This window comes from Phaseolus vulgaris, chromosome 1 (genome assembly GCF_051622355.1).
Source record: "Phaseolus vulgaris cultivar YP4 chromosome 1, ASM5162235v1, whole genome shotgun sequence".
Taxonomy (NCBI): domain Eukaryota; kingdom Viridiplantae; phylum Streptophyta; class Magnoliopsida; order Fabales; family Fabaceae; genus Phaseolus; species Phaseolus vulgaris.
The window spans coordinates 54087024-54207389 of record NC_143498.1 but is presented as its reverse complement, the minus strand read 5'-3'; the positions used below and the strand labels follow the sequence as shown (position 1 = coordinate 54207389).

The 120366-nt window shown below is 30.4% G+C and overlaps 12 protein-coding genes and 2 non-coding genes across 33 annotated transcripts; 11 read left to right on the top strand and 3 right to left on the bottom strand.

The window, feature by feature from the left end:
• Positions 1-22655: 22655 nt before the first annotated feature.
• LOC137816121 (uncharacterized) lies at positions 22656-23650 on the bottom strand. The gene has a single exon (XM_068619211.2). It carries the CDS (start codon positions 23257-23259, stop codon positions 22822-22824), a length of 438 nt encoding a protein of 145 aa, XP_068475312.2. The 5' UTR covers positions 23260-23650; the 3' UTR covers positions 22656-22821.
• A 4165-nt stretch (positions 23651-27815) lies between these two features.
• Positions 27816-29507, top strand: LOC137815181 (histone H3.3). Its single transcript, XM_068618255.2, has 5 exons — positions 27816-28052; positions 28540-28611; positions 28691-28767; positions 28852-28942; positions 29043-29507. Exons 2-5 carry the CDS (start codon positions 28540-28542, stop codon positions 29211-29213), a joined length of 411 nt encoding a protein of 136 aa, XP_068474356.1. The 5' UTR covers positions 27816-28052; the 3' UTR covers positions 29214-29507.
• Positions 29508-30378: 871 nt separating this feature from the next.
• On the top strand, positions 30379-31929 carry LOC137815182 (histone H3.3). Its single transcript, XM_068618256.2, has 5 exons — positions 30379-30439; positions 30703-30774; positions 30873-30949; positions 31048-31138; positions 31453-31929. Exons 2-5 carry the CDS (start codon positions 30703-30705, stop codon positions 31621-31623), a joined length of 411 nt encoding a protein of 136 aa, XP_068474357.1. The 5' UTR covers positions 30379-30439; the 3' UTR covers positions 31624-31929.
• Positions 31930-34504: 2575 nt separating this feature from the next.
• On the top strand, positions 34505-36987 carry LOC137815180 (Myosin heavy chain-related protein). The gene is made up of 2 exons (XM_090294824.1): positions 34505-35146; positions 35557-36987. The coding sequence occupies exons 1-2, from the start codon at positions 34611-34613 to the stop codon at positions 36881-36883; spliced, it is 1863 nt and encodes a 620-aa protein (XP_090150950.1). The 5' UTR covers positions 34505-34610; the 3' UTR covers positions 36884-36987.
• Positions 36988-39457: 2470 nt separating this feature from the next.
• On the top strand, positions 39458-44442 carry GCL1 (GCR2-like 1). Its single transcript, XM_068618247.2, is given in 6 exon segments — positions 39458-39755; positions 39846-40024; positions 41248-41359; positions 42349-42819; positions 43918-44170; positions 44173-44442. Coding segments are annotated over 6 exon segments (1227 nt in total). The 5' UTR covers positions 39458-39608; the 3' UTR covers positions 44238-44442.
• A 1559-nt stretch (positions 44443-46001) lies between these two features.
• Positions 46002-52922, top strand: LOC137815172 (uncharacterized). 9 transcript variants are annotated; one of them, XR_016515356.1, is made up of 17 exons: positions 46022-46243; positions 46338-46426; positions 46677-46743; positions 46848-46963; positions 47253-47319; positions 47477-47525; positions 47651-47736; positions 47859-48106; positions 48192-48247; positions 48692-48777; positions 49233-49325; positions 49830-50160; positions 50344-50858; positions 51513-51747; positions 51819-52081; positions 52588-52674; positions 52812-52922. XR_016515356.1 is itself a non-coding variant. In XM_068618241.2 (17 exons), the coding sequence occupies exons 1-15, from the start codon at positions 46082-46084 to the stop codon at positions 52073-52075; spliced, it is 2457 nt and encodes an 818-aa protein (XP_068474342.2). In that variant the 5' UTR covers positions 46022-46081; the 3' UTR covers positions 52076-52081; positions 52650-52674; positions 52812-52922. The 9 variants fall into 9 exon arrangements, 8 of the variants coding, with proteins under 8 accessions (XP_090150910.1, XP_068474342.2, XP_090150919.1 ...); XM_068618241.2 differs by having other exon boundaries at positions 52650-52674; XM_090294793.1 differs by having other exon boundaries at positions 46025-46243; positions 48200-48247; positions 52650-52674.
• Positions 52923-53642: 720 nt separating this feature from the next.
• Positions 53643-57480, bottom strand: LOC137815174 (ras-related protein Rab11A). The gene is made up of 2 exons (XM_068618246.2): positions 56992-57480; positions 53643-54226 (listed from the first exon to the last, which is right to left on the bottom strand). Exons 1-2 carry the CDS (start codon positions 57222-57224, stop codon positions 53788-53790), a joined length of 672 nt encoding a protein of 223 aa, XP_068474347.2. The 5' UTR covers positions 57225-57480; the 3' UTR covers positions 53643-53787.
• Positions 57481-61689: 4209 nt separating this feature from the next.
• LOC137815173 (ATP synthase subunit B) lies at positions 61690-71103 on the top strand. 5 transcript variants are annotated; one of them, XM_068618244.2, is made up of 14 exons: positions 61690-62173; positions 62250-62319; positions 62849-62991; positions 63285-63386; positions 64333-64404; positions 64491-64582; positions 64677-64758; positions 64873-64965; positions 65174-65238; positions 65762-65774; positions 65859-65939; positions 66797-66905; positions 67002-67128; positions 70965-71103. In XM_068618244.2, exons 1-13 carry the CDS (start codon positions 61988-61990, stop codon positions 67100-67102), a joined length of 1209 nt encoding a protein of 402 aa, XP_068474345.2. In that variant the 5' UTR covers positions 61690-61987; the 3' UTR covers positions 67103-67128; positions 70965-71103. The 5 variants fall into 5 exon arrangements, with proteins under 5 accessions (XP_068474345.2, XP_090150891.1, XP_090150897.1 ...); XM_090294765.1 differs by having other exon boundaries at positions 61887-62173; positions 63290-63386; XM_090294771.1 differs by lacking the exons at positions 61690-62173; positions 62250-62319; positions 62849-62991 and adding an exon at positions 63456-63571 and having other exon boundaries at positions 63290-63386.
• Positions 68132-71474, top strand: LOC150029705 (EPIDERMAL PATTERNING FACTOR-like protein 1). The gene is made up of 2 exons (XM_090294781.1): positions 68132-70885; positions 70965-71474. Exons 1-2 carry the CDS (start codon positions 70745-70747, stop codon positions 71208-71210), a joined length of 387 nt encoding a protein of 128 aa, XP_090150907.1. The 5' UTR covers positions 68132-70744; the 3' UTR covers positions 71211-71474.
• Positions 71475-74474: 3000 nt separating this feature from the next.
• On the top strand, positions 74475-93669 carry LOC137815170 (ARM repeat superfamily protein). The gene is made up of 31 exons (XM_068618238.2): positions 74475-74630; positions 74860-74982; positions 75257-75414; positions 76365-76409; positions 76555-76633; positions 76745-76818; positions 77806-77912; positions 78059-78241; positions 78515-78718; positions 79406-79634; positions 79722-79793; positions 79883-80232; positions 80382-80574; positions 80990-81236; positions 81315-81654; positions 82077-82257; positions 82379-82519; positions 82646-82907; positions 83033-83488; positions 84101-84564; positions 85687-85823; positions 85927-86108; positions 86214-86594; positions 86964-87089; positions 87972-88037; positions 88114-89897; positions 89996-90275; positions 91207-91440; positions 91971-92495; positions 92578-92710; positions 93079-93669. The coding sequence occupies exons 1-31, from the start codon at positions 74562-74564 to the stop codon at positions 93333-93335; spliced, it is 8082 nt and encodes a 2693-aa protein (XP_068474339.2). The 5' UTR covers positions 74475-74561; the 3' UTR covers positions 93336-93669.
• A 634-nt stretch (positions 93670-94303) lies between these two features.
• Positions 94304-94388, top strand: TRNAM-CAU (transfer RNA methionine (anticodon CAU)). Its single transcript is given in 2 exon segments — positions 94304-94341; positions 94353-94388. It is a non-coding gene; the product is annotated as a tRNA-Met (tRNA).
• Positions 94389-95066: 678 nt separating this feature from the next.
• On the bottom strand, positions 95067-100221 carry LOC137815171 (chaperone protein dnaJ A6, chloroplastic). 2 transcript variants are annotated; one of them, XM_068618239.2, is made up of 8 exons: positions 99998-100221; positions 99466-99596; positions 99178-99319; positions 98967-99024; positions 96920-96962; positions 96528-96576; positions 96363-96443; positions 95067-96278 (listed from the first exon to the last, which is right to left on the bottom strand). In XM_068618239.2, the coding sequence occupies exons 2-8, from the start codon at positions 99570-99572 to the stop codon at positions 95433-95435; spliced, it is 1326 nt and encodes a 441-aa protein (XP_068474340.1). In that variant the 5' UTR covers positions 99573-99596; positions 99998-100221; the 3' UTR covers positions 95067-95432. The 2 variants fall into 2 exon arrangements, with proteins under 2 accessions (XP_068474340.1, XP_068474341.1); XM_068618240.2 differs by having other exon boundaries at positions 100012-100190.
• Positions 100222-101928: 1707 nt separating this feature from the next.
• On the top strand, positions 101929-102020 carry TRNAY-GUA (transfer RNA tyrosine (anticodon GUA)). The gene is given in 2 exon segments: positions 101929-101965; positions 101985-102020. It is a non-coding gene; the product is annotated as a tRNA-Tyr (tRNA).
• Positions 102021-103695: 1675 nt separating this feature from the next.
• On the top strand, positions 103696-111127 carry LOC137815169 (putative LRR receptor-like serine/threonine-protein kinase At5g10290). Of its 7 annotated transcripts, none has more exons than XM_068618233.2 (12): positions 103696-104120; positions 104260-104409; positions 104988-105120; positions 105476-105547; positions 105933-106076; positions 106149-106220; positions 106319-106384; positions 107274-107344; positions 107449-107580; positions 108733-109074; positions 109794-110188; positions 110655-111127. In XM_068618233.2, exons 2-12 carry the CDS (start codon positions 104337-104339, stop codon positions 110967-110969), a joined length of 1815 nt encoding a protein of 604 aa, XP_068474334.1. In that variant the 5' UTR covers positions 103696-104120; positions 104260-104336; the 3' UTR covers positions 110970-111127. The 7 variants fall into 7 exon arrangements, with proteins under 7 accessions (XP_068474334.1, XP_090150868.1, XP_068474333.1 ...); XM_090294742.1 differs by having other exon boundaries at positions 103759-103779; XM_068618236.2 differs by adding an exon at positions 105309-105351 and having other exon boundaries at positions 103856-104409.
• The last annotated feature ends 9239 nt before the right edge of the window (positions 111128-120366 follow it).

The following is a 120366-nucleotide window of genomic DNA, read 5'->3' as shown; positions in this document are numbered from 1 at the left end:
GTCCCACAAGATTGATAATAAATTTTTTATTCGTTACTGTCAGGGTTGTGTTACTGTCAGGGTTGTGTGAAACTGTTTGATTTTTTTCGTGGGTGAATACTCATCTGTTTGACCTAAAATTTGTTGCGTTTTGTTTCAAATTCAGTGGAGACTATTGGGTGGAATTTCAGGAAAAAACAATTCTGGGAGAATTTTTCAGAAATTTTATGCAAACCAAACAATTTCATTATGGGTCCGTATTGCGCTTAAAAAAATTCACAGAAGCATTTTTGTATTTTTACTTTGTTTTCGTGAATTCCAAATTCATATCAGGGTTATTGCAAACCAAACAAATTTTTTATTCGTTACTGTCAGGGTTGTGTGAAACTGTTTGATTTTTTTCGTGGGTGAATACTCATCTGTTTGACCTAAAATTTGTTGCGTTTTGTTTCAAATTCAGTGGAGACTATTGGGTGGAATTTCAGGAAAAAACAATTCTGGGAGAATTTTTCATAAATTTTATGCAAACCAAACAATTTCATTATGGGTCCGTATTGCGCTTAAAAAAATTCACAGAAGCATTTTTGTGTTTTTACTTTGTTTTCGTGAATTCCAAATTCATATCTGTAAAATGGACTTCGACGCTCAAATAAGATTTAAATATCCAACATTCGATATATTTAATATTTACTTATTGTGTCTATTTATATGATTGTTATGAGTCATTTATTATTAAATTAGATAAACATTTGATATATTTAATATTTGTTTATTGTGTCTATTTACATTCGATATATTTAGTATTTGTTTATTGTGTCTATTTATATGATTGTTATGATTCATTTATTATTAGATTAGATTAAAAATGTATTAGTTAGTATTTCACATTGATTAGTCTTAGTAATCTATTTTGGGTTTTGGGTGTGATGGTGTTGGTGGGTGGTTCGGATCCTATTGATAAAAGAACAAATAAAAAAAAATTAAAGTTTTACTTTTATTGTTTATATAATAGTGCTTAGACTACAATCAGCTCTATCTCGTATTTTCTTTTAACAATAAAGAAGTGAGTTTATAAGATAGATTAATAAATATATTTTGGTTTTTGAAAATAGATTAAAAATACTTAATAAGAACATTGAATATAAAGATCCTATAATGTGGAAAGGATGTGTGGCTTGGGGCAATTCTCATTATTATGCCTGAATAGGATAAAACTTGTGTGAAAGACATGGCTTTGGTAGGTTTAGTATCAAATGCTAATTTTGATTTTTGACTTTATTCTTACATAATTCTCTGTTTTTTCCTCTCCTTAACTTTTTGTCTTCTCCTTTTCCATTAAACACGTAATTAATTTGTTTGTTTGAAAAAGAAAGGGTATTTATTTGTTTGAGAAGTGTTATTATTATTGTTGGGCTTGAAGTACTGAGTAAACTGTGTCTTTATCTGTACGAGGAGGAAGTATATTTGGTCCGTGACTCACCTGAACCTATTAACATAGCACCAACTCAAATGTGTCTGCTCTTTGTTACAACAACAACTGCATTTCCACCCATTTTTTGTCTGCTTTACCCACTTTGGTACACAGAAGTCAGGTGGGGACACAGAGGTAATTCATTTTAATGGTAAAAAAAAATATTCTTCAATTTACTTTTCTATTAAATATTTATTCTTAACGATTTGAAATTATATATTAGTTCAATAATAACTCCAACGAGGATTAAGGAAAAGAGTTTATGATTTTCACAAATTGGATTAGTGTTCTTACATCAAGTGTGAGGTTGGTGTTCCATCGCGATTCTGTCCTTAAAAGACATATCGGTAGATTAAGAAAGAAATCGGTACATTAAGAAAGAAATGTGTATTTAAATTATCATTAACCTCAACTCCCCAATAATTTAAAACTATATAATTAGCTTAGAAATTTTTTTATTTATTTTTACTCTATCAATCAAATAAACATTTATTTCATTTCCTTATTTATTTTCTTAACCTTTTTCTCTGTTTATTTTCTTTAAATCAAACATTAGCAAGAATAAAAAATAAAAGGAGGAAAGTTGATAAGGGGAAAAACGGACAACTAAAATAAATTGACGTGTTCGACTGAAAGGAAATAAAACAAAAAATATAGTGAAAAAAAAAATTATAATAAATTATTTCTATACGTTGTAATTTTGTGCAATTAGATAATCAATTATCAGTATAGTTTTACTATGACTTGCTTTGCTACTATGCTGCGCTCCATAATGGTTAATTATCTTTCTTCGTTGTTTATTCATTTGGTTTAATTTAGTTATTTTATGTTAACTTTCCAACTTTAAAAATGCAATTATCTATCAATTTATCAGCTAATTAACACCATTAGTTTTTATAAATTATATTATTATACCTAAATTAAAATAGTTAATAGTTTTCAACGATTTTATTATTATTTAGATGAAAAATGATTATAAATACGAATATTTATACATGCTTCTCTTTTGTTGGTTTCCTTGGAATTTTATAAAGAAATACACATGTGTGGTGATTTTCATCTTTTATTTTTCACTCTTCCCAAAATCATCTCATTTTGTGGCTCACCCATTCACTTCTACGTGCTTTTGTTTCATGTGAAAGAGAAATGTCATGAAGTGTAGAGAGAGAGAGAGAGAAAAAATAAAAATAAAGGTAGAGAGTGCTTGAGTGGAGTGTAAAATATCACTATTTTATATTTCTTCACGTACATGTCATAATATAGTAATAGATTATGTTGTGTTTTTGGTAACTATTTTAATCTTTAAAACCTCTCATAATTAATTAAGAGATGGGATTTTTTTTTTTATGAAAGAGTAAAAAAATTGGTTAAAAATGAGAATGAAAATGAAAAACATTCCCTGATTCGTTCACGTACATCGATTATGAGATCTTTCACCAAATCCAATGGTAAAACGAAAAAGACAAAAGATGATTAAAGAGAAGGTGCCTTAAAAGAAGTGGCAGATGATTGGATCCGAATAATCGTGTCTCACGGGAGCCGCAACTTTCTAGTGTCTCGTAACCTACATGTTACATAACTCACTTTTTCAACTTAACAACAATTTTTTCTTTTATTTAAGGGTTTTATTATAAAAATTATAGAAAATTATTTTTTCAGTTTATTTTTTATGGAGATTATTTTTTTTTTCAATGTTTAGATCTGTACAGGGTCGGAAGACTTACAAACACCAACATTTGACTATATTCGACCAACACGATAAAAATAATTAAGTCTAATCAAAGATTAATAGAGGAGCAGTGAAAGTGATTAAGTACTCTGATAATATATTATTAATTAGGTTCAATAACAAAAATTTCATAATAATTATATAAATAATTACAAATTTTAATAATAAGGTACGTTATTATTGGTCATTATTTTGCATTAATTACATCGAGTACCGAAATCTTACTTAAGCGTCATAATGTTTTTTACAGGTGTCATCCTAATTTGATGTTTAGGAAGACGAGAAAAAGAAGCACGAAGGAAGAGTTGTAAAACTATTTCAAAAAGAAAGGAAGCAAATGTAGACCGATCAAGAAAAAAAACAATCATTCACAAAAGTTATAAATGTTAAATAATATAAAAATTAAAAATATAAAATAATAGAATAAGTATTTATAAATCTTTAGGTTATCCTTCATTGTTTTTTAAATAACTGTTAATTAATAAAAATTCATTAAATAAATAATTTAATTCATAATTATCATCGATGATAATTAAGATTCAGTTAAAAAATTCGACATTTCAATACTTATAACGAGTAGGTACATAAAATATCTTATTTAAAGTATAATAAAATTAACAATATGGTTGTAAAAAAATAATTTAAGGTGCAGAATATTTAAAAATTTGGAGAATGGGAGATATAGTATATGTCATATAAGCTTTTTCCGCCGTATAAACACACAACGTCCTTGGCTGTCATAATTGAAAAAGTAAATAAAGTTTGGTAATTAAGGAACTAAGAATCTCTATCCGTGATTTTGCTAATTTAGTCTTTACTCCTCTATTTGGAATAATGGTGATTTTTCCTAAATCGTTTTTTCTTTTAAATTCAGTGTCAGATCCAAAACCGATTTGAGCAGGCATATCAACCAGGACAAAACTCATTCAGCATACACACGAGGTGTTTTTTGAACTGTCTTAATACTTCTCCTGATAACGACTCTTCAAAAATCAAAATCAATACCAGTTGAACTGGAATAGCACTCTTATACCAAAAAACTGAACCCGGATAGCCGATTAACCATACCGTCTAACGATCTTTCGATAAAACCAATAGGTTTAACAATCTCTCGATAAAAATCAACATTCACCTCATATTATAAGTTAAAAAAGATAATTTTAATTAAAGATTATAAAATAGGATTAACATTTATTATGTTAGATTTAATCATTATAATACAATAAGATCTCCTAAAATAATATAAATAAGAAAGGTTCTCGGAGTGAAAAATAATATTATTTTAAATTCTAAATTTGACCACCTATATTAACTTCATCTAACTTGAACCTTAAAATACCTTTATATGTACTATATTATTTTAAAAATAAAAAAAAATAGTTGAAATTAAAAAGAAAATAGGAATAGTTCGATAGACTCAAATATTCTATAAGACATGAGCATAGACTCTTATTTGTAATTATTTTTAAATTATTTATCGTATTAAGATAAATTTTATTGACAAATATGTAAATATGAGTGTGGGTGATATTTGTATTTCATTTTATGAATTTTTAAAATCCTTTTAATTTATTCGGTATTTTACTTTAAATTTTATGAATTATAACTTTTTTATTGTTATTTTAATTTTGACAAAAATATCACAATTATCGAAAATATCACGTGTAGTGGTGCATTCCACCTCAACTTTACCTGCAAACCAACAAAAACCACATTTTCCAAAAAAAAACTAGCAAAATGTAATAGTGCAACATAAATAAAAGAAATTAGGAGAAAAATATGAAAAAAATAATATAATTTTTTCGTTAGAATAATATGTGAAAGGAAGTATTCGGTATTGTGTCACGTATTCGTTAAGGAATGAGATACCTAAACTTACTAGTAAGCTAAAACATGTAGATGAAAAGATCAAAAGGTGAAAAATCTATTGAAGTTTTGAATGTCATTTTTTTAAAATTGAACACAACAAAGAATTATCCTAATTTGATGTGGGTTGAGATAGAATAAAAGTTTTGATTTTGATGCTCATATATACATTAATCATACAATGTGATGTGATTCAATAATGATGTTTATTTAGGTAATAAATATTTTTATATGATTATTTTTTTATATGAATAAAATAATATTTTTGTAACACGCTATATTATTTTTTATAAAAATATAAATTATTATATGAAATATTTTTATCATCTAATATATTTGTATATACTTATATGTATGATTAAAAAATTGTTAAAAAAGTTCAGGCAAACACATTTGAAGTAAAAAAAAGTGAATATTACTAATGATCTGCTTTGTGAAAAGCATTTGATCTTGCTTTTGTTGTTTGATCTTGTTTATTTGAAAAGGGGAAGTAGAAAAAACAAAGAAAAGATTTTATTGAGTTGAGTAGGAAAGCCCGCTAGCTTTCCTCTGAAATCCGTCGCAGAAATGCACATGCCACTTTGGTGATCCAGCGTAGGATAAGCCAAGTACATTCCCACTCATCATACACGTGTAGGGTGATGGGACCACTTCACAAGCTCCAAATATTCAAACGTGGTCCCTCCCACTCACCCCATCACAACCTCACTGACAAGCACCACGTACAATTTTTACAAAATAATAAAAAAAATAGACTCTTAATTTAACAATAAATTATAAATCAGTATTTTTTAGTGTATAATTCTCCTAATAACATTTTTATGCAAACCCATATGTTTGAAAGTATACTGGTATGCCGGTAGAGGTGATCTATTGATCGAGCTGGTTGACACTTTTATGGACGATTTGATCGATCAACATATTTAATCATTAACGTTTAAATTAAGGTTACTGAAACTAATTTATCATTAAAAATCAATGCAACTATAAGTGTGATTCATTTCACTAATCGGATCCAATAAGGTAAGTTCATTTAAATAATATAAATAGCGCATATTACAAGAAGAAAGATATATCATTATTACTATACACACCCGAATGTCGAATACCCTCTTTACTGACTTGAGCGTCGAACTGTCTTCTACAGGTACCTCCCTCATTTGGCATTCATCCGAGACTGAGAGTTAAAGGAGTAACGCAAAATCAGAAGAATCACAATAAAACCTTAACAAATTGATTTTTTTAGAAATACGAAGTTTTTAATAGTTTTCTAAGTCTTATCTCCATGCCAAAAACAGAAATTAAAATTTTTAAGAAAATAATTATAATTTTTAGGATGGTGGTCCCACAATACGTGTGTGTGGGTCCTTTGTTGGATGGCGTATTGGTAGAGGCATGTGATATGGATCCCATCCCATCATCATCCCTTCTCTTGATGTGATATTGAAAGGGGTCAGCGTCACGTAGAAATTGGGACAAAACCCCACCACTCTGTTTGGACGCACGCACCACTTCTATGTGCCCACATACAAATATCTCCTCCTCAAGTACCAAATTTTCTGCATTCTCACACTGCAATTGCAAACTAAACCATTCATTTTTTCTAACTGCCTTCTGTCACTGCAAATTCTACAATCTTTCTTCTTCCTTCCTTCTAATTTCTTACCTACTCACAACCATCAACAACGACAAATCAAATTACTACCTAACTAACCACACGAACTAAAGAACACACAATATGCATAATTCTTTCCCCTTTTCCTCTTTTCAGGTGCTTCACGTTCTTTCCTTCAGATTAATAATATATAGACAACTTAGTATTTTTGTCATTTCATAAAAAAGTTGAAATTTTATGTAAAAAAAAGAGTTGTATACTGAAATAAGGTTGTTATTATATTATTTTCCATTTTTAAATGCCCAACTGGGGGATCTTTTCTTTAATCCCACTTCTGCAAACCCTCTCCATTAACAATAATTAATTATCACCACTGCTTCTTCTGTCACTTTTCCTCTTCATTTTGGGCTTGGGGGCAGGTTACGCCTAAGGTAGCATGCTTCACTTTCTTATTGCATTTAGTTGGTTCATGACACTATATATTATATATAGTTGAACATCTGAATGACTTGTTAAATGTAATAAAAATTTGTTAAAATAAATTATAAATAATTTCGATTTTGATATATTTAATATAGTTTCAGAGACGAGATTAAAGATAATTTATATATTTTATTTTTTTCAATTTATTTCTTGAATTACTTTTTAAAAATAAAATCAATTTTCAAAACAAATAATATCTCAAATATAATGATTAATCTTAACGACACTATTTTTCGAATTTGAGGTTAAAATACTAACGCTCACTTAATATCAACCTTATTCTGTTACGCTTAATATAGTTATAGTGATGTTATTTTGTGAAATTGAAGTGAGACAACTCCAGTATCATATTAAAAACTACATTCAATTATTCATTTAAACACTTTCCTTTACTTACTTATAAAATATGGTTTAGAACACTAATAGTCGGGTCCATCTCACGCTCATCTCCAATTTTTTTAACTTCTTTTAATTTCATACTTTTAAAATATTTTTTAGCCTCTATAAAAGAATATCATTGTAGTCCCCTGCAAAACTCTGCTAATAGTTATATTGTAATTGATATGATTTAAAATGGGCAATTTAAAATAATATGTAAGACTTTAGTGAGGAGAAATGATTGAAGATGTATGTGGATGCATGTGGGGGGTAGGGGTTGAGAATATTATAAGTTGGTTTTGATTAATTTATTGTATACACTTTGTGAGTAGCAGGATTGGTGAAGTATGAGAGACGATAAATGGATTATATACAATTGATGAAGGTACTATTGAAATAGGTAATGATGAGGAACTAGGTCGTAGGGGTTTCAGGCTAAGAAATAAGAAAATGATTGTCAAAACTTTTTTTTTTTCATTCCACCATATCCCTCTTTTTTATACATTTCCAGAGTTGATGCTCAATCATGAACAAGATCATGAGCGACCAAGAGAGGAGTGCGTGTGCACTTTGATTGTGCCATCTTAGGTCATGGCAAGGTTAATCATTTATGTTCAATTTTCGACTTATTGTTCGTGATTCGTATCGATTAGAAATTAGAGTCTTTTATTGTATATAAGTGGGTGCAAACTTTAACTTTATAAGCCGGTTTTATGAGATTGAGTTAGGCTTAAAGTCTACTTTATAATACTCAGGTATATAATGAAGAAGTATAAGTTAAGAGATTTTAATTAATTAATTTTAATCAATCATGGTTAAAGGTGAGGAGGTTATAATTCAATTTATATATATATATATATATATCTGATTATGTTCTACAAAAATATCACATTATCTAATATCATATAATCTAATCTAATAAATAACACGTGAAGTATTCATTATATTTTATGTTTATACTGATTTGAGCGTTCAGAGTGTCATCGTAAGAGAAGTCTCTCGTTCCCAAAAGGTTGAATCACTAGAACTTAAAAAAAATCACTAAAAACTCATCCAGACACCGACTGACCTCAAGTTGACTAAAACACTAATAATTCTCAAATTCTAATGAGTCCTGAATAATTTCTTTTCTTTTAAATGTAAACTAAAATGTTAAAATAGATCCATTATAATGTAAACATTTTAATATAATTCATACCAAAAATTTGTTTACTGTGTAAAAAAAACATTCATAATAATTCATTCTAATAAATTTCTTATACAAATATTAAAAAAAAACTCTAAAGGTAAAATTAAAAATAAAAATCAATTTTAGTATTATAATATTGTAACGGAAACATATTTAATATTTGATTATTGGTTGATAGTGAGTGAGAGAAAAAAATAGACATGGGTATATAAGTTGCTAAATGTTGTTTTTAGGTGATATGACTAAAGCTTGAATATAAAATATGAATTTCTTGGTGGGCCCTGGAGTGGTTGTGATGTTCACTTTAATGCTCATTATGTGAGTTGCTTCTAGATTAAATGCTGACATGCACTACTCATGCATAATCTTCCTACTGCACCCGTATATAAAATGACAACATTGTCAATTTATTATAAGCTATGCAAAATTACCAAACTAACATATCAACACGCACCAATCTTGTCAACAAACTTATTTAGGAATCTCAAAATATTACTTCATAAAGAGGAAAAAAACATTGCACATAATCACCAATTTTAGACACCAACTTCATTTTGGTCTCGTGCCGACATTGGATAATCTTGTCCGTGTTTAACAACTTGATCAAGTTTTAAGACATTTTTTTAACACGTTTCCGTTTTCGAAAGTACAAATCAATTTTTTTTTTCACTATAACTATTTTTCTTTGCAAACATTTTTATTTGAAACGCGATTGGGTATAAATATGTGAACACCTTTTACAGTAAAAATGTAAAGTTTAGTCGATTATTAGTTCATTTTATATGCATGATAATTCTTTAAAGAAAATACGTTTTTATATAAAACTTATTGGAACTTTTGTTTTTAAACGAAATTTAAAAGTAACAATATATATATTATTATTTTTTTCTTTTTTGAAAAAAAAAAAAATTTTACATAAGAAGAAATGTGTTTGATATTTCTTATTTTATTAAGACACATAATTTGTTTCTCTCGATATTTTATAGTATCGGTGAGGAAAATTAGTTTTTAATATTATTTTCTTTTTTTTTAAATGTTATTGTTTTGTTCTTACACTTAGATAAGGGTATTGTAATTTTTTTTAGTAAAATTACATTATTATCTATTATTTAGTGTGTTCATTGCTCCGTCTTCTATTTTATTTCTGATTTTATTTTGTTATTTTGTAATCCAACACATGGAAGAATTTTTTTTTCTTTGGTGTGTTGTTAATTTTTTATAAGTTTCACATAACATAATAACTAACAAAAGTGCTATGTAATTTGGTATACTTACTTTTTCTTGTTATTAAAGAAAGATGTTGTGTTTTTCTAGGAAGACACATTACTAAAATTATTTCTTTTTTTTATTTAGTAAAGTACTTTAGAGAAAAATTATGAAAAATAAAACACTTTATCCTTTTAAGATTCTCCTACCTTTAAGAAAGAGTGTTATTTTTTTATTTTTTTTGAGTTATATAAGGTTGTTGTATTCTAGTTTATATAATATCTTCAACCCACAACTCAAATCAAAACATTAACATCTAATATGTAGAACTAATTTTACTAAAATAACCTTTTATATCATATTAGAAAATAAATTTAATACTAACCCATCTTCACTAAACCGTTTTATACTATAGTTTTACTTTATTTCTAGTTAGAGTATGATCTCCTAATACTTATGTGGACATAAAAGAGTGGATATTTTTTTTATAAACGGTGTAATTGAGATTAGAAGTTATCATTGTGGATAAGTGAGTGAACAAACACTACAAGAAAATCATCAAATAGAAATCAATTTTCAGAAACAAAAATAATTAGTTGCAATTGGTTTCTAAATTAGTTTCTATTATTTTTAAATAGTTTCTAAATTGGTATCTAATTAGCAACCAATGTTTTATCTACCAATTATTTAGTTTCTAAATTTAGTCTCTAAAACCTTAGTTGCTAATTAGAAACCAATTTAGAAACTATTTAACAATAATAGAAAATAATATAAACTAATTTAAAAACCAATTTTTGTTTTAGTTTCAAAAATGGTCTCTAATTTAGTTACTATTACAACTAATTATTTTAGTATCTAAAAATTGGTTTCTATTTTATCATTTTCTTACAGTGAAATCCCTACTACAAAGTGAGAATAATTAGAAATGTGGTGGCATATCCCTCACTTTGATTTGTGTTTCTTGAGATTTGAGTTTGGTGTTGGGAGGAAAAATAGAAAAGAAAGAGAAAAGAAGAAGATGTGGTGAAGCATGCAAGTGGGTCGGAGAGAGTCACAACGTGTGACAACGATAGTACGAAAGACGGAAGCAAGCAGACGCCAGTGTTGATTATGAATGATGAAAGTGACCAACACACACACATTCATTCATTCATTCATTCATACTTGACCACCGTCACTGTTCTATTCTTCACTCTTTATTACCTTTCCATCTTCCTCACTGGTCATGGTCATGGTCATGGTGCCACATTATTTGGACCACTTCAACTCTTCTTTTCCTGCCTCATAAGTCATGCGCCATCTCAAAGGCAACAATAAGGTTCCCTCTCATTTAGTGCCTTCCTGCTAAACTCAGAACACTGGGTTGGGATATGCTTCATGGTTTATCCCACAACTTTCCTCCATGCATAATCTTCTTTTGCTCCCTTTTTTACCACTACTTCTCAAATATCAACACTTTCACTATTGTTCTCTTAATTAGATGCTTTGGTGATGGAATATCCGTGAAGTCTCAAATAAAAATTGACAAGTCAAATATATTTGTGTGGTCTGGGCATATCTGGTGAAAGGTTTGTTGATTGGAAAGCTTTTTAAGTGACATTGACTTATGTTTGAGATTGAGGGTCTCTGAGATCATAGGTTGATCCCTTTAAAATAGTGAAATGTTTTTATTTTGCAGTTAATGAAAAAGATCTCATTTATTTCTCATAAAGAGAAGAAGGACGTTAATTATGTAGATTGAATGTATTTGCGGTGTTGTAATTAATTTGGGAATATAACTCAAAACACGACTAAATATAAGGAGAAGAGGGGAGAACATTTATTCTATGTAAGGGAAAGAATATGACTTGATAAAGGGACGGATAAGGGAAACAATTCTAACACAGGGAGTACTTTCAACCCATATTTTACACGATACTCATTATATTTTATACTCTTACTGACTTGAGTGTCCGATTATCTTCTTCAGGTCTCATTTCTTTGGAACTCATGAAACTTGCAGGTAACCATTTCAAAGTTTAACCAACTTCAACTACATGTTCTAGTTAAGAGACATCTCTCTTAATTAAAACAATATTCAATGGAAAAAAAGCCTTAAAATTTTGAATTCCTTACTATTTTTTATTTATGATTCACTCACAAAGATATAACTCTTGTTTTCTTCTTTCGGATTCATATCATTTGGTCCACTATATATCAAAGAATATAGATAATGATCATCTACACAATTATTCTCTAATATTATTTTTAAAGTGTAATTATTTCTTTCTTGATCATATTTAATTCCACTGCCTTTAATCTATATTCAATGAAGTTATATTGATTAACTTTTTAGAACCTACAAAACTGTGGGTAAATTTGTATTAAAAAACAAACAAAAAAAGAAGTAGTAATCCACAACTTAACAAGTTGGCACGATTAAAAAGAGATTTGTAAAAAACATGTATATTATATTACTTTAAATCAAAATTTTAACCATATGCATAATTTATTTTGAACTTAAATTAGCTCAAAATAACAATTGTTTTTGAATAAAATAATCTATTCTCCAATCTTCTTTATATTGAGAATGATTTTTTAAAAAGTGCTCATTCAAAATCTGTTTAAGAGTTAAAAGATGTACTTCGTTTGTTATATTATAAATGACCAAATTAATAGTACTTACCACGTAAATGTAATAAGTTTATTTGTTTTATCTTTATTGTGGTTATAATTTAGTAGAACACATACAAATACTCTCTCTGAATATACATGTCTTTCGAAAATAAAATTAAGTATTTATGATATTCCTATTAACTAAGGAATGTGATTAAATGATTGAGAAACATACATTTGATTCTAATAAATTGACACGAGAATATATGCATGAAATATGAATAAATTATGAAAAATATATCTATATAATTTTGATATATGCATGTAAGATTTTAAAACACTAATCTACTTATGGTTTGTGTTATGATTTAACTTTAATGTTTGTGTTCTTACAGTATAGCACATGTGATAATAATGTAGTGTAAGAGTATAATATTTTATATTGTATATTTTTTTATTAAAATTTTATGGGATATGTAAATCTTTACGAAAAGGCACTCTTAAAATTGTTTAGAATATAAATATGTGTTTGATTTCATTATATTTTTGGTTAACAAAATTATATATAATTTTAATTATATGCATATATCATTTTACCAAATAGTTAATTTTTTATTTCTATGTTAAAGCATAAAATACATTTAAAATAGTTTATTTATTATTGAAATTCAATGGAAGTATATGAAAACAATTAAAAAATGATGTGTACTTTTGTATAGTATACTGTTTTTTTATTATTTTATTGTATTATTAATATAAAAATATTTTAGTATATTATTTTTTTATACACCTCATCTCAAATATATCACAAATCCAAGTGCAGACAATATGAAGTATATTGGTCAGAGAATTCAAAGACACTTAAACCCTAAACATTTAACTAAACTTCAGTTTAGTTGTGACATTTCTGAGTTTTTTTTTTCTTATTGACAAAATTTTTAATTATAATTTAAGTTCTTTTTAGATAATATTAGTTAAGATATATATCTCCTTACTAGAACATACAATGGTAGATATTTCCTTACTATAACATACAATTAAGTCATAAACACTCAGAAACACTGGTTTCTAGTTTTAGAGTGTTGTTTTTGTTAGGTCTCATCATCTTTTTTCTTTTATATAGGATAGTGTTCTCTTTTCCCTTTTTTTCTTTATCTGATCTTGTTTTAAGTTATATTTCTATATTACAATCTCATATACAGTTAATTTCCATAATTAACACACTCTTCTTTTTGTGATAAATAAATAAATTTTTTTTCATTAATTTCATTAATCGACATTAAAATTATTTCACCACATAATTAAACTCCACCATGACCTCACAACTACTAATATCTTTTGATACTTAATTTAACCCTTCACCTTTCCTAGTTTTTTTTCTCCTTATTGAATATTCAATATATTGTTTGGGCTTGACCCAACTAAAACTTATCTAATGAAAGGTACCACATAAACTTTAAATTTGGAACAATGTATATTAAATTTGGAGGTTTGATTCAAAAGTAGACTACACAAAACAAACTTTCATTTTCTTTAAACATTTAGAAACCAAGACTTTCATCAATTCAAACTTTCATCTACTCAACTAAGGATTTTCGATTTAGGAATTTTACATTGCCCACACAAGTCAAAAATAAATTTTTAAGGTAAACAAATATCATTACAAGTTAAAAAAACTAAAAACTAAATTTATTTTGTAGAAATTAAAAAAAAAAACTAACACTATTAAAAAATAGACTCTAAACCTAATGACCTGATAATAGTTGGTTTAATAAGCTTAAGAAACTCTCGTGATGATAGACTCGAAATGACTCTGATATCATATTAAGAAATGAACTTTAAACTTAACTCAACCTTATAAAACCGACTTATGAGATAAGGTTTGCACCATTTAAATACTATGAAATGTTTTAATTTCTAGTCGACATAAAATCTCTAACAAAAGTAAATATTTTAAATGTGATTTGAAAAAAACTTTGATATGAATATTGTTGGGGTCTTTCTTGATCTTTCCCATTTTAATATTCCTTCTTAAAGTTTTGTTTTTTTGTTTTTGGTTAGATTGGAACCTAAAAATGAAAAGATGAGGGGGACGCCCATTTGGCGATTTTTATATATTAAAATATGGGGTTTGGTATGTGTCGTATATCGAGAGTGGGGACATGACGTTGAAAAGCAAAACCTTATTTTAATTTGCATAATAATCATGCCCTATTTTTAATTAATTATTTAATTAAACAATTTTAAAATGTTAGTCACGTCCACATCTGAAGACCCTGGCACTGCTGCATGCACTCAAACCTCATGTGAGCCGTTTATCCCAACTCACTCGGCTAAGCCCACCTTCACTCTCACACCAAATATATTTTTATATATTTTTAACTTAAATATGTTTTCCTTATCTTCTTTAGTATAAAATTGTTTTTTATTTTAAATTTTATAAATTTTTAAATTTGTAATAAAAAATATTGAAATAAATCATTATTGTTCCACCAGTGATCAATAATTCATATGACCTATCGATAAAAGATATGATTCACGTTAAATCACATGTTAAGAATACTAATCTTAGTTAAATGTTACAAAGTATAACTAAATGGTCATTGGATCTACACTAACTTTTCTGACAGAATAATATCCAATAGAAAAGTATAAATAAAAGGTGTCCCTCAGAGTGAAAGGTAATGTTTTTTTAATTCTAAACTAAACCAATTGAACCTATCTCATCTGACTTAAACGTCAGAGTATCATTGCAGATATTCCACCCTCTCGAACCTCGAAGAAAGACAACTGGACCTAAAAAAAAGACAAATAACTCAATATGAGATATTCGATTTCAAATAAGTTGTAAGAACAATTATAATTTTTTTAAAATAACAAACGAACCTTTAGGATATTAAAATATTTCAGATGAGTAAATATTATAATACTAACATTAAAAATTTATTTATTAAGTAAAAAAATACCATTAATTTTAATTATTTTCTTACTACAAATTCAAAAAATTTAAAATTTATACCAAAATCCACACACATATATTTAATTATAAATTTTATCATTTTTTACCAACATCCTTTTAAAACACTTATTTGTTGTCTTAATTAGTTCCTGTCAAGATCTTTAACTAATTTGATTTATTCAACATGCAAATTACATTGAAAGTTTATATTTTTTATGAGATTTTATTAATGTACCTATATAAATATAGTCATAATAAACTTCTGTAATCAAATGTTTTCAAGTAATTTATGTCTTTTAACATAGAATTCGTACATAAAAATTACACATGAATAATATGAAAATTCTTGTTTATATCACCCAAATTTTAACTTGGATTTGAAAAAACACTTTTCAATTATCATTTGAGTTTTGACGTGTCCAACAAAAATTATATTGGACAAAATTATTTACCCGTCAGATAAGTTCGAGTTTATACATAAAAGATTGCAAACAACCTGAAAAAAAAAACAGTTTTAAAGAACTAAACTGAGTTGAAAAAGCAAATTAAATAAATCGATCTGAAATATTTTTAAATTTTATTAACTTTATTTGAATTATTTAAATTTAATTAAAAAAATTATTAATTATCATGTAGATCAGGTGAGTAAAATTATAATCCAATCATAACATTGAACTATTATACTCTTAAATAAAAAATATTATACTTTAATTATCAACTTTTTGGTTGTTTAATTATGAACCCGCCTTTTTTCTCTCTCTATAAATTGAAGTATATTTAAAATATTATATTTTTTTATTTTTAAATTTCATATTAGTTGGATTAAATTATGCCTAAACTAATCCATTATACCTAATAACATATTTTGGATAAAGTACATATAATATTTCAAAGATATTAATTTTTTACTACTAAATCCAAATTCTGCAGAAAAGAAAATTCAAATCTAACTTTTTCCCCCTAAAATGCTTGTGTGTATAATAACATATTTAAACATGAATTAATATTTATTTAAGATAATTTTTCACGAAGTTGAAGTACATTTTTATATAGTCAATGACTTCAACTTTTTTAAATAAGAAAATTATTTATCTTATTTCATATTTTGATGTTATTTATCTTATTTGATTTTTTTAATATTGTAAAACTAAGCACAATGAAACATTTTTCAATTTTTGAATTGTAATAAAATAATAACTACTGTGTAACTGTCAATTTAACAATAACTTGCCATATATGTTAGAGAATCATTTTCTATAACAAAAATATCATGTTTTTCAAAATAAATAAATAATTTAAATATGAAAAATATGGATAAGTATTTAGGGAGTCAAGCATATCCTCTTTAAATCGAAAAATATATTTATTTATTTATTTATTTTCATGTCTCTATTTAAAAATTTAATATTTAATAACGAGGACTTGACTCTTTACAGCCACAAGCTCAAAAGTATTTGTTTGAAACCCATATTTTGAGAAAAACGGCAAGGATGATATTTTTCAAGGACATAAAGTTATATAATATTGATAAAAAACAAAACGATAGATTACACTAATTTATTTAATTTTTTTAAAAAAAAATATGCTTTAACCCGTCTCGAAAAATCTTTTACCTAAACCCACCAAAATATTTTTTTTTTTAAATTGAATCATTCATGCAGACTTTTTTCGATATTATAAATATAGTTTTACACGGTTTAGAAGTCGAGGTCAATAACAATTTATATATTCTTTCTTACTCAGTCCATCAAAATATTTTTTAAAAATAAAATCGTAACGAAACAATAACTTCCAAAGCAAATTGATTTATCCTAAGAATAAAATCGTAACGAAACAATAACCTTCAAAGCAGATAATATCTTGATAATAAAATCGTAACGAAACAATAACCTTCAAAACAGATAATATCTTTATAATAAAATCGTAACGAAACAATAACCTTCAAAGCAGATAATATCTTGAATAATCATAACTATACTATTTCTCGGTCGAAAGAAAATAAAGTATAGTTTGAGGTGTTGTAAATTACAGACACTTCTTATTTTTTATTATTAAAAAGTATTATACCAAAACTATTTTTTACGTTACACTAATTCACTTAAACTTTAAAGAAAAACATTATAGTGTGTACTCTCATTGTCAGTATAAGTTTATCTTAATCTGATCCAAACAAAACTAAATGTTATTCAATCTTTGGATGAAATGACATTTGGATCTAAGAAATTACAAGTGCTCACTTATGAAATGGAATAAAAAGAAAAAATACCCGTTATGTGGAGCCCACAAAAAATAAGCACTCCGTAGTAGGGCCTGGAAGTGGGCCAGAAGGTGGGCCTAACGGTTCGTAACGTGGGTTTAAAAAGGGCCGTGCAAACAGTGAGACGCCATTAACTTGCCAAATTTGTCCATAAAAGTGAGAAATGACGTAAAAAAAAAAACAGTAATAATGACTTCAAACGTGTCTCTATTTTAATTTAAAAGAGTTTCAAGACTGGTTTAAATAATACCTAATTGTAACTTTTTTCTCTTGATTTATAAAATTAAGTAAATGGTAGTTTTTTTTATTATTTGTCCTTGATCATTGTTGACACAATCATAAGATTTTGTTTTATACTAATCTCACTCGACTTCTCAGAAGATAAGTAAATGGATATTAAAATCGCATTCAAATAGACAAAGAAAATAGTGTTGATAAACTTTTCTATAAGTATTTCTAAAAAATAAAACAAAATTTATATAAACTAAATTAATTTATATGTAAATTATGCATTATTATTTTAAAAAACTAAAATAATATAATTGATGTGAAATTTTTTTATATAAAATAATTTAAACTTATAAAAAATACAATTTGATATATATTATTTTTATCATAACCCATGTTATTAATTCTTTTACGCAAAAAAAAAAACATAGAGCTTCGGATGATTTTCAATTCGTTCTAATAATTGATAATTAAAATAAACTAAACTAATAAATTTATTTCACTTAGTCCATTGGACACACTTTTATGAGAGGATTTGTGTTGATTATTTTGACACAATAAAATCTCTCACACACATTTTGTGTTTTTCATATGTGGGATGGCATTTAGACACAAAACAAATACACAATTGAAATTGAAAATGTTGTTATGAGTAAAACTATAAATGAATTATTATGGCTCATAATGATAATGGGAGAGTTGAAAGGATAGAACCAAGCATTGAAGGTCTCAATATATCATAATCTCTTTAATATAATTATAAATCTTCTCCTTAATAACAAATTTTTTTTCGTCCACACAATTAAATATTAAGTCTATGATGAACTTTATGTAGGACACTTTTAATAATATATTTTTTAATTAATATAATAATTTATTTATATAATCTCAAAAAAATAAATCTTTAAAAAATATTTTTTTTATCTGGTGCATATATTGTAGATCATTTGAAAATAATTATAAGCTTTATCATTTCTCATGATTTTTCTAACTAGCATTTCAATTAAAAGAAGTTATATATAAAAAAGTTATGATATTTATTAAAAAAAGTTACGATGTAATTTGCATACTTAATTATAATAAAGAGTTTAAGTTTTAAGAAGTATAAGAGGAGCAAATGAGGAATGACCGACAACGAGAAAACGAATACGAGAATAACAAAAAATGAGTGACTGAGACAACATCAATAACAATTGTTCGAATTTCAGATACCCTACACCCTAAACCCTAGACCCTAAACCTAGATCACTTTAATTTATAAAAGTACATAAAATAATATTATATTTTGTATAATTAACAAGGTTTAAGTTGGAAGTTGGGGAGTTAATGGAGTTAATAGAGATGGAGATTCTTGATGGAGATGGTTGGTGAGAAGTAGACTCATCACATAAAAGAGTGTTGCAGGAACCTCATGTCCACAAATTACACCAGACACACCTGAAAACGAAATGCATCAAAATAAAATAAAAACAAAATACCTATTCAAATTTTAACCAATTCATGCTTTTACATAAACCCCTAAATCGCTTTTCAACTGAAAAAAAAACACCACATATATAATTCAAATTTACCTCACATAATTATTTAGTAATTATTATATATAACAATTTATGAATTCTCACAGGATTAATAAATTTTATTTTTCTATATTCTTTCAGTTTCTTTTGTTTTTCTGGATGAAAGAGCATGTCCTTTTTCTTAAACTTAAACTTATCCTCCACGTACTCAAAAGATTCTCATTTTGTCCTTTGCCCTTTGTCCACTCCATGAATCCCTATCCACCAACATACACATCCTGAAATCAACACAAATATTTATCTAATAACGTATTTATATATTTATCAATTTTAACTATTTTTTCAGACATGTGTCAAGGTAATAAAGCTGCATAAAAATTATATTTTAAAAAAATCTACAAATTGACTTATACATAGGATAAAATTTCAATCTATGAAGAAATATTTATGTAGAAACTCATTAAAATATATCCATAATAATTATCAAAATATGGCACATATAATAAAATATTTGTATAGTAAATAATATTTATAAAAAAACTTACAGTCATGAAATTACAAAGCAACACATATGGTATGCTTGTTAAATTTTAAAATGATTATTTTAAAATACATATCAATAAGGTTTTGCACTAAGTTGAAAATGCAGCGCTAAAAATGTAAAGGAAATGGTTTTACGTTATATTTGCAAGTGAAAAAAAACGAGATTGATTTTTAGAGGAAAAATAAAGACTTACAAATATATGAAAATAAAGTGCATCTTATTACTTAATCTGTCCCTTAACACACAAAAATAAAATAAAATGAATACATATTTATTAATAAGATAGATAATTTTTTTATAAATATTACATTTTTTTACCCTTTTAATACTTAAAAGATATCTTTAAATAATTAATTTGTGAATAGAGGTAAAGAAATTTTAATTTTTTTAAAAACTAAACTCTTTTATTTATTTTTCACTATTCACAAGAGAGAGAAAATAGATAATTCACGGTATTTATTATTTGTGGTCTAAAGTAATTAAATTTATTTTGATAAAAATAATTAGAAATATTTTTTTATAAAAAAATTAAAACAATATCTTATATGTAGAGACTGAAGAGTAGAGTATAAGGAATTCTGTATTCTATTGTTCACTCCATATGTCTCTGCAAGCCTTTCTGGGTCCAATTTTTGTAGTGATTTAAAATGGCTTTTTTTTTCATAATGGGCTCCAAAATCAACTTCAGTTGGTTGAAGTTGTAACCTCATTGGGCCTGAGTTGGACCAAAATTTCTAATTACACGTCGATTCACCTTGCAATAACAGAAGTGCGGTTAACAATAGAATTCAATTCATACCAAATATTACAAGAAGATTATTAAATAAAAACTATTTTTGTAGATAAAAAAATAATTAATTTTTATATTGATTAAAATAGATACTATTTTAAAGATTAAAAAATTATTGATTTCTAAATTAGTTTCTATTATGATAAATAGTTTTTAAATTGATATATAATTAGTTATAAGATTTTTTGCTATCAAATTATAATTTAAATAATTATTAGTTAAAACCAATTATTATTTTTTAAATGTGTGTAAATTTTATTTGAATAGTAAATAAATTTTATTTTTAAACTTTAGAATGAATTAAAAAAAATATATTTTGAGTAGGGAAAGAAATTTAATAGTTTTTAATTTTTTTAACATAATTATAATGTTTCATTCGAAAATATGTATAAGTATATTGACTTATATATTTATATTTTAAAATATATTATTAAGCATGAATGAAATTTTTTGTATAATTAATTTAAAAAAAATATTGACGATTATTCATAATATTTGAAAAGTTTATTTTTAGATAAATAAACTAATTTATTGGATATCATGCTCACAAATTTAACACATTTCCCATGTCAACTGTTCTATTAAACAAAAGCATGGATGAACTATTATTTTAAATCAAAACGATGGATATACATAAACAAAAGCATGGATAAACTATTATTTTAAATCAAAACTATGGATAATTTATTATACATATGAGAGCATAGTCAATTATGTCTCTCCTTGTATAATCAATTATATCTTAGTATATTTTTAATTATATCTCCATAAGGGTTCAACACATTATTCTTATTATTATATGGCTGCCGCAGTGGTTGTGGACTAACCATGGATGCATGTTAGTTTGGAAAATCAAAAAGAAAAGATATACATTAATTTGACACACACCCACAGCTATATATACAATATTTTATGTGATAGTTTTAATAAAAAAGAATAAATTTCTAATTAAATAATATAAAATTTATTAAAATAATACTATTGTTTGTTGTGAATAGATGATTTTTTTTTTGTGAAACTATTAAAATACAAACCAAAACTGGTTTATTGCTTGGTGATTACATAAGAAGATTCCGAACTTGTTTTTGCGTAGCAACAATTTCGTAAGACACGGTGTAAAAGCATGAGATGAAATGTAAAACCAGTTTAGTCTCGATTAATAAGATTTTGACATGGAGCTTCATATGCAAATACAAATGTTTGGGTTTCTATATGGATAACGGTCATTGTGAAAACATAGAAATCAAAACATCTTTAAAATTGGGAGGATAAATCACATAGTAATTTTTACAATAATATAACTAATTTTATTTATTTATTTTGATTGATGTCTTAAACCCTGATTTTCATGAAATTATAAAGTAATAGGTTGATTAGGTTAGAATTCACTACTTATTCTAATTAGAATCTATGTTTTATTTAAAGACATAAAAATTTGTGATCTGTATTTTTCACAACGGTATAGTTAAAAATATAGTCTTGAATTTATTCAAAAGTTCGTTTAACTAGTTTTTCTTATTCTGCTTAGTATTTTAAACTGTAGGTTTATATGAAATCTAAAAAAAAAACTATTAGGTAGGTTGTGTTAGAATTTGCTTATTCTTATTCGAATTTGTTTAGTTAGTTTTTTTATTTTAATTGGTGTTTTTGAAACGTTGGCTGGTATGAAATTTATAAAATCTATTAAAAAAAATTAGGTACGTTGTGTTATAATTTGTTAGTTATTTTGATTAAAATATCTGTTTTATGTGATTTTGTGATTCAAGTTTTAGGTTACAGTGATGGTATAAAGATTGAGATATTCATCAAATATATTTATTTGTTTCTTGATCATAAAAAATCATCCATGTACAACGAAATCATCCCTTCCATCCAATAAATTATTAGACACTGGAACAATTTTTACACGACATATACTCAAACTTTTAAATTTACAAAAAATAATCAATAACATTCAACCATATATCGTGTAAAAACTTAGCAAGAACCACCACCACGATCCCTTTTCTTCCTCTTCAGGTCTTGGAAGTGGCCATGGAGTCTCTGGTGTCCCTTCTCTTCAGTTTCAGCACCTTTGACCAAAACCCATCTTTCTTCCTTCCACTCACATCCCTCTCTCTCCCTCTACTCTTCGAACCAAACGCCAAGGACTTGCTCTTCTTCAAGTTCAACCCCTGCGCCGCGCACGAACCGGATTCCGCCGCCACCAACGAAGCGTTTCGCCGGAACCGCGGTCTCCGGTGGCCACCGCGACTCGAAGAAAAAGACTGATGAGGAGAAGCCGGCGAAGCAGGAGAAAAACAAAGAGGATCAATAACAGGGTTGGTGCTGTATAGCTGCGAGAGTTTTTCCCTCAAACAAGACGAACAAACACCAGGTGATTGCTTGTCGTGTGGGTGCTCCCTGCACCCTCCTCTTTTTGCCGTTTCAAACACCATTTCGCAAGGCTTCATCGTTTTCCTCTTCGCAAGTTGAGGAACCCTACGTTGCCTGGTTCTGCGTGGCGTTATTTATTAGGAAAATTCAGTGGTGAGAGATGCAATGGTAATTGCATACCTAATACACAGCACGTGCAGGGATTTGTAGTCGTGTACGTTGAAAGTTCCTGGTTTCTCACGTTGCTTTTCTTAAATATTAATGTTAGCAAGAAAAATATGATAACAGTTTTTTTTAAGGTCAAACGAAAATTATTGTTGTCGGTATTAAAAAAATGAATGGTGTTGGGATGATGAAGTATTGTGTATGCGAGAACGAGATTGGTGTGTTTGACTGTGTTCAATGCAACCCATCTTCTCGACGTGTCTACTCTGACCTAATAATATATTGGTCCAATGGGTTATTGAAAACGACGTGCAAACAGACCAAAACGGTTTAATATTTTTTACACATGATTAATTTTAAATTATATGAGTTATGTATGAGAAAGAGAGACCTAGATAAATTTGAAATTCCTTCTATAATTATTGGTATATCGATAACATCTTACTACTTCCTTTAAGTCTAGTCCCTTCCATTCTCATTTATTCAAATTTTTTTCCTTTCCTTACCGGTGTTGGATCAAAGTGATGTTAGAAAAAGTATCTCGCATTTAAAATAACTTCTTTGTATAAAAAATTTATATTGTAAAATTGTAAAATTGTAAAATTAATAAGAGCGTACCTAAGGATCGATAGATCAAATCAATAAATATCAGTTACTAATTCATTTATAACATGATTTCTAATTTATAGAAAGGAATATTGAAATATTGATATATTAGTGTCACTTGGATTTTGTATATAATCACTACAAAAAAAAATCAGTATAATTTACGGATTTTTATCCACGGATCTGAGTCCATAGGTAAATTAAGCATTACCTACGGATATTACCTACGAACAACATTACCTACGGACATTACCTACAGATTTTGAATCCGTAGGTAAATTCAGCATTACCTACCAACTATTACCTACGGATCTTATTACCTACCAATTTTTACCTACGGATCTCTATTACCTACCAACTATTATACATATTATTAATATTAATATAATAATTTAAATAATATAAATAGTATTATATTAATAATAATATTAATGATATTAGTAATATAATAAAATTAATAATATCAGAAATAATAACATTAATAATATAAATAGTGTTAATAAAAATATATATAAAATTAACATTATTTATAATATTAATAATATTAACATTATTTATAATATTAATAATATTAACATTATTAATAATATTAATAATATTAACATTATTAATAATATTTAATATTATTAAAAATATTAACATTATTAACATTATTAACATTATTAATAATATTAACATTATTAACATTATTAATAATATTAACATTATTAACATTATTAATAATATTAACATTATTAACATTATTAACATTATTAACATTATTAATAATATTAACATTATTAACAATATTAACATTATTAACAATATTAACATTATTAACAATATTAACATTATTAACAATATTAACATTATTAATAATATTTAATAATATTAAACAATATTAATAATAATGATGATATTAAATATATGAAGAATGTTATTAATTTTTATTTTATTAATTATATTAATATTGATAATCATACTTACAAATATAATAATAATCATAACATGACAATAAAACTTGACTGGTGTAATGGTTAAAGTTTCTATAGACATATCTCAAGGGACTTGAAAAAATGTCCATTTATTAAGTGTTTTAATATGTATTGAGACAAACTGAGAGACTTATCCAATACTCACCGTTTTTAATTTACGATGTTAAGATATTCAATTCATCACTTGATCTTATAATATTAGGTTAAAGATAAACACAATTTCGTGATAAAAAAATATATTTAACTCAAATTACTTTTAAAAATGAATAATAATAAAATATATCAAATCTGAATTTGGTTGGAGTGAAAAATGGACGATAGTATATAACAGTTGAATAACCAAAATACTAAAATCAATAAAACATGTAATTATATTAATATAAGTTAATCATCATTACCTCATTTTTTTGTTAGCAAGCTCACCAATAATTTTTCTCTGAGTTATAAAAATTCATTTGTTAGAGTATTTTGAGAATTTTCGAATCTGACTTGAGGTTTGAAATAAAGATTAGAAAAAAAATAACTCTAAAATTTAAATGATTATTATGTAAAATTTCTTACTTTCTTTTTAAAATAATAACCTCTTCAAATAGACGATTGCAAAACACCTAGTACAATCCATGGCCCTTTTTAATACCAACTTTATCTAATCAATACAAACAACTACAGTAATATAATCACCTAAATAATTTAATAATTGATCAACCTAATTTTTTTTGAAATAATTATTAGTACGAAAAATTAAGTTTTCAACTTTGTAAGTTGAATGATAACAACACTGATTAATAATCTCGAACATAAATAAATATATCATCAGCATAAAAATCTAATAATGTACATTTTAATTTTTGTCCATTATTTTCAATTGAATCACATTACACTTTGTTGACTTTATTGATTTTTTTTACTATAGTCTTTAATAAGTAAACTACACCGATTAATTCAAAGCTGAAGCTGTTATAACTAATCGCTTCAAGAAATTGACCAAATTATGCATTACAAAATAGAGAGAAGATTTTTTCTTTTTTTTGACAAAGTCGTTATTCAAACTTCATGCAATGTGGCATATCACATCACATACTTACCACGCCCACTTAATCACTTCTTAATTAAAACGGTTTACAATTTAGTTGGTAAATCGAACGTGCGCAAATGATTGCACAGACAAATATTTTTTTAAAATCATCACGAAGTCACCTCCTTCCATGCAATTACATGCTTATAATGAATTGGTGATAATACCATGCATTAAAAAAACATATTAAAAACTAAAATAATTTATTACTATTGATTAATTTAAATATCATTTTATAAATTAAAAAATTATTTATATTTAAAATATATTTTATTATTAATAAAAGTTTATAAAATATTTTTTAAATTAATATTTAACTATTAATTACTTATTACTTTGTATTATAAATTAGTCTATGTTAGTTTTTTATAATCTAAAATATTAGTAGTTAAAATCTTGTTAACTAATTTAGATATCAATTTAAAAAATTATTTTACAATTATTTATTTTTTTTAGTGATGTATTAACCGGAGAATAATAAAAAAAAATCAAACGGTTTTTAATAACTTATATTATTTAACAAAGTTCATTTTTAAATTAAATTTCAATTGTTGTTAAAGACTAGTACTGTGCAAAGTTGTTGTATTGTATTAAAGTTTAATTTTTTATTTATAGATTGTTCTCAAAGTCAATAATCCAATGTGATATTTTATGTGAGAGTGTGCAAGTGGATATATTATTTTCTTCACTAACTTTCCTAAATCATCTATTTCAAAGGGATTTGCGATTAAAGTTTTTGATTTTGATGTTTTCATATCCAGGAAGATTAATTCAAGAAATAGAACTGTTTTTAGGAGTCTGCGAGAGCTTTATCATTGATGGTTTTAGTCTTGTTAGATTAAGATATCTTGGGGAGAGAGCTTTATCATGGGTGGTTTTAGTCTTGTTAGATTAAGATATCTTGGGGAGAGGTTTGTTTTGTTATCTTGTGATGATGATGGTACTATTTTGAAGCTTATTGATGATAACAATGAATGTTTCGATGGTTTATTTACGTCGACCCTTCCTTGGGACGAATCTTTTGCGGTTAAAGAAATGTTTGCTTGAGTTCGTTGTAGAGGCATTCCTCTACAATTTTGGAACGGTAAGTGGAGTGGTGCTTGCACAAAGCTTGATACATAAGCTCGTTCAGAAGATGGTGGTGGTGGAGGGATTCTTCTTGACTTTGTGGGTTACGATTTTGGCAAAAGGGATGGAGTAGGAGTTACATATTATAGATTACATAATCCATAAACTACTCTCATGTCTAAAATACACTAATCCTGAAGATAATCACACATTTAAAAAAAACTTATGAATTTTTCAGATTGTGTAATCTGGAAGCTAATAACATATCTGATTGTTTTTTCAAATTACATAATCTGGAAGCTAGTCACATATATGGAGAAGATTTTAAGATTACGTAATCCAAGAAGCTGATCACAAAAGACTTCCATATTACATAATCCGAAATCTAATTACGAATCTAGAAAAAAGACTTATGAATTATGTAATCTTAAATATTTAAGAAGGATATTTTTGGAATATAAAAATTATGGAGGTGGGGGTAAGAACGTAAGTAGGTTTTGAAAGAAAAAGTCATTGTAATTGTGTTGAAATCCGAAAGCTACAAAAAAGGTACAAAGAGTAAATTTGTGTTCCAGAATCGTATCGAAAACGCAAAAACATTTTATGGGCCGAGACCCAAAGAGAATGCAGAAAAAATGACCGGTTGTTCCGTTATCCATATGCTAATGCATTAAACGTGGCTACAACTAGTCAGTGGAGGCAACCAATAGAAAGCCAGCAATTAGACTTCACGATCCGTGTCTTCATTCCCAAATGGCATCGCATCTGCTAATTCAAATTAAGAAAACACAGTTCCAACCATCACCAGCCGTCAGATCCGTAACGGCCATAAACACACGGGACGGTCATTTATACCCGTCCGATCATTTTCCAACTTCTCCATCTTCACGCTATATATAGCCCTTTCATTCCAAACGTGTAGAACCTTTGCATTCTTCTCTTCAAGTTTCGGCTTTGGATCAGGAAACCGAAGTTCTAAGAGGTTAGTTTGTTTTTCGCGTTCGTGTAAATTAAATTTAACTTATTTTTGGTTTTGGAGTTTGGTTAGGGTTTTCTTTTTCTCGTCCTTCGAACTTGAATCGGGTTTATTGTATTAAATTGATTCAGAGCTTGAGTCTCTAGGGTTTGTAAAATGATTGTATTATCTAATCATCCACCCCATCTCCTTTCATCGTCTGTTTAGCTATTCAATAGGTTAATGGTCCATGATTCAAACTTTTCAGTCCTAGCTTCAATTGTTTACATTCAAATTAGGGTCTATGATGTTCCAGTTCTCTGATTCGTCCACATATTCTGTTAATTGTATACACGGTGCTTTTACAACAGCTAACGGAAACCCTAAAAAATCTCTGATAACTCGTTTTATTGAGTATTCTAACTCATAGAAAGATCTTCGATTTTCCGACATCGCATTCATTTTTTTCTATATGTTTACCTGTTTTCTAATGTCATTGTTGGCTTTGGAACAGATGGCCCGTACAAAACAAACTGCTCGTAAATCAACTGGTGGAAAAGCTCCCAGGAAGCAGCTTGCTACCAAGGTATTTTTTATGAATCGTTTTGCTTAAGTAATAAAAAGTTGATTGAATAGAGGTTTGATGCTATCGCCGTTTGTTGTAGGCTGCACGCAAGTCTGCGCCAACCACTGGTGGTGTGAAGAAGCCACATCGTTATCGTCCCGGTACTGTTGCTCTTCGGTGAGTGTTTAGGGTTTTATTTGATTTTTTTCATTGTCATCTTCGTCGTTGGCCATTTTTAATAAAAATTTCCTCTCGAAACAGTGAGATTAGGAAATACCAGAAGAGTACCGAGCTCCTGATCAGGAAACTCCCCTTCCAGAGGCTGGTTCGTGAAATTGCTCAGGATTTCAAGGTATTGATGTGCTGTAATTATTCTTACAATCACTGTTTGATTAATTATTTTTTGCGTGTAAGATAACAATGTCTAATTTATGATGTTGGTATGTTTTCAGACCGATCTTCGTTTCCAGAGCCATGCTGTTCTAGCTTTGCAAGAGGCTGCGGAGGCATATCTTGTTGGGCTGTTTGAAGACACTAATTTGTGTGCCATTCATGCTAAGCGTGTGACTATCATGCCCAAGGATATCCAGCTGGCAAGAAGGATTCGTGGTGAACGTGCTTGAGGTCGTATGTTTGGTGAAATGGATGATGGATCTGTAGCTGCAGATGATGTTGTTACTCAGATTGATTGAAACCTATAGTTGCTAGGGAAAATAGCTTTTTTTCTGGGTTATTGTATTAATTGCGATAGGCAAAATTATATGGATGGTCTGTGAAATGCTAATTGTTAGAAATTGGGCATGTAATTGATTTTTCTTTCTCTCGTTATTTCTTTTTTACCGTATGTTTCATCCACACTTTGGAATTGTACTGGACAACATTCTGTTGCTATCTAATGTAGGTCTAAATCTGGTTCATGGTGTTTGTTTTGTCGGATTTATTTTTATTTGTTCATCCCCACCTATTAAATAATTGTGTAATTTTTCTTCGAACGGTCGATCTAATTAATCTGATTAGTAATGTAAACGTTGTTGTAGGTTTTTTCTTTTGATTATATTTTTATGTTTACAGGAAAACAAACTGATAATGGCAGTTTGTAATGTTTTAAACCTTCTATTATTCTGGTATTTCCCTTAAATTGCAAGGATTCTCAAGTATTTAAGGATATTAAGTGGCACATGATATTTTGTAAATAATTAAAGTTCAAATTTGATAGTGTTTTTTTTATGTAATCGTTATACTTTATGACCGTTAACTACTGTAAAGATTTCACTTTGTACTTATATTTAATAAATCTGACTGAATTTAGTTTTAAACTATCGTCAGAATATTTTTAACCAGATGAATTTTGACGACAAAAGGGGTAATTTGGTTTATGAAGATTTCAAAATGGTAATTGTAATATTGAAAGAAGTAACACTAAATATAAACAATGAGGTGTTTTTCTCGTCATGAGGTGGGCGTGAGGTGGAAGTTAGTAGTTCTACTACGCAAAAAATGCGTAATATCTCACATAAAGGAATTTTTATTCTAAAGCAGGAAGAAACAGAAAAGGCAAAAGCAGAGTAACCAATGGGAATTGGAGAATTAGACTTGGCGATCCGTATTTGTTGTTTGAAATGGCATCGCAGCCGTTTATTTAGTTTGAGAAAACACAGTTTGACACTTGATAAACCGTACGATTAGAAACGAAAAAAACACACGGATAATAAATCGTATCCGTTCGATCACTGACAAACTCCTTCAGTAGTATGCTATATATAGGCTTCCACCTCCGTCACGGAGATTGTTTTAGATTCTTTTCCCCTTCATTCAGCCGCTCTTTTGGAGAAGAACAGAGTCCTCTGAGGTTAGTTCTCTTCTTCAATTTGGCGCTTTGTTTATTCAATTTTTTTTTCCTTTTTAACCTCTTTAATTTGAACCCTCCCACTTGCTTTCAAAATCGCGTGTGTTCGTGGAGACAATTTTGTTTTTCTCTTCTTTCATTCTTTTCTAGGGTTTCGTAATTAAACTCAGAGAGAGTTTTGAAGGTTATCTCACCCCTTAGCAAGGGGCAAGAAAGGTCCAATTGTTTTATTTTTTCTGAAATTTTGTTTGGGTTTGCATACACAGATGGCCCGTACGAAGCAAACTGCTCGTAAGTCAACGGGAGGAAAGGCTCCTCGGAAGCAGCTTGCAACTAAGGTTCGTTGAAAAATCTCAATTACTGTTCTTCTTGATTTGATCTTGGGGTTTAAAATTTATCTGATAGCATTAGTGATTGGTTCCCGTTTTACGTGTAGGCTGCACGTAAGTCTGCACCAACCACCGGTGGAGTGAAGAAACCACATCGTTATCGTCCTGGTACTGTTGCTCTTCGGTGGGTGTTTTTTTTTTTTTTTTTTTTAAATTCTTTTTTTGTCTTGTCGTTTCTTTTTGTCTGACTATGGTCTCTAATAAAATTTCTTCTCGAAACAGTGAGATTAGGAAATACCAGAAGAGTACGGAGCTTCTGATCAGGAAACTCCCCTTCCAGAGGTTGGTTCGTGAAATTGCTCAGGACTTCAAGGTATTGATTTGTTGTAATTCTTGTTTATGTTCTTCTGTCTAGATAAACTTTTCTGTGAGTACCTTCGTTAGAAGAAAGTGAGCAACATTGAAAAGAAGATTCTTCTTGATCAATTACATTATTTACATTATTCGTAAATTTATTTGTAGTAGCTTGCTTAAATGGATAAGTATTTTTTTTCCCATCTCTGTTTTTAAAGTGTTTCTCTAGTACTATCTTACATGTGTGTTTTTTAATACTTCTTATCATCTGTATTTGCCCTTAATCTGAGTTTAAATGCTATCTTTTAACAAAGAATTGTGCTGTGGTTGCAGACGGATCTGCGTTTCCAGAGCCATGCGGTGCTTGCATTGCAGGAAGCGGCTGAGGCATACCTTGTTGGACTGTTTGAGGATACCAATCTATGTGCCATTCATGCTAAGCGTGTAACTATTATGCCCAAAGACATTCAGCTGGCTCGAAGGATTCGTGGTGAGCGTGCCTGAGGTGGTGGTAGGTTAGTAGTTGTGAAAACGAGTGGCTGCGGATGGTGTTTTGTTATTCAAATTTCGTTTTCTTCCGAGGGTAGGTTGTTAGGGAGTAGGTGTTTACTCGTAGTGGCATTAATTGTGAAATAGGCAAATACTTCTAAAGGTTGCGACTGTCTTTATGGAATTGGCTTGTAATTGATTTTTGGACATATGGGTCTGTCAATGTTTTGTTTTCACGGGATTGTGCAGCCATGTGGGAATTGTATTGGACAACCTTCAGTTGCCTTCTAATCTGGTTTAAAATTAAGTTTTCTGTGCTCATGGGATTCTGTTTGGGATTTTGATCCAACTCTTCTGCCTGTTATCATTGTTGACCTTTCTCCCTTCTCGACTGTTTTTTTTTTTTTCGCAACTTGCATATATGGAATAACTGCAAAACAAGTGTGTGTTGGATTTCGATTCACTGAATTTGAGGTATGGTGTTGATGGAAGTTTTCAGATTTAAAAGCTATGATTCCTAGGATGAATGATCATAAGGTCAATCCTGGGTGGCTTGTGATCTTTACTTTAAGAAATAAATTATTAGACCGTACTGAACAATGAACGCCCTGATGGATCTGTCTGGTTTGTTTTTGACACTGATTTCACTCTAAAATCCTTGCGTTGGTGTTTTAGGTAAACGTACCTTGTCATCGATAGGCTTTAAAGTCGCTACGATCACTTTCATTGCATCACGGTTTGTCTGTTTTGTATATTGACGGTATTGTTCTTTTTATTAGGGTATTCATTATCGAGATTTAATGGAAAAATTGATGTTTCTTTGAAATTATGTTTAATCTGACTTACTGATGTGTAATTTTAAAGTATTTAATTATTTAAATATAAAGTAATATAGTATTTTTCCAGAAAGTATTATTTAAAAAAAATTAAATACTATGTTAAAACTACGAGTTTTATAGGAGTTTTTCAAAACTAGTAATTTAATTTGATTAAAGATGGGTGAAGGTAGGTTGAGAATAATAAAAACACACATAAATCATAACCAATTTAATATATCGTTTAAATTTGATTTAACTCGACTCGGGTACATATAAAGGAGAGGGAGATTCTCCTAAGAGGGTTTAGCTCTCAAAAAGTTTTCAACCAAAAAGGCCATATACTATTATTTGTCAACTTTTGTGGTCGATAGCAAAATCATATTTTGGTTAATTCTCCCTCCACCGATCTGCTCCTAGAAATAGTTTATGAATGAAAAATCCAGTTTTAATGCATCTTAATTAAAAACACAATGTATATAATAATAAATAATAATAAATAATAATAAATTTAATGTTTAGTATTATTTATTATCATCAAACTCTATTAAAGGCTCTTTAATACTTTTAGACTCTTTGAAAACAAAGTATCTGGATTTTAATAATAATCTAGCTAAAATATATCTAAAAATAAAGAGACATTGGTCACTTGTCTTTAACCACGAGGCAAACAATTTTTTTCCACTACCACTTTAATAGACTACTCTAATTCATAAAATACATTCATGAAAATGAAAAACAACAGTTATTAAAAATTATAATTCTCGATAAGTTAGTCTATAATGAAGAAATCAACTTTATGTAAGAAAAGAAAAACTGTTAATAATGTTTACTGAAAGAAACTATTGAAATTGGTTTTGTTAATATTGGTTGGGATTATAAACCCATGATAATCTTTATTTATACAATAATTTCTTTCATAGGGATAATATGACTTCATTCAAACTTCATAATGTTGTGGCAGAATTGCTGATTTTTTGAATTAGCTTTTAGATAATTTTTTAAATCTATATGTACTTTAATAGAAAACTATCATTAACCATTTATACTACTAGCATTACTTATAGATAGATCTTACTTCAACTTAACCACACATTTCAAATTCACTATATCATGTGATTTTTTTCCATGCATTTAACTACAGAGTTTGACAAGAGTCCAAATTGTTTAAGTTAATTGTCCACATCATAGTGTTATCTATTTATTGCAAAATGATAAAATTACAATTTTGTTATTAAATTTTTTAATAGATATACCTCTCTTTCTATTTTTAACTAACAAAATATTCCTAAACTCTTATATCAAACCATGTAATGAAGGAGCATCTCATTCAAATATTAGGGACAAACATCTATAAAGAAAATGTCACTAAAGCACCACATGTACATATTCTTTTTTTAATACAAGATACTAGTTATATCAATTTTTTTTCTTATTTAATTTATCATTCAACTTAATATATATGCAACCACCTTTTTTTTTAAGTTCTTATAACAAGTTTAATACTATATAATAATTCTCTCAATAGGGTGTTAAAGTTTTTTTTTTTTTAAATTATGTGAAAGAAAATTATGAAGTTAATTTAGTTTTGATTTCTTATGATTCTTAAGCATGAAGACATTGATTGGTTAAACGAAAATCACGTTTTATCCAATTCTAATGCTCCTTATCATCTTCATTCACCATAAACAACAAACACATTATCTTTTATGAATTATAAGGTTCATGGTAAACCCGTCAACCTCGGATATTTATAACTAAACCCTCTTTTAGTTCTTATGATTTTTCGGTGTTATTTTTTTCACTATCTAATAATAGAACCCTCCTTAATGTACAATTATCTACAATCAAACATTCACTTGAGATATCCTACATGTGCTATTTACATGCACCATTTTCCTTGACTTGTTAAATTATATTTTTCAAGGCTCTCAAACTTTGTTTCATGCACTAAAATTCATTTTGGAATGGGGAACAACATCATTTTGAAGTCCTTCAAATTGTAATCACCATTGTAATTACTTGCACCTATTACTTTACTCTTGTTTGTTATTTTATTCAAGTTGATGGTCGTTGAAATAATTGCTTTCTTTCACTATACTTTGCAATGCATACGTTTTTATCTGTTCTAAGTATGTAAGTTGTTTTGAAAAGGATAGTTGGTGATCAACAAATTGACAAGGGAAGATGCAAAAACAATATTACATGAAGCAATATGATAAGAAAATGAAGCAAACGGGGGAGCAAATGAGAAAAGTTGAGCAAGAGAGAGATCAAGCCTTCGATGAGCTAAGACATATGAAAAGGATTGCTCAAGAGACTAATGTGATGATCGATGAAACATTGGCCAACAAGAGATCAAATTCGGAGTCACTTTTGTTAGAAAACCAAAAAAGTGTTCAAGAATCACCAAACAACAAATTATCAGAGAAAGATGTCTTGTTGGACAACATGAGGAATGAGATGAATAATCTTAGATCATCCGAGGATAATGCAATGACCTTGTTGTCTGGTTATAAAAGAAGAATTCAAGAGTTGGAGATTGAACTTAACAAGACAAAGGAATCAGAAGCAAATTTGTTTGACACATTGGTAATGCAAACAAAACAACTGGAGCAGAACAAGATTCTCCTTGAAGAGTCAAAGCTTGAGATAACTTCTCTTGAAGAAAAACTAATGACAGAACAATTAAGTGCCTGCCAAACCTTTCAAATTCCTGGTAATTATTTATAAGAAACTTTTAAAAGACATTTTTAATGTGATTCTTGAATAAAATAGTTCTATGCATTTGTTCACGATTAATATAGTCACACATCGCTTAGGAGTCGAGCAGAGACCAATTCCAGTTTAAATACATCTTATTCCCTTAACCCAAATCGTCTTTTAAGAATAAAATCGTGATGGAACATTGATTTTCGAAACAAACAATACCTTGAACGTAGTGATTGACTCTAGTGATGTTATCTCCCACTCTTGAGATCGGAAAAATGTTCAATATAAATTATAAGATAAAATTTAAATTTGATTAAGACTATTTTCAGAAAATATTTAAGAAACTTCATCTGTTCTTTTAATAACTCTTTTATGACTATCCAACTTTTTATCATTGATTATTGTTATGGAGTCTTTGGTTTTCTTTTGTAGAGATACAAAATAACTTTCCATCAATGCAAACTGGAGATAAAATGAAAGTTGAAGCAGAGCTAGAAAAGGAGATGTTCAACAGTGAGGAACTTTCAGAGAAGGTGAAAATCATGCTTGAAGAACTAGTCACACTTAAATCTGAACTGAAGTTAGCAACTGAAGCAGAAGAGAACAGTAAGAAGGCCATGGATGATTTGGCATTCGCATTGAAAGAAGTGGCAACAGAAGCGAACCAGGTGAAGGCAAAACTAACCTTAAGCCAAGTAGAACTGGAGCACACAAAAGAAGATGCAGAACGGTGGAGAATAATGTTAGGAACCACAGAAGAAAGGTACAAGGATATTCTTGAACTAACGAGGAAAGAATCCGACAAGAACAAGAACACTGTTGAAAGGTTGAGGTCGGAAGCTGAAGAGTCCCTTTTGGCATGGAACGTGAAAGAAATTGAGCTTGTGAATTGCATCAAAAGAGCTGAAGAGGAAAGGCTACATGCAAAACATGAATCCACAGAGGCACTTGAGGCTCTAAAAGAGGTAGAAAATAAGGTGAAAGTTTCAAAGGAAGAAAATCAAAAGTTGCGCGATATTCTTAAACAAGCATTGAATGAAGCTAATGTTGCAAAAGAAGGTGCAGAGATTGCAAAGGCTGAAAATGCTAGATTACAAGATAGTATTAACTTACTTGTTCATGAGAACGAGATGCTGAAAATCCATGAAGTTGCATCGTTTGAGAATATCAAAGAGTTGAAACGCATGCTCTCTGAATCATCAATAAAGGATTTGAAAAATGAGGATATTGATAAACTTTCTGGTAAGGAAAGTGGAAAAGAGGATAATAATAATAGTAATTTTAGGGAAACAGGAAGAAGAGCAAGAACACATAGCAATTTCTCAATGGATCATAGGGAGCATAAAGAATCTAAGAGCTTGAACAAAACTTTTAGTCTTAATTTGAAGGAGATGATAACACCACACAGCCATAAGCAACAACACAACAAAATAACAAATGAAGAACTCAATAAGGACACTAATAAGGATTCTAAAGACACTAAAGACACAGGCGATGATACCTTAAGGGGTTCGATATTTGATGAAATCGATTCGTCAGATTCTGAATCTCGTCAAGATATGGATATTCCTGATGATTTTGATCATCTTGACGAATCTCATTTTGATGATCCTGAAGGTGATAGGAATTCAAGGAAACGAAGAGCTTTGCTAAGAAGATTTGGCAACCTTATACGAAGGAGAGGTTACCATAATCATAATCATAATCATCGGAAAGAACCATCCAACGAGGAACATTTACAAACGTAACATTATGTAAGAACTACTTGATATGTTAATTAGACTACAATGTTGATAATGATTTGATTTTCAAGGTTTTTTTTAGATAATTTCCAAGGTTTTAGATATTTTTAGATCGAATTTTTGTTTGGTCTTTTGTAAAGAATGTATTTTTATTTTTTTTCTTGTATGTAAAGAATGTACTTGATTTTTATTTTTTTTATGTAAAGAATTATTGCATGTGAAATGTTACATATAATTTAAAAATTAATATTGTTGGAGATCACACGTCGACTAGATATTAGAGCATCTCATAGTATATAAAGTTGGTGCAAACTTCGTCTTATAAGTGAGTTTTATGATATTAAATTAGACTTAAAGTTCACATTTTATAATATGATACCAGAGCTATTTTGTGTCTATCCTAGCGAAAGTTTGTTGGACTTATAGACCACCTGCTATCAGACTATTATCGGACTATCCATATGTTGTCCCATGCACTAGCAGTTAAGATTACATCATAATGTTTAAATTCCCAAATACAAAGGCCAGTGCGAAGATTTATGTTTCATGTTCTAGTTCTAGCTTGATGCAACAACAATTTGAAGAAATTAAGTGTGGTTTTAAACACTAAATGGTAGGAATTTATTACTTTTGCAAATAGTTTAGAAAACATAAAGATTCTTATAATAGTTTAAAGTTATTTAAATACTCTAAAAAAACCATTAAAAATAATAATAAATTTCAGTATATTATGTATTTTATAAATCCTGTAAAAAATATTCAAGATAAATGCTTTTGAAGATATAATTTTTAATTAAATCAAAATGTTAGCTAGAATATAGAAACGAACTATGATAAGTTCACATCCACTCAAATTACAATCCTTTTCTTTACCATTGATTTTGCTAATTTATGTATCTAGCACGAAAAAGTTCTGAATTATTAAGATAAATTTTGCAAACTACCAAAACCAATCATAAATTATTGTGAATATAATAAATAATGATGATATATATCTTATAAAAATATAACACTTGAAAAGATATAAGAATGTTATTACTGCATAAACATCAGAGAAAAACTCATAGTAAAAATAGATTACATGAATATACTTGATTATTCTCATATATTTTCGTCACCATATATAAGACTCGTTTCAAATAAATATAATGTGAAATTAAAAAAGTACAGTTTTCTTATATTTGATTCGGCTGTAATAAGGATTAGGGTAGGAAAATTGTTTCGAGAGAATATTATTATTGTAATAAAATTAAACGGTTGGAATATTTTAATTAAAATATTTTTGAAACACGGTATAATATATTCGTCAGGTTTTAATCATGTCTAATTCTTTATATTACTATCTTCAAACTTGTGATGCTTTACACAATTAAACTGGTATTAATCACGTTGAGACTATCATAGTCCACCACGTTTATAAAAGGACATAGAATATAATATATTGTATAACAAGGAAAAAACGGACCAAATCCGCGTTAATCATCATTTGATTTTCTTAACAATCAATGTTTATTTATTTAGTTATGACGTTAAAAACTACCACACTCTTTAGGAATCAAGATCATACCTACTTTAAATATTTTTTTTTCTTAGTTTATGAAAATATTATAGTCAAGAAAAATGTCTCCTTACTGGTACATGCAATTAAGTCAAAGAGTGGTTTCTAGTCTTAAAAGAATATTGTTTTTATGGTCAATCTTCAATGTTTTTTTATCTTGGTCTCCCTTCTTTTGTTTTCTAGTCATTTAATCGTCATAATCCTGATCTTCTGTATTTGTCAAATTTCATTATCTTCGCCCCATCTTTCTTATCTGGGAGTAAATATGAGATCTCATAAATGTCATAATTGGGAATGATTTGCTCAAAGTATTACTGGGCTCGGCTCATGATCACACACAGACCCTCAACCTCTGACGTAAGTCAATGAGACTTAAAACCTCCTTAAGACTCAACAATCTTTTATCTTATACGGGTAAGTCCAAAACTACATAGTAACGAAGTTTTGAACTCTAAGATGGTCTATCCCATTGATCTGCACCTTGGTACCTTCATCTAAAGTTTATATATATATTTTTTTTTAAATTCCAACAATACATCTTTAAATATGGTGAAGAGTATATTTTCTATGTTTTTATTTGTTTTTTTTAAGTTATAAAATCTATTTTTTTTAGCAAAATGAAAAATAGAGTATAAAATTATAAAAAGTAATTTCTTCAAAGAAAGTACAATACAACTAATCACTTTATCAACATTTTCAATTTAAATGAGAAATTACTCTCTCATTACTCTCATTATTGAGATTAAGATTAAGTTTCATTTAAAGATATTTAAAAATTTGAAAAGATTAAAAATGATATTTTACTAATAAAGTTAGATCAGAGGGTAGGGTAGGTAAATGGAAGTGAATTTAAGCAAAATATATGAATGGACACGGACACGGTTTCTGAACATTTTGCGGCCCACACCGATACTTTGGAGGAAAAATATCTTATCCAGAACAGCATGTGATTCGCATGTTCTTTACAGTTTCTAGCTAAAACCATAACGACAAAAGTTGCAAACGTGGCCAGCGGGTGTACCGTGTCTCCATACACCGCCACTGCACTGAAGTTCCTGGTGGACACGTTTGCACCTTCCTTAAGCTGAGGAATGTGTCTGCACAGTAGCAACAATCCATAATAAATAGGATCGTGTTGTTACTGGCCACCACTTCAAATCACTTTTCAGAACAATGACGTCCTCAGTAGTCGAAGGTGGAAGCGAAAAGCCCAAACGCCAACCCTCTGATTTCATTGCCGAAACCATGAATCTGACGGCTGAAAACCTTTCACTCACCACTGAAACATTCTTCAGAGCAGCAAGTTCCCTCAAGGACAAGGTTCTTTCTTCTTCTTCATTTTTTTTCTGTTCGTGTTTCTGTAGAAGGATCTAGAAGTTGTCAAAGAAGTGAAAATATGGGTGCGAACAGGTTGTGGAGGAAACTTGGAACCGGAGAGACCAGGTGGTTGATCCGACGGTGTATTCGGGACTGTTGGGCACTGCCTTCACTTGTTTGCGGGCGTACCAGGTTACCGGTTGCCGGAACGACTTGCTGTTATGCAGAGATATCGTTGACACGTGTGTCACCGCTGCACGTGCCTCCCTCAGGTAACTTCAATACATTGTACGAATGATGTAGATGTTTATGTATGCTAGTATTCTTTTTTAAATATATATATATATATATATATAATTTTCCTTAATTTTTCAATATATATTTTTATTAAAAAGTATTTTAAAATGGGTCTTTTTAATGACACTAATTATCCTTCATTGAAAAAACTGATTCATGACTGACTAATTGTAACTCCACTATTTTTAATACTAAATTAATTACAATTTATTGAAAATTTTCCAGTACTTTTTTCTTTTTTTATAAATTGGAGGCACTAAAATTGATAATATGCATAAACTAATTAGTAAAAAGTGCATTAGCATATCCCCTAATCATTTTTAAGACATTTTCTACAAATTAAGCAACTTTTGGGAAATAATAGTTCGGGCATGTAATTTTGCATAGTCATTAATCCAAGCTTAGAAACAACAATTTTGAAGAAGAATTAGATAAACCCTTGCTAAAGACATATACTTGTTAAGCATGCGAGCATATATTGAAAAGATTAAACCATTTGAAAATCAATGTCAATGTGCTTTTTTCTTTTATGAAAAGTAAGATTGTAGGATTGTGAGCTGTGGCGAACTTATGGTTCTTACAATAAGTTATTGAATCTCACTGTCAAAAACAAAGAAAAGACACGATTTAATGTATGTAAGAACATGATGTGCAACTTGACCATGATAAATGGTTGGATTCTGAACTGACTAAGAAGATGAATTTCAAAACTTATATACATATATATGATCGAGTCTTGGTAAGATATAAGAATCTACTAACAAGTCTTTTATAAGATTCAACATCTTATCCCAAAGAAGAGGATAAGTAGTAATTACTTAAAACTTGTAAAACTAGAAAGTGTCGTAAAACAAAACGAATGTGATTTTTTTTTTTTAATTTTCAATAGTTTTTTCCTTCAAAAAGGAGTGCTACTAGTATTTCTTGTATCTTATTTGATGAGTCTCCTATAATATTTACTTAGTGATATAAATTTACTCATGAACTTTCTATTGAAAAAAATTAGGAGAATAAAACATATAAACTATTGTTGGAACTCGAGCTGTAGTTTCATAATTCTTTATTGTTAGCATTCCTTTGTTCGAATCAGTCATAAAAAAAAAATTCTTAATGAAAAGAATAACTAACTTTAAGGTACATGATCGTTGACATTTTTGGTATAATCTTCTAACGTAAGACAACTACTTATTTGTTACAGACACGTGACTTTTTTATGCGGTAGTGGAGGCGTTTATTCGCTTGGTGCCGTCGTTGCCAATTACATGGGGGACCTTAGAAAGCGTGACTTGTTTTTGGCTCTGTTCATTGAGGTAAACTCATGAAAATGAAACTGCACCAAATTCATTTATGTCTACACTATTTTCTCTCTGTTTTTCAAGGACCACGTTGCCATGTATATCACTTTTTGACGAATTTGTTTGGTTCATGTTGTTCACTTATAAAAGCTACAATCTAAAAGAAGCGCTTTCATATCTGTTGGAATCTTTGTTTCAGACAAATATATGTTGAAGAAAGATCTGCACTAGGATTTTTTTTCAAACCTGGTTTTCATCCACCCAACTTTTTCAAACTTAGATTTCATCATCACTTCATATCGAAATGAAGAAAACTATCTCCAAAATAACTACAGTTTTTAATGATGTTTTCACTTTTTATTGAAGCATTAATTTTTATTCTTCATAATTCATCTTTAAATTAATTACTACATCTTAATGAAATGGTTCATTTATTGAAAGAGTAAAAAAGAGATGTATTTATGGTTCTTGTGTAAGAAAATCACATTTAAATGCGGATATAAAATATATTTACAGTTAGGTTCTTTTTAAAAAATTATTTCAAAAATTTATATACATATTTTTCCCTTAATCACGCGTATTTTAAAGACAAATAACAATATTTTGAATACAATAATTGACTCATATCTCAATAAATTTGAAGTTAAAACAGTTATTCTTAAAATGTGTGGGACTCTTGAGGTCAAAATCAGTTATTCTTAAAATGTGTGAAAGAGAGGTATTGCCAATTCAATAAAGGTGTTTTTCTGTCAAATCTCTTTGCATTAAACATTTATTCTCGAATAACAATGGCTATTATTTTAGTAATATCGTTTTAAAAAAAACAGATTAGTTGATTGTGGTAAACGGAGAAGATAATGACTTAATTTTTGTGGAGTATGAATAAAATATCCTTGACTATTTTCTTAGGATTAAAAAAAATATTTATTGCAGTTTTTAATCTTGTTAGTCATAAGAAAATTGGGTGCATTTTTTATTTCTATTATGATGGGATTAATGCATAGGTGGCAAAAGAGAAAGCCCTACCAGTAGGACCAGAGGAAGGTGGTTTTGGAATGTCATATGATCTTCTGTATGGACGTGCTGGATTCTTATGGGGTGCATTATTCCTAAACAAGCACTTAGGAGAAGAATCAGTGCCAAAGGACATTCTTATACCTATTATTGATGCAGTGTTGGCTGGTGGTAGAGCAGGAGCATCTGATATTAAAGACTGTCCATTGATGTATAGATGGCATGGAACCAGGTACCTTGGTGCAGCAAATGGCCTTGCTGGTATCCTTCATGTGCTGCTTCATTTTCCACTTCCAAATGAGGATGCTGAGGATGTCAAGGGAACTTTGAGGTACCTCATGAGTAAGCGTTTTCCTCACAGTGGCAACTACCCCTCCAGTGAAGGGAATCCAAGGGATAAGTTAGTGCAATGGGGTCATGGTGCAACTGGCATGGCCATCACTTTGTCCAAAGCAGCACAAGTAAGACACAAACCATTCTCATATTCTTCATCATATTACATGTGTCTTAAAAGTGTTTTTTGAAGACAACTTGCTCATTACTTCTGTGTTTGTGCTGGTTTTTAATTAACATTAAAGTTTGGAAAATACTACCTAGTGCCCTTAAAGAATTAAATGAGGAAGGAAAGTGTAGCAATTACACAAATTTCCCTAGATTAGTGTCAGCAAGACCTTTACTTTATTACTTAGTAGTTGATGGACCACCTATGCAAAGTTTTAGCTGGATAACTGTTGCTTAATGGTGATTTATGTTGCCCCCAAGTTACCTAAGTGAAATCATAAATTATTGTACCAGTTTTTTCCTGTAACTTGTAAGAAACGACAATGTCATTAGAGACAAAAAAAACAACTTTGATATGGTTCTAGCAGTCCCTTTGGAGCTGTTTTCTAATAAAAATTAGTGTTTCATCTTTAAAGAGATGTATTATAAAAGTTTACATTTGTTGAAGGTCTACTGCTCTTGCTCTTGTTATGGGTTGATGTTTTCTGCTCTGGATCTCTGTTCTCGGTTAGATTGTTGTAGGACACTTGGTTCTCTGACAATCAAGTTACTTTTTCGGTCTTGGATAGTTGATTTTAATAAATGTGTGTCTGTACGTGATCTTGAACCTATTTATAAGAACCTATTTATAAGGATAAAAATGAGTTTGACCCTTATGCTTTATGCGCCTCCATTAACACGGTTTTCGCAGTTAACATTCTGAAATCATGTATGATTTTGCTTCTAATAAGCTTTTTAATCTTACTATTAATCTTACTATTATGATTATGATGTTAGAGTGAGGTTTAGTCAATGTAGTTATTCATTCGTAGCCGAGAGATCTCAGGTGTGGCATAACATTAAAGATTCAGATAGATTAAGAGAAAGAAAATTAGTAAAAATACTTGAGAAACTATATGCATATCTTTTATCAGAAAGAAAGAAAGAAAATGCTACTGAGGCAACTTCTTTCCTTTTCAAATTTCATTAGACAGGCACATTGCAGAACTGGTTCTTCAAGTATCAATGTAAACGGTTGATAGATGACACCAATTTGGTTGTGTGTATTTGCATTGCAGGTGTTTCCTAATGACAGAGAACTTCGAGATGCTGCAATAGAAGCAGGGGAAGTTGTGTGGAAAAGTGGATTGGTGAAGAAGGTGGGTCTTGCAGATGGGGTATCTGGAAATGCCTATGCCTTCCTTTCCCTATACCAACTCACTAAAGAGAGCATTTACTTAGAGAGAGCAAAATCATTCGCTTCCTTCTTGTATGACAATGCAAAATCTCTGGCTCCTTCCAATGGCTACTCACTCTTCCAAGGTCTTGCTGGAACGCATGCCTCTGGTTTGATCTGCATGCACCCCAAAACTCTAGGTTCCCAGGTTATGAACTATAGATTGCTCCTGTGGATGAAAAAAGTTTGAAGGATCTAAGAATATGAGTAATATGATGTGATGGTAGCAGAGGAAATTAACATAATAGGTGTTGGTTGACTCAGAAATATATCACATAACTAATCAATAAAGATAGTTTAACCCTCTGTCTTTATCTTGTGTTGTATTCCATGTATTACAGTGAATAACATGATGCCAAAACCCAAACCAGATTGGTCTGAAAAAAATTACACAACTAGAAAAACAGAAAAACAGAAAATCATTAATAGTAACCAAATCTTAGAAGAAAAAAGGTATTAATTTTTATAATAATTAAATTATATACTATTTTAAAGAGTAAAAAAATCATTAGTATTTCAATTAGTTTATTAAACTAATTAAAAATATAGTAAAAAAATATAATTTATCTAATATAGTTTATCTAATTAGTAAAATTAATTTTTTTAAAAAACTTGTTATCTAATTAAATATCAGTTTAAAAATTATTTATCAATAATAAAAATTAATCTATATATCAATAGTTTTTTTAATAATATATAATTTTATCAATATATTAATTAATTATTTTGATTTTTAAAATTAATTTTTATTATTGAATGATTTTTTTATAATATTAAATGATTTTCTTAGTGTTATGACTTCACACTTTTGTTCATGTATGAAATTTATGTGACACTCTGTATATAATGTCCACTAAATTTTCAATTGATTTTTATTGAGAAGTTTCTAATCAATGTCTACTAAGTAATCTTTTATTACGATTGTTTTTAAGTTTTAGTTTTAATATTTTTACTATAAATATCATTATTTCTTACTACTAGTCTCAATAATCTCCACTAAATTTTCAAATTTTATTAAGTAGTTTCAATATCTACTTCTAATTAATTTTCATTAGGATTGTTTCTAATTTTTACTCTAGTGGTTTTCAGTTTTAATAAATTTTACTACAAATACCATTATTGCTTGTTATTCGCCCAAGATAATATTTACTAAATTTTTAATAAAAAAAAAATTAAAAAAAAAGAGAAAAGATTATAGATGATTTGATTTATGTAATATAATAAATATTTTTATATTAATATATTTGAAGAGTAATTTGTAAAATATTATTTTAAAAATTTAAGGAAAAATTAATTCTAAAATATAAATTAAAGTTAAAATAAATCAGTACTATTTTATATTGTCGTGTACTCTTTTTATTTCGAGTTTTATATTAATAAAGCATAAAATGTTTTAAAAATTAACCATTGAAGCAATTATCTGAAACTAAGAAGTGGAAGTGGGAGTAACATAGTCGCAAATTCTTCGTACTTCGAAAAATAATAAATTTTTGCTTCTTAATTTTTCAGAAAATTTGTTCTTTTTACTTGTATAATTTAAAAGATAAACTTTTATTATATATTATACTATTTAAAATACAATTTTTACATTTTAAATTGTAGAATCAAAAATTTATATTTTGGAATTACACAATGTTCAATACAAATTTTATAATTTACATTTCGAACTACGTACAAATTTTACATTTTACAATATAAAATTTGCATTTATAACAATCCTGAATTTATAAAATCACAAATATTAATTTTTTATATTATGATTTTGAAGTTTCCTGATTCCGAAATCTTAAAAAAATATCAATAAAATCGAGGGTAATTTTGGTATTTTTGGAAGTATGGAGGTGAAGGAGGAAAACATGGAGTTGCAGATTGAATTTGCCCACTAGTGTTTGAAGGAGAAAGGCCCAAGCCCATTGCGTTTAACCGCTTATTGACCCGGGATGAATTATGGACTACCAGTGCCTTGTGCTCTCTGAAACTGAAACTGAAAGTGCAAGTGCAACGGCATGGGAAGAGGAAAAGGAGGGAAGAGTCGCACTCAAAGAAAGCATTTCCAAGAGAGCAGAGAGAATGTGTGGAACTCGAAACGTGCTCGATCAGATTCAGATCCTATTCCTTTCTCCAACCCCTTCGCTACTCAGAACCTCGCTTTCGATCACTATTACAAGGTAAACCAACCTAACCAATGCTTCGCTAAGTAACACAGCGTAACTCTTTCTCTCTCATTCTCTCATTTCTTTGATTTTCTTCTTTCTTTTTCAGGAACAGCGAATCGTGTCATCGCAAGAATGGGATGCATTCGAGCAACTTCTCAGAACTCCTTTGCCCGCAGCATTCAGGATCAATTCCACGTATTCATTCATTTATTTCTATTTAAACTTCTTTTGTTTTTTCAACTGATCAATTCCATTGACTAAATTTTCAACGGATTTTGAAAACAACTATCTATCTGTAACAGAATTTCAAAGAACAGAATAATTGCACGCGCGTAGTAACGATATTCAAATCCATTTAAGTTTGAATCTAGACTCGTTCGTTTCAGTTCCGAGTTACATTGATGCTTGCTTAAGTTTATTATGTCTTTTTATTCGGTGATTCCAGTAGCCTGTTTTGTGCGGATATTCGGTCTCAACTAGAGAATGATTTTGCGCACTCACTTCAGGCTGAGGTAAGTCATCGGCAGCAATTTTGTTTAACTGTTCTGCTACTGTCGATTTTTCATGTTTAAATTCTTTGGCTCTTTTTCGTATGGTCATGAGTTGTTATATATAGGTTGTGGAAGGGGATGATACAGCGGCTATTTTACCTTTGCCATGGTATCCTGAGAATTTTGCATGGCATTCGAATTTTTCGCGTAAGCAGCTCAGGAAGAATCAAACACTTCGGAGGTTAGTACATGAGTGGTGTGAATTGAACCAATGTTAGTTTGGAATAGATATGTAGTTCTAATTATCAGCGCAACAGCCAAAGGTCATATTGATATATTATGATTATGACTTGATGGTTAATTAATTACCTAACTATGATGAGCACACTTATTCATGACTTGGTTGCATTTAGTTATGATTTTTGCCTTACATCCGAATGTTATTTTTAGTTAATTCAAATAAATTATGCATAAGTTAGTACTTATAACTAATGTGTCAATTCCTGCTTCCTATTATGCGAATCTCTCAGGTTTCATGAATTCTTAAAGGTAGAAAATGAAATTGGAAATATTACAAGACAGGAAGCTGTCAGCATGGTGGGTCTGTTTACATTTTGTCTATCATTATTCATGATCGTAAAAAAGGACTAGCTCTTGTTCTAGATAGCTGAATGGCTTAGTGCATGTATTTTACTTTATGAGCTTACCTTTCAAGAATTTAACTTGTGGACACAAACGTTTGTTTGCTACACAGGTACCTCCCTTGTTTTTGGATGTACATTCAAATCATTTTGTACTTGATAGTAAGTAACTTGTGCTGTACCGAAGTGGATTTTGTCACTTTTACCAATTTTTGTGCTATTTTGTTTGTTTGCAATGCATATTTTAGTGCTTCTAACTATTTCTCTATTCCATTGCTTTTATTCAGTGTGTGCAGCGCCTGGTTCAAAAACATTTCAATTGCTTGAGATTTTACACCATTCAACTAAAGTAGGATCTCTGCCCGATGGAATGGTTTGTGTCTATACATGATGTTAATTTATTTGTTTTCTAGGAAAAATAGTCTTGTAAATATGGTCTGTCCTTATCAGGCTTCATGTGAAAACTTTATTAATTAGTCTATGCTTAATAATTAGGTTATAGCAAATGATCTAGATATCCAAAGATGTAATCTTCTCATTCACCAAACAAAACGGATGTGCACAGCCAACCTAATTGTCACCAATCATGAAGCTCAACACTTCCCAGGATGTCTCTTGAAAAAACATTATGATAAAATGGAGCTAGATCAACCAGCCCAGTTATTATTTGATCGTGTTCTGTGCGATGTCCCATGCAGCGGAGATGGCACCCTTCGTAAGGCCCCTGATCTTTGGAGGAAATGGTATTTTTCATTCCTTTCTTGGATGCATTCTTCCCCCTTATTTTTCTTGGCTTAAGAAGTTAAGACTGATTTTTCTTGTATAAAGGAACACAGGGACTGGAAATGGCCTTCATAACCTACAAGTTCTAATTGCAATGCGAGGTACATTTTTTATTATTTCTACCTTTATTAGGGTCTGGCTTCTTTAGCCTCATTTTGATGTTTCCTGTAATAAGGTGGGTAAATCATAATCATGGTTTAGTTTATTCGGTTGGGAGCTTGTATTATTCCAGATAATATTGCTAAAATAAAAATAGATTTGCTTTTCTCTATAGTTAAATTGAAGATACATTCAAGTAGAGAAGTTCTATTGACTATTGAAGATGACAAGCATTCTCTTTCTTTACACAAACAATCTTTTGTACTTTTTTAGTTTTAGTTTAAACTGACGGTCTCTTGTTCCTCTGGTTCAATTTTTTTTTCCGTATGGTACTAGGATCAATCTACTGCTACTATTATTATAGATGAGTATACATGAACTAGGGTGAATAATATTTCTCTACCGAGACGATTTTCGCAAACTCAGTCACTCTATAATGTTATTAGGTGTATCTTTACTTAAAGTTGGTGGAAGAATGATTTATTCAACCTGCTCAATGAATCCTATTGAGAATGAAGCGGTTGTTGCAGAGGTAATCAGCCCCGAAATCTCTGAATTTATATTTGGTGCCAGCTGTGTTATCTAGCTTATCCAGTTATGGGCTTTTCAATTGAAGTATTCTATTTTCATACCATCAAGTAAATAGTTCACGCTTTTATATGTATGATTTGTTTCTTCACTGATGCGGCTCTCGCCCCTCTATCAGGGATCAATTGGTTGCTTTCTTACATATTCAATGGTTTTCTTTTAATAATATTTTTTTTTTTGTCTGTAACATAATAATTTACTTTTTGTTTATTCAACATTAATAGTTTTTCTTTTTATTTGAAAAAAATATTTGGGGGTTTTCCTTATTAAAAAAATTATATTCAATGCGTTGGTCTTGGCATCTCTAGAATACATTAACATTGCTTGTAGCACTTATAGTATTTTTTATACTTTGTGAGCGGATGGGCTTAACCTATTCTCCCTACCTACCAATTGCAGGTTTTGCGAAGGTGTGGAGGGTCCATTGAACTTGTAGATGTCTCTAGTCAATGTCCCCAACTCACTCGTCGACCAGGTCTTAAGAGATGGAGGGTTTGTTTTTCTGTGACTATATATTGCCTTGTGTTTTAGAGTTTGAAGATAAAACATGTAATGTCTACAAAATTTACAAATAGACGTATTGATTGGCTTTATACATGGCAAAATCGAGCATGACTCATCTTTCTGGAGCTTCGGAGGAGAAAATGCCTTCATTACTTATGATTATGAATTAAACTATTTCAATGTTGTTGTGTCATGGGCTGTTATTGTTCTGGTTAACTTATTTTTTAATTGTGTTTTGGTTGTTAATTATCTGTAATTGATTACTGGGATGTATGAACTTGTACCCATGTTCACATTCCTGGTAAAATATTAAATTTCAAACTTTCTGAATAGAACATCATTATGTTTTCCCAAATGAAACTTGCATTTCTAGCAGAAGATTTTTTATTATTGTGTATTTAATTCAAATGCAGTAGTCTAGAATAGAAGGATTTAAGGTTGTTATGCAGTTGTATGCATTGAAATGCTTCTGAAGATAGTTTGGATGTGCAGGTATGCGACAAGGGCAAGTGGTTTATCTCTAGCAAAGATGTTCCCAAGTCTCATAGAAATGTTGTTCTTCCCAGCATGTTTCCAAATGGCGGAAGCTATCAGGATGTTGGTGATAGTAATTGTAATATCATCATTGAAGGTGATATTAATACTGATGATGTTAAGGGACATACTGAAGAAGATGTTCAAGCAGTGGAGAATCCTGTGATGCTCGAATTTACTGAGGAAGATTCTGATTTCCCACTAGAGCGGTGCATGAGGTTTGTGCCTCATGATCAGAATACTGGAGCCTTCTTTATTGCTGTTCTGCAGAAAGTTTCTGATCTTCCTGGTAATTTCTTTTATGATTTCAGTTGTTTTTCTCTCTCAAATATTGGCAAAGAGAGTCAAGGAATTCTAGTGGATATTGGGAATAACTCCTCCTTCAAACAGTCAGTTTTAATTACTAACATATTTTACGTGTCCATGCCTTTTCTTGCCATAATAGGTTTGTGATTGTTGTCCCTTTTTGCAGCAATCCAGGTAAAACCTAGAAAAGAAGTTGAGAAACAAGTTGACGCAGCAAACCAGGGCAATGAGGATGCACAAGAACTGCATGTTAATCCATTGGAAAGTATACCTGAAGGAATTTCAGAGGCTAATATAAATGAAAGTGAACCAAATAAAATAGATTTGAAAGTTAATTCTGTTACATGTGAAGAAGAGGATTTCAAGGAAGTTCAAGATCCCTGCGGTGTAGAAATCATAACAAAGAATACTCCAGGCAAAAGGAAACTGCAGTTTCAAGGCAAATGGAGAGGCATTGACCCTGTTGTCTTCTTCAAAGACGAAGGAGTTATTAACAGCATAAAGGAATTTTATGGTATTGATGATCAATTTCCATTTAATGGTCACCTTGTAACAAGAAACAGTGATACAAGTCATGTGAAAAGAATTTACTATATATCCAAGTCAGTCAAAGATGTTCTGGAGTTGAACTTCTCAGCGGGGCAGCAACTTAAAATAACTTCTGTTGGCCTGAAGGTTTTTGTAAGTATATTATCTTCTCAATTATAAAGTGTTTTTGTTATTGTAATTTTAATAGTTGATTTATTTATAACATATACTCCTTATTTTCAATAAATTTCACTCAAAGTGAGAACATGTATAAAGTGGGAAAGTAGTAATTTATTTGCCATTGCTATAAAGTGTAGATAATTTAGTTCAAATAAAAAATGGATAAACCTTTACTTTCTCTTTTCAGAGAAGCAAAATCCTTTTAAGTAATTCCTATGCAGTAGTGAAAACAGTGACATTTGAGGACACGGATCAGGTTGGGACTTGTGTGGGTAAAGGTTACCATCTATTCATTTAAATAAATTTAGTCAAACTGACTTATATTGACAAAATTATAGTGTATAAAAACACATTGATATTGGTAGTGGTATGACTTGTTAGTGTTAACGGTTCCTATTACTGTTTTTCTTGACTCAGTTTAGAATATTTTGTGGGATACGAATCATTGTAAACTACTGGGGTGTGATATTTCATTTTGTCGTGATAATTGATATGGGATTATTGTAATAATATAAAGCCTTGATGGTTTGTTTAAATTTTTATAAAAACCTAATTACTTAAACAAATGAGTTCTTTGATTAGCTCTTGCTCTTGTGAATAAGCAAACGTGCTGCCATCATCATACAGGAAAGACAAACTTCATGTGAAGGAAGATCTGCACAATGTTCTTTCCGGATCACTTCTGAAGGATTGCCCCTTATTCTCCCTCACATTTCCAAACAGATTCTACGTGCATCTGCCATAGATTTCAAGCATCTTCTGCAGTACAGAGCTGTAAAATTTGCAGATTTTGTCGATGCCAAGTTCGGAGAAAGTGCTGCAAACCTAATGCCCGGCTGTTGCGTGATAGTTCTGGGTGAAGGTATGCACCCGCATGAGCAGAGTAAATGCCAATTAGCCTGACTCTTATTTGACCTTCTCCTTTCTCTGCAGGGAGCAGAGCTGCTACAGGGACCCTCCAAGTGGACGAGTCAACTGTAGCCATTGGGTGCTGGAAGGGTAGAGCAAGTTTGACTGTGATGGTTGGTGCATTGGAATGCCAAGAACTGCTTCAAAGGCTTTTAATGCGTCTAGATACACTAACACAAAAGGACTCCTCCATGCATGAGGACCAACCGTCTGATACCAATGGAGATGAAGCACAAGTGGCAAACGGTAAAAACGAAGATGTGGAAGTTACTGGGTGTTAGAAAAAGGTGAATTATTACGGGTATTTAATATTTTTCAGTGATTACTTGGAGTAGTCAATATAGGTTTTTACTATTTTCACTAAAAAAAATTATTAAATGAAATTTAACTTTAAAAATCAAAATAATTAATTACTATTTAACTAATATTTAACTAAAACAGAGATATTTTATAAACTAAAAAAATTATTGATATCTAAAGTAATTTTTATTATTAATAAAATTTTACAAAATAATTTATAAATTAGTATTTAATTATTAATTATCAATGTTTTAGTTACTTAATATTTCATATTTTAAATTAGTTTCCTATTAGTTTTTTATAGACTAATTTAAAAATTAAAATATTAGTAGTTAAAATTTTGATAGTTAATTTAGATACTAATTTGTAAATTATTTTATAAATTTTTATTAGTAATAGAAATCTTAAATACCAATTATTTTAATTAAATATTATTTTTAATTTCTAAATTTAGTTGTTATTTATTGAATTTTTTTTTTAAATGTTTATTCAGCTATCCTTTTAGTCATGGCTCCCACCTAACTCTCATCCTTCTTATAAAAAAAACATTTGCAGAAATTAAGGCTGCCGGTCCACTCATGTAAGTTATGAATTTATTTTCTATCTTTTTTTTCTCGTCGTGTTATTTATAACCAAGTTAGCACAGACTTTGCTCAAATTTGTATCAATATTTCACTGCTTTTAGTGAGTTTACCAGAATTGCTTAAATTTTGACAGATGGGTCTCATTTTACTGAATCCAGCACGACATTTTATGAGTATTGGAAAGTTGTTATCCGTAATATTCACGGGCCGAATGTTAGGGGTGTCAACCAATGTCTGTTACAAATTTGAGTATTTTACAGTTAAATTTTCATTTTTCTCGTTAAAATAATTTATTTAAAATCTTACAATTTTTACCATCATTACAAATACATAATTGGCTGTCAATTTAAATGAGAAGCTATTTTTATTTAAAATTATAATATTAATACCTTTTTAAGTTTAAATTATATCATATCTATTATTACGCTCGTTTTATTTTAAAGTTTAACAAATTCTACTGTCTTTAAAATATTATAATTATATTATTATGTTGCAGTATTAAAACGGTAATTTTATTTGTAAATGCCACAAGATTCATTATTCCAGATTTATTCGTACAACAAGCTTCACAATAATAAGAATTATGGCATCGAGCTATATTAGGCTATGGGCATGACATCTTATAATCAACTCTATTTCTAGTCTAAAAAAGTCATCTATCAACGGATAAGCCTAAATCAGTATCACAAGTATTTTGTTTTATTTTCTGATTAAAATAGTTTTATTCTAAAATCCAACGCAACAACGGTCAGTATTGATTAATGATATGAAACTTTTATTTAATTGAAAAATAACATCAAACATATCTAAAACAGAGCAATTAAAGTCAAGGAAGTCTAGGTCAGTCAGGATGACGAGTGTCTGCAAATCCTACATGTATTCTATTCCAACTAACAGATAAAAACAGTGCACTTAAGTTTTGTCAATTATGTTCTACCACGAAAATTTTAATCACTTCCCTCTCTTGGTCTTAAGAGCAACTCATGCAAAATAAATTTTAAATAATGTAAAAATATACAAAAGGAAATGCACCAAACTAATAAAAATTGGTGATAGGAACACAATCATGAAATCTAGAAAATTTAAAGAAATTATAAATAAAGTGAGGATTACTGACAACACATGTTCCCCTTAGGGATTTCTTGAGCAGGACCGGGAACAATAATCTTCTTGCCAGACAGAGATGCTGAGTTGCCATTTCCCTGACTATCACCAGCCGCTAGGTTCTTCTTGTTAACAATGTTGAATATTTCTGTCAAAACCGTCATGAAGGCTGTTTCAACGTTAGTCGCTTCCATTGCTGAAGTCTCCAAGAAAAATAAACCTTCTTTCTCGGCAAATTCTTTTGCATCCTCTGTGGGTACCTGACGCTGGTTCTCCAGATCACTTTTGTTTCCTATAAGAATAATGACTATATTCTTATCAGCATGGTTACGCAGTTCTTCTAACCAGCGAGGTATGTGATTGAAGCTTTGACGTTTTGTGATGTCATAAACCAACATTGCCCCGACAGCACCCCTGTAGTATGCACTTGTGACTGCTCTATATCTGTAGAATAAAAATCATTTATATGTCAGGTCAAACTGCAATCATCATTCGGAGTAATGATCAGAGATAAACTTGACAATAATGTGAATATTGAAAAATCCCAGTCAACCTAAAAGCAGATTAAATAACTAGGGTGAAAATTATACATACTGCTTTAACTTTAAACCTGACAATATAACAATGAATTCCAATGATTATCCCTACAGAAACATACTCAACCATAATTGCCAAATATTTTATTCACAACCTTTCTCTAAAGAGTTAAATAAACTACTTCAGTGATAAGCTGCCAGGTGTGCGGTATAGTAAAAAGAACAAGTAGAGTACCCTACAAAGGGTCTATTTAGATAACAAAAATTATAAGAATTTCTCGGAGAGACAATATGAAGAAAAAACACATTAAGTTTTCCTGCGTAAGTTAGAAAGTCGTAGAAGTTTTTTATATAACTTCTCTAAATTTTTATTTTAACTTGTACACAAAAATACTTTTAACTTATGGAATAGTTCTTGTTTTTTCTTCTTATTCCTCTCTTCTAAAAGTAACGAGTCACAGTTTGAATCCTTTGGAAATGACACCACACATTAGCATGCCAGCATGCTTCTAGTAAGATTGTCTACTACCGAGGATATTGTATAGTAGGCAAAGTAAGAAAATGACAATTTTTTATTTTAAATTTGTGGGTTAAACTTTTAGCAACAAACACAAGCCCCTTCAAGTGCAAACATTTTGCATATATTCATAATCTATACATACTACTTCCATGAATGGTATGTTCAGTCACAGATACTTCTGTTTGTGTTGAAATCTCAATGTTCACCCACGATTCTGTTATATTACAAAGCTGAGAAAATTAATTATTTTAAAATAACAATCCCAAGGAAATTGGGCAATGATGATATCTAATTATAAACGTAGAAAAAAATTCAATGTACTCCCAATTACTCTCTTGTAAATAAACTTATACTACTAAACAAATAAGCACATGAAATTTTGCATCTATAGCTACTAACAACAATTATTTCACAAAAATGCCAAATATTAAAAAAACGGTTTTTAGAGTAGTACAAAATATAATCACAGGCCTACGTACTGACAGCGTGTTTGGTTCCACTTCGTGTACAACCAGAATCCCGTCAAAAGGCAGGTTTAACACAAAAGTTTGCATAGGTAACTCTTGACCTTCAGGTCCATACACAAGTATTCTCATTTCAAATACACAACCACACGCATTAACAGTGCAACACAGATTCAAACACGGAACAGAAATTTGTAGGAATCATTTCTAAGAATTTTATTATGTTATTTAGACAATTCAATCTGATTACTATAGTATCGAAGTTCTAATAGCACACTATATAACTATATATGAACTATGAATATTCTAACAGATATATTACTTCCAAGTGAAGTTATGTCCCATGGAAGGGTGTGTAACTATGAGAGGGCAGTCGGGTAGCATATACATTTTTACTTGTGAATATTATTCTATAGAATTTACTTCATTCTCAGGTAAATTTCATAACTCTGCTAAGGTAGATTGATATGTAGTTACCATCTCTTATTCCTTTTTCATGGTTAGCTCTGTGTTCATCAAAGTGCACATCAATACTCAAATTGTCTCAAAGAAAACCTTCACAAAATCCAACACAACTTGAGAAAAAAGATGTTGTTCTGACCCCGGTCCAAACAAAATTAGCAGGTGATCTTAGACAATCCTGATCACTATTAATCTTTATATATGAGACACAGTTAAGCATTATCACTTCCTTTTTGTAACTATAAAATTTGAATGTATTGCATAAACATTGACAGGAACCAAAGACACACGGTGATGTAAATAGTTCGAGTCCTAATAACTTCTTCCTAATCCCGGTTCCAAATGGTCCAATTAGGTCATCCCTCTCACCACACATCTCCAATCGATATCAACAGATAATTCTCTTACATGTAAGGATGGATAATCAATAGATAATCTTCTAGTCCTTTTAAGATAAGATAGAGATAATTCACTTATCACTAAGAATAAGTTCAAACAGACTAATACCTCGTCAACTCACATGGGATAGGCTATCTATTTGTCCCTCAACTCCGGACTCAAACATCCACCGACGAGAATCTTAGAGTTCTTGCCACATCCAACAAGACCTCGAGGCACACGATCCCTACCCTTGAGTTTGTCCGGAACGAATACAAAAAACGTCGGTGACAAGATGAAATTAAGTCTTGACTTCTGACCTCTGTAGTTGCCATTCGTCAAACTATTTCAAGGATGCGTCAACATGCAATCAATGCCAGCACAAAAAATTAAACTCCAAAGTTCAAGATCCTTCCGCCGCACGCAAAACATTAGTCAAACTCGGTTTGACTCACTTCTACAAACTAAATTGGCGGAAAACACGAAGCTGACTGAATCACTATAAAAACTTAACCGAGGATCAATTCTTCCGCCGGCCACGATCAGACGAGCAGATCAACTCAGGAAACAAATCTAACATCAAGAATCTAACTCAGAGTTAAACTGCGTAACAATTCGACGCGATCAGAGCATACAGATACGCACTAATCAGTAACTATTACTTCAGAGGCATATCAAGCGACAGATACAAAAACCTAACAATACAAAAAAGATCTACAAAATCATCCACTAAAATCCTCTAGGTTTTATTTCGAACAAAACCGCGAAACGAAACTAGCAGAAAATAACAGAGTATAGCGTGTGTATATATATAGTTGAAGAGAGGTAGAAGACGAAGAGATAGAGAACCGTTCTTGTCCAGCAGTGTCCCAGATCTGAGCCTTGACGCTCTTGTGCTGAATCACCAAAGTGCGCGTTTGGAACTCGACGCCGATTGTGGCCTTCGAATCCAAGCTGAACTCGTTTCTGGCGAATCGCGCAAGTATCTGCGACTTCCCCACCGCGGAATCGCCTATAAGCACCACCTTGAACACGTAATCTACCTTCTGGTTCGCGTCTCCGTAGCCTCCTGCACTGGCCATTGTTCTGCTGCAATGCACTTTCTCCTTCTTTCTCACTCCCAAATTTGTGGCTCTTTCTATTTCAAATTGACGATTAATTAAGCAACTGTTTAGTGTGCAGATTTCATTTGGAGGATTGTTAAGTGTGTGGGAGCAGTAGCTCAGTGCGGTTCGCGTGACACGTGGCAATATGGTATTGGACGCTGCTCCCTATACGTTTGATTGATACGGTTGAGAATGAAATAAAATTGTGTAGTGAAAAGGAGAGAAGATGGTTGAAAACAGCTTTATTACAGTGATTACAGTTGTCATAAAGTGCGCCAGCGAATGTCTTTGCATTGGGTGGAGTTCTCTCATTGGATCGTTTTGACGGCAATTCTTTCTTTTTTTTTTTCCAACTATGTACACATGGGGATGTGGAATTCTCTAATCCTATTTAAAATTCAATTAGAATAATTATTATTATTAAAATATGTATTTTGTTATTACATATTATCAAAGACAACGGTAATAAAATATTTGTAAGTGTTTTCTTAATTAATATTATCTTGTTAGTTATAAAAAATTGGGTATGATTATGTTACGGGCAAATATAAATTATGAATAACATAACCTCACTTTAATACATCTTGCAAGATATTCCCAACTCGACCTAGAGTATCATGAGTCCTTAACTAGAAGGTAGTACTGGAGTTTTGTCACTTTTTGAGAGGCTCCATTTCGTGCAATTTCTTATTTGAAAGTGTTGGGACATGTCTAAATAATCTTCCATTGTTTAGGAATTAAATTAAGAAAATGTTTGAAAAATGGATTGAAACTGAGAAAATTATTACTATTTTTTTGTCGATTCATCACCTTTTTTTTTTTTCATAACCTCTTTTTCTCCTACAAACCTTTTTTTTTTTAAAAAAATTCTAATCCGAATGATATTTATAAAAAGGTATTCCAACGTTTAAGTAAGATTTCGATATTTAATGTTTAATACAATTAATACATAATGATGACATGCATTCTTATCTAAATTTGTGACTATTTATATAATTGTTATGAATTTGTTGTTGTTAAGCCGGATTAGTGTTTGGATCATGATTAAAAACACGTTGTCTAATATTTAACAATTGTTTTAAACTTACTAATCCCATGTTGAGCTTAACGAATTTGATCATGTCAATCGATATTGTCCGAATGCTGAGATTTCTACCCCTTATTCACCCTTTATTCAGTACGAATCGGTAAATAAATCAAATTAAGATAATAATTTTTTTTTAACTTCTCAAAACACTTTTTAAAAATAATAACATGACAAAAATTTGAGTTTCAAAATAAATAATAACTAAATACCATGATTAATTCCAAAAAAGTATGTTGTATACTCTTATTATTGTTTTGACATATATTATTTATAGAGAAGGAGTAATTACATTACGTCTCAATTTTAAGGTAATGTTTTCAGGAAGCTATTTTGAACAATTTTTATATATTTAAACTACATTTGAAAAACTTTGGAGTTGGTTAGGTTAATTGGCATCCGTAAAGTGTTGGAGGGTGAAAGTAAACATAATTAGTGGAACCAAAGGATGTTCTCATCATGTTAGTAGTGGTGACAATTTTAGAAAGTGTTAGAAAATATATTGATGGTTTTCGTGTCTATGTAGACATTAGAAATTCTTTACATGGGGAAATTATGGTTGTAGAAATTATGATTATTAAAACTCATGATTTTAAAATTATTAACTAAATATTAACTTTTGATATCAAAATAATTAATTATTATTTAATTAGATTAAAGATTATTTTATAAATTAAAAAAATTATCCGTATCTAAAATAATTTTTTTAAGAAAATTTTATAAAATATTTTTGAAATTTATATCTAACCATTACTTAGCAAGGTTTTAGTCATTTATTAATGAAGAGAATGTGTGCACTGACAAGTTGACTAATTTAATATTTATTCATAGAGAATTCTTTCATTGATATAATAGGCTTTCATCTCGTCTGTTCTTAGACTTCTTTGTTAATATGTACAGTCTACCTATGTATCGTTATTTTTAACATATGAGTTTTGGTATAGTCCCCCCATATTTTTATTTATTTCTTTATTTTTAATAATATTTTTTTTTCATATGATGATAAATGATTGTTGTTGTTATTTGAGGTGTCACCCTAACTAACTGATATGTAAGTAGCATAGTGATGCCTAACATAAAAAGTTTGTTATAAAGAAAAATAGTCTTTATTAGTTTAATGGAGATAACTTTAAAATTTAAAATATTAGTAGTTAAAATCTTTATAACTAATTTAGATACTAATTTATAATGTTTATTAATAATATATACTATTTTAATTTTTAAAATAAAATATAATTTAGTTAATATAATGATTAATGATTTTTAGTTTGTAAATTTGGTTATTATTTAATTATTATTTTTATAATGTGAGGAGAGTATAGGTTGAACATGTATCATACTATGCAATTGGTTGTGCAGATAGTTTTACAAACAAAATGATTGATAATAAGCATGATTTTGTTTTGTTTGATCTTTTGCATCCTATTCTTGTTATAAATTTTCTTGATAACAGATACAATCTCTCACGACTTTAGGTTTGGATAATTTTATTCTCTTTAGAGTTTTTTTATTTTTCCATTAATATTATGTGGTTTTCCACATATTTTCTACCATTTTTCTCTCTTTCGTTATGTTATGATATTTCTATGTAACGACGTGTAATTGTTAAATTTTCCAGTGATAGCATTTTCAGAATATTAAAATCTCACAGTGATAACGATGTTCAATATGTGAGTTTTTGTTTAAAAAAATCACAATACATGGTTTTTTTTTAAAAAAAGACGTTTATTACTATTTAAGTTTTAAATTTTTTATTATAATTTTAGTTTCTTAAAATATGTTAAATTATTATTTAAGTCATAAAAACAAAATTTAAATCAAGATAAACGAGAAATTACACTTTTTGAAAAACTTTTACATTGTAAAGGAGTTAGGCAACAAGTGTCTAATAAGTAAATGACATAATCTCCAATATTGACTACAAAATTCTAAATTACAACATCCAAAAATATTATTAGTAATATTAGTAAAAAGTTGTAGTTGACACTGATCGAAAAATAATCATGTCAAAGAGAGTTGAGAAGAGCATAAAATCAATACAAATTTGTAATATTTTTAATAATTAATTAGTTATATTTTTATTTTATATTTTCAACAGTTATCTATTTTAATATTTTCTCATTCATGATTGAGTTTTCAGTTTAAAGTTATCATCTTTGTTATAAGATTTCTTTCACTAATTTAATTGGAAATTTATGGAAACGATTTTGTTTACAAAGAATTTTATCATTACATATGAATGATGTTGATATTTTTTTCAATAAGAAGATAAATATTATATTTGTGTGATGAGAGAAATAAAAGTTCAATAACTAACAAGCGAAAAAAAAAGGTTTAGAATTTAAGTAAAATCGTTTTGATATACATTTTATTAAAAAGTCACATGCACTTTTTACATAAATGATATATCTAAACTTATATGCTTTCGAATACTAACATTTTTTTTTAAATTATTTGAATACCATCAAATTTCAGTTTTTTATTTTAATTTAATTTGACATGACATTTTTGTACCATTTAAAATATTTTATTGAATATCATAAAATTTTACATATTTTTAAAAGATACTAATTTAATACATCCTACAACTCTAAGAAGAATTTTTAAATAAAACCCTACATTTTTAAAATTTGTAATTAGATCTCTAAACTTTTAATAATTTTTAATTAGATTTCTATACACATTTTCGGTAAGATTTCAATACCTCAATTAAAAAAACTAAATAATTTAAAAATTAAGTCGATAGTTTAATTATTCAATAAATTTCCATATTATTTATAGGGAACCTTGTTTGATTGTATTTTTATTTTAAATTTTTTTTCTGTGAAATAATTTTCAGTAACTAATATTTAGAGCCACGGAGCAGGAAAAGAGACTGAGGCAATGCAAATAAATAATATGAATATTTCACAGAAAAAATAATAATCGAGAGTTTAAATAACTTATAAATGTTATAATTTTTATTTCTTAAAATTATTTTTTACTAAAAATATCCTTATCAAATAATATGTTTGTTAAAAACATATAATAGTTTTTTTTTTAATTTTAATTTCACCTTAATCAACTTAACAAAAATGTCCCTTAAAAAAACTATAAAAAAATGTAGTTACAGACCAACTTAAAAACATCTATAAGAATAGGAAAGTTATATGGCAAATTCTTCCACCATCCAACTTTTTGAACCTCTACACATCTTTAAATTTCCAAATATTATTTTTTATTTTGGAAATAAAAATTTAGAATTAGAAAAAAAAATGTTATAGAAAGCAAATGTAGAAAAAACAGTTTCGAAATTAAATATATATATATATATATATATATATTGAAAAAAAATTAAAAATATATTTCAAACGAGAATGTGTTTTTATTTGTATTTTTTTATTTAAAAACATTTTTGTTATTTCACGTAAAAAATAAGATGGAGGTTGAAATTGATAAGTTGCAGGTAATAATTTCCAAGTTATAAAATAGAAGATCTTTTATTTCTGTAGAAAAATTAAAATCTCAAGCAAAATAGGTATATGATTTATTTTTTTTTCAAAAATGTCTGAGAATGAAAAGATTAATTTTACCTAAATTTCTCATTCACAAAGGATCTTGGTGAGAGAATTTTCTGTGTGAAAACTTGAACACTGTTGTTCTGGTGCGAGGGGACATGGAAGAGTTACGGAATCTAGAGAAAGTGCAGAGGATGCTGGAATTCATGGATTCACGAGGCGTTTCAAACTCCAATCACCACTCTAACCGCTTCCTCGCTAATTTCATCATCTTTATGATCCAACCCTGCGAAGGCCTTGATATCAACGACAAATGCTGCGTGCTTTCCTATTTCATTCCCACAGTAAGTTCCGCTTCTTCTTTTCATTTGCTTTTGCATTTGAAGTGAAATTTGAAACTGCTTCATTTCGCTCTTGCAGCTGTCATCTTCATTCCTCGAGGACGCGTATCAACACCACCATTTCACCACCAGCAGCGAACAGAATTCTGGTTCTGCACTGCTATGCCTATTTTATCATGTTCATGTGTGTTTTTTTATTAGGTTTACTTTTTTTGTATCGGATCGAATGTTCTGTCTCAGAATCGCTCTTTATCTGGCTCCTGTTAGAAACTTAGAAAAATAGATGTAACTATTAGTGGCATTATGATTTATCCGGGTTTGTGTTGCTTAGAGATATTAGTAGCACTATTTTTCTATCTCGTTTCTTGATTTCTCTGAAATGGAAAGGACACTAGCTGAAATTGGTTTTGTAATACAAATTTTGTAACTAACTATGAAGCACGCTAGTCTTTCATTTGCTTCACACACATATACATAAATATCCTACACGTCTGTGATACTCATACTCTCTTAGATAACCATATGAACTATCAATGATTGGGGGGTGCATTAAATGCCTTCCACTGCTGCCTTACCATAACGTTGCTGATACTCATACAATACTTTTCAAACTTTTTGTTCATATTTTTGTTTCGTGTTTTAATTCTATTTTTATGATATTTTTTAATTTTATGTTAGGTTTTCAACAAAGTCCTGTAGGAGATGCTTTGGTTAGTTGCAATCAGACGAAAGAATACAGTTTATTGCAAAGTAGTAATGAAAACATGGCCGTGGTTGGGCTGGACTCCATGCAAATGGCAAATTCTACCCTTGAGGATTTTGTAAGTCTATATTAAAAAATAACATTTTGCTGTGATCTTGATATTTTGTTATTAATGCTTGATTAGGTTAGAAAATGTGAGTATTTGTAACAGATAAACTTTATTGGTATCCCTATAATATCATGTTTATTTTATGCCATCAATTACCACATTTTTTGTTAGATGAATAAAGTGGCATATATCGGGTCTGCAAGAGTAATTTCGTGGAAGGCTTGATTCGATTTAATTAACACTCCATGCTTTTAAAACTTGCTTTGTGATCCTGATGTTAATTTGAACCCTTTTTTTTTCAGTGCAGATCTTATTTTATGTTTCATGGATTGGATGTCAGCAAGCCACAATCAATCTTCAAATACTTACCTATTCTTTCATTCACAGAGAGCTATATTTATCAGGTATATGCTAGTTTGATGTTATTAAATTTGGCCACTCATTTATTATCCAAGTCAATTATTGTTTTGAAGGTGTACGGTTCATAAATGTGGTTCCACTGCGTCTGTGGAGCTAATCAATGAGCCCAAAAGTTCATGCAGATAGAGGGGAAAATAGATAGACCTCCTGAAGCCAGATGAAAGGAAAGGCAGGTGGCTATGAACTGATTGACCTTCTTAAGAGCCATTCCACATGACATCTATTCAGGATCAATGTCATTTTGCAATGACAGATATTTAGTGCTACTATGGAGTGACTGGTCAAGGCATATCTCTTGAGTGTGAAATAACGATGGTGATAACAGACATATTGACCTGTATGACTCTGTCGTTTTGGGCTTGGCCTATATAAGGACCATCATTTCAACTGTCAAAATGATATCAGTTATCTTCCAATAACAGTCCTAACGCACACATGATACTTCCCATTTCGGACAGGTGCTCAATGGGGTTTGATGTTTACCCTAGGTGGCACAAAAGCTCTTATCCGCACGTTATTTTTTTCAAGTGTCTCATCTCAGCAAAGTCAAAGGTCAAGTAATGCACTGTAACACATGAAATACTATTATTAAGGAAATATGCACTCCTCAAATTTCACTACACTATGCAGTCTTGCACAATGGGCGTTTCTTGCGTTAAGATGCTCAAATATCTATTCTCATACCTCAGTGTCTCAGTGGATTACTTGGCCTTTGAGTTTGTGAAGGTGGATTTTTTATGCAATATTGCATTCAACTAATGCATGAGGGTGAAGTGGACTATTTTTCCCTACTAGGAAGCATATGATTTGACAAAAAAAAATCATATTTGTTAGTGTTACTTTGAGACTTAGTGATATATTCCAATAGTAAGTATAAAATCTGCAAAAGCTATTATTTTTTTCTGAGAACCTGTTTCCGTTATGATGCAGCTTGATAAAATGAATGAGAAAATGTTACAAACACCCAACAATGAAAAGTGTGTATATGGAGAAAAAGATAAGGTGATTGATTTATTCAGTGGCAATTTGAATGTTGATGATTAGGTATTAACTTTCAATTTTCTGATATAATTTAATTTTAAATGTAGAGAGAAATCGATTTATTTGTTTCTTGCTTCTCAAACGACCCAGTTAGACCACTTGTGACGGTTCTTGAACACAAAGGCCTTTTGACAGAAAGGTCTATATTCTGCACTCTATACCTTACATTTCCAGGGGAAGAGTTATGGTTTAGCTTAATTTGGTTCATTGTTCTTTTTCCTTGATGAGATAAGGATAAGAGAAGAACTTAGACAGGGAGAAGAGTACTGGGCTCTGGAAAGAAAACTTTGTTCTGCACTAATAAACAAGGAGGAGGTAAACATAATCTATATGCATTTTTAATTTTCTTCAGAGTGTATATATGTTGATTCAAATCTTTTTGAAGTTTCTTGTTTGTAATATAATTAATTATTAATTATTTCTACTCAGATTCTTGTTGAGGATGTGATGAAGGCTGTTCATTTAAAGTCTTTTGATTATCGAGTTCTAAATCTTCTTCTCTATGAACTGCAAGGGACCAAGGTACAACTGATTTGCAAAAAAAATATTTTGTGGATATTGATTTATTCATCTCCTTCTTGACATGTTCACACACACAGTTTGTGAGTTAGGCATTGGTTTTCTTCTAAAATATTGTGAGCAACATAAATTTATGCACAAAATAACATAAATATTTTTAGCTAAATGTATGAATTGAGGATAATTGTGTTCTTCTGAATCTTTTCGGAAGGTGGAGGAATTGCACATGGAGTTTCTCTCACTTTCGGAGTTCCTAGTGGAAGTTTCTGACGATCTGTAAGTACTATCTTTTGTTTCAGTTGGTTCTACATATCATAATATTCCATACTTGAGCAGAATTTTGTTGTTATTATTTATATTATTTTAAACAGCTTATAGGTGTTGAGTAAATTCATCAGCAATAACTTGTTGATCCCTTTTTTTTTGTTGTCACAGCACACACTACAATTTTTTGTTGTGTATTCTCTGTATATTTATATATGAAGAATGCATTTAGTTACAAATAAATAGCTGCATTAATTTTGGCAAAAGAAGATGATGGCATTATACTAATTGATTTTGTATTTCATTCTGTTCACTCCAAAGGTATCCTTTCTACAATAGAAGTAGTAAAATTCTTTACCCAAGAAAGATAGCCTAAGACAAAAACTTACCTTGATTTTTCTTTTTGCTTTTTTGCTGTTGTTCAAGTTTCACTTATTTCTGTAATTACATATGCATATATAGATTTCAGCCTTATTCTAGTTATTTTTCAATTTATAATTTTATTGAACATAACTTTTCTGTCATGATGTTGCAGGTATGATTATGAGGTATGTTTTCAATTATCCAAATCTTTTAACTACCATCTGTTGTAATGTTTTCTGAATCTTAATTTCATTGAAACCCTCGTTCAGGATGATGTTTTAGAGAACAACTTCAATATTTTGCGCATGTTTATCCGAATATATGGACCTTCAGCTGCTCCTGCTATGCTGGTGAGAATGTCAAACTGTTTACAAATGGTACTGCAAATTTATATACTTGCTAATAGAAATCAATATGTTCTGTTGAAGTTTATTGCTTAGCTGATAACTTTTTGGTAAGAATTTCAAAACTTTTTAATTGAACCACTTTCATGCTGTATGCAGCGGGAGATTAATATCCACCTATTATTAAAATCATAAATACTTCAGTAAAACACTGACATTTTTAAACACACTATTACTAGGTGAAAGCCCATCTAGTCCTACTAAGAGAGAACAGGCCCTTATTATTTAGCAGGACCAGCCTGAGACCTTTGTTGGAAATAGAGTGTCATTTAATGTTCTAACATTTCTCTTAAAATTTGCTAATGTAAAGTCAAATAGATAAAGCGTGGTCCAGCATTTCACATTCTTATTTTTCATTTTCTTTCAGGATTGTTGAACTAAGTACCTAAACTAATGTGACTTTTACTTCATAGTGTCATGCGTAACCTAATTGTCAGACATGGAATCAGGGAGTAACTAATTTATGATCACTCTACCGCCCACTTTTACAGGGAGAGGAGGTGCAATTAGAGTTTGGACTCAAACTTCGTCGAGAATGCATGCGCAGATTGTATAGTGAAATAATATAATATTCTTGTTAGAGCCTTAGAGATCATTGTCATTTCTCACCTATCTTGAGAGAAGAAAAGTTCTATCAATCTAATTTTGATAATGCCATGTTGTCATCTATCTACATACACAATCTATATTGTTTTTTTGCTTGTATGGATGAGTTTTTTTTTATTCCTGCCTGTTAATTACAATTGGTATAGTCATAGTAGCTACTTGTTTAATGGATATAATGTTCAAATTCTGAATTCCAGGCAAAATACATTAGTGAGGCTGAAGAAAAGTATGAATGTTTATTGAAATTACTTGATCCACATCTCTCTCTGAACTACCAGAAAAGATGTGTAGAAGCCACTAAAGAAGGTAATTTGCTGGAGTCAGTCTAGCCATTCTAGAAGTATAATTATACGATAACATAACCATGTCCTTCCATTGTTTCTTGGCGATTGAATTTTTTAGGTGGAAAGGTATCAGAGCACCCTCTTGGCACTTGGACTATTCCAACTGTGATTCAGGATGAGGAATTATATAGATTACAGTTGAAGTCAGATAGTTCGTGAATATGAACTTGAACTGTGTCTACAAGGTAAGCCTTCCAATTCTAATGTTTTCACCAAGTGTCTTTGTCCTCCCAATGAAAAGATGATCTCGCACACGTGATGAGTCCAAGTTGACATGTTGAAAGTAAAAGGAAAAACAGACACACATTATAGGACTTGCAAAAAGATAAACTTAAAAAAGTTATGTTAGTGATTAGCTGTTTATTTTTCAAAAAACTGATTTTGCTTTAGCTCCAACTATGATTGATAGTGGTATAACTATGAGACACGTCAGGAAAGTAAATATATGTTTTTTTTTTCCTGTTGGTTTTTGAGATAGATGTTTTTATCTAAACTATTACGGGAAAGGGATAAAGAGTAATCTTATTAACCATTAATACTTTTATCGGAAGAATTAGTTCAACAACATTGAACTAACATTACTCTGCATTTAATATCAAGTTTGACCTAAAATATTCTTTCAAGATAACATGTATTTTGAAAAAAAAAATGTAATTTTGGCACAGTCAGTCCACTCAAATTGTATATTTTTTTCAATAAAGAAGGATAGGAAAAAAAAAATAATGTTACATGATAGATTGTATGAAGATATATTCTATGTTTGATATAGTTAAATAGGAAATTTGTCTCAATTTGGAAAAATTAGCTTTAAAAAAAGAATGAACTATGTTTCAAAGTTCAAAAGAACTTCTTATCATTTTCTGGTCTTGCAATCATGGGATGTTACTTGTTACCTTGAAATAGTTATTAATGTAAGATAACAACATAACTAAATGCAGGTCACACCTTACTAATGGTGACTAGAGGGATTGTTTAAAAATATTTAATATGTATGATTGTAGATGATTTATGAAATAATTTTTACACTTAGTACATGATATTAAATAAAACTGATTCTATTAATTTGACTGTAAAATTGATTTTGAAGTAACATAATTTTTTAAAATAATCTTAATTTATAAAAGTTAATACTAAAATTATGACAAACTTTCTAAAGTTATTTAAGTCAAAATTAATTCAGACTCATGATTGATTTTCTCAATCTAAAATCATATATATAAATATTTATATCAAATTAGGTTGATATTTTAACTTAAACCAAACATGTATGAAGTTAAGCTTTAAAAATTGAATGTGAGGAACTGAAGAAATAAAAAACTCAGTACAGAAAAGGTTTAGCTAGTTACAAGTCAAGATAAAAATCCTTTGCACGACAGCTTTTTCTATGTCTCTATCTGCATTACCTGACAAAAAATATGCATGCCCTGTAGCAAACAAATTGATACCAGATTCAATTTTAAATTTTTGAAACCAAATTTAATGTGCAACCTTATTGTAAATTAAGTAAAAAAATTATTATCTAGACTATGATGCAATTAACCAATTGCTTTATAATCACCACTGAATTTGGGTAAGTACACAAATTCTTATGAAAACAAATGTGATAACACATTTATGTCAACGATTTTTTGTTAATATATTTTAATTAAATAATTATAATCATTTTTACTTTATTTTATTTTTATCTGATTTTGGATTTATTATCTCCTACAAGCATAATAAGTTTTATCCTATAAAATATAAAACTAACACACCTATTAAAGAGACAATATCCTGTCTTTGTCTTTTATTCCACATTTTTGTATGTCAATTACAATTAATTGAATTCCAAATTGGAAGTCTCAGAAAAATTCTAGAAAACAATAAAATATATTATTGTAATTTCTCTGTAATGACAGTGTGAACAAAGAAGAAATACCATATTCTGAAAAAAAAAAAGCAGAAATAGTTTACTGTTTTTTAACGAATTTTTTTTAATCTTTTCACTGTCGTATTCCCTATCTGTTTCTCAGTGCCATGTCAATCATCCCATGACAGCTTTGGGTAATTGCAAGCTGTGTAATCACAGCAAGAATCTCCAAACCTGAACAATAAAATAGTCATATGTACCCTTAATTTTATTTTTGTTTTATTTGTTACAATATTAACTGTTTATCTATTCTTTTATATTTGAGTAAATTCTAAACATTGTCAGATTATAAGCATTAATCACTTTAGTTTTTTATTTTAAAAAAATGTTAGAATAAAATACTTTTTAAAGGTCTTAACTATAAATGTCATAAATTTTATTTAAAATAATTAATACTTATTATCTTAAAGTGTAAAATTAAGGGTTAATGTAATCAATTTGATTTTATATTTTTTTAAAAATAGACAATCTAAATATTAGTTTCTTTTAGTATATTTACCTTATTATTTGATACATGTCTCTTAAAGTTGTTATCAACAAGTAATTTAAGGGTGTTGTTGATTAAACAATATTTTATAAAGGTTATCAGATTTTTTTTTTACTTATTGTTTTCATTAAATATATAATTTACTTTATTTAATCAAGATGTGCAGTGTGTAAGGACACGTGAGATTAAAAGTTCTAAAAATAAATAAAAACAAAAAGTGGATATTTTTTTTTCTTTTTTCTTTTGTACACTAGAGGCACCGTGAGACTCGTGAAGTATATTACTGCACAAATTTGAATAAATAAATAATTTTACTTATAACTACTCAGTTAATTCTTGAGAATCGGAATTGGTCCCTAATCACTAAATAGAAAAAAGAAGTGATGTTAGAAAAATTTAAATCCACACTGATAAATTATATAGAAATTCATACCAACTTTTCTATTTATTGTATTAACTTTGCACCCTTTGCTGCATTCTTGGATTATAGAGAACTTCAATTTGATTATTCTTTATTATGATCCAAAATTTCATGAAGTCTCACCATTATCTACCCTTCATAAAATATTAAACATGGTACATGAAACTTCAATATGTACTTGTCCTATTTATGATGGCAAACCACTAAATCATTGTAACTTCTTAATTAGACATTATTAATTTCTTCTTTCTCACGACTTTGTTCAAGTACAGAGTTGAGTTCTTTTTGTCTTTTAGGTTTCATTTTCTAGTCCATGTTAATGATACTTTCTTGTTTTCCTATCATAGAGCACCCCTTTGCTTGCATGAGTAACCATAATGGGATTGAAAAAACTTCTAATTGTGAAATGTTAATTAAGTCAAAGGTACTCAATGCTCAGTACCATGACACTCCAAGAACTGTGACAAAAATTAGATAGCCTAATAAATGCAAATTTTAACTACCACCTGCCATTGTGTGTTTTTAAATTTTACCCACTCATACACACAAAAAAATTTCTCTTTCCACCCTGCTACTTATAATCAGTCACAACTACTATTAGATCACTGGCCAAGGTGTCCTTGATACTGATGTGGATTCTCCCATTTTGTTTACCTCTATTGAACTGTTCCTTTCACTTTTTCTGTCACAGTCTGTGCCCTCTCTTGCTGTCCATTGTCTACTGTCCCTCTCTCTCTCTACACTGCCAACACAACGCGCACCCTCTGATCGATGCACATCCTCTCCCTTCTCTCTATAGGCCACAAGCATAAAAAGTATTCAACACTCACAAAGCTAAAAATAAGTTCCCAAAGCCATTTTTTTTCATCTCCAACTTGTAGTGTTATCAGTATCTCACAACACAACTCGGTTAACCTTTAAATTTAGTATAAGTGTTTGGGTATAGATTGGGAATGACATCAAGAAATGACATGATAGGCATTCATGATCATGTCTTCACTCAATCTAATTCAGAACTCCACCACCACCATCTTGCTTATTACAATTATCATTACATTTCTACTACACCATCTGCTATGTCCAGTTTCTTGTTTCATACCACCACAGCATGCAATTCCTCCACGGGTAGGCTTTAATGGAAGTCATAGTTTTGCTGTTGTTTCTGTTAAAAAATGATTCAGTTAGGTTTTTTTGTTGTATGCAGGACCCTTCATATGAGGAGAAAAACAGATTAGGATCAATGCCTCCTACTTGCCACAACAAGTGCAACCAGTGTCATCCATGCATGGCAGTGCAAGTTCCATCCTTGTCTAGGAATAACCGAGTCCACCCAGTATCTATCTCACCGAGTGCTGCAATGCAAAGTTTCTTTCTCCAGGGTAACAGGTACTCCAATTACAAGCCACTGAGTTGGAAATGTCATTGTGGTGACCAATTTTTCAACCCTTAGAAATTGTATTATGTACTCATGGAGGTAGATTCTTCTCACATCTGTAGGATGAAAATTGTTTCTCTTATTTTTCTTTTGATAAATCACCCTCAAAATTGTTGTAAACTTTTCCAGCGGTTTATGTTGTTCTTTCTGAATTAGAAGTAGAGATTCACCTCATAACCAGGTGAAATTATTTATAATAAACAAGTGTATGGAATATCAATGTGAAAGTCCAATTTTACTTCTAAAATAATGCAAATCACTTAAAAAATTGTACCTTGAGTGTTTTTCTTAAATTACTTATGATATTTTTGTTGAAGGGTCAGTGAGATTACTTAGATTTGCATAAGGGGTCATTTACGGCATCATTTATTGTGTGTATTGGAATTTGAAATTGGACAGAATTTGTTACAACCTGCAATCCGACTTTAAGATGGTGTCTTAAATCCAAATTTTGTGAAAGTTTACACACTACTTACTAATTTTTGTGTCTATAATAATAACAATTTCGAGTTTTTGGCTAAATATTTAAATAGATAGTGGAACCCAAATGCATTATTGATTTGGGACTGAAAATTCTTTGTATTTGTGAGAGGCCAAAGTAGTTGTATCCCCTGTTTTCAATGAACTTGGAATTGTAACAAGAATGCATTGCAGTTTTAATTCCATGTAAAGCATATGAACCCTGCCACCTTTGTTTGTAAAATGGAATATTGGTTGATCCATACCAGAAATTATTTTTCCAAAGGTTTATATATCCCAAAAATAGTTTCTGAAAAAGGATAATTTTGTAAGAAAAAAAAAAGTGTATATTGTAAAAGTTGAAAATGTAGTATCAATGTTCTAACTTTTGTCAACAATCAATCCAATTAAGGATACTCTGTTCTGTTTTATAGGTCAATATCTCGGCATGATCTTCCTTTACCAATTAAGGATGTAGACTTGGAAGAAAAATAAATTTAGGCTTTTACTTCATGAATCTTCAATATTACTAACTGCACCCCTTATTAAAAGAAAAAAAAATAATCACCCCATCATTGTTGTCACTGCTGCACCACCAATTTTTTACTACAGGAAGAAGAAGAAAAATAGAATAAGAGATAATTCATTTGGAAGCTTTTTTAAGTTCTGTAAAATTTGTTTTAAAATTTTGATCTAAAATGCATTTTATGTATTTCCAAAAAAACATTCCAAAAAGTTTGTTCATAATTACTTTTCAGAAAAGTTTTACAAAAATGTTATTTCAAAACTAATTATTAAATAAATGCATGACAATATTATGAGAACACTTACTAATGTTAGACCCATACCATACTTGTAGAAAACACTAATTTCATTAGATACTATTGATTTTCAAGGGTGCAAATTTTATGCCAAAGGTGAAGTTATTAAAAGCTCCAAACATGCTTTTATTGTGATAAAAGGTACATTAAGCAATGATTTTTGTTTGCTACAAGGCAATATAGTTGTTGATGTTGCAATTGTATCATCTTACTATGATTCAAATTCAAATACTACTTGTACGTGACTGTTTCTTCCTCCACCTCCATACCTTCTTCTCTCACCTCCATAAGTTTTCAAATTTTAAAAAATGCCCCTTATAATATTCCAGATTACATAATTCATAAGTCATTTTTCAAATTTGTAATTAGCTACCGGATTACATAATCTGGAAACCATTTTTCAGATACATGATTATTATCCGGATTACATAATCCAGAAGTCTTATTTAACTTCCGGATTATGTAATCCAGAAGTATTTTTTCAAATGAGTTTCTGAATTACATAATCCAGAAACTACTTTGTGGGAGTGACACAAAAAGGGTAAAAATGTATTTTTATGTTGTATATAGAGATGGCAGAAGAAGATATGGAAGTACAGGAAAAAACAGTTGTCGTACGTGACATATGCGTATTCGCATATGCTTTGAAGACATTAAAAATAAAAAAGCAGAAAAAATATAAATATATAAAATATCAGAAGATAAAATAACATATGACAAATCAAATTAAGAAGATAAATATACAATATATAAGGAAAAAAAATAAGATAAAAATATATATCATTTTTTTTTCCTTTTTCATACTATAATAAATAAATAAAATTAATAAAAAGAAAACGAAGTTAGATATAAAAAAAAATTAGGAAACTAAAAAAAATTATGCAGGTCAAGAAAAAAAAAACGAATTACCAAATTCAAATTAGATTCCCACGACACCAAATCTGAAAGTTACCATTTTGCTATCAATGGGATATAATAAATAAATAATTTTTTTCTTTCACACAAATTTTGTATGATTTCTCATACTATATGATAATATAATGTCAACAAGAAATTGTTTTTATCATGTGCAATAATAATGAATGAATGTCTGTTATCTTTTTCTTTTTTAGTTATACTTTCAATTGTTGATCTTATATAAAATAAAAGAATAAGATATATTAGAAATTTTTTTAATATTTCAGTTAAATTCAAAATGGATCCAAATATATACAAAGTACTATATATTTAGTCAAATATAATTATATTTTCAGAATATTAATTTTTAATTTCCCATTACTGGTTTTACTAAAAACATTTTAAAAAAGAAGTTAGTTATTTTTTTTTAATTTCTCCTAACTAAATTAATGTTTAGTCACATATGATGAATAAGTATTTACCTAAAGATATTTAAATAATGAGAAACTACTAGGAACACAGGGGCCATAGAATCTCTAAATTGTATTTTTTATCTGTATGATTATTATATTTATATTTTTTTTAAAAAAATAAAGAAATAAAAAAATCAAATAAAAAAATAAAATAATAACTAAATTAAATAATAAAAAATAAAAATTATAATTTGTAAAAGGTGAAAATATATAAAAAAAATGTTTCATGTCATAAAAAATATTACACGTTTAATAAACTGTTTCTACAAATTACTCCATATTTAAAATTTAAAATTCATAATTACTTTTTACGAAATTACAATATATTAATAGTAAAATAATTTTTTTTTTAATTAATTGTTAAAATAATTTTATTAGATATAAAAAAACAGTTATTTAATAAATATTTTAAAAATAAAAGCACTTAAAATATCTAAAATAAAAAAATAAAATAAGATATTAATAAATATAAAATATAAACAAATTTTTGTATATATGAAGATTTTTCTTAATATAATATATAGGTATAAATAATAAAAAACAACTATGAAAATAAAGTTTTAAAAAAGGTAAGTTAGTATAATAGCAAGTAGAAATTAAACTAAAATAAAAATAAATTTCGTTCCCTCCATCAATTTTTTTTTCTCGTAAGAGAAAAGAAGGGCAAAACCCTATTCTCTTCTCCCCTGCTTCTCTGCAACTGTAAGGTAACACTCATGGCGACGGCTTCACATGCTCGAGCTGTGAAGTCTCTCAACAAGTCCCCTGGTCGAGGCCGTTTTGTCGTAAGCTTTCTCTCTCTTTCTCTGCGTTTGTCTGTGAGCTTGTTTGTTGTTTTGCTAAAATCCTAAACCTCGGCGTTGTTATAATTTACTTCGTTTTCGAATTGATAAAAACCTTGTATCACAACGTTCCTGAAGGTTTTGTTGGAAATTTGTTCTCTGTATTCTATGTTGTTTTGTGTTGTTTGCCCTGGCATTTATTTTTTCTAATTTTGAAAAACATTGAATACAGTTCAAGTCATTCTCGGAGAGAGTAGATGAGATTGATGTCAATGTATATCGAAGTCTCGAGAAGGTCAAAGCCGAGCCATCTGAGGGTTCTTCATTTTTTAGAGACTGCCTTATAGAATGGAGGGTATGTTCTAATATAAAATTCCTATCTGTTTTGCTCTCCTCGTTAGACATGTATTTTATTTATTTGGATTTGCTGAACCTTATTCTGCTGTTATGAACAACTAACTTTAAGCAATGACAGATGATAAGGTGTTGCATGCTAACCTGAATTGATTCTTGTAGAATAAAAATTGTATGAAGAGAAAAAATTGCCCATTTTTGTTATTAGCATGATTGTCTACTCCCTTTCGGTTAATCTTCATATAAATTATTTGCTTTATTTTGTCAAAATACAGGAATTGAACACCGCCGAGGATTTTATTTCATTGTATGAAGAAATCATGCCTTATACACAAACATTGCCCCTTGTGCTGTTGCACAAGGAATCTTTAATCACAAAGCTTCTTTCTAGGTTGCACATTAATGCAAGGCTATCCCTTGATGCAATTCTCAGGTATGCGAATGCCAATCTTTTTCAAGGATTACTTCATTTCTGCATGATTTGGAATTGTATTGGTTTATATGTCGAAATGGCAACAATGAATAAATCATATTGCTATGTTTTGAAAATGTTGAACACGGTAACTTTTAATGTGATTGTGGCCACTATTTTTTATTCATTGTAGTAACAGCAATTTTGGTGCATTCATGACTTTCATTGAGGACCAATTATTAGTTTGAGCATTATGTGCACATTGATTGGTTCATTTGGTATTCTTTTTGAGTGGTTGAATTCGGTTGTGGAAATTGTTGATTTTCTTAGTATTGAAATCTAGTCGTATAATTTTTCTGTTCTAATTACAATATACTACAGTAAATATTAAATAGTATTATTTTTTTATAGTCTGATTTATACCAGTGTTATAACTTGGTCAGAGCAGTGGGTTAATGTATCCCTGGCTGCGTCAAGTATTTTAATTGGTCAAAATATATGAACCAATATATGTTCAAATTTCCAAAAAATTCGTAACTTGTAAATTTCATACTTCTAAAAATTCTAGAAGAATTCATTCTAATCCCATAGCTTAAAATTCTGGGAAAATTCTCAACATACTGGCTCACTTAAAATTTGTCTGCCCTGACATGTCTGGCCACTCAGTTCACACTGGTTCTATAACATCTCCTATCCAACAACCTACTTGAAACAATTATATCGATGGTTCCTTTATAGCATCTCCAATCCAACAGCCAACTAGAAACTATTATATCAGGATTCCTGTTCAAACTGGTTCAATTGCCTGGTTTGAGCTGATTTTTTAGCACTTATTTAACTGACTGATATAACCAGGTAGGGTTGAACTTAGTTAATTAATGGCTGGTTGTTTCTTTTTTCAGTTTTTTTTTTCTGGTGTTCTATTGTTTGACAGCTGCTGCCAATAAATCTCAAGTCTTTTGTTTTTACAGGTTAATTGCTGCTTTATCCAGGGATCTGCTAGAGGAATTTGTTCCGTAAGTTGCCTAACATTTTGACTAGATTTGGCTCTCTTGGGTTTGCCATTGTCAATTTCCAAATCTTGCATAGCACTTGCACAATTATATTTTAATGATAATTCTCTCATGGTTTTTTATTCATTATGGATATGGGTTTTGCTAGGCTATTGCCAAGAATTATTGATTCTTTAGTATCTCTTCTTGAGAATGGTGGTGATAGGGAGCCAGATATCATTGAGCAGGTATATTCTATGATTTTGGAAATGTTATTATGGGGCTATCTTGCTGTTCCTTTCTTCTTTGGTAGTTTCCTTAGTTCAGTGTGAATTTTTAAAATGTTTATTTTTATACAGATATTCATATCATGGTCGTACATCATGATGTATCTGCAAAAATATCTAATACGCAACCCATCAGAGGTGCTCAAGTGAGTGATTCAGTTTTTGCTCTTGTAGTTTTTGTATTTCTTTTTTAACTTAACTATTCTGCAACCCTGAAATTCTTTGGAATGTGTAAGCAGACCTGCACCGCTTTGTTAAATCTGAAGGGTTAATTTAATTTGCATTAGATTGAATATGGACCAGGACTAACTACTTACACTAAGTTTAGCGCATTTCATCAGAGAGTGTTGAGCGTAACCTTCATTGGGCATTTTTATAATTTATTTTTGTATTATAATTTTTAGATTTCTGAATGAGCAATTTTGTAATGAAGTAGAAATCAAGTTGTACCATAATCCTAGAAACTGTAATTTATACAAGTGAGACTTCAAATGTAGAAAAATAAGATTAGTAAGTTTTGAACGAAGTTTAAAGCACTGTTTCTGGCCTAATTGCATGTTTTGGTTCTAGAAGAGGGATTGTGCAGTTTGAAAAGGAGCGAAAGCATTTCAAGCAGCTAAATCATAAAACTTAGACTCGGCAATAGATCCTCATGCACAAAAGTTGCACAACTGGTTGTGTCATTTCTTTCTTTTTTGGGTCATATAGCTTTAATAGGCTCAATTGTTATCATGCACATTGATTGAAAGTGTCCGCAAATGAGATAGCCAGCCATTTTACCAAAATGTTGAAATTGTTGCCACCTTGCTTACATCCATTGCTGGGAAAGTTGTGTATCACCTTTTTATTTGCAATTTGATGCACCTCAGGATACCTGATCATATTATCTCTAAGGGTACTGGGGTAACACTGCTAGGTCCTAGGAATGGGAAAATGGATGCTTCATCTAGGGCTGCTAAACCCTTTATTGGGGAACTTGGAAAAAGTTATCTTGACCAGTGAGATAGGTTTGAAGGACAAATGCTTGATTATATATATAGATATATTGTTTATTTAGCTTAAAACCAGCAACTGAATTAAAAATATGATTTTTTCTAACTTTGGAGTTGTTTTCTTGACTTTGATTCTTCAAGGGTCACGTCAAAACTTAGGTATTATCCTAAGGAATATGTCCAGCAATTCATGGCAGAAGCTATGTCATTTGTTTTGAGGAATGCCCCAGACGAGCAGCTTGAAAGAGGTATTCATGCCATTGACTACTTTTTGTTGTGGCTACTTCGGTTTCCCCATTTTCTCTTGTTAAATCTCTCTCTCTCTCTCTCTGTAATTAAACTTCTGTTGATTTGTTTTGTGATTGCAAAACTCCTATTTTGTTTTATGGATCAGGAATCAGGAGAGTAATTGATGATGCAGTGAAGAAGCCGTCTCCGAGTAGAGAATCAGGTGTTGAGGCATTGCTTTTTAATATTATGAAAGGTTACACATCTAGGTTCCATTCAAAAGCAGGGCGAGTGTTACAATTGTTGACCAGTGAAGCAATTTATCCTATTGGTGACAAAGCCAACCAAGGTAAGCTTGTTCTCTCAGATACTCTAGCATTTTTCTTTTTCTTATTATATATCCCCTGTCCTCATCTAGTGGGATGGATAATAAGCCTTTTATTGTCATATCATATCTCATAAGTTTCTCTATAATATTTATTAAAACTTCTGGGATTTTTGAGAGAGTGATGTGTCCTTTACAGTGGTCTATTGGTGTTTGGCCATGTGTAAATATAATTTTGTGATTTATTTGTTATACCTTGTACCATATTGTTTCTTATATCTACCTGCTTCTTTTCAGATTCAATGATCATTCTGAAAATTGTTAAATCTGTCTTCAAGAAACTATGTGAGAAGATGGAGTCTAAGGAATTGAATTTGGTATGGAATTGTTTATATAAGGAAGCAGATGAATGTCTTAATAGTGGAAATATCAAGCACTTAAGACATATTTTATCAGTACTTGTGTCAACTATAAAGATGCAAAATGGGCAAAAAGTGTCTGGTAAGTTGAAATGTTTTGTTACCAAACTCTTCCTTTTTTGTCTGTTCTGCTAAGTTGAACCAGTTGACAATGGCAATGAACTATGGTAGTTTTATAGTGAGCTAATCATAACTTTGTATTGTTCAATACATTAAATTTTATGTTCTTTCAGGGAATCTGCATAATTCTTTTCTATTCTTTTTATTATTTAAATGTTTGGAACCATTGAGAAGGAGCATGTGCCTAATCGCTTAGGTCCTGGAAGTGTATGGTTAATCCCTTTCAACGAAGTGGGCTTACTGGATCTGAACTGAACCTTTTCCTCCTTTAAGACTACAGTTTGCCTATCAGTGTCCAATTCTATCATTACAATTTTAATTACTGGTTTTGTTACTATATGGTTATATATGTATGACTTCTGCATGTGTGCTATTTGGCTTATCTTCATCACTTATTAAGAGTACGTGTATTAATTGGTAATAAAGAAGAGTTGGTGAATTGGTTGAGTTGAGTTCTTTTCTACTGTAAGGGGGCTTGGGATCATCTTTGATATTTTTTTTTGGTCAAAGAGTGGATTGTGCTAATAGTAATTCTTTACCTTAATGTAATGTTTTGGAGATAGGATAGTGCACATTTTCTTTACTTTAGAAAGTTGCTTGAGTTGTTGATGTGATTTTCATTGATTTTAATTGCATTTACTTTTGGCAGATTATAACCCTGTGTTGAAGCTAGCTTTGCGGCTTGTGCAGACATTTACCAAACCTTATGGAGTTATTGATTCAGAAGATATGCATTTAGTTATTGATAGAATTTTGAAATTAATGTTGGCAATTCTCAAAGGACTCTGTAATTGCAATACCTCAATGATATCAGAGTGTGCTCTCCAGTGGGCTCCAATTTTTAAATCATCTCCAATTTTTAAATCAGGAAGCTCAAGGTAATTACTGCAACAGTGAAATTGCAATATTGGCATTCTCTTTAGATTGTCTCTATACCTCTTGACATGTTTGAGCTTTGGTTCCAGTTTGCTGTGTTTCATTCGAGAACTGCTACAGGAGGATCTTTGTTTACTTCATTTCAGAAGTAATGCTATAAGGTAACCTCGTAATTCAGTGTGACTTTGCATGATGTAATTGTTTATCATACTCTACATACATCAATATCTGACTTCTGTGACTTGGTTAGTGCAATGAATGATTTGATGGAGATTTCAGAAGAAGAGGTCATACATTTGTTACAGTCTTTCTGTGAGAAAATGCAATTAGACACATGTAACTCACACTTTGTCGATGAAACAAGTGAAGAAGCACCACTGGCTAGAATTTGCAGTCGTTTGCAAGAGATAATCAGTTGTTGGATGGGAAAAATAAACGATATTGTTCATGGTGATGTATTATGTGAAATTGATGAAGGAATGTTGGCACATTTGTGGGGAGCTGTGAGCTGCTATTCTCATATGTCTATTGTTGGTGGCAAGCCATCCTTGATGGTGGAGCTCATGGATGCTCTAGATCATTTTCTCACTGCCAAAGATGGTATTCCTTCATTCCTCTATTCTTTGTAGTATGATTTTCTGATGAATAATTGTGTAAAAACTATGTCTAGGTTATATTAAAGCTGGTATTCCTGTGTAGAAACTATAATTTCTTATGTTATTTTGTTTCTTTCTCTGGTTTTCCTGCAGGTTATATTGGAGATATGTCTAAAAGGGCCTTGGTAAGCATTATAGGTGCTGCATTAAGTTCTTACAACAGATTGTACAACAACAGTTTCTGTGGCGCTGACCAAACTGGGAAGTTTCTAAGTTTTGCAAAACGATATAAGTCGTCTCCACCTGTGTTGTTGGCTGTTGCTGGTTATTTGGAATTGAAGTATGGGTAGGTGAACATGCATTAATGTTAATTGCTTTTAGACATTTGTGGTTTTCCACTCAAGTATACACCAAATTTGGTGTTTAAAGTAAAAAAGAGGTCAATTTAGTCCTCAAAATTGTAAAAACGTCATCTAGTTCCTAACATCACCAAATATCAGTCATTTTAGTTTATACTTTAGTATTTCCAGGACTAAAGTAACCATTGCTTTTTTCGTAGTATAAGGGACTATATGTATGCTGTTTGGTAATTTCAGTTTCTAAAATGATATTTTTGTAATATTAGGCACTAAATTGAGCACTTCACATAACTTCAATAAATAATTTGGTGTTATTCTCTCTTCCATTCTTTAGTAGTTCAATTTTGTCTATATGTTTATTAATAATAGTTCTTGTGTAACTCTCTCACTTTCATATCACAGTTCTTCATTGGAAGACAATGGATGTAGACTTTATCATTCAGAGCTTGAAGAAAAGACAGCAGATGCAGTGGCCATTTTTTCTGATAATTTGCATCATTCAGACAAGGAGATTCGCATTTCAACCCTAAAAATACTTTGCTACTATAAACCTTTAGTTTGGGAAAATTCTTCCGTGGATCAGCCTGCTGATATGAAAAGGAAAACTGAAGTTTCTCCAACTTCCAATGCAGATTGCACAGAAAATAATGTACATACCTTTAAAATAACGTTGCATTTTTTTTAAACTTAAGATTTGGTTTGTTATTGTGTTTCTCTGAAATGACAGGCTCTGCTGTTGCTCCTTTCCCTTGAAACGACTCCTATTTCAATTTCTACAAGCAGAAGCGTTCAGCTATTGATTTCCAAGATTCAGATGGAATTATCTGCTGGAAGGGTTCCAAATGTTTATGTGCCTCTGGTTTTGAATGGATTGCTGGGCGCCTTGAATAATCGATTTAGCTACTTATGGAATCCTGTATTAGAATGCATTGCTGTCTTGGTTAGCCTACATCTTTTACGTGTATGGGATAGTCTTGTTGATTATATAGAAAGGTGTCAAGCAATGTTTCTCACCCCTCATAACTTGCACGGGAATGATAATGGTGCATTGTTTGATCATCCAACTGGTATGTTTGAACTTCGCCAACATTGTACATAATGTTTCTCATTCCTCTTCCATTTATTTTTGTGTACAGGATGTCCTAGGTGTGAAACTTGGACACTATTTTATATATAATTGGTAATTGGTTGGTGAATTTGACTTGAGTTTAATAAATTCAATGAAATTATATGTTTGTATTTAGCTGAGTTGGTAAGACTTTATAAAAAAAAAGGATATATGTTAAGTTCGTAACTTTTTTGTTAAAAAAAGTTTAAATTCATAACCTTTAATAATACCAATATAAGTAAAAATAACTAAATTTAGATTGTTTCCGTTTTGGGGTGGGTGTTATGTAACAAAAGGTTACCATTTAAGCTAGTCTTTTGAGATTATGTTAATGATATGTCATCCTGCACACTTTGTAATCAAGTTGATTTTGCTTCTCAGGTCTGCTTGATTGTTTCAAATCTTTTGTCTGTCATGCATCTGATAGCACACCAACTGTAACAATATTAGCACTATTACTGCAAGCTTTGCAAAAAATTCCAACTGTTATCGAACCCCGCTCTCGGCAATTGATTCCTTTATTTTTGAAGTTTTTGGGCTACAACACTCTTGATATTGCAAGGTAAGTATTTGCTGTATTTTATCCCCTTCATGAAACATGACATTGTATTTTGTGAATCTCATAAATTTTACCTAGATTACTGTACTTGACTATTTTTTTTCCTTTGCAAATGAAACTGCAGTGTGGGATTGTTTGATTCTGGTTCTTGTGAGGGCAAAGAGTGGAAGACCATCTTGAAAGAATGGTTAAACCTGTTGAAGCTAATGAAAAATCCTAAGTCATTTTACTGTAGCCAGTTTCTTAAGGAGGTTCTGCAGAATAGGTTGATGTTCAATTCAATTATGTATCTTTTAGATTTTGCAATGTTTTGTTCATCACTTAAATGAACTTATCTAGAGGTCTCCTTTCTTAAACTTATTTATTTTTTTTGTTTTTGGGCATTTGGCAGGCTTTTAGAAGAAAATGATCCTGAAATACAGATGGGAGTTTTGGATTGCCTGTTAATCTGGAAGGATGATTACATTTTACCATATACTGAGCATTTAAGAAACTTGATTAGTTCCAAAAATTTAAGGGAGGAACTGACAACATGGAGTTTGTCGAGAGAATCTGAATATATTGAAGAATGCCACCGGGCTTATCTTGTGCCATTAGTTATCCGTCTTTTGATGCCAAGAGTAAGAAAGTTGAAAGGACTTGCATCTCGAAAGGTATACTCAATTTGAGTATGTTGAGGTTTTTTTATATTATTGTCATCCTATTTCTTTGATTTGTCACATTTTTTTTTCATTTGCCTTTTACTTTGTAGACTAATGGTTTGTCATCTTATTTTCAGAAAGCAAGCATTTGCCACCGGAAAGCTATTCTGAGTTTCATAGCTGGACTTGATGTCATTGAGTTGCCTCTTTTCTTTGCATTACTGATAAAGCCCTTGCAGATAGTGAAGAAAACAAATGGGCCTGCTAATTTGTTTTGGACTTTACCTACAGGTTCCATTGATGAAGTTCAAGATGGTGCTTTGTTGGAATATTTTACTGTCGAGAATATAGCAAACCTATCCTGGAAAAGGAAATATGGTTTTTTGCATGTCATTGAGGACATTTTTGCAGTTTTTGATGAATTGCATATTACGCCCTTTCTTAATCTTCTAGTGGGCTGTGTTGTCCGGTTATTGGAGAGCTGCACTTCAAGTCTTAATGCAAATTTGAACAGGCTTCCTTCAGAGCAGCACAATTGTAGCACTAACTCAAACTCTATCGGGGAGGACAGTGTGCCAACAGACCAAATCCAGGTAATATTATATTGTGGTGATTAAATTTTTTGTGTAGTGAACTATCTAAATGAACTTGAGAATGAAATGAATGTTTCGGGGCTGATGTTGGCATAAATAATGATTAGCACAGAAAAATGGCGTGTTTTAAAAAAAAAAATTATTTATAGTTTATAATGTTTGTTGAAGACATCAACTTGAGAATGAAATGAATCTTCAGGGCTGTTGTTGGGATAAATAATGATTAGCTCTGGCATTTGGTGTGTTTTAATAAAATAAAATAAACTTTTTTATATATACTTTATTATGTCTGTTGTAGATCCCATATCAACTACAGATATGATAAAATTATAGTGTATAAGTGGATGCAAATGTTTTCTTGCAAGCTGTTTTTGTAGGGTTGAGCTAGGCCTAAATCCACTTTGTAAGAAAGCCTTTTATTTTATCAATCTTTGTGTATGTTTCAGTTACAGTGATTGTTGCTTTTTTATGTTGCTTGTTTGTTGTTTCCTTCTTGTTGCTGGATGGCAAGCCAAACATTGCTGAGCTACTGGATTGAATCTTAATTTTCCCTTTTTATGATCTTAATTGTCTGTTTTATTCAATATTATTGTTTTCAATTTATTTCTGCAGATCAGTGGTAATTTGAATCAGCTGAAGGATATGAGATCTCTGTGCCTGAAAATAATTTCTCTTGTACTCAATAAGTACGAAGATCATGAATTTTGTTCTGATTTGTGGGACAGATTCTTTTCTGCAGTAAAACCGCTGGTTGAGAAATTCAAACAGGAGAGTGCTAGTAGTGAGAAACCAAGTTCACTGTTATCCTGCTTTTTGTCAATGAGTGCAAACAATAAACTTGTAGCACTATTATGCTGGAAAGAAAATCTTGTACCAGATATATTTTCCATTATCTCTGTCAGTTCCGCTTCTGAAGCTGTTATATATTGTGTTCTAAAGTTTGTTGAAAACTTGTTAAGCCTTGACAATCAGTTTAACGGTGAAGACAATGCTGCTCAAGGAGTTTTACTTTCAAATATAAAAGTACTGATGGACAGCATGTGCTGTTTATTTAGAAGAGATAATGCAATCAGGAGGTATACTAGTTGTATTTGCTTTAGCTCTCACTATTTGTTACAGACTTATTTTAACCTTCTAAGTCTGCTTGTTGCTTCTAACCCAGTTCTCAGCTTCTGGACTGGATATGGTAATTGTATTTTACTCCTCCATGAGATAACTTAAACCTCTTAACAATGATATACTGTGGTTCTGTCTTCAGAATAGAATTTTATTTTAGTTGACAAGTGGATCAGGACACGACAATGATGAATATGAACCGCAAAGAGCAGGAGGCAGAAAAAATAGTTGTCACTTATGAGCAAGTATCTAAGATCAACATAGTCAAGAGCCTTTCTCCAAATAGTTTTCCCATCTAGACCAATGTTGAAAATATGGACTAAGGGAACTGGTTAACGGGTCATTAGTTTGTTAAGAAGTTTTTTGGTTATCAAAGCTTGCTGCTTTTTTAGGTTGCTTAGAGCTTTATATTATGTTAGATATAGACCAATCATGCGTCTTCATCCAACAACTCAAGCCTGCTAGGAGAATTTATCCCTGACATATATTAGTGTCCCCATAATTAAGTGGTTAGGAATTCCTTTTTGCTTCCATTCTTCTAAATAATTGTTCTTTGCCAATGCTTCTAAATATAATCCTTTATCAATAGGATTAGGATTCCAAATGGAACAAATACTTTTGCATTACGCATTTGGCAGTTTCTAGTGCACGATGCAAAGCAGAAGAGTGAGTGAACTTGATCAGATTATATGATAAATAACAAGATTAAGTACTGACATGTTTAGGAAATGTGTGGGCATGATAATTTTTTCATATGGAGGAAACATGTTTTTATGTATAAAGAACAATTGCTTTGTCAATGCTTCTGAATAATCCTTTATCAACAGGATTAGGATTCCAAGTGGAACAAATACTTTTGCATAATACATTTTGCAGTTTTTAGTGCATGAGACAGCAGCAGAGTGAGTGAACTCAATCAGATTATTTGATAAATAACAGGATTAAGTACTGACATATTTAGAAAATGTGTGAAAATGATAATTTTATCATATGAAGGAAACATGTTTTTATGTATAAGGAACACATGTTGAAAAATGAGGACTTCAATACTTAATGTTTTGCTCTCTTTTATTCTTTGGCAGAAAGCTGATCAAATCTCCTGGAGAGACAGTAATAAGAATTTTCAAACTTTTACCCAAGTACATCAAGGAGGCAGAGTTCGCAAAGCAATTTGTGGACATATTGCTTCTGTTTTTGGAAAAGAAAACTCAAAATTCTGGTGAGAGAATATTGTATATCCACGCTGGTCTGTTTCATCCATTGCTTTTTTTCCAACTTAGTTTCTGCATTACCATTGAAATTCTTGTATGGTTATATTATAGATGTCTGGATTGAAGCTTTGCAAGTCATTCAAAATATTTTACCAACACTAGGACATGGAAGTACAACTAAAATTCTAAGTGCTGTTTCTCCAATATATATTTCGGCTGAGTTGGATATGCGTTTGAGAATATGTGATCTTCTTGATGCTCTTGTAGCTTCTGATGCATCTATACTCTCAGTGGTAATCCCTGTTCTTTTATCTCCCTTGATCCATGCGTGACACTTTTGGACAAAGCATACCACATTCTGTCTCCCTTTAATTTTTCTGTGTTTCATTGGGATGCAGGCAAAACTTCTCCGTCAGCTGAATACAACGTCTACTTTGGGTTGGCTTGATCATGATGCTATTTTAGATGCTTACAGAATCATTAATATTGATTTCTTCAGAAACGTTCAAGTGGAGCACGCATTACTTATTTTATCACATTGTGTGCATGACATGTCATCAGAAGAGACAACTTTTATGTGTAGTGCCCATAGTTCATTGCTGTCTTTTGTTGATTTTTCTGCTCTCATCCTTCACGAAGAAGGAAACAGTGAAGAACATATGTCAGGGATGAAAAACATTGATAGTTGTTGGACAAAATCTTGCATCCTGCGTGTAGCTAAGAAATTTCTCTTGAAGCATATGGCAGATGCGATGGATGGATCACTTTCAGTTATAAAGGTACTTGTTACACTTCTGTCATTCTCATGTCTCCCTTTGTGGCACTAGTCTGTCTCACGTATAAGTGGGCAATTTGTTGCCATTCCTAATTTTAAGCATGGTGTCATAAATCATTTTTAAGTGTTAGTTGCTGTATCATAGTTGAATGAAGTTTAGGCATATATGTGCCTATAGTTGTGTTGCACATTCTCCAATATCTCCCTTTGTGGCAGTAGTCTGTCTCATATTACTAGGCAATTTGCTGTCATTCCTAGTTTTATCATGTCAAGGATAATGGAAATAGTAAACTTTTAGATGTGACACAACCTAAGTTTTAAATAAGTAGCTGTATAGTCCTTTATTTTTGTGCACTGGTTTATGTTTATGCAGGGATGGATAAAATTGTTACATCAAATGGTGTTGAAGCTTCCAGAAGTGTCAAACCTTAAATCACTTGTGGTCTTGTGCAACGAAGATGGTGAAGAATTTTTTTTTGACAGTATAAGTGACTCAGTGGTATGTTTTTTTTCCGAACATTTTATGGTTATATGTTTACTATCATTATTATGTTTTATGAATTTTTATATATTTTTAAATATTTATTTTGTGCGTATCATATTGTGTTATTTGTAGAATAACCGTATCTGATACACATTTTCGATGTGTATTGAATCTGTGCATCATAGCTATGGACACTTGTAAGTGTTCTAGTAGGATTTTTTTAGAATGACAATTTTTTAGTGTTAGAATAGTTTGTATCATCTTCTGAGGAAATGAAGATGTATTGTGATAACCAAGCAACTCTTCACATTGTTTCCAACCCTATGTTTCATGAGAGGACAAAACTCAGAAATTGACTATCATTTTGTTAGAGAAAAGTTGTTGCCCAAGTAAATTTGCACCGAGTGTTTTTGTATTAATGAACAACTTGCAGATATTTTGACAATTCTTGAGAGAAGCATGGATTCAATTATATGTTTCAAGCTTGGAACATTCAATCTGTATCCTGTAGCTTGAGAGGGAGTGTTAAAATATTATCTATCTGTATCCTAGAATCGTAGAGGAATTCCTTTCGCTTTTCTTAAGCTTCTATTGTAAGCCACTTATCCTTATATGTGAATCTGAATCAGTAGAGAGGTCTAAGTTAAGATCTCTCAAGCTTTTTTTCTCGTATATACTCTTTCAAGTGTTAGTCTGTTAGTTCCCTTTTGTACAGTATAGATAGCTGAGTCTCATCATCATTGTAAATGGGTTTTTCATTCTCTCAATTTAAAATTTTCATTCTGTGTTTCTCTAGAACTCTAAGAATTCTTGTTATTTATTTGTTAGTTCATTAGTTCCACTGTAGTAAATTAAATGCTTGCAGAATGCCTCATGTGGGTACATTTGATGCTGCAGATACGGAAGAGAGTTAAGGCATTGTCATGGTTTCGAAATGTTGTCAGTGTGAACAAGCTTTCAGAGGTAGTAACTTAATCCTTTCAAATGGAAGCATTTTTCCTACTTATAGAAATTTAATTATATTATTGTTTACTTCCAGTTCATCACTGAGAAAGTATTCATGCGACTCTTCTTCAACATGTTGTTTGATGAGAAAGAAGAAAAGGCAGAGCATATGAAAAATGCATGCATAGAGACCATTGCTTCTGTAGCTGGTCAGATGGGATGGAAATCATACTATTCATTATTGATCAGATGTTTTCGAGGTGCATCCAGTAGTTCAGATAAACAGAAACTCTTTATAAGGCTAATTTGCTGTATTTTGGATAAATTTCACTTTTCTGAACATCCTTATAATAAAGAACCCAAGGAATCTTTGGATGGGGTTTCGGACATAGAGATGACGGATACTGACGTGAACGAAGAGATACAAGCATGCCTATATAAAGTTGTGCTTCCAAAGATACAAAAGTTACAGGATTCTGAATCTGAAAAGGTCAATGTAAATATCAGTCTTGCTGCACTGAAGCTACTTAAATTACTTCCTGGAGATGTGATGGACTTGTATCTTCCAACAATTGTTCATCGAATATCAAACTTCTTGAAGAGCCATCTAGAAAGCCTCCGTGATGAAGCTAGGTCTGCACTGGCCACTTGTTTGAAAGAACTTGGATTGGAATACTTGCAATTCATTGTCAAGGTTTTGCAATCTACCTTGAAGCGAGGATATGAACTTCATGTCTTAGGATACACACTTAATTTTATTTTGTCAAAGTGTCTTTCAACTCCAGTTATTGGAAAGATAGATTATTGTTTGGAGGATCTGCTTTCTGTTATAGAGAATGACATTCTTGGAGATGTTGCCGAGCAAAAGGAGGTGGAAAAGATAGCTTCAAAAATGAAAGAAACAAGGAGGAAAAAGTCATTTGAAAGCTTGAAATTGGTGGCCCAAAATGTAACATTCAAAAGCTATGCCTGGAATCTCCTTGCACCAGTGACTTCTCATTTGCAGAAGCATATCACACCAAAAGTAAAAGGAAAATTGGAAAATATGTTGCATCATATGGCTACTGGTATTGAAAGTAATCCCTCTGTAGATCAGACTGATCTATTTATCTTCATTGAGCGCATTGTTGGAGATGGATTAAAAGATGAAATCAGTTGGCATGAAAATATGTTGTTGAAATTGAAAGATAAAGATAGCTGTGTTAAAACAAAAAGAATTTCTAAAGGCCATGTTGTTGCTAAGGGCTTGTTGGGTTCACACCTTATTACAGTGTTTGGTCTCAGAATATTTCATAAACGTATGAAGAGTATGAAACAAGATATAAAGGATGAAAAAACTTTATCCTTTTTAGACCCTTTTGTCAAGCTTTTATGTGATGGTTTGTCTTCTAAGTATGAAGATATCCTGTCTACTTCCCTTGGATGCCTTGCTATACTGGTAAGGTTGCCTTTACCATCCCTTCAACAACATGCTGAGAGAATAAAGTCTTCTCTGTTGGATATTGCCCAGGGTTCGGTGAGCTCTAGCAGTCCTTTAATGCAGTCATGTTTGACATTGCTGTCTGTGCTTTTGAGGAACACTAAAATTTCTCTAGCCTCAGATCAAATAAATTCATTAATTCATCTTCCTATATTTCTTGATCTTGAAAAAAATCCATCGTTGGTAGCCCTATCACTTCTAAAGGGTATTGTCAGCCGCAAGCTAGTGGTGCCTGAAATATATGATCTTGTTACTAGGATTGCTGAATTGATGGTGACAAGTCAAATGGAATCAATCCGCAAAAAATGCAGTAAAATTCTGTTGCAATTTCTCCTTGATTATAGACTTTCAGAGAAACGCTTGCAACAACATCTGGATTTCCTGCTCTCAAATTTGAGGCAAGTGTTTCGGCTAGTATTTTTTTGGATATTAATATTATATTTCGTTTTTCTTTAAATACTGATTTTAACTTTTGGATATTTTAATCCTTTTGTAGGTATGAGCATTCAACTGGACGGGAATCTGTTCTTGAAATGATTCATGTTATTATTGTCAAATTTCCAAGAAGTGTGTTGGACGAACAATCTAATATATTATTTGTCCACTTGGTAGCTTGCTTAGCCAATGATAATGATAATATTGTTCGTTCTATGAGTGGAACTGCTATAAAAAAGCTTGTTAGTTCTGTCAGTCCTAATTCACTTAACTCTATTCTTGACTATGCTCTTTCTTGGTATTTGGGAGGCAAGCAACAACTATGGAGTGCAGCTGCCCAGGTAATGCTCTCTAAAATGTCTTGTGGATCGTAAGTTTATTAGAAAGCATAAACTTAAATACTATGTTGTCTCTATATATGGATAATTTTGTTTTATGTTATTTTTGGTCCAAGGGTTTTATGGTAATTTTTTCTTCCCTATTTGTGGTGTGCGCTATTGCCAAAGCAGTTTTATTTCAGCAGTATTAGCAGATGGGAAAGGGAATGGTGACATGTAGAAAGTGTTCCTCACCACAATGAGGACATGTAAAAAAATCAGTGACGACAATTAATTAGTTCACTAATTACTAGCGAATGATCAGTGATGTTTTTACTTTTCAACTAAAACTACCCATGACTATCAATGTGATGGTTAGGGGTGGGAATGTCAACTTAGGCTAGGTTTTGGGCCTGACCTATTATGAAAAATTAACACCTGGTCTGACTTATTCACCTATCAGAGGTTTGTTTTTGGGCTTGGTTTGACCTTTTTAAAAGTCCGGCCTTGCTTTTTATTAGCCTATTTAGATGTCTTTTTTCTATTACAACATGTAAATAGGCTGAGAAATAAATTTAAATAGGCCATTAGACCCAATTTTAAATAGTCAAACAAGTTAAGAGAGTCAATAGCCTAGTGAAAAAACACAAACTTAACAAGATGTAATAAAATTTATTTTATTAATAATCTGTTTTCTTTTGTATCTTAAATATTTATTTTATTTCTGATCAGAATTTTAATTTATGATAATATTATGAAATGTCTATTAATTTTTATTATATTTAAATAAATAAAGAGGCAGGATTAATAAACTTTTCCATAAGCTCAAGCCTAATCTATTTATTTAATTCTCTTTTTTTGCTTGACGTTAAACATGAAAATTATTCTGGTGTATAACATTTATAATTTTTCCTGTCTGCATCACTTTTATTGACCTCTGAAATTGCTGGCACAGGTTCTGGGGCTGCTTATTGAAGTAAAAAAGAAAGGATTTCATGAACATATAAATTCTGTCTTGCCTGTGACTAAACACATCTTTAAGTCTGCCATAGATGCAGTTACAAACAGGCAAGAGGGATTTTTAGCTGAATCTGTCATTCCTCTTTGGAAGGAGGCCTACTATTCTCTTGTTATGTTAGAGAAGATGATTGATCAGTTCGGTGATTTATGCTTTGCAGAGTATCTTGAGGTAAATCTGTGTCTATTAGATATATTTGGTTGATACTGGCGTGTATAAATGTGCTGCATACGACATGTTAGTCTATGAAATATTTTTAGATGCTTATGATGCAATGTGATATATATCGGTGGAGTGGCTGAAATTACTGGATGGAGGACTTTGACACAATTTGAGGGCTTTAGGCTCTGGCTAGGTAAAGCATGAAAAGGGTGCAATAAGCTTAGAGCGGAAATTGAATAGTTACATGCGGGTTTCCTATAACTAATTGAGAATGTCTTGTAGTAACTTTCAAATAAACTCACTGCTGGGTCTTAGCTCAATAATAGTTTTATGATGATCTAGCAATATTAGGAATGGGTTAACTTGAAAAAATTATATTTAAATGGCTTCTGCTGTGGTTCATAGCTCTGCACTAAATAGTTTAGACAGTCTTTTTCTGACCTTACAAGCGCTAATGTTGGAATAATCATAACTTTACCGTTTGACTTCATACTCTTGTATACTACATGTCATAACAAGCACACTAACATGTATTTCAGGATATATGGGAAGCAATCTGTGAAATGCTGCTGCACCCACATTCATGGATACGAAACAGATCAGTTCGCCTCATAGCCCTCTACTTTGCACATGTAACAGATGCTAGCAGAGAAAATCACGGCAGCTCCTTAAGTTATTTTATTATGAGTCCATGTAGACTATTTTTAATAGCTACTTCTCTTTGCTGCCAACTAAAAATGCCGCTCTTAAATGATTCTGACAGCAGTCTGTTGACCCAGAATATTATCTTTGCTATCTGTGGTGTCCATTCTTTGATGGGGCAAAGTGCATCTATAGACCCCCCTGCATTCTGGTCCACTCTTTCGCAACAAGAAAAGGATCAGTTTCTTAAAGCATTTGACTTACTTGATTCAAGAAAAGGGAGAACCATGTTCATGTCCTCATCTACTGCTTCTATATGTGAACCCAGCAATCAGCTGAATGTTGACAATGCTCAACGTGCATTAGTCTCGTTATTGCTCAGGAAAATGGGGAAGATTGCCCTTCAAATGGATGATATTCAGGTTGGTACACAAGCTCTTTGCGTAGTCTTTTGTTCAATGTGCCTGTGATTAATTTTATATTCATTTTGTTTGCTGGACGCAGATGGGAATAGTCTTCAACAGTTTTCGGAATATTATGGCACAGATTAGTCAGGATGACTGCCTACATTATGCACACGTGATCTTGTTACCTCTATACAAAGTTTGTGAAGGATTTGCTGGAAAAGTTGTATCTGGTTAGTTTTTCCATCTAGTAAAAGTATAAATCAGCCTAAATTTGCCTGTTTCCTCTCTTATGTTCCCTAATTTTCTATACAGTACATAGTAGATAAATTCCTACTTTGTGATAGGAGGCCATCTTACTGAAGTGTTATGTAGAATTACTTTCGAAAATTTCTAATTCGGCTATGCTGTCCTAATTTAATAATATTTGTTTTGGTGATTGGGTGAGGGTGCCCAATGTTCTATTGTTTTGTTAATTGTTACTGTTTATCTTTTCCCTGTTTTACCAAGCCCTCCCTCTAATGTTTTTCTATTTATCAATTCTTTCTCCCATTTGTTGGTGCTTGTTGACATATTAATGTGCATGTTTATTTTTTACCAGAGAATGTCAAGAAGATGGCAGAAGACACCTGTAGAAAAGTAGAGAATATTTTGGGAACTCCCAATTTTGTGCAAGTTTACAACCTTATCAGGACGAACCTTAAGTTGAAAAGAAATAAGAGGAGACAAGACGAAAAGCTCATGGCAGTTATCAATCCGATGCGAAATGCCAAACGGAAGTTGAGAATTTCTGCTAAGAATCGTGCTAACAAAAAGAGAAAGATTATGACAATGAAAATGGGGAGATGGATGCGTTGATTGAAAGGTCCATATATCTGCACTTCTAGTTTGCCACTGATCTTAGCATTAGCCAAACATTGAGATGAGAGATGTCATCCTATAAAGGTTCTTCTACAGTGTTTTCAGGTATAAACACTGTTATGTCACTGGGTGGATAAGTTTGCAATTTTCTTCATAAATTTGGGCTTAGGAGTATAATTTTGATGATAGGTGAAGAACTTGTAAAAAAGAAGGAAATGATTAGCTTAGTGGTGCCTATTTTTGAAAAATTTTGTAGTGTATATCCAAAATTTTGTTGTACAGACTCGAGGATGAAAAGAAATATAGCATTAGGGGAGAATATTCGTTTTGATATTATGTTCTTTGTTTCTTCCTTGTTCTGGTTAGTTTCATTAAAAATTTAAATTAACTTAATTGCATATTTAAAAAAAAAAAAACAACTTTTTATACTTGCGGTTTTTTTCCAGTCTAATAACTTCCAATTGAAAAATAATTGACATTGTTTAATAACATTGTTTTAAATGCATCATATATACTCCTAGTAAGTTTGGTATTAACAAAAGAGTGAGAAATTAAAGAAATATATATAATTTAATTAAAAGGAAACTAAAAAAAAATATAGCATAATCAATTATATTAAACATGAAAAATTTATTTACAAGACAAACTCGTCATGCGACTCAATAAAAAGAAATTGTTGAGTTAGAATTTTTACATTTCTTTCTTAATTCAAGTTAATTAGCTCTCAATAAAGTTAGATTGATTGTTAGATTTGATAAGTTTAAATTGGGTTGAATTTAACTGATTATAAAAAAAATGCAACGTAAAAGTTAAAATTTAGATTTGATAAGTTTAAATTTATATTGAGTTTAAGACGTATTAAGAGGATGAAACTTAATCTGTAAGTACCTACGGTGGCGAATGTACGTTTTATGAATATTATTAATGCTAAGGTATAACAATATAAGCTATTTGTCATATCAAAAGGGGTGGTGGCGCAGTTGGCTAGCGCGTAGGTCTCATAGCTTCTGAGTGATCCTGAGGTCGAGAGTTCGAGCCTCTCTCACCCCATTAGAATTTTAAGGGTTTAATTTTACATTTCTTAGTAAAACATCATCCATTAACAATTCAATAAATTAATATTATAATTTTATTTTTATTTTTTATTTAAATTATTATCATAAGGAGTTGTCAAATCAAAGTTCCTTTTATTAGGGAAGGTGTAAAACAATATTTTTCCTTCATTTAAAGCCTACTTACTAATAAAAGTCTTTTAAATAGGTTAGAAAAATTCTGAACTATAGCAACTTCGACAGCGTAGCCAGTGGCACGAAAAAGTAAGGTGCTAAGTGTCAGATTAATTGTTTACAGAAACAAAAGCAAGAATCTCCAGAGGATTCAAACATTTTAAGAACTGCGTTAAAAACATCCGTTTAGGATGTAATTGTATTTAAGACTTAAATCAACACGATATAATTTTAAAACGTTAACGTATATTCAATAAAAATAGTAATTATAGGTCTCTGTATTATTATTATTATTATTATTATTATTATTATTTGGCTAAATATTTATAATTTAAGAAACTTTTTGAGTGATGTATAACCTAATCTTTTTAAAAAAAGTAATGATGCATTCAATAAATAAACCTAACTAAATTTTGATATGAAATGAACCATTGGGTAAACACCACTATCAATATGAGTCCATGCCTCAACAAGATTTTACATGAATCAACAATGCAAGTGCTAGAACAATAAGAATTTTTGGCTTTGTAAATAAATTCAAATATAATGTATTTTCAATTTTGTCTAAAAGCAACATTCAAGAAAATAAAGATGGCATTGCACCTAAGCTATAATTCTTCAATCCCTCACCCCGTAAAAGAACAACAAAATTGCAAAAGGCATATAAGTTCCAAAGAAAAAGAAAGATATCTAGTTTCTTCTGCCCTTCATATTTGCCTATATAAAATAAAAATTACTAGTAACCTACATCTACCATTCCACAGTTTCAAATGAATAGCTGCCCTGTGTTGTGAGTCAAGGCCAAGAATGAAGCATCCATAAAAGGTAATGGACTAGAAATAGAAAGGCATATAGGTTCCTGAAAAAGTTATCTCCTACCACTGGTGGCAGCAGTCTTGCCTTTGCTTAAATCAGCAAGTTCCTCAATAAGTTTTCTCTCATCTTTGCTCAGTTTTTTGGGGATTTCAACTTGCACCCTAACCAATTGATCACCCCTCATATTCTTTTTGTTCAGCAGGGGAACACCTTTCTTATTCATAACAAGTGTTGAGCTTGGTTGAGTCCCAGATGGGATTTTTAAATCCACCATGCCATCAACAGTAGGAACCTTAACTGTAGTCCCCAAGATTGCATCAATATAAGATATCTTACATGTGTATAAAATGTTTGTGTCATCACGTTTAAGCACGGGATCTGGGATAACTTCAAGAACAACAAATAGGTCACCAGAAGGGCCCCCACGCCTTCCAGCATTACCTTCATTTCGGACCCTTAACCGGCTGCCAGAATCCACACCTGCAGGAACCTTGATACTTATCCGCTTTGTCTTCCTCACTCGGCCTTCCCCAGAACATGTATTGCAAGGTGTTGAAATTTCTCCAGTCCCACTGCAAGAAGAGCAAGTCATAGACTGCTGAAAGATGCCTAATGGAGTCCTAGTCGATTGAACAACCCGACCTTGACCACCACAAGTGCTACACTTGGATGATTTGGTCCCTGGTTTAGCCCCTGAACCATTGCAAGTTCCACAGTTCTCTAATCGCCGAATCTCAATCTCCTTTTCCACCCCAAAAACAGCTTCTTTGAAGTTCAAAACAAGACTGTAATACTCATCTTCACCCTCAACTGCTCCATTCCAAGAACTTCTGCCGCCCCCCATGCCACCCATGCCCTCAAACAGTGTCTCAAACAGGTCAAAAGGATTGCTGAAATCCTGAAATTACAAAGATGGCCAGTCGAGAAACAGGAATATATGATAACAAAGTCAAATTCCTAATTGTTTTCAGAGATAACTTACCCCCATGCCCATTCCTGAACCTTTAAGACCAGCCTCTCCATATGTGTCATATATGGATCTTTTCTCATCATCTGACAAGACCTGGAAAATAATTTGAATCACAGAAGATCAATTATGAGAAGACATGCACAAGAGTTAGTTGTGTTCAACAAGCTGTAGTTTTACCTCATATGCATTACTAATTTCTTTAAATTTCTTTTCTGCATCAGGTTCTCTGCAGAAGAAAGCAAACATCCATAATAGTTCAAGCAACATTGACCACATGCACGAAGACAACACAAGACTATTCAACTAGTAAAAAATGACTTGAGATGTGATGAGGTTCTTGGCCAAAAAATTTATCCAAAAAGCAATTCAGGAAATATGCAAAAAACATAAACTTTTAAAAGAACAAGTCATGGGCTTTATAATCAAAGAGACCCAAACCACTTTGTTCATATCAACAGTGAAATAAAAGCACTTAAAACTTTAAAAGAAAAAAAGAGTGAGGTACAAGGCAAACAAAGGGTATCATAAAGTCAGTGGAGTTCATTATGAAATAATTAAAAAGAACTCACTTGTTAACATCAGGATGATAACTCCGGGCAAGCTTCCGATAAGCTGAAATGTCCAAAGTAGATAGAAATATGATATTGTCATGTTACAACAGACAATCAACACGCAAAAATTGTACACATTCAAGTAAATCATATGCCAGAACTTGCTAGTAAGAACTTCTTAATCACAACCATCTACCATTATCCTATCGTTGATGCTTCCCATCCCTAAGTTTAAACTTCTGCTAAATCAGTCCTACATTACAAAGAAATAAAAAGAAAAAGATGTATAGTCTGAATGTTATGCTTTGGGTGGAAATTTTCTTAGAGACTCTTATACCAAAGTTACAGTTGACATTCGTTCTATTAGTACAAGAGCCTCATTCCCCCGTGAACACCAAAGAGCAATAAACGGAATAAAAAAGCAACTAACTTTAAAATTTTCGATGATAGGGTTTTGAAAGCTAAGCCCTGTTTTATTATTTGGAAAAACGCACAATACACAGCCAGCCACAAAAATAAGCACTCAAGTCTTAGCATGAAGCATAAATTCCTTTTATATAAATCACAAATAAATCCTACAAATTCGAGTAGTTTAATTTAATCACTCTAGCTCCCAACTTAAGTGTAGATTTCTTTGAGAGTTTTAGCTACCTTTTAGGATGGTTTTCAGTTTGAAAATATTTTAAAACTTAAACCAGATTTTAGTTTTCTGTGGTTTCCAGTTTTACAAACCATGTCTAGCCAAATAGACAATAATAGGAGACACGACCCACAAATAACTGAAGAGTAGCCGATACTTCTCAATCATCTACAAAACCACTTTGAACTCAAACCTCTTATCAGTAACACCATTGCATTACCCTCTAAAGTCAGTATAAGAAATCATTGTCAGCAGACTGCGGAGGAAGGCATTGAGCATCAGTCAAATCATTGTCCAAGGCAATTAATGAATTATAATGATGATTGAGAAATATCATAGGGAAGGGAAGTGATTGGGTATATAATTCTGATGAATGACCAATTAGATGGACGGTGTCTTTATAATTCCAAATGAACTATAAAATCTGGATCCCTACGATTGACAAATTAATAGGCCCTAAAATATATTTCTCCGTACTTTACACGTGTACGCGGAGAAAATGGGGTTGATGGTGGTGGCGACGGCACCAAGTGATATGATGCCAAGGAAGCATATAAGGTGGTAGATATATCATCAGTAGAGATGGAGAGTGCCAGGCAATGAAAGTTGTGGTGGAGGGTAGAAGATTGTAAGGGTACAGTTATATTCCTTGCATTCAAGGCCAAGACAACCTCCTTGTAACTAGGACTAATACTAAAATGATTGATTCTTCACTGCCTACTTTCATTCGTGATGGTGGTATGTAAACTGTTTGCTTCAGTCAATCATTGGCTGACCGCATTTGAAGAACAGAATATGTATAATCTACAGAATGGGATAGACATGAATGGCAGTTAAAACTGAATCCATCAAATGACAGCTCATACATTCCATTTCAGCTAAATAAAGTCCTTCAAGTGACCAGGCCTCTTAGTAATCCATTTGGGCTTTGTCTTATGGGCTGTATAGTTATCAGGGTCACGGTGGCTATCAAATATGCTTTTTAAAACTAAAATGGAATCACAAATCCTTTTATGTTTTAAAATTTGATGTAAACATATTTTGAAAGAGTTATAAACTATTTTGACTCCATTTCAGTCAAACATGTTTTGTTTTGAAATTTGCATATAAAAATTAACACTCGACCACCACAAACGGACCCTTGAGTTTAGATTTCAATTTCAGTACTAATCCTCTATGCTTCACAACACAAGTATTTTAGGCAAACCGTCTTTTAGTATGCAGCAATATTTATATGGAAAGAGATAATCACTCATTAGTCAATGTATAGATCCTATGGGGGTAATTGATTTTCCTTTACATTGCTACAATAAAAATTCGCTCTTCATTAAGTAAATTAAAACAATATATTTGAATATATCAATTAATGATAGTAGAGGCATAAGTATATCAGTCTGAAAAAGGAAAGGACCACAGAAAATATACCACTCTTAATTTCAGATTTACTAGAATTTTTTGAGACCCCAAGGACAGAATAGTAATCCTGCAAATTAGCACACAGTACATAATGAGTCAATATAGTGAATGTTCATGAGCGTTCCATAATGTAAGGAGACACGCTTTCAAAAGGTAAATTATATACACAAATTTAAGGAAATCATAGTTGCTTAGAAATGCATGAGTACTTAAAACTTACTGCATCTGCTCTAACTATCAACCTTGATCCCCTGCGACCATGCAAATTTTGCAAAGAACCTTTGTCAAAAAGTGCACGCGAGGAATCTCCAGAAAAGAAGCTTGAATGTGGGGCAGCCATGAAGTTTAACTTGCTTGAAACACTGCAAGGAAATTGACTTAATTTAATTACACTCTCCAGCTCAGATAACAATGATGAAAATATCATGTGTACCCATTGGGGAAGTCATTTCCAAAATTTATTCTTTAGTGATGGGCACAATAAAATTTATCAAATAGTAGGACTAACTTGTTCTTGAATGATGCAATCTTCCCCATCCCAGTCGATCCCGCAAAAATCTGAGGACGAATTCCCCATTGCGTAGCTGTTGTACTAGCATAAGGTGAAATGGCCATCTAATATATTTTCAGCAACACAATCTGCCAATAAATACAAAAAATCACGATGAAACTCTGCTACCAATAAAATAAACAAACAAAATAAATAGACAGATAATAAAATGAAGAAGCAAAAAGCAATTCGTTAATACTTAAGTGAACCTGGTAATGAGTAACGAATTGCAAGCTAGTCCAATTCAATAATCAATAAAGCATAAACGCAAAGAATGAAGAAAAACACACACTGTATTAGATAGCACTTGAAATTTCACGCGCACAAAGGGATAAGAAGGAATTAGTGGCTCAAAAACAGGTTCGTTTGTTGTAAGGAAAAAAAAAAAACAAAATGACAATAATACTCCAATCTAGAACGAAGGGATGAACAAAAACACGTATTATGTCACAATTCTGAGACACGACAAGAATGAAAAAGGAGGAGAAACCTGAGACGCTTAACCTTAACCGGTGGTGCTATCGTGAGCTGTGGAAGGTTTTAGCAGAGAGAAGAGGATAGTGTGTTGGAAATGGAACACTCTTATTCGCTCTGTTTTAAAGGATGACACGAAACCTTCCTCAAGTGGTTCACTTTTCATTCACCCTTTATATTTTCTCAACATCGTTGCCTTCTAGAACCCTAATTATATTGGGTAGGGTTCATTTCTTAAATACTAAAAGACATTTTCTTATAAAATTAAATTAATTTTATCTGTTTTTAACTGTAAATTTTAATTTTAAAAATTTAAATACCTTCATAAATTACATTAAAAATATTAAATAAAAACTAAATTTAAAAATTAAAAAAATTAGTTATTATATTTACTAGATTAAAGATATTTTATAAATTAAAATATTATTATATCTAAAATAGTCTATTAATAGAAAAAATTTATAAATTAGTTTTTAAATCAATATCTAATTATTAGCTACTAAACTTTAACTACTAATTTCTTATATTTTAAATCATTCTTTAGTAATTAAAACTAAAACTTTATGTTTTATAATATTAATAACTAAAATTTTAGTAATTAATTTAGATATCAATTTATAAATTATTTTTAAATACTTTATTTATAATAAAAATCACATTAGTATTAATATTTTTTTCTCTAAATTAATATATAATTTAGTTAATATTTAAATAATTATTTTTTTCTCTAAATTTAACTATTATTTATTGATTTTCTTGTAATGTTAGTTTTTATGATATAGTAATTAATTAAATAAATTTTTAATGATCATATTTTTTAATTAATATTAAATACATTTATTTTTTACTATAATTATATAACGACATTTAATAGGTTTAATAACGACAAAAAGCCTACTATAATTATATAAATAAACACAAATTTTAAAAGATCATTAACGTAATTGTCTAATACTAAATATTAAGTGTCGAATGTCAATGTTTGACTTGAACATTGAAGTGTCATTTACAGGTATCATTCGAGTATAGATTTCAAGAAAGAAACAAGTGAAAAAATGAAAGTAACAAAAGTTTGTCTAAAAGAAAAGAATTAGAGTAAATACTTAATATTTGTCAATCATAACAAAGAAAGAATAGTCAATATTTCCAATAGATACAATAATTTCATACATTAATTATAACACATTATATTAAGTCAAGATATTAATTAGTAACAGAGTTCAATCATACTTTATTTTATTAACTTGAGTAACTTTGTATCATTTGCTTTAGAACCTACTTAACTTTATCTTTCTTTTTTATTTTTGCATATAATCAGATTGTAAGAAGACGATGTCTTGAATTAGTCTTAACGTAAACTAGTTCTTTCATTTGATGAAAAAAAAAATATTTCTTACCATTTCAAAATATCGATACCGTTTAAGGTTCATTGACTTTAAGTGATAGGATAAATATTAATTTTAAGAACATGTTCCTAGAGCAAGTCTATCCCAATATAATGTGATTAAAAATAAAAAATAAATCTGTATATAATCTATTTTTAATGAACAAACTGGTTCAAAACACATTAAATGTGTTTGGCTTTCAAGCATATCTGGTATTGATAACAAATATCCTAAGTTTAGATTTAATTTTTTTTTTTGAGCTATAGAAATAGGTATGATGATTTCACAAGGAAATTAATCGTTATTATTACAAAATAATCAATAATAATAATAATGTATATGATGTTATTAATAATCACGACATGAAAAAAATATAATCATAGTGATAAATGAGATTACGGTAATTATGGGTAATGTATACTGCAATGATTTATTGAAAAATAATATATTTTTATCTCTATTGTAATACTGATATGGAATAGTGGCATTGTTCCACTTGAATTCATTATTCACTTAAAATTATACAGAATCATTACAATTATGAAAGCACTTAATTCAACAACCGACCTTAGCTCAGTTGGTAGAGCGGAGGACTGTAGTAGGAAAACCCTAGCTGAAATCCTTAGGTCGCTGGTTCGAATCCGGCAGGTCGGATTTTTCTTTTTTTTCATTTAACCTTTATATTAATTAAATTAAAATATTTAGTAGATAAATAAGTTTATTTTATTAATGAGTTTAGTGGTTTTTGTTCTCTTTGTCAGAAATAACTTTTAATATAATTTTAAAGTTTATTATACATTGTGATTTGTTTATAGTTTAACGACGGTCTATTTTTTTTGGTTATTAACTTAGACTTATAACTCTACTTTGTTTTATTATTATTGGTTTTTCAATATACTTTTTTTTCTTCTCTTTTCTTAATTGTTTATACAACGTTCAACTTTACCCATATAATGTTGCTATTCTTACCTATATTATTCATATGTATATAACCTGTAAACCTATTGAATTTTCAAATATTATATATATATATGACTTTTGGATGGTCTTTCGAAATTATATGTAATTTCATATATCTCTTCATTAAGTATTGTATCAATAAGTATCACACAAATAGTGGAGGTGTTGAAGTGATAAAGCATTGGGTTCTGTCAAGTTTAAAATATCAATAAGGATGAATTGTTTGGACTTCAAATTTATAAATATATGTACATTTTAAAATAGCAGTTTTACATAACAAAAAATCATTTAGAAAAAGATTAGTAACTAAATTAAGCCAAACTACTGAAGATAATAATTTAAATATACTAATATCATAAATTTTTTTCATTAAGATACCTTATTAAGTTTTGTAATAATTAAAACTCGTTCTAATAGGATAACTTTTTATCGGTGGATGTATAAACATTTTTATACCCATAACAAATAAATAGTAAAACTCTTAATTAAATTAGGGACCTCGTCAAAGTTTATATTACCATCCAACAACCATTTTATTTATATTTTATTTAATTAATTTTAAGATTTTGTTAATATGTAGAATTGTAAAATGAAAGTAGGGAAAAACGTGGATTGTTTCATTAAATCAATATTTCATACTTGGGTCTCTTAAATTTGAGTTAAACCACTTCTCAATATTACAATTTTAAAAGTTATCATTTTCTACTCTTAATTTAGATATATTTCACTTATTTACCCGAATTATGGAAAAGTATACCCGAAAGTCATTACAATTATTGCATATCCTTATAATTATTATAACTAAATTCTAATTATCATAATGAAAACTCTTTATGATTGTCTAATAGTATTAAGTGAAGTAGTTAATATTGTAATTTAAGCAACGAATTACCATAATATATATATATATAAATAAATAAAAATTATTATACAATTTTCTTATTCATATTAGTAGACACTATTATATAATATTACTCTAAAACACTTATATGTCTTTACTCACTTAAACATCGAAAAATAATCTGCAGTTGAACTTTGAATTAAAAAGTTAGATACTTATTTATATTCCAGGTAAATTAAATAAAAAAATTAATTATCGAACATTTATAAAAAGAGTGAGAGAGAAAAGAAATATTATAATTAGAGTTAAAAGGAAAAAAATGATTTTTTTTATCTAATTAAATATTAGTTAGCCAAAATAAAAGAGTAGCCTTTGACATAAATTGGGCGACAATGATAGTGATTGAACGACAATGATTGGTCTTTATTTTCAAAGTACTACCGACTAGTGGACAGCAAATTGGATTGCTTTATGCTACCCTCACCACCCAGTATCTTACTAATATCTAGGGTTTTCTTTCTTAGGGTTAATATTTTTCTTTTAATTTTCCCCAAATTGCTATTATAACATCACTGTTCATACAAAATCAAGACTTTAATTTCTATCCACAGGGTAGTTTTTTTTTAATGAAATTAACTCAATTTGAATCAGAAAACTTTTTCATTAGCTTCTACTTCAGTTCATACTTGTTGTGTCTTCTATGTCTTGTTTATATATTTCACCTTTACTCAGCTGTTATCTATTTTCTTCATCACTTCCACACAGCTACTCCTTTCTGTATTTTACCAACAAAAAGTAAAAAAAAATCTGACTTTGACCGGTTCAAATAATGTTTAATTTTTGTCTTGCACATGATTCCACTTCTGTTCCTGGTTTCATTTGTTCTCTCTTTTTGGGGTTGACCCCTGTCTGTTAGTACTTAAGCTTTTTCCATCAATGGTTGAAAATTCACGGTTGGTAATTTGACACGTCTCATATCGCATCGTGGTTCTGACAATCTTCTTCTTTTCGCCCCTTTTGTCTTTGTATGATATTTACCATTTTTCTTCACTGATTCCAACTTAGTGGGGTGTTTTGCCTGTTCTACACTAGAGAGATGAAGATTTGTGATGTGGTAGCTGACCATAATGCACGTTGTCACTGGTTGAGTGGTTGATGAGAGTGGAAAAATGGATTTGGCTTCTGTTCTTTTGCTATTGACTAGTGTGTTCTCGTCGGCGTTGGCTGGGCTTGATTCACAAGGTTCAATCTTCTGTTCTCCTCTTCTGCTATTCAAACTTATTAACTGTTAATCGTTGAGCCAGTAGTTTTTATTTTCTTCATTTCCTTGTCTCTGTCATGTTCTGGATTTCAACTTCATAGAAATTTGATGAGATTTATTCATATTTAAACTCACTAGTATTTTTGCTGTGCCTCTAAGATTTAATTTCTTCATAATCCTTTCACACTAATGTCGCGTTTGGGTTGACCAGGTGGCACTTTGATCTATCTACATTTTGCCCTTTTTCTATATAGTTTAGAAAAATCATTTGGGTTTTTTCAATTTATGTAAATGTGCTCCATATGAATGATCGTACTTTCAACCACGGAGTAAACTATTTAGTAGTAGTGCTTGGAAATTAATGAAAATTTGAAAAATGGATCATGTACTTACTGGAAAGAAACTTTATCCGAGGGAAACAGAATTGTGTTGGCAAACTGTATTGCAGTTGAAAATGTTATGGATTTTACATTTATCTGCCTTTCTGGTTTTGTCGAAGTTGCGAGTGGATTTGGACTTTCAGTCTTCAATAGATTTATAATTTTTATGTTCATTTCAGAAGATGTGCTGTATGCGCTGAAGTTATCATTGAATGCTTCTCCCAGCCAGCTTACAAACTGGAACAAAAATCTAGTTGACCCTTGTACTTGGTCCAATGTTGAATGTGACCAGAATAACAACGTTATTCGAGTGTAAGATATTCTTATTACAATATTGGAATTCTCCACTGGCTGTGTTTTCTTTAGAGAGAAATGCTAAGAACACTTTCTCTAGTATAGTTTTCTGAATATACTCTCTCTTGTTGGTTGAAATTTATTAAAAATGACAAAATTTTATGGGTTCCATATCTTATTTAACAATCTCTCTTTTAATTTTGTAGTTTTCAATAAACATAACTAATAAGAGAGTGTATGTTAGAAAGAGTATGTTCCTAACCCTCCTCTTCTTTTGAATATTTAATTTGAAGAAGATTGTGACAACTTCAACTTCATTGGTACTTAAATATTTTATTCATAATGTATAATCATAGTTATTACTTCATTGCAGTTCACTAGAATTTATGGGATTCACAGGATCATTGACACCAATAATAGCATCTCTAAAAAGTCTTGAAACTCTGTAAGTATTTAATATGAAATATCCACAGAACTGCCTTCTGCCCCTGCCCTTTCCCATATTTCAGTTCCTAGCCTCATCGTTCTTGGTTTGTTTCATTTTAGTGTCGAGGCATGAATTCATGAAATCACATGGACACATTAAAATCTTTTACTGTGGAATATACTATCTTTTGTGTATCTGACGAACTGTAGTACACTATTCAATCATTCTAATTGTTAATTTAAGAAAGTGAATATGGAAAAATGCATATAGCATCTGCAGTGTGTATGGAAATATGCATACTTCGGTTATTTTTTCAAGAACCATACGATGCTTTACGACAAATTTTGTGCTTTTAAATCTTACTCACATTCTTCACCTTTTTTCTTACACATTCATCGTGAAGTTCTTTGCAAGGGAATAACATCACTGGTGACATACCAAAAGAATTTGGAAATCTTACAAGCTTGGTCAGATTGGATTTGGAAAACAACAAATTAACTGGTGAAATACCCTATTCCCTTGGTAATCTTAGAAAGCTTCAATTCTTGTAAGTATGGACTCTTAGTATGTATTTTCCTTTTGTAATGTCCGGAAGTGTCTAATTTTGGTCTTCAACTAGGACATTGAGTCAAAACAATCTCAATGGAACTATTCCAGCATCACTTGCCAGTCTCCCGAACTTGCTCACTGTGTATGTTAATTTTCTTTTTAAACTTCTTGTATTTTGATGTTAAGTACATTTTATTATCATTTGATATCTGATGGATTGTTCAAACTTCTCTTTTACAGTATGCTAGATTCAAATGAACTTAGTGGGAAGATTCCAGAGAAGTTATTCAGCATTCCTACATACAAGTATGTATGGTACATTAGAATTAGATACCTTAAAACCAAAATGTGAAATTCTTCAAATACCTTTTTTAACGACAATTTGATATTCCTGACCCAAGGGCTATACCTAAAAGGCTACAAAACACCTGGAAAGTGGATGCATACGTCCTAAAGAACCTATGTCTACAATTTCATTTAACACTGTTACATAATCAAATAGTAGTCTATGATTCCAGTGGTCTTCTCTGGTTCCACTTTTTGATCTTCCTCTGAAAGATTTGTAATCATCACATATTCAATTTCTCCAACTTAATTTAGAGTTCTCATTGACTGCCTTCTTTCCATATACCTGATATATAATATTGAATGGCAGCAGTTTAAGGTGTTAGTTTTTTGTCACTTCAAAGAAATATAATTTTTCATTGCAAAATACCGATCAGTTTCCTAAGGGCCCTTGTTAAGGACCTTTTCTCACTAGGTGAGGTTGGCTACATAGATCGCACAATACAATTGAGTTTGTAACAAACCAAAATTTCAGTGATATTATTCATCATGAGATCCTTTTCCATAATGTCCTCCCATGTCCTTTTTGGTCTCCCTTTATCCCTTTCTCAAGGCCTCAAGGCTAAAAGCCATGAAATCTACTTTCCTTATTTCTAGTGGCTTTCTTTGTACTTGTTCAAACCTAAGCTGATTGTCCATCATTTCCTCCTTCATAAATTTCTCACCAATATCTTGTATGCAATTATTTAGTATGTTGTTCTTTGTCGTGTCGTCACACATCTAAACTTTTCATGTTTATGGTGTCCTTGGATAGAAATAGAACTTTGTATCTAAAATTAATGTGCTGTTGCCCATTGCTTAAATAGACTTATTTATGTTCCACTCTGTTTCACTGTATTGCCCATTGCAGTTTCTCTGGAAATAATTTGAATTGTGGAGTGAGTTATCATCATCTTTGCTCATCTGATAATGCAGATCAAGGTTACTTTTGTTAATCCTTTTTTTGGTCTATAAAGTGTTTTCCTACTCCCACCCCCTCCATTTACTGGCAACAAGCTGAAAACTAGTTTTCCTTCACTTGACAGGTTCGTCACATAAAACAAAAGTGGGCCTCATAGTTGGAATAGTAACGGGTTTAGTTGTTATTATTTTTCTTGGTTGTCTGCTGTTCTTCTGGTACAAAGGGTGCAAGCGTGAAATTTTTGTAGATGTTCCAGGTTTGAGTTCCTTTTTTAGTCTTCACAATGTTTTTGTAGATTGTTTGTATAGAAGCTATTGACCAATCACTACAAGAAAATCATTAAATAGAAATTAATTTTAGAGACCAAAATAATTAATTATTATTTGACTAAATTAGAAACCATTTTATAAACTATAAAAGTTATTGGTATCTAAAGTAATTTTTATTATTAATAAAAAATTATAAAATAGTTTCTAAATTGTTATCTAACGATTAGTTACCAAGGTTTTAGCTACTTTCTACTTTATATTCTAAATTAGTCTCTATTAGTCTTTTAGAGACTAATTTATAATCTAAAGTATTAGTAGTTAAAACCTTAGTAACTAATATAGATACCAATTTAGAAACCATTTTATAAATTTTTATTAATAATATAAACCAATTTAGATACAAATAATTTTTTAGTCTCTAAAATAATATCTAATTTAGTCGTTAAAATAATATCTAATTTAGTTAATATAATGACCAATTATTTTTTGTCTTTAAATTTGGTTGTTATTTAATGATTTTCTTGAAGTGTGTTTACACTGCCTACGCACTCTCTTCCAAGTAGATAGTGCTATAAAGTCATAAATTTATGAAGGGTATACTCCGTAGCTCGTTATGCACCATTTATTTATTGGAATTACATTTTTCTTTTAAAAAATACTGGTATCCAGCATGTCAGTAGCATCTGTCTGTCTGCAGTAATAGTTTTTCCATTTTAGAGCATTTTGTGTCTTAATGTAATATTATTTTTATTGATTAGGCTTAGTTCTTCAAATTTTAGTGTTGCAAATATGTTTTGGTTGTGGTTTTCCTTCATTTTGGTATACTGACAACTTATGGCTCATTGGATCTAATAACCACAAATTAGGATATCCTGCCATTCTTTATGAGATGCTGGAGAATGTACTGGTTGAACTATCTTGTAATGTTTTAATTGTGACAACTAGTTGAAATACTGTGTAACATTCATTTTATAAAAAGAAGTATTATGAAAAGGAAGAGAAGTAGACCAAGGCAAGGTTAATGTATACTTGAGCTGAAGAAAAAAAAAATTTAAAACAAAGAAACAGTCGAGCTTCATAGTTTAGTATCTCTTGCTAACTAGCTACTTTTAATATATATTTTTCTCATGTATTTTCAGGTGAGGTTGATCGGCGAATTACATTTGGTCAAATAAAAAGATTTTCCTGGAAAGAACTACAGATAGCTACAGACAACTTCAGCGAGAAAAATATTTTAGGACAGGGAGGCTTTGGAAAGGTTTATAAAGGCATTCTAGCCGATGGTACAAAAGTTGCTGTTAAAAGGTTAACTGATTATGAGAGTCCTGCGGGTGATGCCGCTTTCCAGCGTGAAGTCGAGTTGATAAGTGTAGCTGTGCATAGGAACCTGTTACGGCTCATTGGTTTTTGTACTACTCCAACTGAACGTCTCTTAGTTTATCCCTTCATGCAAAACTTAAGTGTTGCCTATCGTCTACGAGGTATTTAGTAACATTTCATGTTTGCATTCCCGGTCTGCTAAATATTAAGTTTGACCTGGCTATAAAAGAGATTATAATTAGTAATTACTTTTCTTCGTAACCCGGATTGGAGAGTCATGACTCATTCAAACCATTTTAACATATGATTGGTTGGATTAGGTAATCAAAAGTTTAATCTAACACATTCAGGACACTTTTGACATTTTCAAAATTCTTATAAAGCTCCAGGGTTCTTTTGGAGTAATAAGTAGTTATTGTTTTCTCACCTGACTTTGGGAATAATAGAATGAGAATGTGAGAGATGAATATGAGAATACATGTACTTTATATGAGGTGATATTTGCACCTACTTATAAAGAATGAAATGTTCTAATCTTTAGTCGATGTGGGATCTCCAACACACACCCCTCTCTCACGTTGAAAGTGACAGCTTGTGTGTAGGACAACATATTATGAGTGGTCCGATAACGGTCCGATAGCGGGTGACACTTTAAATGGTTTTGATACCATGTTAAGAATGAAGAAAATGTATTTAGGATTGATATCCCTTGTGAAATACACACATATGGGTGTTTATTTATAGATGAGAATAATAACATAATCAATAACATAATAACAGAATAATATAAACTATAAGCTTTCATATTCAACAGTCTTTAAGTTTGCTTTCATATTTTGGCATTTTAAGTGAGAATTTATCTACTTTAACATTGGTGCAGAACTCAGACCTGGGGACCCCGTTTTGGATTGGCCTACTAGAAAACGAGTAGCTCTAGGAACAGCCCGTGGCCTAGAATATCTTCACGAGCAGTGTAATCCTAGGATTATTCATAGGGATGTGAAGGCAGCTAATATATTACTAGATGGAGATTTCGAAGCAGTTGTTGGTGACTTTGGTTTGGCAAAATTAGTTGATATTCGAAATACTACTGTGACAACTCAAGTTCGTGGGACAATGGGTCATATAGCTCCAGAATACTTGTCCACTGGAAAATCTTCAGAAAGGACTGATATTTTTGGTTATGGGATTATGCTTTTGGAACTTGTTACAGGTCAACGTGCAATTGACTTTTCACGTTTGGAAGAGGAGGATGACGTGTTATTGCTTGACCATGTGAGACAACCTCATTTTAGTATCATGTTTTTTTCTTACTAGTGTCAACATGCATGGAAGTTGTGCATGCCTCTTGGTGCTTTGATGATGCCATTTTTTACTGATACAAAGTGGTTGGTGAACATATGAAAAAGTTGATTTAGCAAAATTGTGTTTGAGCGCTTTTATTGGTGAAGTGATTTTTTATTCAACACAAAAATGGCCTAAAACTGTTTCAACTCAATCAATTTGGACGCATCTATTTTTTACCTAGAGATTAAACTTGTGAATACATGTACCTGAAATCATGTTAGTTGGTAGATTCATTGTGAAGTCCAAGTCTGATAAGCTAATTATAATTGGACTTTCTGCATGCTTATCAAGCTGGAAACAAGTAGAACTATGTGCTTGTGTCTTCTTACATAAGCTCTGAATTATTCTGTTATGCCTGATGGTTACTATTTTTACCATATTTTGTTTGGTATAGGTTAAGAAACTGCAACGGGAGAAAAGACTAGATGTTATTGTGGACTGCAACCTGATGAAAAATTACATAATAGGAGAGGTTGAAATGATTGTACAAATTGCATTACTCTGCACACAAGGATCGCCGGAGGATCGTCCGGCGATGTCAGAAGTTGTAAGAATGTTAGAGGGAGAAGGGCTAGCTGAAAGATGGGAAGAATGGCAGCATGTGCAGGTTGCTACGAGGCAAGATTACGAGAGACTACAGAGAAGAATGAACTGGGGAGAAGATTCAATTAATAACCAAGATGCCATTGAGTTGTCAGGTGGAAGATGAGAAATTTAGACCATTTTTACATTTCATGTTGTAGCACACTATCACCCTTCATAAGAAGCTAATTCGATTAAAAACAGACATAGGTGTTATTGTTTTCCAACTGTAAAAAATAGGTAATAAACTTCATGTTCCCAAAATTATGACTTTTTTTTTATTTACACGAGTTTTTAAACTTTTTTTCCTTAGGAATTTACTGGAAACAGAGTTTTTTATTATGCTATGTAGCTAGTGATGAAAAGGGAATCGAATGCCAATTCATTTCTGATTCTCAGTCATAGGAATTTGATCTGTTTTATGTTTGTATGCGTTTATTATATAGCAGGTGGTTTTTGCCAGGATTAGTCAAGTGGTTGTCTAGAAAGTGTTGAGTTGTTCATATGTATATATTGTTGGAGATCCCACATCGACTAGAGATTAGAGTCTTTCATAATATATAAGTGGGTGTAAACCTCAACCCTATGAGCCGATTTTATGGGGTTGAGTTATGCTTAAAGTCCACTTCGTAATATATCATTTCTTAATGATAAAAACAAATTATATCCAAAGACACACTCTAAGTACGACTTTGTGGATGTCAAATTTGAGTGAGGTCTAATATAAGAGCATGTTACTTCTATGCAAAAACAAACCAGGTTTAACAAGGTTGGTAGATGAGTAATTATTCTTCAGACGTGTCTGAGATTCGTTACTCAGTTCCATTAAAAGCTAGCTAGCTAAAGACAAGTAGTTTGCAGTGGTCATTTGTGACACTTTGTTGCGTGGTAGTTAAAGCAACGGCTTTTGCCCATTCTCGGATCTTTGCTTTCATCCTCTCTGCAGCCAAATTAACGAATTCCTCGCACTCTGCCACAAGATACAAAGGAGGTTGCTGTGGGCAAAGGGGATTCCACTTTTCTAAAGAGATCGCACATTCTTCGTAATCCATGCCTGCCATTGCCATAGCTTCGATAGACATGTTTTTTTAATGATGTCTGGTGAGAGTTGTGATTTGTGATTTGAGGTAGCAGCTAGCCACAAACAAGAGCAATTTATATAGCAGAGGAAACAGAGGTTGTTGTTGTTGTGCTTTGATTTGCGTTCGGGTAACTGAAAACTGACGAATTCACGAGTGTTGCATGGGTAAATTTCATTTGTACATGTGATTTTATTTGTCTCTAAATTGTAGGGATTGGCTTAACTTGGATGAGCAAGTACGTCATTGAACTGATGAAGCTCACATCTATTCATCAATGCCTGAAATGGAAGGGCATGCAATTGCAAGAAACATGCCAAAACCGTGGCCATTAATGACCCCACTCTCTATTCACTACCCCACTTTGCACTAAATCCAAGTTTAAAATGTGATCAATTTGGAAATAAATGCCAAGGGATAGCAAACACACGAATGGCATGGTCCCTTACGAGATTTGGGTGTTTTAATCATGGCAATTTCTTCCTGCACCCAATCAATTGTGATTGGCACCCGACGAACATTCTAAAACTCAACTGTACCCTTGTCATGTTTATTTTGAAAAAGCTTGTAGGGTGTGCTGATGCAGATGACGCCCTCAAATCTTCGCGCAACAATGGTTCCTGGCTTCGTCTTTGTTCAAGGGGTCCTTCCACTCAACACTACACTGCTGGAGAAATGTCAACGTGCGAGAGATGGTGTTGGGTGCGAGAATGACATAAACGAACTTGAATGTGTGATTGGGTGCAAAAATCACTAAACCCTAATTTCATTTTCATTAAGGATAATTCGGTACTTTTACAAATGGAATTGGGTGCAGGTCCAATTTGATTGGGTGTAGGGAGAATCAGCCTTTAATCATATATTGTCAATTTCTTCCTGCACCATATCACTTTTAACCCTTCCAGATAAAAAAATTCGTAACACAAAATTGAAAAATGCATTCTGGATAAGAATTTCCAGAATTCAAAAGTATGGTTTGAAAATTTAAATTTGGAATATTTCCAAAAAAAAAAGTTCCGAACACCCTATTTTTATTTAAGATTATTTTCATTATTTTTATGGGTATTTTTGTCATTTCCAGTAACAGATCCGTGCGTGTTAGAATTGATACGGTGCACGTGGAATTTGACTCATATGTTAAGTATGTAGAGTGCAAATTGCTGTTGAATTTAGCTGTTTTCTTGTGATTAAAATTTTGAATGATCTCTTTAATTACTGAAAATAGTGTAAGTAATTAAATTTTTTGCCATTAGACTTAGTTCAATCTGTTGTGTTTGACAAAAATAATTAAGAAGTTACTTGAAATTTGAAAAAATAGTTTTAGTTAAATTTTTTTAATTGAAAGTTCTTAATGGAAGTGATTAATGCAAATTAACCGTTTAAGAAACAAAATATTTTATTGAACATTAAAAATAGTGAAGTAATAAAAATAATTTGTGTGTATTTAAAACAATTTGATTAAAATAAATAAGTTATAAATTTAAATATTACTTTTAGTATTTAGAAAATAGTTACGCTTAGCCAACTAAAAGTAAACCAATTCACGGATGTTGCATGCCTCAACGTCCCTTCTTTGTATATTCTTCCTACACCCACACCCAATATTTTTAACCTGCACCCAACATAATTTTTTATTTCCAAAAAAGCCTTTTATTTTGGAATTGAAAATTCAAAAATATCTGAAGTTCAAAATTTAAAATTTCATTTTGGATAAAAAAATTCGTAATACATAAAATTTATTGAAAAAAAAAATCAGAAACATTCCCAAAAAAAATTCATAATTATAACCCTATTTATTTAAGAGCATTTTCGTTTTTCATACTAAAATTGAGTGCTATGCAGGAAGTAATTTTCCACTTCTTTTAGACTCTCCTTGCCAGTTTTTATTTTATTAGTAAAAATATTATATTAAATGGGAGTACTTAGTATTCAACCTTTTTATAAAATAAAACTATACAAATGTAAATTTTTAGAAAAGTTAAATTCAAAATCAACCTATCTAAATAGTACCCTTTAGGTTTATGAACTTAATCCGTGGAGATCCAACAAAAACTTCTACTCATCATCAAACATTTCACTCATGCAGAATTATGTTCCACTTTAATGCTTCTATCTGTATTTTCATTTTTTTTTTATCATATGATATGACCTCGTAAAAAAACAGTTTTCTAAAATACATCTATAATAAATAAAAATTGGACTAAATTGAGGATAAAAAAAACATATTTATTTGACCAATTGTATCACTAAAATAACCATATTTTTGTATTCTATATAATGTTTAATGGTATGGAGAGGTGTTTGCATTGATTTGTTGATCTGTAGAGTCTGATAAAATTGATAAAATTAAGTAGATTGGTCCTAAACCTCAAACATAAAAGTGGAGACATAATTTATAATATTGTTGCAAGATAACAAATCATAAATCAATGTTGCAAAAATACATAATGTAAAGTGACTAGTATTATGAACTCTTAAAATCTCATTATCTAGATATATTTAGTGTGAAAACAATATTTTGAAAATGATATAAATAAATTACTCGAATAGAATGTAACCACAAAACTTATTAACATGCATAGAAAAAATGAGAAAGGCTTGAAGTATGCTTTACTGTGTCGCCTTTCATTAATAATACTTTGAATTGACTCATAAATGACTTAGAAAAAATATTTAATGCATATATAATTATTTCACTAGACTTCACATTTTCAAATTTCATTTCATATGCAGCCAAGTTAAATGTTTCTCTATCCTATGTTCTAGTTTTGTTCTAATAACAGAATCCAACTTTATTATTGTTCTAAATTACCACAATTGCCTCCACACAAATGTATTCAATGAGGGAGTTTTACAGATATTTCTCACATATCTAATATTATATGATCTAATATTACATGATTATATTTTTTTTATCTGCAACATAAAAATTAATTAATGTTAAACCAGTGGATCACCACCATTTTTTACCAATACCATGAATATGTTACTCTGCATATTTACAGCTTAATTTTAAATCTAACCAAATTCAGAAATAAATAAATGATGAAGGATCCCTTTTTTCTCTTCAAATTCTTAGATGTACTAATCGTATATAGTTGTTATGAATTATAACTTTTTTTAATTTCATTCATAATTTTTTTTCTTGAAAATATTAGTTTTGGAAAATACAATTCTATATAATATTCTACGTCATTACAAAAAAAATCATTAAATAAAAACAAACAAGAAAATCATTAATTAATTAGTTGTTATAGTGATTAAATTAGTGACCATTTTAGAGACTGAAAATTATTGATTTCTAAATTAGTTTTATTATTGATAAATAATTTTTAAATTTGGGGTATCTAATTAGCTACCAAGGTTTTAACTATCAATTATTTAAATTCTAAATTTGGTAGCAAAAACATTGGTAGCTAATTATATATCAATTTATAAACTATTTATAAATAATAGAATTTAGAAATCAATTTTTTTTCTGTTTATAAAATTGTCTCTAATTTAGTTAGTATAATAACTAATTAATTTTTGTCTTTAAATTATTTTTTATTTAATGATTTTTTTTTGTAATGTAATTTAAGGTTGATGGTATTAGAAACAACCCAACTCATCACTATTTCAAAAGCTATATGCATAATATTAATTAAGAGTAAGTGTTTATTTCATGTATGTCGTTTTTTATTTGATTGCTGAATACATAGAAGAACTGTAGGGCGTTTATTTAGGTGAAAAATTAAAGGTACTAGATATGAAATTTCAACCATTGAATTGAAGAAATTGTATATAATATAACCACAAGATAAAAATGCAAAAGAAACAATTCTTGATGTTTACATAACAAAACTGGTTGATGAAAGAATATGTGAATCATACAACACTATAAAGAACAAATAGAATTCAATCAATAAATAAAAGAATTTTAAATTTAACTTAATCTTATAAAAATATTTTACAAGACGAAGATTTGCACTACATATATACTGTTATATGCTTTAATCTGATGTGTGATCTTCAACCGTGACATTTTCAAGAGTGGAATGCATTATATGATGATTATCCACTATAAGAAGAATCTCTGAAACCCTAAGGTTAGCTTTGGTGTGATTGTTTGAAGCAACTTCTATGGCCCATTCGCGCATCTTCATTTTGACCCACTCCATGGCCATTTCACTGTCCAACCCTAAACAACTGCTGCAATCTCCTTTCTCAGCCATTACCGGTGGTGCCTGCAACTGTTTGAAGCTCTGTTCCAATGCACCACCATTGACTGTATTCTCCATGTAATCCATACCAGCCATTGCAAAAGCTTCAACTGACATTCACAAAACCTTGTATTCGACTTTAGTTGATGAAACCAAGTACCCAGATGGCGTTTGTAGTAGATGTGATGTATAGAAAAACAAATGTGATAAATGATTCGTAACATGCAAAATATTGAGGACCGTGGTACCCTATAAATACCATGATATCAGTGCATGTTCCTTTTTGGCTGCTAAAAAGGTGAAGCGTGCACGGGCTTTTCATGAAACTGTGTAAAATGCATAGAACACAAAACTTTGGTCTTATCTCAGCTTCAAATCTCTGACCGCACGGGTGTTACTCGATTTCATGCATCAAATATGGACTGAATTAAGAGATTACCTTTTTACAAGATTTATTGTGCAAAAATAAAAGAGAAAAACGTGCAAACACTACTAAAAAAATCTCTAATAGAAACCAATTTTATATAAAAAATTATTAAAATTATTAGTTTTTATAGTAGCTAAATTAGATATACTAGTTAAGAGACTAAAAAATTATTACTATCTAAATTAGTTTCTATTATTGATAAATAATTTTTAAATTGATATCTAATTAATTATCTAAATTTTAGCAATTAATTATTTAAATTTTAAAATTGGTATCTAAAACTTTGGTATCTACTTAGATACTAATTTAAAAATCATTTGTTAATAATGTAAATTAATTTAGATATCAATAATTTTTTTAGTCTTTAAAATAATAACTTTGTTAATATGATAACTAATTATTTTTGTTTTTAAAATTGATTTTTATTTAATGATTAGATAGTGTGACCAGATAAAACTGAAAAATAATATTTTAAAAATATAGTATGAATTTATACGTAGTGTAAATGATATAACTATGAACACAGGCTATGACCAATGGGAAGTTGAAGCTGGGAATGGTACAAATAATACAATTGCTTTATCCAAATTGTTCATGATCTCATAGGACACAAATGGGACAGATGAGTAATATGAGTATGAAGTAAAAGAGGATTCTTGACCATTAGGAGTTTGACATATCTATCAAGTATTGCTTTTGAATTTTGTGTCTCTTAAGGGAAAAGTTTAATTTAGTGAAAAAGTTAAAATGATAGCAGTTAATTTATATAATTAGTATATTGATACTAATATAATAACTTGTTAAAATGTATTTTTGACTCCTAATTTTTATTTTTTTTATCAACAAATTAAATAACAGGAATCATTTAAGGGATGGTTTAATCCTTATACATATTAAAAAATTATACATACTTAAAAAATATGGTCTCCCGCACGAACAAAATTTGAATGCGATATATATAAAATGTGGAATAAATATAGAACGTTGCTTGACTGGGAAGGAAATGTCTGAACGTACGAAGTTTATCAGAAAGTACAAGGTGGTCGTGTGAATGGTAGAATCGGCATAAACATTTGACCACATGATCAAACATGCATGTTATAGAAGAATAACATGAGCATGTCAAACTATTGACCGTGTAGGAAACTGAGTAGTAGTGCCACGTTAACTTTCTTCACAAACTCATGTGACTTCCATTGTTGTCTGCTACAAGAACTTATATCATCATCATTTTGTATATTGCATGACATAACAGATGATGTAATGGATAAGATGATGTAACCCATTACGATGGAACCCATTCTGTAAAATGATTCTTGTCAATAAAGATCATAAATTTGATGAACCCGTGATGCTAATAATAGAGTGGTGTTCCAAGAAATTTCAGAGGATTATACGTGGAAGTGACAAACTTGGAATTCAAACTATCTGTTATTGATATTAGTGTATGAGACAAAAAAAAAATCTAATTAGTTTAGTTTGTCATATTCAATGTGTCACATTTTGAATATTTCAAACTTATTGATGTGTCTACTTCACTTAATTTTTTATGGATAATGTTTGAATTGTGTTAGCATAAGATAGATAAATAATTGTTTATTTAAAAGATTTTGAGGATAAATATTAAATTTGTGACTTAAACCGTGTGAATAACACGATTCTTTATCTAAGTTGTTGGAGAATTGAACTTATGTGAATAACTTAACTTGAGTATGAATATTGATTTTGAAAGAAAAAAAATCATAAATTTATAATTTGAATTTTGTGTGAATATCTCAACTATAAGTAACTGAGTTGCTTATTATATATAAAATTTATGACATAAAAGTTAAGTTTTGAAAATTTAAATGTGAAATATTAACTTTAAACTTGTTGAACTAAATTCAAATATTATGAAAATAATTTAGCTTAATTAATACTTTAAAAAGGAACTGTTTAATTCACCATCCATCTCATATACACTCATAATTATAGGATATTTTTATTTATAAGATAATAATTAACTGAGAGTATATAGAATGCGGTAGGTATATTGATTTTTTTGAGAAATTTTTATTTATAAATCCATTAAATTTGTTTCAAAAGTATCTCAATAAATTTTTTTAAAAAAATAATGTTCAGAAATGGTCATTTTCCATGAATTTTGGACAAATCATATTCAAATTAATGATAACTTATGTCAATTACTCATAAATTAATAAAAGGATGTTATATTATATTTTTATTGATTTATGAGTATATTAAAATTTATTATTGTAAGACATAAAGAGTAAAACTTGGAGTCATTCATTTTATCCAATTTCTAGAAGATTGAAGGGTAATTTATCATAAAAAAAATTGTATACATTCTTTAATATATATAAGAATAATCTATTTTTTTTTAAATCACAATTGTACAAACAGTAGTAACAGTAGTAACAGGTAGTATCTATACCCCTCCTTGTACAGATAAAAAAATAAAAACAGAATAGTTCGTGACTGTTACATTGCATATTCATTACTAATTGAAAATGTATAATAAAAAAAAGACTTTTCACTAACAATGCCCTCCAAAGAGCGTAAAATTTGCATTTCCTAAAAGGGAAATTAGGAAATGATGAAGCCAAATATTTGTTCTGTAATCCAATAGTTAGCAAACTAAACTTATTTAACACCTAAAGTTATTGCATAATGCAGCTTCCTATGATCATGATTAATTTTTGAAGTGTTGTGGCCATTATTTTCATTGACCATGTGCATCGTGACCACACAGTTTCCACGGTTCTATCTAGCTTTTCTTGGACACTGGTGAAGGTAACACCATGTTCTTCTTCCTTGTGATTGCGAAGAAGATGATCCTTCTTTAACCTTCTCACTCTATTCTTCCCTTCTTCTTTTTCTTCTTCTTGGGCTAGCAAATGGGGTGGTGGGTACTGCTCCAAATCTCTGTGCTCCCACTCTTCAATATCTATCACGTCACTTGCACCAGCCATTGCCAACGCTTCCAAAGAAACCAACATCGTACAAAATCAAATTCTTGTTTTCAGAGTGGTTTAATTGTCGTGTCTCAGTTCACAATTTCTGAAAAGTGTTCGATTGCTTTGGTTGCATGGTTGTGTTGCAGATTATACTATATATAGGGAAAATGTCTCAAATTAAACGGCGTGGGTGCATGGAGAATCACGTGAGATGTGAGATGAGAGGTCAAAGAACAGTGGTCATAACATAACAGATGATTGACGTCATGCAATGGTGAACGCAGTTGTTTTCAAATTTCTACTCCAAGAATGGTATGAACTGGTCCCGCGCCATGACTATATCCCTAGCATGGTTGTATGATTGTATTTTTCATTATTACATTAGTTGATAGTTATTTTCATGATGCTGAAAAAGCTTTTCATCATCATACTTCTTTTCTTTTCATTCAAACAACTTTTTTCACAAATGATTTAGTTATCATTAACATTGATTAGGTAACGGTTGTCATTAGTAGATAGGTAACGATTGCTATTAGTAGCTATGAAGTGTCATAGTAAGAATCATTAGTATTAAATGAGTTAAGAAAAATATTCTCAACTATAAGGGGGCTAAGACAAAGGAGTAATGTACGTTTTTCATATCTCACAATAGCACACTTGAAACAAAGCACTGACTTGACCGTTGGAGTGCAATCGCAGGTACTCCAGCCGACCGAGCGTCAACAATAAAAGAATGAGATTGAAGAAAGGATACAGACACATCAGTCACCCACCGACAAGCATAAGTATTGTCTGGACTCCTCACAAGTACAATTTATACAAAACGTTATTGATGAAATCCTGTATTTTTCTTTTATGG

Coding starts and splice junctions, on each gene's coding strand:
- LOC137816121 (XM_068619211.2), bottom strand. CDS start 23,259: ATGAAGCCTTGCGAAATGGTGTTTGAAACGGCAAAAAGAGGAGGGTGC.
- LOC137815181 (XM_068618255.2), top strand. CDS start 28,540: ATGGCCCGTACAAAACAAACTGCTCGTAAATCAACTGGTGGAAAAGCT. Junction 28,768..28,851: donor CCCGGTACTGTTGCTCTTCG/GTGAGTGTTTAG, acceptor CTCTCGAAACAG/TGAGATTAGGAAATACCAGA. Junction 28,943..29,042: donor AAATTGCTCAGGATTTCAAG/GTATTGATGTGC, acceptor GTATGTTTTCAG/ACCGATCTTCGTTTCCAGAG.
- LOC137815182 (XM_068618256.2), top strand. CDS start 30,703: ATGGCCCGTACGAAGCAAACTGCTCGTAAGTCAACGGGAGGAAAGGCT. Junction 30,950..31,047: donor CCTGGTACTGTTGCTCTTCG/GTGGGTGTTTTT, acceptor TTCTCGAAACAG/TGAGATTAGGAAATACCAGA. Junction 31,139..31,452: donor AAATTGCTCAGGACTTCAAG/GTATTGATTTGT, acceptor CTGTGGTTGCAG/ACGGATCTGCGTTTCCAGAG.
- LOC137815180 (XM_090294824.1), top strand. CDS start 34,611: ATGCAAAAACAATATTACATGAAGCAATATGATAAGAAAATGAAGCAA. Junction 35,147..35,556: donor ACCTTTCAAATTCCTGGTAA/TTATTTATAAGA, acceptor GAGTCTTTGGTT/TTCTTTTGTAGAGATACAAA.
- LOC137815172 (XM_068618241.2), top strand. CDS start 46,082: ATGGGAAGAGGAAAAGGAGGGAAGAGTCGCACTCAAAGAAAGCATTTC. Junction 46,964..47,252: donor AAGAATCAAACACTTCGGAG/GTTAGTACATGA, acceptor CGAATCTCTCAG/GTTTCATGAATTCTTAAAGG. Junction 48,248..48,691: donor AGTTCTAATTGCAATGCGAG/GTACATTTTTTA, acceptor TAATGTTATTAG/GTGTATCTTTACTTAAAGTT.
- LOC137815174 (XM_068618246.2), bottom strand. CDS start 57,224: ATGGCCAGTGCAGGAGGCTACGGAGACGCGAACCAGAAGGTAGATTAC. Junction 54,227..56,991: donor GACACTGCTGGACAAGAACG/GTTCTCTATCTC, acceptor TTTATTCTACAG/ATATAGAGCAGTCACAAGTG.
- LOC137815173 (XM_068618244.2), top strand. CDS start 61,988: ATGGAAGAGTTACGGAATCTAGAGAAAGTGCAGAGGATGCTGGAATTC. Junction 64,405..64,490: donor TATATGGAGAAAAAGATAAG/GTGATTGATTTA, acceptor TTTTAAATGTAG/AGAGAAATCGATTTATTTGT. Junction 64,966..65,173: donor ATGAACTGCAAGGGACCAAG/GTACAACTGATT, acceptor TCTTTTCGGAAG/GTGGAGGAATTGCACATGGA.
- LOC150029705 (XM_090294781.1), top strand. CDS start 70,745: ATGATCATGTCTTCACTCAATCTAATTCAGAACTCCACCACCACCATC. Junction 70,886..70,964: donor AGCATGCAATTCCTCCACGG/GTAGGCTTTAAT, acceptor TGTTGTATGCAG/GACCCTTCATATGAGGAGAA.
- LOC137815170 (XM_068618238.2), top strand. CDS start 74,562: ATGGCGACGGCTTCACATGCTCGAGCTGTGAAGTCTCTCAACAAGTCC. Junction 82,258..82,378: donor AACACTCTTGATATTGCAAG/GTAAGTATTTGC, acceptor ATGAAACTGCAG/TGTGGGATTGTTTGATTCTG. Junction 83,489..84,100: donor TGCCAACAGACCAAATCCAG/GTAATATTATAT, acceptor TTATTTCTGCAG/ATCAGTGGTAATTTGAATCA.
- LOC137815171 (XM_068618239.2), bottom strand. CDS start 99,572: ATGGCCATTTCACCTTATGCTAGTACAACAGCTACGCAATGGGGAATT. Junction 96,577..96,919: donor TATCATCCTGATGTTAACAA/GTGAGTTCTTTT, acceptor TTTCTTCTGCAG/AGAACCTGATGCAGAAAAGA. Junction 96,279..96,362: donor GTTCAGGAATGGGCATGGGG/GTAAGTTATCTC, acceptor TTGTAATTTCAG/GATTTCAGCAATCCTTTTGA.
- LOC137815169 (XM_068618233.2), top strand. CDS start 104,337: ATGGATTTGGCTTCTGTTCTTTTGCTATTGACTAGTGTGTTCTCGTCG. Junction 105,548..105,932: donor CTAAAAAGTCTTGAAACTCT/GTAAGTATTTAA, acceptor TTCATCGTGAAG/TTCTTTGCAAGGGAATAACA. Junction 110,189..110,654: donor ACGTGTTATTGCTTGACCAT/GTGAGACAACCT, acceptor TGTTTGGTATAG/GTTAAGAAACTGCAACGGGA.